At 42.4% G+C, this 125,943-nt stretch overlaps 1 protein-coding gene and 1 pseudogene across 1 annotated transcript; one reads left to right on the forward strand and one right to left on the reverse strand.

The window, feature by feature from the left end:
- The first annotated feature begins 11,381 nt into the window (after positions 1-11,381).
- GLDC (glycine decarboxylase) lies at positions 11,382-111,406 on the forward strand. The gene is made up of 25 exons (XM_019934824.3): positions 11,382-11,840; positions 12,382-12,460; positions 31,164-31,299; positions 39,110-39,274; positions 43,857-43,934; positions 44,926-45,073; positions 45,767-45,963; positions 47,494-47,590; positions 53,116-53,221; positions 54,637-54,776; positions 55,374-55,454; positions 57,783-57,880; positions 58,391-58,475; positions 58,649-58,690; positions 59,674-59,816; positions 74,328-74,403; positions 80,258-80,383; positions 81,810-81,959; positions 92,162-92,274; positions 93,575-93,716; positions 96,123-96,234; positions 105,157-105,252; positions 108,257-108,429; positions 110,011-110,091; positions 110,628-111,406. Exons 1-25 carry the CDS (start codon positions 11,586-11,588, stop codon positions 110,769-110,771), a joined length of 3,063 nt encoding a protein of 1,020 aa, XP_019790383.1. The 5' UTR covers positions 11,382-11,585; the 3' UTR covers positions 110,772-111,406.
- On the reverse strand, positions 69,756-70,495 carry LOC109549786 (DCN1-like protein 2 pseudogene; annotated as a pseudogene).
- Positions 111,407-125,943: the final 14,537 nt, after the last annotated feature.

A 125,943-nucleotide genomic window follows, 5' to 3' on the forward strand; every position in this document is an offset into this window, starting at 1 on the left:
GTTGGTGCTCTTTGGTGAATGTTTACATGGAATGCTAACATCTTCTCATTCTGTGCTATTCTGAGAGGTAGAACCACATGCATCTCTCCTTATCACTAATCCTCTGGTCTCGTTGTGCAACAAAAACCGTTATCCACAAACCATTAGCCCTTATCCCAGAGTCAGTGATATCTGTTTTTCTAGACATCTCTCTTTCCAAATGAACTGTTTCAAGTTCTGCCCATTTGGAGGATTTCTCTTCCCTGTGGTCCTTCAGGGCAATCCTTAAGTGGGATTATATCATAGTTCTGTAGTAATTTCTTTTGGCTTATGTCAAATATCATGAAGATATCATGAAATATCATGCTTTAGCCCATCTTCCCCTGGATGATGGAATGGTTACCATTCCACTTGATGAAGGAGTGCTGCTGGGCATTCCCAGCTTTAAATATTGGTGTGTCAGATAACATCCAGTTCATGGTGGGCATAATAGATCATACCCTCAATGATCAAGCATGGCTTTGCTTCCAAGCCTATGGGTCTACTCCATGATTCTCCCATTAGTGCTTACCAGAGTCTCCATATAGCATCGTTATGTGCCACAGACAGACCACCACTGGATTTACTGGGTCATGAGTCCCAAGTATTAGACCAGCGTGTTTTTCCTTTTTCTTTGGCTCCGCTCAAAACCGTCAACTTTATGGGTAAATGAGTTGGAGCAGTATAAGAAGTGTGGCACATGCTGCCTCCAAAATCCAAAAAGGCCCACTTATCATCGTGCCTCTTTCTTAGTGATAGGGTGTTTAACATGCACAAAACTCTTTCACTTTGAAGTGGGTAGCCCAAGAAAGACCACTGGAGCCCTAGAAACTTAACTGAGGTAGTGGATTCCTGAATTTTCATGAGGTTTATCTCCCATTTTGTGGCATGTGTCTTCCAATGCATCAAGCAAACTTGCTACATGCTGCTCACCAGGTCCTTCAAACACTGTGTCCTGTGGAAGAGCAAGACAATCACAGTCCTAGTGGAGGGACTTCCCTGGTGATGCAGTGGTTAAGAATCCACCTGCCAATGCAGGGGACATGGGTTTGAGCCCTGGTCTGGGAAGATCCCACATGCAACGGAGCAACTAAGCCCGTTAGCCACAACTACTGAGCCTGCGCTCTAGAGCTTTCGAGGCACAACTACGGAAGCCCATGCACCTAGAGCCCGTGCTCTGCAACAAGGGAAGCCATTGCAATGAGAAGCCCGCGCACTGCAATGAAGAGTAGCCCCCCCGAACACCTCAACTAGAAAAAAGCCCACGCAGGGCAACCAAGACCCAATGCAGCCAAAAATAAATAAATAAAATAAATAAATTTATTTTTTAAAAAAAGTCCTAGCAGATTAGAACATGACACAAAGTTGAGGAGCTGACACAGCCCTGTGGGAAGACAGGCAGGTGTACTGCTTCTGCTGACAGATGAAGTAAAGTGCTTCTGGTGGTCTTTACTAATTGGTATAGGGAAAAAATAGTCTGCCCAGATTAATAGCAGTACACCAGTTGCAAGTGGCTATGTTAATCTGCTCCAGTAATCAGTAAAAGCAGATCCAATTGGAATCCCTACCTGAATACATTTTCATAATCCATTATCAAGCTCTAAAATCATGTCCTGCACAGATCAAGCAGAAGAGTTGAAAGAGATATGAATCAGACTTATGCTCCTGGAAAAAAATGGAGTTAGATGTACTTTTACTTATTTCTCCTCCTAATTATAACTAAAATCCTTGGTTGAAATACTTAAAGCACCTATCATAAGACTCTGAAAGGTTGGGGAAAAGAAGGTGGCCTGGCCAGGCCCTTTGGGACTTGAAAACTGGCCCAGCAGTGAGCTTCATGAGATTTATATTTTGCCTCCTGTATATCCAGGCCTCAGTGCAAGGGAATCCTGCTCCCACTAGCCAAAGGAATGGGAAAACAGTGACTCTTCAGGACAAAACCCATACTACTCCAGGTAAACACCATGAAAAAAGCCACATGCATCCCCATTGTCACTATTTCTGGCCAAGCCTGTGGGATGGAGCCCTGTCAACATTGCCCAGCCTGCACCAACACAAGCAGACGCAGCTATCCCCTAACCTGGCGCTACAGAGACTGTGGGGGGGTGCATTCTTGACCGTCGCTGCCCTACACTAAGTGAACAGCTGCAAAAAGGCAACGTGCTGCTCCTTCCCAACTAGTGACTGGGTGAGAATTAGACGAGAGAACTGGAAAGCAGGATTCTTTAAATCTGTGTATGAAGTCCTGCACATACCTTTGAGCAGACCATCCACGAGGTTGACCGTAATCAACACAGCAAACTGAACTATGTGTGGACTAGTGCCCAGGTTTCAGTTTGGCTTCTAGGTCACACCCAAGTAGGGCAGACCAGAATAGCAATGCAAAGGCTTTGAAAATGAATTAACACTTGAAACATAGCCCACAAATGTGGGCCAGGACATGCATTTTGAACCTAAACAGTTTGACTGCCTTCTAAAATGTAAGACCTAAATAGGAACCAGAGACTCATAATATTCAAAATGTCCTGGATACAATGCAAAATTACTCATCATATCAAGAACAAGGAAAATCCTCAACATGAATGAGAGCTATAAAGAGGAACTAAATGGAAATTTTAGAACTGAAAAATACCAATGAATAAATAAATAATAAATCAATGGCTGGGCTTGACAGCAGAATGGAAAAGACAGAAGAAAGAATCAGTGGAGTTGAAGGTAGAGAAATAACAGTTACCCAGTCTGAACAACAGAGAGAAAACAGGGGGAAAAAAAAAAAAAAAACATGAGCAGAGCCTCAGGGACATAGGAGACTCTAACAAAAGATCTAACATTCATGTCATTGAAGTCCCAGAAGGAGAAGAGAAAAAGAGGGAAGGGCCACAGAAAGAAATAATGTCAGGAAATTTCCCAAATTTGGCAAAAAATACAAGCCTACATATTTAAGAAGCTTAGTACTATGGACTGAATTGTGCTCCCCATCCCCAAATTCATATGTTGAAGCCCTAACCCCAATATGATTATATTTGGGGAGAGGGCTTTTAGGAGGTAATTAAAGTTAAATGAAGTCATAAGGGTGGGTTCCTAATCCATTAGGATTGGTGGCCTTATAAGAAGAGGAAGAGCTTTCTCTCTTTCTTTCTCTCCCTCTTTCTCGTTCTCCTGTGCACACACCAAAGAAAGTCCAGGTAAGGACACAGCAGGAAGGGATCCATCTGCAATCCAGAAAGAGAGCCTTCACCAGAACTGAATTGGCTGGCACTTTGATCTTGGATTTTCCAGCCTCCAGAAATAAATTTCTGTTGTGTCTACCTCATTCATGGAATTTCAGTGTGGCAGCTCAAGCTGACTAAGACACTGAGAAAACCTCAAATAAGATAAACCTGAAGAAATCCATGCCAAGACACATCATAGTCAAACTTCTGAATACTAAAGACAAAGAAAAATGCTGAAAGAAGCAAAAGAGAAATGACATTTTATCTATAGGGGGTAAAAGATTTGAATGATATGATTTCTCATCAGAAACCATGGAGGCCAGAAAGAAGTGGCACACATTTTTCAAGTGCTGAAAGAAAAGAACTGTTGACTCAGAATATTATATCTTGTGAAAATATCTTTCAGGAATGAAGGAGAAATCAAGTCATTCTCAGATGAAAGAAAACTGAGAATTAGATGCCAGCCTTTAAAAAAAAAAGACTGAAGGAAGTTCCCTAAACAAAAAGAAAATGATAAAAGAAGCATTCTTGGAACATTAGAAGGGAAGAAGAAACAATGGAAAGAACAAAAATATAGATAATGTCTTCTTGCTATGAATTCCCTCAATTTTTGTCTAAGAAAGTATCCTTCACTTTTTTTTTTTTTTTGGCTGTGTTGCTGAGTGCAGGCTTTCTCTAGTTGTCGAGAGTGGGGGCTACTCTTCATTGTGGTGTGCGGGCTTCTCATTGTGATGGCTTCTCTTGTGCAGAGCATGGGCTCTAGGTGCGTGGGCTTCAGTAGTTGCAGCACGTGGGCTCAGTAGCTGTGGCGCATGGGCTTAGTTGCTCCATGGCATGTGGGATCTTCCCGAACCAGGGCTTGAACCCATGTCCCCTGCATTGGCAGGCAGATACTTAACCACTCACTGTGCCACCAGGGAAGTCCTATCCTTCACATTTAAAAAAAAGTTATTTATTTATTTTGTTTATTTATTTTTGGCTGCACTGGATCTTTGTTGCTGCATGCAGGCTTTCCCTAGTTGGCATCGAGCAGGGGCTACTCTTTGTTGTGGTGCGTGGGCTTCTCATTGTGGTGGCTTCTCTTGTTGCAGAGCACAGGCTCTAGGTGTGTGGGCTTCAGTAGTTGTGGTACATGGGCTTAGTTGCTCCGTGGCATGTGGGATCTAAGTTCCCTGACCAGGGATTGAACCTGTGTCCCCTGCATTGGCTTTTTTAAAAAAAATTATTTTATTTATTTTTTATACAGCAAGTTCTTATTAGTTATCCATTTTATACATATTAATGTATACATGTCAATCCCAATCTCCCAATTCATCCCACCCCACCCCCACCCCCTGCCACTTTCCCCCCTTGGTGTCCTTACGTTTGTTCTCTACATCTGTGTCTCTATTTCTGCCCTGCAAACTGGTTCATCTGTACCATTTTGGCAGGTGGATTCTTAACCACTGCATCTCCAGGGAAGTCCCTATCCTTCACTTTTTTAAAAAAATAAATTTATTTATTTATTTATTTTTGGCTGTGTTGGGTCTTCGTTTCTGTGCGAGGGCTTTCTCTAGTTGCATTGAGCGGGGGCTACTCTTCATCGCATCGCGGTGCGTGAGCCTCTCACTATCGTGGCCTCTCTTGTTGCGAAGCACAGGCTCCAGACGCACAGGCTCAGTAGTTACGGCTCACGGGCCCATGTGAGCCCGCGGCGTGTGGGATCCTCCCAGAGCAGGGCTCGAACCCGTGTCCCCTGCATTGGCAGGCAGACAACCACTGCGCCACCAGGGAAGTCCCTCTATCAGAACTTTTAACATGTTATTTTAACATAGTTACTTGAAATTTCTTGTAGAATCATTCCAACACCTGTATCATATGCATGTTTGGTTCTGAAGATTTTTGTCTCTTCAAACTGTTTTTCTTGACTTTTTGCATGCCTTGTAATTTTTGTTGAAAGCCCAATGTGCTGTATTGGGTATTAGGAACTGAGGTAAATAGGGCTTTAATATGAGATCTATGTTAATTTGGCTAGAGCTGGGCTGTGTTTAATATTGCCTGTTTAGTTCTTTTTATTGTAGCCCTGTTTATGTGGTGGTATATTGTGGAGGAAAGGAAGTGTTTCCTAATGTTCTAATTAAATATTAGTGTTTTTGTGGGCCTATGTCTCGGACTATGAACTTCCAAGTGTTTCTCCAGTGATAAAGCTCCCTCACTCCCACCCCTGCCCCATACTTCTTTCCCTGGTTGCAGAGTTCCCAGTCTATTTCCTTGAAGCACTAAACACTTGTGACTTTTTTTTTCCCCCATTATGTAAGACCAGAAGGCTGGAGGGGGATAGAGTGGAAGGAATTCCCTTCTCCAGCTGGGATAAAGCTCTGGTAAAGTCCTTTCCTTTGCAGAATACATCTTTGTCATAAAGAAGACTCTGGGCATATTTCACAGTGATTACTCATTCTCTTCCCCTACCAGTGCTATGAGGAGATATTTCTTGGATCTTCACCCTAACTATGGTACGGCTTCTGGGGGTAAAACCCAAGAAAGTGTGAGAGCCTCACTAAGACTGTAGTTCCCAGGAGTTTTAAATTAGTCTCTTTTAAATTAGTCCACACTCAGCATCCAGCAATTCATCATAATTACCATTATGTGTTCCTACCTGTTTCGGGCTCCAGTGGCTTCTGCTCTAGGTAATCAGATCTTGGCTGTGATTCTTTGTATGAGCCTGTCTCATCAGATTTCAAGGTGGCATTTTACCCTGCAATGTCAGTTTTCAGATGTGTGCAAAAGTTATTGATTTTTCATTTGTTTACCTTTTTCTTGTTGTAAGGACAGGAGTGATGACTTCCTTGCTCTTTTTTTTTTTTTTTTTGCGGTACGCGGGCCTCTCACCGATGTGGCCTCTCCCGTGGCAGAGCACAGACTCCGGATGCGCAGGCTCAGCGGCCATGGCTCATGGGCACAGCCGCTCCGCGGCATGTGGGATCCTCCCAGACCAGGGCACGAACCCGTGTCCCCTGCATCGGCAGGCTGACTCTCAGCCACTGCGCCACCAGGGAAGCCCGACTTCCTTGCTCTTTACATAGTGGAACTGAAACCAGAAATCCCAAATCTCCATTTATATTCTAATCTTCATAACACCCCACTGTGATTTGTGGACTAGAATTATTTGGTTTGGATCTGCAGAGTTTAGCATTATCTTAGGACAAGGTTCTAATAATCCACCCAAAGTCTGGATATTTTCTTTCATTGATATATTAGTCAGAGTTCTCTAGAGGAACAGAATCAATAGTATACATACACTCTCTCTTTCTCTCAATGTATACACACACACACACACACACACACCACACTAATATATATATATTAGTCTCTCTCTCTCTCTTTCTCTTTGGAATTGGTTCATGAAATTACAGAGGCTGGTGAGTCCAAAATCTGCACTAGCAGGCTTGCAGGCTGGAGGCTTAGAGAAGAGCCAGTGCTGCAGTTCAAGTCCAAAGGCTATTAGGGTACAACTAATGTTGCAGTTCAAGTCCAAAGGCTATTAGGGTACAACTAATGTTGCAGTTCAAGTCCAAAGGCTGTCTACTGCGTAATTCCCCCTTGCTCAGTGGAGATCCATCTTGTGTTCTAGTCAGGGCTTCAACTGATTAGTTTAGGCCCACCCACTTTATGGTGGGCAATCTGCCTTACTCAAAGTCAACTGATTTAAATCTTTAATCCAAAAGCATTCTCACAGAAACATCCAGAATAATGTTTGACCTCATATCTGGGCACTGTGGCCCAGGCAAAATTGATATATAAGATTAACCATCACACTTGGTAAATGACCACAGGTATCTTTGGGAGAGTTTAGGAGGAAGATTTATAGTATATACTTATAGCAGGGCCATAAGATCTTTTCTCAAGGATTCTTTCTTAAGATCCCCATCATCTAAGATGCTCTGGGTCTATGAAACCAGCTAAAGTAAGAGAACTAGTTGAGCAACTGGGTCTCTCCATTTGGGTGACATATCAAAGTTTGGTTCACCAGATTAAGTAAGATTTTCATGGGCTGCTCATTAATTAGTGAACACCAAAGATCCCTGTGGATCAAGCCTGATTACCTCTCTAACTCTGCTGTGCATTATAGCAACCTTACTCACTGTTCCCTGTTTTCTAGTGTTGCCACTGGCCTCTACCACTTTGGAACTCCATCATTACCATTGAAATCAGGGAGCCCATTTCAACAGTGGCATCTTCCACCATCATCTCACACATGCAGACATAAAGTACAGAGCTTTTCAAGAATAATGCTGATCCTCTTGAACCAGTGGATTTCTTTTGGTGAAGATATTGTCCTCTGTGTCTTACTGAGGAATACACTGAAAGGGTTGAAGAGTGTGTTGCACATGATGAATGCAACACTCTTATCTTACCAAGTCTTTGATTTTTTTTCTTTCTTTCTTTCTTTTTTTTTCTTTTTTGGTCACATGGCTTGTGGGCTCTTAGTTCCCCGACTAGGGATTGAACCTGGGAACTCAGCAGTGAAAGCACGGAGTCCTAACCACTGGACTACCAGGGAATTCCCTCTCACCAAGTCTTTGGATCCTTTCTTCTCTATTAAACCAAGAAAGTTTAGTGTCTTAACCTAATTTAATGAAGGCCATTATTGAGTCTGATTTCAGTCAACCAACTCAGCAGACCCTTAGAGCCACTCCTGACTTATTGAGTTAATACACTAAATCCAGAATCTCTAGTGCTGCAAACACACCAATCACTTCAATATTATATTCCTTCTTCCTTGGTTAGAACCCACTCCTACACAGGAATCCTCCAGTGCCAATGTACATTAGCAATCTCTTGCAATTATTTCCCTGTGTAAGCTTCTCCTCTGGTGTCAGACATCTTACTCACTTTCCTAGGGTATGCTGCAATCTGACTCTGGCTGTGGATCTAGAGGTAAAGAAGAATTGGCATACCTTTGCAAGATTAATTCTTTTTTTTGGCTGTGCTGTGTGGCATGCAGTTCCTCAACCAGGGATCGAACCCATGCCCCCTGCATTGAGAGTGTGGAGTCTTAACCACTGGACCACCAGGGAAGTCCCTGAAAGGTTAATTTTTCAGTGAAGCCATTACAGGCTCTTCAAGCAAGGGATGGCCAGCATCTCAGAGAGGGGAGAAGGGACTGCTTCAAGTGGCAAGGGGAACTCAGTGGGATTTGAGGATTCAAGATAATTAAGGGCTTCCCTGGTGGCACAGTGGTTAAGAATCCGCCTGTCAATGCAGGGGACATGGGTTCGAGCCCTGGTTCGGGAAGATCCCACATGCCGCAGAGCAACTAAGCCCGTGCACCACAACTACTAAGCCTGTGCTCCAGAGCCCGTGTGCCACAACTACTGAAGCCCGCGTGCCTAGAGCCCATGCTCCGCAATAAGAGAAGCCACAACAATGAGAAGCCCACACACCGTAACGAAGAGTAGCCCCTGCTTGCCGCAACTAGAGAAAGCCCGCGCCCAGCAAAAAAGACCCAACACAGCCAAAAATAAATAAATTTTAAAAAAAGCTAATTAAATTCAACCCAAACTACGAAGATGTCCCCATTCCAAATCTTAGGGTTTTTTTTTTTTTTTGGTTTTCTTATCATATCTCCCCTTTTTTTGTTGTTTTTTACATCTTTATTGGAGTATAATTGCTTTACAATGGTGTGTTAGTTTCTGCTCCATAACAAAGCGAATCAGCCATATATATACACATGTTCCCATATGTCTTCCCTCTTGTGTCTCCCTCCCTCCCGCCCTCCCTATCCCACCCCTCCAGGCTTTCACAAAGCACCGAGCTGATCTCCCTGTGCTATGCGGCGGCTTCCCACTAGCTATCTACCTTACGTTTGGTAGGGTTTTAAATTAATCCCAAGCTTTCACATATGAGTCCTAATAAAGCTGTGGATTCAACTTGTATGATAATTTGACAATCAGCTGGATCAAACATTGGGTCTGACTTGTAAATACCTTCTCCCTGCAGCTACAGAAGTTATAGAGCATTGAAGCTCTCTAGTTCTTTGAGCTGTCATTTATTCGGTAAACTCTCCTGGGCATTCAAAAGCCACTAACACTCTCTATAGTCCTTGTAGGCATCATTCCCACCAGAAGGGTCTAACTTAGCAACTATTTGGTCTAGCAAAGACCTTTCTTCAATAAGCAATTTATTCCCCACTGATAATTTAAGTAACTCTTTCCATTTCATGCCTAAGACTATCATGATCTCATTCTCCACTAGTGATAATGTTATCACTGTCTTCAAACAGAATTGGGTCAGATAGCTAATCCATTTAAGCTTTAAGATTACTATCTTAAAGCTACTATTGGCCTCAGTTACAATCTTTGTTAAGGTTTATTTAGGAAAACAAACAAAACACTCAAAATATTTCAAGCATAGCTGGATTAAAATGCCAGGAATAGGTGCATCTAAAACCAGTGGAAGGACTGGAAGAGCAAGAGACAGGGTAGATAGAATACCACCATCTTCAGGTCAACCACTGAAGCTCTAGTCCAGGACAGTGAGAAATTCCTGCTGCCTGCTAGGTTGGAAAACCACAGGACATTTCCATTGATGGACACAGCTGCCTTGCTGTACCAACATGGATGGCTGGTAAAGAAGCGCTTCATGTCTGCTGCCACCCATGCATCTGTCTGCTGCTGTCAGAGAAATAAGAAAATGGTTTCCACTTTTATTCCATTTTCCAGTTCTCACACAAGAGTATCTTGTTGACAGAAGACTAATAACATTCAGAACTCTGGAGCCAATCTTGGAATTATAGTTCTCTTGCTTCCAGTTCCTGTGATACACAGAAAAAGAATAGTCAGGAATGGGGAATAAATGCACATTTCTCCCCCTCCCCCCATGGCCTCTAGCACGGAGGATATCTCCCAACTTTTATGAAGGCTGTAATTTCAATTCCAAATGGATGAAAAGCTGTTCAGAGACATTCCACCCAGCCATTCTAGCTCACCACTCACCCCCGCCTGCCATACAAACATTTTGCCTACTGCTTTTTTTTTTTTTTTGCGGTACGTGGGCCTCTCACTGTTGTGGCCTCTCCCGTTGCGGAGCACAGGCTCCGGACGCGCAGGCTCAGCGGCCATGGCTCACGGGCCCAGCCGCTCCGCGGCATGTGGGATCTTCCCAGACCGGGGCACGAACCTGTGTTCCCTGCATCGGCAGGCGGACTCCCAACCACTGCGCCACCAGGGAAGCCCCCCTACTGCTTTTTATTTTATACTTTCTTGCCTCTCTGCCTAGTCTCTGTGCCTGTCAGCTACAGAACCCAGAGTGTGCAGAAAATGATTGAAGGAGGAAGCTTAGAGGAGGAGAAAGAGGACACCTTCTGTTTTTCCTAGTGTTAGTACACCTAATGGTCTGCTGATTTCTGTCCTTCTCTCTTCCTCATATTAGAATGACAGTGGGAATATTGAAAGTTCATTCTTGATAAAAATCTCAAGAGATAACTAGAGAGATTAGATTTCAAAAATATCCAGGTATAAATAATTTTCCAACTAAGATGACAGTGCAAAATGTATACCTTTGTATCTTTTGCATTTTTATACCACACACCTGCGGCGGGGGCGTGGGTGGGGGGAAGGAGGAGAGAGAGAGAGAGAGAGAGAGAGAGAGCTCAAGGCTAGTGTTATGGCAGTGCTTTCAATGCATAATCTCTTTTTAAATCCCATCCAGCGGTATGAGATGCGGAAACCTAAACTCAGAGATTGGGCAACTCGCTCATGATCCTACAACTATATAATAACTCTCATCTGTGCATATTGGTTTCCATGAGATATGACAGGAAAGATACCCTAAAATTAATGGAGACTATCCAACTCTTTGAGTCTGGCTTCTCTGTTGGAATCCTCTTCCATCTCAGCTGAATTCCCCAGGCACTACGCCCGTGGCCTCTGGCACGGAGCGCATGGAGCGCCCCCGCCCCGCGTCAACCAGAGATGGAGTAGGAGTAATTGAGAATGGAAGGCTCCGGGAGAGGAGCAGAGGGCCTGAGGAGGGGGTAGGGAAAGGGGGCGGGGGGCGGGGTCTACCCCGCCCCCGCCCTTCCGTTCACTCCCATTGGCCGAGCGTTTCCTGGCCGTATCCCACTGCCCACCCCCAGAACGACGCTTAAAGTGTGCGAAGCAGGTGCCTCGAGTGGAGTAACAACTTTGCGCGCGTGTCCGGGCTCAGCGCGGCACCCATTCATTGCTTCTGACCATCCATCCGTCCCTTCGGTCATCCAGCGGGGAGGGGCTCCAGCCCCCCGGGGGCAGCCGCTACCCAGGGGACCGCGACCAGAAGAGGAGCCGAAAGCGTAGCTGACCCTCGCCGGCCCGGCAGGGGACGGTGACCACCACCATGCAGACGTGCGCCAGGGCCTGGGGACTGCGTCTGGGTTGCAGAGTCGGGGGCGGCCGCCGCCTGGCTGGAGGCGCGGGGCCTCGTTGGGCGCCGTGCGGCCGTGACAGCAGTAGCGGCGGCGGGGATAGCGGCGGGGCTGGGGCCTCGCGCCTCCTCGAGCGCCTCCTGCCCAGACACGACGACTTTGCTAGGAGGCATATCGGCCCCGGGGACAAAGACCAGAGGGAGATGCTACAGGCCCTGGGGCTGGCGGTAAGGACCCCAACCCGGCCCTCAGAGGCCTCACCCTGCGCCGCCCGGGTTCTGCCCGTACGGCCTCCCGGCCCCCGCCAGGAGCTCTGCTTCGCTCCGCGTGGGACCCGCACCCTGGCCCGGGGCCCCTGGTGTGGGAGCGAGCACGCGCGCTCGGTCTGCGTGCCCCAGCCTGCTCCCACCAGGTTACTTTCTCCTCCACCCGCTCTTCGCGCCTCAAAACCGTATATTTTTCAACCTAAGTCGCCCTGCAGATGAGCTCTCACTTTGCAAGAGAAGGACCTTCTGATTTATCCGATTATCTCCGGTTGCCCACTGAAATCCAGCCCGAAGTGGCCGAATCACTACCCCGACTCATTATTAATTTTCTCCAGTGATTTTTGGTTTGTTCAAAGTTGTTCTTTTTAGAAAGAAACCCTAATTAGACAATTTAAATGAAGTTTCCCACAAGCCTTTGTAGATGCAAAATGCAGAGGTGACTTTTAACTGAGAAGCAATTTCCTCTGCCTTTAGTGTTCACGGACTTGCGTTTTAATTTTAGAGCATTGATGAACTGATCGAGAAGACCGTCCCCGCCAGCATCCGCTTGAAAAGACCCTTGAAAATGGATGACCCAGTCTGTAAGTGACCGGGAGATTCCGCTTGCTCTGGCCTATTTGTCTTCTATGGTCTTTGAAAGTCCAGCTGTTTAGGATTGCTCAGGAGGGAGAATGTTTATGAAAATAAATCAGCGTTGGGTACCGCACGGGGCGGAAGAGGGTGGAATAATTCAGTTCTTTATCTCAGCGTGGAGACAGCAAACTTCCCAGGGGAAGGCAGTGCACAAACACGTGTAGAGGACTCCCAACTTTCCAGGCACCTGTCCCAGGCCATGGTTCTCCCATCCTTTGGCTTGAGAGGTGTCATCACTTCTCTGCAGATCAGGATACTCAGAAGGGAAAAGGAATTGCCTACAGTCATGCAAACAGGGGAGTGACAAAAATAGGAAACCCAGACATCTGGCCTCCTACCCCAAGGTTCTTTATACCACAGTAGCTTCAGATTGTTCTCTCTCACATCCAAATTTTACTATTTATACCTACTGAAAGGCAGCAGTACTTTTAAAGCTTGAATGATTTTTATAGAGAAACAGAAATAAGATTCATGCTTGATTAAGAAATCTTAGTTTAACCATAGACTCTCTTAGAATTTTATTATTTTTATTTATTTTTTATTTATTTTTAAAATTCAAACAGAAAGAGAATTTTATTTTATATTTAAAATATTTTTAATGGTCTGAAGATTATTTGACTTCCATGGGCTGAGCACGAATCCACAAAAAATTAAAGGCAAATAGGCAGAGCTGAAGAGCTTTTTTTTTTTTTCTTATAAACAGGAAAGAATTCTCATGGTTTTGAATCATAAAAATGCTATCTCTTACTTCTGGAGTCAAGTGAAGAGAAGACAATTGGTTTATTTTACGTTTTGGAACAGAAAGGATATGTGGAAGGCAAGCTTTATTTTGTTTTAAAGTATAGAACTTGAGGTATGAAGCAGGTCCAGCTCCAGCTGGCTGATGCTGTAACTCAGGGTGTGCTGAGGGCTGCTCCCTTTGTTAGTTTCAAATCTGAACCATTTCCCCTGACAGCAGGGACCTTGTTCATAGAAGAAAATATGCGCTTTTTGTCCAATTGAACTGACTGAGACTTGGGGATAGCTGGAAGCCTTATCTGCTTAAGGTTTAGGAAATCAGAATCCTGATTAATTGAATGTTTACAGTGAAGAGTTATATATTTTTGAAGCAAGCCATCGGTGAATATTTGAATAAGTAAAAGCCCTCCTGAGACTTTCAAAGTCAGGACATGTTAGGTCAGCCCTTTTACCATATACTCTAAAATAAAATGTTCCTGAAGAACATTAGCATCTAGGAACCATGTCAAAGCTATCTAGCCTTTTTTAGTTCAGGTGCTTGTTTCCAGCTGACTAATTTGAACCTTGGGGGATTCCATTTCTCCTCCTCTCCTCTTTAGAAGCAGACTTCTGATAAGTAATTTGCAATTTAAGTGTAAACTTTAAACCCAGCTTCTGTGAGACTTGGGGCCGGTTCCATCTGGTTAGTCTGAGGTGACTCAGAAAATATTGCACAGTCAGGAGTCCCCCGTTGCCCTGAAGTGGGCTGGCTCTCCAGCAAAGCTTGCTACTTGGAAGTGAGCTGGGGGCGGAAATGGGGGGGAGGGGGAGGGGGAGGTGGTCGTGGGCAGCACAGAAGGCATCAGTGTTTTCATCTGAGGTGTGCACACGTCATGGGTAATGAATGTGTTCCACGTGAGGAGAGCAAATTGGTACAGGTAACCTCTAGCAGAAGCATTTTCATTTAACAGTGGAGCAGCATTATCCAAACTTGGTTTCACGTGAATGCTGAATGCCTGTGTTCTACTGTAGTCAGAGGAATTCTAGACCAAATATTTGTTCACTGCATACAGAGAAAACTAATAAGAGCTAGTTAGATGAGTCTTAAATCCCTCATTGCTAAGGAAAAAGAAGATTGTGAGAGCTGTAGCAGCATGGAGATACTTGGGTTAGTGCTTATGCATAACTTTATAATCTCAAATCTTTATGTAGTGCTTACCATGTGCTGGGCACTTTTTAAAGTGTATTTCATGTATTAATTTAATCCTTATTACAACCCGGAGGGGTAACTACCATTCACAACTCTGTTTTAAAGATGAAGAAACCATGGCATACAGAGGGTAAGAATCCTGCTCAAGGTCACCACTGGTAAGTGGTGAAGGCAGAATTCACCCCACACAGACCAGCTGCTGTTCACACTCCAGCCGTCAGTCTACATTGTCTTCGTTGTGTCCTCTGCAAGGGGGTGGGTGTATAAAGTAGAAAACTCCTGTCCTGACTCTTCCAGAGCATCCAGTTTACGGGTATGCACAAGGCCAATCACACTGGAATCACTCTGCCACTTGCCAGCTGCCCTAGTGGAAATGCAGCGGCAGGCTGAGAGCACAGGTGTGAGAACACTCAGGCCCGCTGCCAGGGCGAGGGAAGGGATGACAAAAGTTCAGGACTAGGGCTGGGTATCGAAGGGTGGGTAGTTATGCTCTGCTGGACAAGGCTGGGGGAGACTGCTGGAGCTAAAGGGACCAGCTTGTACAGGACAGAGTGGCCCGACAGAGTCAGGGAGGTACAGAGGGTCCAGCTGTCCCACAGGATGCTCCCCCTCCCCTTGGACACTTCAGGAAGTGCCTTGAAAGAATACCTTGATCATTAGTTGGCTTCACAGTAAGCCATACTTTAGAGAAACAAGCAAAGATATTCAGTTCAAAACCCTGTCAGATTCATCTAGTCAAGTGAATTCTCCATCCCTCACTGACATACACAAAGAACAAAAAAAACTAGAAGGATATATGTCAGTGGGAACATTTGTTTCTCTGTATGGTGCCATTACGGATGATTTTAGATTTCTTTTTATTCCTTTGCTTTTTCTAGATTTTCTACAATAACTATGTATTTATTTTGTTATTAATACAAAATTTAAATACTTTATGAACCATGCCAATTGCTTTCGGCTATGATATGCCTCTCTGTATAGTATTTTCAGTGAAGCCATCTCAAGCGAACCAGACTGAACTAGCCTGTAAGTTCACAGAAGCAAGGTTTAAAGTTTACACAAAATTGCACATTGCTTATTGTGAGCATGCTTAGGAAGAGAGAGGAGACACTAAACCCTTTAATGTTCAAGTTATTCAACCAGAATTGACCGGCTGAGCTGTCAGAATGAGACTTTTGATGGTCTTGTGAGAACTTTGTATTCTAAGAGATATCGTTAGAGTGATTTTAATAAATGGTTAATGGAGGGCAGTGAGCAGAGGGAGGAGGTATTGTGTAACGCAGCTGCAGGTGGTGACTGTCACCCAGGTGGGGTTGGACACTCTTCCATTTTTTTTTTTAATATTTGACAGCATTGGGTCTTCGTTGCTGCGTGCGGGCTTTCTCTAGTTGTGGTGAGTAGAGGCTGCTCTTCGTCGTGGTGCACGAGCTTCTCATGGCGGTGGCTTCTCTTGTTGAAGAGCACGGGCTCGGCGTGCGGGCTTCAGCAGTTGCAGCACACGGGCTCAGTAGTTGGGGCACATGGGCCCTAGAACTCATGGGCTTCAGTAGTTGTGGTGTGTGGGCTCAGTAGTTGCAGTGCACAGGCTCAGTAGTTGCAGTGCGCAGGCTCAGTAGTTGTGGCTCGTGGGCTCTAGAGCGCAGGCTCAGTAGTTGTGGCACATGCTGTTAGCTGCTTTGCAACATATAGGATCTTCCCAGACCAGGTATTGAACCCGTGTCCCCTGCATTGGCAGGCAGATTGTTAACCACTGCGCCACCAGGGAAGTCCACGGGCACTCTTCTGAACTGACCCCAAATACACCTACAGGGCAGTTGTTCCCCTGGCTGTGGGCGTCAATTATCTTTCAGCTGGATTAAGTCTGTTGTGAGATGCAACCTGTAAACTCTTCAGTCTCTGACAAATCTCTCCTTTGGCCATTCCTAGCTCCTTCAGTTCCCAGCACATATGAATTATTATTTCATCTTTAGGATAATTCCAATGGATTTTCATTATACAACTGTGGAAATAAATAAAGACCAGCCAAATGAGAAAAGCAAAGGCTGTTTATTCTGAACTTGCTCTAGGAGTCAGCCTTCTGCTTTGCAGAGGAGTGGGAAGACCTCATAGTGAAATAAAGGAAAGGCTTCAGGTGTACCCTGTTGGCCTGGGCAAGCGGTAGGTGGGCCAATTCAAGCAGGGCTTCCTATGTGATTGGTTAGGGCTGCTTGTTTGGCTTTGTCTGGTTGGTCCTAAATTGGAAGCAGGGACCGAGAGTAGGGAAGCTGTCGGTTATTAATCAAGTCCTGGCCCTTCTGGGCCAATTGTTACAGAAGTTATCATTCATTTTCCTCCATTGTCACTGAAGATAGCAAAAGATGGCTTTCTGCAAGTCTAATCTGTAGCAGGCTGAGTTCAGAGGTGGTTTATTGTAGGTAAGGGGGTTGGTTTCCTGAGTAGGTTGCTGCAGGTTGTGGGTGAAAGTTCTGTGGTCTGGCTATTCCTTATTTATATGTTTAGACTCTCACAGCAGTCTGTTGTCCTTTTATTTTTGTCATAAATTCTTGTTAGGCAGACCCCTGCTGATCTGACTGATACCTTGGACAGTCAACATATTGTCTAAATTGTAAGTGTTTATGGCTATTTACTATAGGCGAGGAACTGTGAGGATAAATGTATGAGAAAACATAGTCACTATCCTCAAGGAGCTTACATCTTAACATAAATTGATTCAGAAAGTTAAAGTGTCCAAGATGTCATAAGAAACATGAATAAAATGCTGTGAGTGTACAGAAGTGATGTGAAATTGGATAGAAAAACAGGGATTTCTGAAAACAATGTGAAAAGTTGAGGTATATCTTTTCCTGTTAGAAACAAAGACAAAATCTTTACATTGACTATGTTTTCTTTGTGTGTAAAATATGTTATTATAAGAAGGGAAAAACACAAAAAGGCAGCTCCTTCATTGAGAAAAAGAAAATGGCAAAATGCAATGTGTGAAGCATAATTATGGAATTATTTGAGTATTGTTATAGTCTCATCCTGGATGGAATCTTAATAGAATAATTATGCTGTCAATGATTTGGGGGATTCTGGAGTGTTTTCCAACACCACCGAGCAATTTTCAGTTCTCAGGGGACACCAACTGGTTGTCCTACGATTTAACTCACTTCTGATACTGTCTACCTGCATATAGCATCAGACCTCACAGATTAAGTCCCCCCAAACTGCCCCCACTTCAGGTGCCAATCACAAGTTAGGGTTTTCACCTGGGCTCTGACCAACAAGCTATAAATTGGACCCCCTCCTCTGGTTCAATTAATTTTCTAGAGCAGCTCACAGAACACTAACATTTCCTTACATTTACTAGTTTATTATAAAGGATATTATAAGAGATACAGGTGAACAGCCAAATGAAGAGGTACGTAGGGTAGGGTCTGGATGTGTCCCAAGCACAGGAGCTTTTGCCCCCATGGAACTGGGGTGGGCCACTTTCCCAGCACAGGGATGTATTAGCCAGCCCAGAAGCTCATCAACTCTGCTGTTTTTATAGAGCTTATCCTGCAACCCCTCCCCCCTTCCTTTTCCCTGAGGTCAATTGGTGGGCCTGAAAGTTCCAGCCCTCTAATCACTTGGTCTTTTTGCTGACCAGCCACATCCTGAGGCTATTTAGGAACCCCACCCTAATCACTTTATTAGCAGATACTCAGGTGTGCTCAAAAGGACTTGAGTATGAATAACACAAGATACTCTTGTCACTCAGGAAATACCAAAGACCAGAGATATTTCTTATTATACTACAGGGATATTTCAGAAAAATATGTGGTGATATATCCTGATAAAAGTGGAGAGGTGAAAATATTTATTTTAAAAGAGATGAATCCTAAAATAAATTGTGATCAGTTTTTTCCCCTTCCTTTTGAAACTAGAACACCAAGTGAGAAATCTCAGTCTTTGTAAAGTATCATTTTTAAGCATTAAGATATTTTGAACTATCAATCTAAATAAGGATGTAAACTGAAACAAGCTCAAATTACCAGAAATTTGAGTTTATTTGGGAATAGCAGAGAAATTGCAATTTAGGAGACATGTGCTGTAGAAGCTGCAAACAAGTTACTGAGGGTCTGGGGCAGGTTGTGTTTTGGGCAGGGAGCACAAAGAGAGGGACATCCAGCCAGAACCCAGCCAGTAAGTTCATTGGCTTGAGTATGGAGAGATTCTTGGTGGATGTTCATTGGTCTGGAGATAAGTCTCAGTCTTCTGTAAATCAGGCGTTTACAGGAAATCAGTCTCTCAGTTCTTAAGTTCTGTTCTTCTGAGGGAGCATGTGTGAGATTCTCCATTTCATATCCTTGGGTTCCTTTTTTTTTTTCTTAATAGTCCTTTTTCTGCTGATAGCACCTTATCTTCATTTGGCTGTATGAGTCTCATCCTTTTCCTCTTCAACTTTTATGTTTCTGCTGTCTCAAATTGTTCCTTTTTTTTTTTTTTTTTTTTTGTGGACGGGCCACGTGGCTTGTGGGATCTGAGTTCCCCGACCAGGGATTGAACCTGGGCCACAACAGTGGCCACTAGGGAACTCCCCTTGGGTTCCATTTTGGATTGAAATCCTTTCACAGGACTTGCTTATTTTTTGACATGCAAGGATACAAACATGCTGACATATGGTGATGAGGGGCCAAATAGGTCATGTGATCGGGACAAAGAACTTAAAATATAAAACAACTTTTTCCTCTTCATCTTGTTAAAGGATCATGGAATTCATCCAGCACCATCAAAGATTTTATGTAAATGGAATTCTTTAACAATATTTTTAAAAATTGGCAAAGTTACTGTATTAGTTATCTCTTGCTTTATAAGAAATTACTACAAAACTGTGGCTTAAAACAACAATGAACATTTATTATCCTCACAGTTTCCGTGGGTCAAGAATCCAGGAGCAACTAAGCTAGGTGGTTCTGGCTGAGTCACTCATGAGGTTGTGGTCTCACGTTGGTGGACGCTCAACTAGGGCTGGAGGAGCCACTTCCAAGGTGGCTCATAAACATGGCTGGCAAGTTGGTGCTGGCTGTTAGCGGGAGGCCCTGGTGCCTCCTCACATGGGTCTATCCACAGACTGCTTCAGTGTCCTCACAACATGGCAACTGGATTCCTGCAGAGCCAGTGATTCAGGAGAGAAGGAAAGCCGGGCAGAAACTATTCTTTTTATGACCTAGTCTTGGAAGTTCTATAGTATCATTTATATCATATGCTGTTCATAAAAGTGAGTCACTAAGACTGGCCCAAATTCAAGGGAAGGGGAATTAGTTTACACCTTTCGAAGGGAGGAGTGTAAACAAGATCGCACGCAAAATTTTTTTTAATAGACGTTCCTTTTTAGAGCAGTTTTAGGTTCACAGCAACATTGAGCAGAAAGTACAGAGAATTCCCCTATACCTCTTGCTTCCACATATGCACAGCCTCCCTTATTATCAACATCCCCCACCAGAGGGGTACATTTGTTACCACTGATGAACCTACGTTGACACATCATCATCACCCAGAGTCCGTAGTTTACATTAGGGTTCACTCTTGGTGTTGCACATTCTGTGGGTTTGAACAAGTGTATAATGACATGTATCCACCATTATAGTAGCATACAGGGTGTTTTCACTGCCCTAAAAATCTTCTGCATAGATATTTAAAAAACTACCACATTCATCTAAATTAGCATATACTTGCTATCATAAATTATAATGAATTTTATCTAACTTTTAAAAGTACTCAATGCTATCAAAATAAAATATACTGTGCTTTAAATATGGTATTACTCTTGAGGACTATTGAGGTACATAGGGCCATTTGCCCATAGACTAAATGCCCCAACCTACTCCCCTTTGTCACCATTGGGTTATAAGCCACTATCACCAAATCTATGTCTATAGCCTCCTCCATCTACTTTAATTCCTTGAGAGACTTCAATGGAAAATACAATACTGCTTTAGGCACTGAGGATGCAAGAATCAGGAAGTAAAGGGTGATAAAGATATGGTCCCTGACTGTAGGTTAAAACTGATAGGGAGATAGATACTGAATAGCTCCTTAGGTCTGCAAATAGGATGAATGGTTTAGCTGAGGTTATGGCATGAGCAGAGGCTTGGAAGTGTGGACATGCCTCAAATAACCTAACATGGTTATTTGAGGATGGTGAGTAGACCATGTGTGTAGACTATTGAGCTGCAGAGAGGTATGGAAAGCAAGGTATGGAGGGCCCAAAGCCATGATAAAGGATTTGTTTTCCTCTACATAGTGGGGAGACATTAACAGTTATTACAGAGGGAAGTGACATATTCAAACTGTGTTTTGCAGAGTGCCTCTGAGACAGAGGAAAGGAGACCAGCTGGGAGATTGTTGGAGATTTTATTTATTTTTTTTATTTTGGGCTGCCTTGGGTCTTCGTTGCTGCGCGAAGTCTTTCTCTAGTTGCGGTGAGCGGGGGCTACTCTTTGTTGCGGAGCACAGGCTCTAGGCACGCATGCTTCAGTAGTTGTGGCTTGCGGGCTCAGTAGTTGTGGTTCACAGGCTCTAGAGCGCAGGCTCAGTAGTTGTGGCGCACGGGCTTAGTTGCTCCGCGGCGTGTGGGATCTTCCCGGACCAGGACTCGAACCCATGTCGCCTGCATTGGCAGGCGGATTCTTAACCACTGTGCCACCAGGGAAGCCCTGTTGGAGATTTTAGAGGTGAGATTTTAAATGTGTCTACCAGGAAGCAGTCACCAAGATGATATTAGATATGTAAGAGTGGGAGCATGAGAAGGCAGGGGAGTCTTTAGACTGTGATGCAGGTCTGACCCTGGTGGAGGGGGAGAAGGATGGAAGAATTGGGTAAGAAGAATCATAGACTGCAGCACAGATCTAAAAAGTTTTGGTCAGACTGAGCAGAGTCCTTGAACCAAAGTCACCCATCAGAGGAGTCCCACATCTTACAGGAATGGGTCTGCATTAGTTCTCCTGCTGGGCTTAGTATCAATAATTGCCTGGGAGCAGCCTGTGGGAAGTATGGTTTTGGTACAAACATGGTGGTCGGTCCAGCGGGGCAGCAGGTAGGACTGTCAGTCAGTTTCTAGGCTGAGTGTCTTGGGGTGATGGAGATGTCATTAACAGAGAGCAAACGGGGAGAAGAGGAGGGTCCTAGAGGAAGACGAGATCATGGGTGTTGTTTGAGCAGAACTGAATTTGAGGTACTCAGGAACATGCATTTGAAAAAGCTGAATCAGTAGTTGGAAATAACGAGTCTAGAGCTCAAGAGAGAGATTAGGGATGGAGTTGCAGATTTAGTGAGTCTTCTGAATGAATTAATGAGAATGAGTGAGATTTCCTATGGATGAAGTATTGGGAAGAAAGTGGAAACCAGGATATTGGGAAATAGAGCATGGAAAAAGACACAGGCAGAGCAGCCTGAGATGAAGTAATCCAAGAGGCCAGAGGTTACATTTTAAGTCAGGGGTTTGTGGACCTCAATATCATATTCTGGACCTTTCTTAGGCATAAGAGAGAAAAAAGTACACATGATTACATAAGGACACTCTGAGGTGGGAGGAGTTTAGGGGCTGCCTGTCTGATGATCTAAGTGAGAGGCAGGAAGGGTGAGACAGAGCATTAGAAAAGTGAGAAAGTGATCATCTCGGTAGTGAGGGGCCTAGATCACCCTGCATGGAAGACCTGCTGAGATTTAATGGCTTGAATCTGTAAGGTTTGCTAGGATCCCCTCACCCAGCATCATTTAGTGACCTGGGAGCAGGAACAGAGGAATGGGGTGCCTGAGTTTAGCTTAGTTTGAGGATTGGTAAAGTCAAGTGGCCAAGGACTTCAAGTCCACACAGGCTGGCTGGGGTGAGAGACAGGTGAGGCAGTCCCATCCGTCCACATTGGGATGGGAGCTCAGTGAGCACCTTATGGGAATGGGCGTGGGGGGCCTGACCTGCTCGGGAGCCTGAAGGGGGGGGCCCACAACGAGGTTGTGCGCTGCTTTCAGGAGGGTGAGTGTTCTGGCTTCTATTCCTTATGTCCTCTTTTCACCCCACCAAATGGCACTGTGCTTTGCTTTTAGAAATCTCTGTTATATGATGTGTGAAGAACTTAGATCTCGTTTTGACTGCTCAGGTTTGTTTTACTTGTTAAACCTGAAGTATTTTAATAAAAATGCAAACTGGGAATTTTAGTAAGGATTCTCAATGTCCATATCATCCAATGTACTAACTGATTAAACAATAAGGAAACAAAAGTTTGGAAAATATGAAATTATTGTAGGCACTGTATTATTTCACAGAACTTGCTTAATAGCTGCAAGTTTCCCTTTAGAAATGTTTCTCTGAAGTTCATGCCTTTAGGGATGTGAGAACCTTTTGCACATTGATTTGTCATTGTGGATTCTGTGCTAGGTGAGTTATTGTGAATATTGAGCTAACAACTATATGTGGGAGTTTAGGTGAATTTTCATTCACTTGGATTTTCTGAGCACCTAGTATGTACCTAGCAACCACTATGCCTCTGTCCACAAAGAGATTATAATTTAGTTGGTGAGATTCTGGGCTGGATTACAAATTTCTCCATATGCCTGTATTCCTTTGATCTATAAAAATTCTCTCTTTCCTGCAAACATCTTAAATTGTTTAAGTTGGACTCAATACATATTTGTCCCTTCTTGTTCTTGCTCTGCTGGCCGTGACAAGCTACTCACAGGGCAGCAAAGAGGAAAAACAAACACTCCAGGACTTCCACTCTGATTCTCATTTCAAATTGACCATTTGGCCTGCTTACGTAGGTCAACTGGTGTTCCAGGTAAATATTATGAATTGTAATGTTTCTCTGTACACTTCTTTTGTAAATGTTTATAGATGGAATGAAAAGGGGCGGCTGACGAGGTCTCCCACAGAAAGTAGTGTGACCCAAGTCCCAGAAGTAAATAACAGACATGTCCCCACTACCCTGCCATGGGATGCTCTTCTGGTTTTCCTACAGCTGCTATAAAGATCTTGAACCTGTATATCTCTTGGGTGAGCAGGCAGAGCTCTAGGGACTGCTCACTCCTGTGGAGACGAGGGACCATGGAGCCATCAGAAACACGGGTTGGACGTGCCTTGGCCCCTCTCGGCTGGAAGTGCCTGGCCAGGGGTTCTAATTCCCAAGACTCATGAGGGGCTGGGTGAGCTGGGGTATTAATCGGCTGATCAAGAAGATGGGAAAGAGCCTGGCAGGCTTAGGGTTGGGGGGCCAGAGCCCCAGGTCAGGCCTGTGTGGTGCTGCCCAGACCACATCCTGCCGCATGGGGTGGGCGCCCCTCTGCCAGTCTTGAAGCGTTTTCAATTCAAAGAGTTTCCATGTCATTATTCTGCATTAACGAGCTTATAGATTGGTTTGCCTTCCTGGACTGAACAAATTCTATAATTCAGCAGACTGTGGTTGTGAAACCCTCCTTTGCTAGGGAAAGAAACTTGGCAAATAAGAGGGAGTAGGGTTTAATGGGCTGGGTAAGTGGGGTTAAGCCATGCTTAAGCCCACTTATTTACGGGGCAGGGAGAGAGGTGCTGCAAATGATTAGGTGAAGTTAGAAAAAGGCTACACATTAGGATGGAGTTTGTAGGCAAATTCTGGCTTCCACTCAGGAAATCAGAAAATCCTGATATATGCTATCATCCATGGTTTGTTTATCTTGAGACCCCGGACCCCACCCCGCCATGGTTCCTGAGCAGCTTTGGCAAGAAAAATGCTAAAGCAGCCTCTGTCCTCACATTCTAGCCCCAGCTCTTCCCTTCAGCCTCTGGCAGAAAAAGCCCTTTCTGGGAAATTCAAATATGAGTTTCTTGGTTTCCAGTCCTGATGATTTCCTTAGAGTCCTTTTCTGAGAATCTTGCAAAGCACGTGAAGGGCAGGGAGTGGGAGGGAGGCTCTGTTGCTGGTTGAATGGCTGCTCCATGCTGTGCGTTGCTGGGCTGCCTGGAAAATGCTCTGTGGACAGCCAGCCACTGTGGGGACAGCAGATGTCTGCACCCATGTATTTCACAAGCAGGATTTTGTTCTGGGTGTAACATTTTAACTCAATTTAAATTTTTTGAATAAATGACAGTCGTATTATCCAAAATTCAAGAGCATGAAAAGATATACAAGGTAAGCAAGACCCCTTCTCACTTATCAGTTTCTTAAGAATCATCCCAGAGATATTCTGTTAATATACAACATATCCATAGATATTTATTTTTTAATATAAATGGTAGAATAATATATACTCTGTAGAAACTTAGGCATAATATTTTTAGATTGTCAGAAAAGCAAAAGCAAAGCGTGGATACATTTTTCCATATAATTGTGGCAAAAAAAAATTGTGTGTTTGGGAATGGGTTAAAGGTGGGGAACTGTGTGTGTGTGTGTGTGTGTGTGTGTGTGTGTGTGTGTGTGTGTGTGTGTTGGCGTGTAGCAGGTATCTTGACCCATATAGCCTGCCTGTTTATTCTAATGACATTCTCCTAGTTCTTGTCCAAGTTCACATGTATGGGAAATTAAAACCTAGGCCTAGAAATTTAACAGCTAAATCAGCTTATTCCTACCAGAAAGTATATTTGGGGAAGTGGTTGGTACAAAATTCTCCTTGATGTTTTAGGTGCAAGTGACAAGGGAGTTACTATTGGAAAGGCTCTTATATGGAATTATGTAAGGAGGAAGCATTCATTCTGAATTCTGAGAAGCAGGAACATTGTGAGACCCACCTGTAGTTTCTTAGGGAATGGTGCCCAGGTCACTGAACTCTGTTCTTGGTACATTAGGACCAGGGCGTTATGCAACGTGCTGAGGTAGACGAATAAACAAGGTCAGAAGCAGGTATTTATTCCACAAGAAAAGAACTTAACTGCTTAGATTGCTAAAGGACTAAGGAATTTCATGGCTGGGAGGGCACAGTAATGCAAGGTCTGGCTGCTCTTTGAGGCTGTAGGCAGACGTCTGGAGAATGACAGTTTGTCTCCAAGTGTTTTGTTTTTATTTATTTATTTTTTTAATTGAAGTATAGTTGATTTGCAATGTTGTGTTAGTTTCTGGTTTACAGCAAAGTGATTCAGAGATAGATATATATATATATATATAGTTTTTCATATTTTATATATATGTATATCTATCTATATATATATAGTTTTTTATATTCTTTTCCATTATGGTTTCTTACAGGATATTGAATATAGTTCCCTGTGCTATACAGTAGGACCTTGTTGTTTATCCATCCAAGTGTTTTTTAATGGACATTCCCTTTCTCATTCTGTCTCATTTCCTCCCTGGTTTGTTTCATTGTCCTTCATATTCAGGAAGATAGTTACTGGAATTGGGCCTGTTAACAGGAAGAAGCTGTTTTTGTCCAGTTGGAAGGACAAGAGTGAGGAATGTGCACTGCTGTGGGGCTCACTCTGGGGGGAAGCTGATCATTTTCCTCTCTCCTCTTTGTTCACACAGCTTTCCTGGGGCTGTGCTGCCCAGGGTTTGGATGACACAATTGCCTTTTTAAAATGCTTCTTTTACTACGTAGGTGGAAAAGACTGCCACTTTGGACTTAAGGATCCCACCCTGTTTCTCTAGAAAGGCATTCTTTTCCAAGGGGGAGAGGAATCTAACTCTATTGTGAAGTACAGTGGTGGATATTGCATGGTTAGGATTTGGGCTTTTATTTAGACCAATCATGCCCCAAAACTTGCTCTTAGAGACTGCTTCTGCTATGCTCCATTTCAGAGAGGTTCAGCGGCAGACCTCTGATTGTGGACTTTTCCCTCTTCTCCCCTTTTCTCCATGTCCATTGGATCTTGGCATTATTTAACATAGTAACTCAAACTCTGGGTTCCTAAATGTACTAGGTTGGCTCTTCTGCTGATTGGACCAAAGTCAGATTTCATTAGTAGGTATGAGAAATGGTGACCAGTGAACAAACATTAGAAATAATCCAGACACTCATTAAGTTGTGTTTTTGGGGAGTGTTTTTTATTAAATGTGACTGGTAAAGCCTGAGGTCTAGATTTTTTTTTAATTTATTTATCTTTATTGACATATAGTTGGTTTACGATGCATCAGGTATAAAGTGATTCAGTTATATACATATAACTGAATTATTTTCCATTATAGGTTATTAGAAAACACTGAATATAGTTCCTTGTGCTATATAGTAGGTCCTTGTTGTTTATCTGTTTTATATATAGTAGTGTGTATCTGTTAATCCCAAATTCCTGATTTATCCCCCCTTCCTCTTTCCCTTTTGGTAACTATAAGTTTGTTTTCTGTGTCTGTGAGTCTATTTCTGTTCTGTAAAGAAGTTCATTTGTATCATTTTTTAGATTCCACATATAACTGATATCATGTGGTATTTGTCTTTCTCTTTGACTTCACTTAGTATGATAATCTCTAGGTGAGGTCTTGATTTTATCACAGTAAGAAGCAGTTTAACTCTCTGTTCTTCAAGTCACAGACTGTCTTGACTTGTAGGTTGTCATGATGAGCAATGGATGAGTGAATGGTAAAGGTTTCTCAGACCATTATAACTTCCAGAAGCATGACCAAGTACCTACCCTACTCTTCATGGCTCATGAGTGTCCTTTAGCTTGGTGTACAGAGGACTACTCATTCTATTAACTCACTTTGTTCCCAATAGAATGTAAAATTGGTTGTCAAGACCAGGCTATGATGAGGGCCAATCAGGGAATACAGTTGTCCCTCAGTATCCAGGAGGGATTGGCTTCAGGCGCCCCCTTACCCCCACCCTCCACCATACCAAAATCCTTGGATGCTCAAGTCTCTTATATAAAATGGTGCAGCATTTGCATATAACCTACGCACAACCTCCCCATATACTTTAAATCATCCCTAGCTTACTTATAATACCTAATACAATGTAAATGCCATGTACATAGTTTTAATACAAGGTAAATTCTATGTAAATAGTTGTAAATACGATGTAAATGATATGTAAATAGTTGCCAACACGGGCAAATTCAAGTTTTGCTTTTTGGAACTTTCTGAAAATTTTTTTTCCGAATATTTTTGATTCTTGGTTGAAATCCACAAATTTGGAAGCTGTGGGTCCTGGAGGGCCTGCTGTATTTGTATTAGCTCTATCTGGGTAGGGGCAGAGCCCACAGGTGCTTGGAAAATTTGGTCCCATAGGGACTAGAGTATATCTGTTATAGGATTATTTGGTTGCACCGGGTCTTAGTAGCAGCAGGCAAGCTCCTTATATGTGGCGTGCGAACTCTTAGTTGTGGCATGCATGGGGGATCTAGTTCCCTGAGCAGGGATCGAACCCCGGCCCCCTGCATTGGGAGCATGGAGTCTTAACCACTGCACCACCAGGGAAGTCTCCTCTGTTACAGGATTAAAAACTCAAGTTTGAACATTTTTATGCTTCTGGGACTTATCTATAATTAATTTTTTTGCTCTTCTTTTATGCTAATTGGCCTTTAAATTTTTTCAAGTGTTTTATCCAAGTGTGTAGGACATTGGCAACTATGAGGGATGATGATATGTATTGATATATGGACACCCTGAACTGATGTGGGATGTGGCAGTGGGTTCCTGGCTAGTCTGCAGTGGTGAAGGCATATGGACAGGATAGGCTGCAGAATGGATGAGAAGGGAACTGGGCTCTAACTGAAGCTCTTTCACTGGGCACACGAACTTGTACTAACATCCTCAGCCCTGCTGGGAGGTATGAGAGAATGGGTTTTCTCGCAAAAGGAAGAATCAGGTTCCTGCACCATTCTAGTTGAGAGTTTAGGGTCTCCAGATAAATATTAACATCTCTCGTAGCAGCCACTGCTGTTTTATATAATTGTTTAGGTACCTGGGGTTAGGACTTAAACATATCTCTTTAGAGGATACAGTTTAACCCTTTAACCCATAACACTCCCTGAACCATCTCCCTCCTGGACTATTGTGCTGGCCTCTTACCATATCCCCTTGTTTCCAGAGTCTCCTCTCTGACCTATCCACACTACCAATAGAATTATCTTTCTGTAATGTAGAAAAAAAATCATATTACTCAATACTGTATGACTCTCAAAGGTTAAACTCTTAATTTGACAAAGTCCTTCAAAGACTGTTCTCATTTGAGAGCTGGACCTTTTGTCCTCATGGCATAATATGGAACAGGGACCTGTCCCTCTTGCACAGGATCTTAATTGAAGCTGGCCTTGCTGAATTGGGTGCGGGCCAGGCACTGCTAATTTCCCCTCCTACTGGGCTTCTTAATCACTCTGCCCTAAGAAGACTTTGGGAAGTGATTGGATTTCTTGCATGATTGTTCCTAAGGATGCTGTACTTGCGTATCTCCTCAGATATTGTTTTATTGTACTTTCACCTATAGTTCCTAAATCTGTGGAAGAAGGCAAGATTGTCCATCATAAGGCAGTAGGGTTGTATTTACTCATGAAACCGATACTTGTAAACTGATACTTACTCCCCTCTTTTGTTAGCCTAGTCTGGCAAAATGACACATCTCTTGTGAATTTATTTACTGTGAAAGCAAGTGGGGTGGGAGGGTAGGATGGAAGGTGACAGTGTTTTCAATGAAGATAAAGAAGGATTAATGAGAATAACAGTCACAGAGTTCAGTAGAATTAAAACATCGTGAAGCATCTTCCTAGCCAGTTTGCCATTTTAGAGATTGCTGTACCTAGATTTGTAACAATAAAATCAATCAATTCCAAGATTTAGTGACCGAGTCCCTAATTTTTTTTTTTGGCTATGTCGGGTCTTTGTTGAGGTACGTGGGATCTTTTATTGTGGCACGCAGGCTTCTCTCTAGTTGTGGCATGCGGGTTTTCTGTCTCTAGTTGTGGTGCACGGGCTCTGTAGTTGTGGTGCGCAGGGTCCAGGACGCGCGGGCTCAGTAGTTGTGGCACGCAGGCTTACTTGCCCCGTGGCATGTGGGATCTTAGTCCCCCAACCAGGAATTGAACCTGCATCCCCTGCATTGGAAGGTGGATTCTTTACCACTGGACCACCAGGGAAGTCCCTGAGTCTGTAAGATCTTAAAGGGGGCAGACATTTGCCTAAGTAGTTAAATCTCAGTTAAATTTTAGTAGCATGATCTAACTATATGCAGAGGAGCAGAGAAAGAACCAGGTAAGGTCATTTGTATCTAGAAAGTATCTTGCAGTATAAGTAGCAGATCGAAATCTGGCACATTCAGGAAAGTGTGGAAGCTGGAGTTAGGCTGGGTAGCTAATTTAAAATCGTGTAGCCTTAGGTGAGTGGTTCTCTTCAAGCCTTAGTTTCCAAAGCGATGTGGAAAGCATTTGGTACAATTCCTGGCAAAGAGTAAGTGCTCAAAATGTCAGATGCTGTTATTACGTGCATGACCCCAAATAGGGTCTCATCTGCATCCAAGGACTTTTATAATTCCTCCTTAATTACCTAGTTCCCTAATGAAAATGCTGGTTAAGACTTTCCTGGTGGTCCAGTGGTGAAGAATCCACCTTCCAGTGTAGGGGACGCAGGTTCGATCCCTGGTCAGGGAACTAAGATCCCACATGCCGCAGGGCAGCTAAGCCCGGGCACCACGACTATTGAGCTCACGCGCCTCAAAGAGAGAGCCTGTGTGCCGCAAACAACATAGCCCACGCGCCCTGGAGCCCGCACGCCACAACTAGAGAGAAGCCTGAGTGCCACAACTAGAGAAAGCCCATGCGCCACAACAAAGAGCCTGTGCACTGTAACGAAAGATCCCGCATGCCTCATGCCTCAACGAAAATACCATGTGCTGCAACTAAGACCCTGACGCCGCCAAAAAAAAAAAAAAACAAAAAGTGGGAAAAAATAAGGAAAATAAATAAATATAAAAAAAACCCTGCATGTGGATCTTTTATTATAACTGATATTTTCTTGGTTGGGTGAAGGGCCTTTTATAAGTAGCCCTTTCAGCGACACACAGGAAAAAGTGTCAGAATTAGCACGGCAATTTTAGAGAAAAATGTAGGTCATGTGTTATTTAAGACATACCAACTATTGATATAAGGCAATTTAAAAGGGAAAACAGGGCTTCCCTGGTGGCGCAGTGGTTGAGAATCCGCCTGCCAATGTAGGGGACACAGGTTCGAGCCCTGGTCCGGGAAGATCCCACATGCCGTGGAGCAGCTAAGCCCGTGGGCCACAACTACTGAGCCTGCGCTCGAGAGCCCATGAGCCACAACTACTGAAGCCTGCGCGCCTAGAGCCCGTGCTCCGCAACAAGAGAAACCACCACACTAAGAAGCCCGTGCGCTGCAACGAAGAGAAGCCCCCGCTCGCTGCAACTAGAGAAAGCCCATGTGCAGCAACAAAGACCCAACGTGGCCAAAAATAAATAAAATAAATTAACCCCCCCCAAAAAAAAATGAATAAAAGGAAAAATATTTTACCAGGAGCAGAATTTTTATTTGGTGTAGATAAAACATGTGAAGGGAACAGAAGAAAACTGGAATGAGGCAGGTGTCAATACTGGGAAATTCTGACAAAGCCAAAAAAAGAAGAGCCAAAAAAAATTATGAGGAACCAACCTTGAGGAGTAACTGAGTGCTGTTTGCGGATCTTTCAGGTTCCTGCATCTAGTACTTAGTGTTGCTGAGAGGATGATTCTTATATTTCCCATATAGCTGTTCTCCTCATGTCAATATTCAAACAAAACTAGGGCTTAAAACTATAACTAGAGTTCTCTTTTGAGACATTTTCTCTCTGTAACATTTCTCTCTTTCCCACAATCAGGTGAAAATGAAATCCTTGCATCTCTGCATGCCATTTCCAGCAAGAACCAGATCTGGAGATCATATATTGGCATGGGCTATTATAACTGCTCAGTGCCACAGACAATTTTGCGGAACTTACTGGAGAACTCAGGATGGTAATGTATTTCTTGATGAAAAACAGGAGTGCTGTGATTTGATTTGCATGACTCTTTCTGTGTCCCCACCCCCCAAAGCCTCAGCACTTGCCCACTGACACCCATACTCTAGTGCTATCCCTAACCTGCAGGAACCTACCTGGCTTTCTCTGGCTTGGGAGATTTCCTTACTCAAATGTAGAGGACTTAGAAGCTTCTTTCTACTTTTATTCCCATAAAATAATCTAGAGCTCAAAATTGTGGGTGCTGGGCATCTCTTCCTCTTGCTGACTCCATGTTTGTTCTCAGTGAGCGTTTTTGAGCAAGATATCAAACCTGCAGGTGGGCAGATTCAGGGCTTTATTCTTTGGAGACACTAGGATTTTAGGCTGTCTGAGATTACTCAGTGAGTCAAAATCTTGGTCCATTGTCTTCTCTCGGGATTTTAGGAGCTACAGTTAACTATACCCCCCTCCTCTGCTCCCTGCCCCAAACCAATATTCTGGGTTTATGACCAACTGAAAAAAGAAGACATTGTATCAGGTAGATGGAGATGAAAATGTTAGCTTTATTACTTAGCACTTTGTAGAGAAAGAGAACATGTGTATTCTGTGAACAGGCTCTTCTAGAAACAATCAAAGACAAGGCTGAGCTGTTGATGTTACTTGTTCTGCTGCCACCTCACCTATCAGATAACTCTCGTTCCTAGTCCTCTAGGGGGTGGGGTAGGGGGTGTTCTTGTCCCTGCCCACTCTGGCTGCCACAGGTTGTGCAAAATGAAAATGTTTCTCCTGCACTTGAGGAAAACTTCCATGCGATCTTGCTTTTCCATTCCTGTTTGCTGTATGATAGAAAGAAGGAAACAGAGGTTCATGTCCTAGTACACACTAAACAATAAAACACCTTGGGTACTTCTTAACGGGCAAAGACCATGGCTTCAAAGGTGCCTGAGAGCAGATCAGAGCACCTGCTTCTTCTGCCCACTGGAAAATATTGTCTGATGATGGAGGAGGAAAGATGGGGACCCCTGGGCCTTTCTTTCTCTGTTTTTGGATCAGTGCCATTGTATACACCAGCATCTTTGAATTGAAACTTTATTTCAACTGATAACCTTATCTCCAAAGGAATGTGTGCACTTACCATCTCTAGCATAGAAACAAACCAAGCCTGGGAAGGCTTTGATACTTCCTGGGTGATTTTTTTTTTTTTTTAAGTTGGTTGGTGTACGAGGTAAATTTAATTTTTAGTAGGACCATTATTATGCACGGACAGAGTAAGTGATTGCCTCAGCAATTCAAAGGTATTTATAGCAAGATGCAGAGACTATCTTTTAGGTTAGCATATAGAAAAAAAATCAACTTTAGTAAAGGGAATGTGGACCCCCCATGGGAAAGCACGGAATTGCCTCCTTTGAAATACTAAGTACGTGCTCCACAGCAATATACCTTAAACATTTGCTGAACACTTCACATCTGTTTTAAAAATAGGTGTTATTTAATAAAATTCTGTCAGAGTTAATTTGAATCAAGTGACCAAAATTCTTATTTCAGTATAATTGCCTCATATAAGAAGCTGTCCACCTGCCATCCTATGACAGACTATTGAGACATCTGTTAGTCCATTTTTTCCCTCAAAAACAGAAGTAAGGGCCTTCCCTGGTGGCGCAGTGGTTGAGTCCGCCTGCCGATGCAGATGCAGGGGACACGGGTTCGTGCCCCGGTCCGGGAAGATCCCACATGCCGCGGAGCGGCTGGGCCTGTGAGCCATAGCCGCTGGGCCTGCGCGTCCGGAGCCTGTGCTCCGCAACGGGAGAGGCCACGGCAGTGAGTGGCCCGCGTACCGCAAAAACAAACAAACAAAAAAAACCAGAAGTAAGTGCCTGCCTGAGAAGACTCAAAGCTACCCCCCAAATTTACTGTTTGTTCTAGTCAACTCCTGAAGATGGGGTCCGTGTCTCCCAGCTTCTGTGGTTGGGTAGGAGCCTAACTTCTATGAGCACCAGTTAGCAAACCCAGATGGGTTTCATGTGGACGGCCCCCTTCCTGTTTTTGTAAATTTTCATTTCCCAGACTCTACTGAGTCCCTGCTCATTCCCCTCCCGACTCCCTCATTCTCCCTTTAAAACATCTAGTCACCTCTAAAACACACACACACACACACACACACACACACACACACACACACACAGAAATATGAACCCCCTCTAAGATTACAAACTTTGACAATTTTGACATTTTAGAGAGTAAACCTGATACCCTACGTAATTTTAAACTTCGCACAAAGTGTTCTTAGTACTAGGAATAGAGGTACTGTTTTGACTACTTACCATATGTGAACTTACACTCTGAACTTACACTCTGTTTGAACTTACACTCAAACATAGCGGTTTCTGTGTGTTTGAGTCTTGTGAGTGAATATGTGTTGGGCCGTCAGCACAGCGGGCCTTCATCTGGTGCCTAAAGCCCAGACCTGTAGGTCTGAGGACCAAGGCATATGTGTGGCTTAGGGCATAGGTTAGACTATGTGGGAAGCACAGCGCTTTTGCATCTTCTGTCTGCTTTTGCATAAGTGCAAAGGTAGTCCTGGTTGATGAGGGTGTTTGTCCTAGATGCAGTGATTCACGTCCCATCATTATAGAAGCCGGATCTGTTGGCCTAATCACTGTTGCATTGCTTTTGGTTTCAATATGCTCCATTTCTTTATTAATAGGAGAACAGGAATGAACTGTCAAAGAAGTAGTTTTTCTGCTTTGGGTGTGTGTGAGTTTGTGTGTGTGTGAACGCATGTGAAGGTATTTGTATTGCTGAGGGCTTCTTTTCCCCTGGGGTATTGGTAAAAGTTTGGATGGTAAACTCCAAGTTTGATTTGAAAAGCAAATGGCCTGTCTCCTCCTTCTTACAAAACAAGCCTCCCAAGTACATGAATGGGCTGCAGCATTCCAGCCATCTGAATACTGGCCAGCTGTCTTCGCTCTTGGTGGCCGCACAGAATATTCACCATATTGCTTCCTGGCTGTGAGTGGATATGTTCATTTACTTTAGGATCCGCCAGGGTTTTGAGAGGGAGACAGTGTTGTTCTTTGCTTTTCAGTTCTGGTTTTGGGGTGCATTTTAAGTTTTGTTCCTTTGCATTCTCCGAAAGCTGATCTGAAACAGAGGGTGGTACTGGCCCTTGCCAGCCCTGATAGGGAGGGCTGTGCACATGAGCTTGGGTAGACTTCACATTATCACCCTTCTGAATGGTTGCCATAGAGATGGAACCAACAAATTCCGGTGACGTGAGGTGAAAATCAATGGGTAACATAGCCTCCAGAGAATACAAACATTTGGGCTCTTACAAGAAGATTTACATTAGGCCTAGAATATATTTTGTAGGGTCTACTTTTTGAAATTTTTGATTGCTGATAATATCAGTTAACTAATATCAAAACACTTACATTTCCCTTGTGACTATTTCTGTTTTGTGTAATGTTGGCACTGGGATTAAATGAGAGAATCTCATGAATGTTTGTCTTCCTGCAACTCCCCCACGCCTTTTTTGGTTAAAATCGTAGAGAATACTGATTATTTTGGAATAAATGTTAATGCCATGTTGAATATATCATACATCCTTTTTGAGCGGAACAGAATGCCTTCTTGGATATGCAGATACTTTTTGGTTTTTAATATTAAAATATATCTAGAAACAGAAATCAATTGAGTTAAATATCAGTTGGAACATAGAAGTTGTAGATTACAGACATTTTCTTGATCACTGTTTTGCCTGGGGCAACTAAACCCTTTTATGCAGGATGGCAGGCCCTGTGCTAGCATTTTTCTCCTGAAACGAGGGTTTATTTAGTATCTCCAGGCTTGAGACTCACCAATCCATGTCCATTAATAGATGATTTTTAAGACCATTTATGTCTGTTTATTAGTGTAAAAAAAAAAGTGTGGATTATAAAAGAAGTTTACAAGTAAAAGAAGTAGGATCATGTATTTGTCATCTTTGTAGGAAAAGTTTTAAAGCTCTCTCCTTTTAGCAGTGCTAATTAGCATCAGCCTAAGCTTGGACTTTGAGCAAGGAGAGAAAGGCTGAACAAGGGAGGGGGAATATTAAATCCCAAAGTCTGTGAGCAAAGGAATAGCATGGTCTCAGGTATGAAGGACTGTGTTTGGGAGGTTTGGGGCTTTTTCTTGCAGGTAACTGGGGAGCCATCCCCATTTGAGCAGGAAAGTCAAACACATACATTTGCACCAGAAATATTAGATAATTTCCCATTTTAAGCACTGTGCTAGGCTAGTAAGGCATCAAAGGGGTGTATGTAGGATGTCGGAAGGAAGACTAATGGCAACTGGTCATCATTTGGGCCTAAAAAAATCTGGACTTTTTACCTTGAGAATTGGCATGATAGTGGTAACTTTGAAGGAATTTAAGAAAAGAAACTACCTTGTTTGGTGATCTGGTTGGAGGAAGGATAGGGAGTGTGATGCTGACATGGGATGTGATGAATTTCCAGATAGAAATTGTTTCCAAGTAGAAATATCTAATAATATCTGAATAGAAGTATGAATAAATCCTTTGGGAGAAGTCTATGAGTGTTTAAAAAAAATCTTCTAAGACCGGAACAGAGGATAAAAACTTTTCAAAACAACCAGCATTTGGGAAGGACTTAACCATTTCCAAAATGCTTTATGTATGTTAATTGGACTTGAGTGTTAAGATAATATCTGATATGGGTGATGTTATCTCCATTGATGGCCAAGAGAAATTGTCAGGGAGAGGTTTAGTGACTTGTCCCAGTTCACAGGTAATAAATTATAGAATTTAGGTTGACACCCAGAGCTTCTTAATACTTAGCATTGGTGAAGATACAGGGAAACCTGTGAATCACTGTATTACTTAAGGGAATACAGAATGGTGTGAACTGTCTAGAGAAAAACATGGCATATGTACCGAAAGATTTGAAATTGATTACTGTACACCTTATGATTTGAAATTCCATATCTAGGGATTTATCCTAAGGAAATAATACAAAGATAAGGATGTTCACTGTTATGCTATTTCTAATATTTAAAAACCAAAATTAATGTTCAATTTGAGGGGACTTGTTAAATTATGATAAATGATTTAATAACATAAAACAATCAAATGCATATTTCTGAATAATATTTAAAGTTATTAGAAATTGTCCATGGAATAATGTTAACAAAAAAAAATCGAGACACAACTTTATACAGAGTACCATCTTACTTTGAAGTATAAGTATGATTGTGATGTCAAAAAGAGACTGAAATTAATTAACCTGATTGTGGTGGTCATTTCACAAAGTATACATATATCAAAACACCATGTTGTACACTTTTAATATACACAGTTTTGTGAATCATACTTCAGTAAAGCTAGAGAAAAAAAAGAATGTATATAGAAAAGTCACAAATTAACAAGAAAAGGGGCAAACAACACAACAGAAAAATGAGCAGAAAAAGAAAAATAAAAAAGACTGAAAAGAAATGTACCTAAATGTTAACTATTGTTATCCTGGATTTCTGGGATTATGGGTGATTTTATTTTCTCAGTAGTTATCTCAATTTTCCAACTTTTTGCAAAGAGCATGCATCATATAATCAGCAAAAAAAGGTTGTAAACATGTTCCTGACACACAGAAGATGGTTAATAAATGGTAGCCGATGTCTTTAAAATTTAGAACATATAATAAAAAGAAAGTAAAAATTATGGTTAATCTTGCCACCCAGAGAAAATCACTGTTTACATTTTGGTTCACGTTTTTACAAATAAGATTGTAGTATTTTACATTTTACTTTTTAAATTAATGTATCATGAGCATCTTCTATGTCAGAAAATATTTTTACATATCATTTTCACAATCCATAGTATTATACGCATATTGTCTAATTTATTTAATCATTTTCCTTTTAATAGAGAGTTTGTTGCACATTTTTCAACATTCTGTTCAGTACTGTGATGAATTCTTTGGATGGGCTAGCTGATACATATGCATGCTTGTTTGCATATGTGTGTGTATAAGTCTGTGTGTCTGTCCGTATGCCAAATAATGATTGTGAGTAAAATGAAAAGTTCATGTTAGCCAGGCTATCTAAGCATATGTCTTTGTGGTGGCAGACTATGCTGTGTATGAAGATCTTATCTGATCTGAGGTCACAGTGGCCCCTTGCCTGTGCCTTTTGTGTGCCATTTCTGCTTAGATTCCCTTTCTACTTAGTCTACATTATGTATTGTGTGCTTCATTTATTCCAGTTCACCACCCGCTTAGAATTTGGCTAACTGATTTACAGTTGCTAAGCCAGGCTGTTCAAGGAATTAATTGAAGCAAACACATACTCTGCTGTATACACACACACACACACACACACACACACACACACACACACACACACACACACACACATATACATATACAACTATACCAATGAAAGTTTCAGGGAAATTATTTCAAAAGTCTTGACATTGTACTGCTTGGAAAGGCAATCTCCCCCATTCTATTCCCCCTCAAAGGTAAGAAGACATTGATTTCAAAGCCTTCAGAAAAGAAAAAAGAAAATAAAAGGTGGAAATATCCTGAATGTGATTACCAGATCAGGAGAGGAAGGAAAAGGGGTTGAAAAAAATTTTTTTTCCTAATACTCTTCAGGCTTGGAAGAACGAAAACAATAGGGATATGAAACAGCGTTACTCTCGTGTGGGAGCATAGACCCCAATCTGACACACTTTGGTAGTACAGTAATGGATTCTTGGTGAAAAGATAGCAGCTCTTTCCAAGTCCTCAGCCACCCTCTCTCCTCTTATTTTCTTTTCTTTAAAATATTTATCACTCTGAAATGATCTTATGTATTTTTTATCTCTTTTTTCCCCACTACAATATATTTTCCTTGAGATCAGGGACTGGTACCCATCTGGCTTATGATGTGCCACCAGAACTAATCATAGTATTTGGCACTTAGTAGACATGCAGTAAATATTTGTAGGATGAGTGAATGAATGAAGGGATGAAAAAGTGATGAAGTCACTAAGTGGATTAACTCTCATACCTAAAGACACATTTTTGGCTAATAACTGGAGGATTTTAAGGTTAGAATTCATGTCTATGCTGCCTTCTAACCATTAGTATTCTTGAATTTTGATAGGTATGGAGTTTATTTCCATAGACTTTTAATAAGTGGATAGTGACAATTCTTTTTTTTTTTTTTTTGGCTATGCCACGTGTCTTGTGGGATCCTAGTTCCCTGACCAGGGATTGAACCCGGGCCCTTGGCAGTGAAAGTGCGGAATCCCAACCACTGGACCGCCGGGGAATTCCCAACACTTCTTAAATAGACCTCTATTAATTTTTTAGGAGCACATAGAACTTCTGGTCAGTATAAACAAAGCTCCTCTCCCCCAAAACCAAAAGTTTCGAGTATTAGGTATTAGATTCTTGGATACTTTTCTATTGTGAACCATGGTTGCGGTGAGCTTTTTTCTTTTTTTTTATTCTGTTTATAATACCATAGACAGTCTCAAGTGGATTTTAAGAGCCAACTTGCAATACAGCATACTTATGATAAGATCATTAAAATAGAAATGTAAGATTAAGTAATTTAGAGGGATAGAAAAGTAAGTACTGATTATCCCCAAAGGATAATATTGTTACTATGATTTAATGCTGAGTTTCCTTACAAAAGACAAAAAGGAAGCTTATTGTTGTATTATATGATTCTCAAGAGAGGCAAACTTAATTTTCAGATACTGAATTCTAAAATGAAGGTATTTCATGAGCTTTTTCTGAATAGTGGATTCACAGTTTGGACATAGTGTTTTGGGTCCCTTACAGGATCACCCAGTATACTCCGTACCAGCCAGAGGTATCTCAGGGGAGACTGGAGAGTTTACTCAATTACCAGACCATGGTGTGTGACATCACAGGCATGGACATGGCTAATGCATCCCTGCTGGATGAGGCCACCGCGGCTGCAGAGGCAATGCAGCTTTGCCACAGGTGAGAGGCCCAGCATGAGATTCCCTCAGGGGGAGGGACATCTTCCAGTCTCACAACTGCTGTGCAGGCGGGGGTTTCCCTGCTCCGGTCAGTGCCCAGTGACTTTGTCCCTCTTTCCCTCTCTCTCTCTCTTTCTCTTCCCCGCCCCCTCTTTCTGTCTATCACACACACACACATTTGTGTCTATGAGATATGTTGTATCAGTATCATTATACCAGTTAGTTGAGGTAACAAACAGATGTGAAATATAGTGCATTTAAAAAGCCACTGCTGTTTATTGTTTAACATTATGTAAGAAAGATGTTTTGCTCTTCACATACATGATGTTAAGTTCAGGGATGTTACAGCAACTCCGAGATAGTATCAAGGACCAATGCCCCTCTCTCTTTACCATCGTTAGTGCAAGGCTTTCATCCTGTGGACTGAAGAAAAGCATACAACCTAAAAGTTGCAAGTTAAGTTTTATTTGGGGATCTTACTAAGGATGAGAGCCCCGGAGACAGTCTCTCACACAGCTCTGAGGAACTGCTCTGAAGAGGTCAGGGAGGAGCCAGAACATGTAGGAGGTTTTTGCTGGGAAAAAACCATGCAGTTGAACATTAAAAGATTACTGCTAATCACAAAGAACAGACATCTCAGGTTAATGTTAGTGCTTTTCAATATATGGGAAGATGCAAGAGTTTGGGCTCATTGAAATTATTCCTTAGAAATGCATCTTAACTATCTTGGGCCAGTCTCCAAAGCAAATAATACTTCCTGTTTTTTTCCATCCTGAGTTCCTCTCAGGGTGCACCATCAGTGGGCAGCTGCAGTGGCTAATGGCTTGATCCTTGTAGAACTGGGATGGCGGGCAACATTTTTTGTTTACTGCAATGGCAGACAACAGTCCCGTCCGCAGCCCTCCTGGTCACAAGATGACTGCTGGAGCTCTAGCCATGACGCCTGCATTCAGGAAGAAGTAAAGGGTACTTCTAGCGAAATAAGCTCTCTTTAAATAGTGTTTTGGAAGCCTCCACTCAACAATTTACTTATGCTTCATTGACCACCCCTACCTACAAGTGACCTGTGGAAATGCAGTTTTTTTCAGATGGGCACATTGCTGCCTCCTACATATTGGGGTTCTGTTACTATGGGTGACAGGGAGAATGGATATTGGGTAGGAACTAGCAATCTGCAATGTAATATGTAAATAAGCATCACCCTGTTTTATGAAGAATATTCTTCTCAGGTTGTATTTAATGTTTTATAGCTTTTCTTTTTCTATTTAACAATATTTTGTGAACATTTCCCCATTTCTTTAGTCAGCTTTCTAAACTGTGGCTTTTATTGGCTACATAGCAATATTCATTTGCATGGAAGTACCATAATTTATGTAACCTCACCTCTATTGTTATACATTGTTTATTCCCATTTTTCACTGTTATTAATGGTATTTTTGTGCATCTGTAGGATAGATCTTTGTCAGAAGTTCTGATTATTTCCTGAGGATGCATTTCTAGAAGTAGAATTGCTGGGTCATGGTTAACTTTGGTTAGTATTTAGTTGATAATCATTCTTCAGCTCCTCACCTTCTTTTGTTCATTGCCTCGAGAATACATTTGAGTTTACCTTCCCTCCAGGTAGAATTCTCATGTAGATGGTCATCTGGTAGGGAAATCTGCCCACATTGATGATGTGTCTGTCTGAGGTTTTGGGGGGCTGGCCCTAGTCGACTGACTGGGTTGACTGCAGTGGCTAATGGTTTGATCCTTGTGGAACTGGCGGGTAACATTCTTTGTTTACACTCTGAATGCCCATGTAAGTCTCTTTCTTGGCTTCCACAGACTTGAGGGGTGGTTAAATGGATTCTGGTACCAATTCCAGTCAGGGAGGGGGGTTCCTCTCACACCTGAAAACAAATGAACAAACATCTGCTGGTGTCCAACAACCCCCTCCAACTCAGGGTGCCATTCTCAAGTACAGGTTGTTACCTGTATTCAATCGACTGGAATTTTCATGACCCCCTCCTCAGAGCAGCGCACAGAACTCAGAGAAACATTTTACTTACTAGAACCAGTTTATTATCAAGGAACAGCCAGGCAGAAGGGATGCATAGGCCTGGGTATGTTGAAAGGGTCAGAGCTTCCATGCTCCCTCAGAGATCCCCATTCTTCCCAAATCTCATGTTCACCAGTCCAGAAGCTCTCCAAATCCTACCCTTTGGGTTTTTTATGGAGGCTTCACTACATAGACACGAGTGATTAAATCTTGGCCATTGGCAATTGATTCAGCCTCCAGCCCCTCTTCCTTCCCTGGAGCTCAGGGTGTAGAACTGAAAGTTCCAACCCTCTAATCACACGGTTGGCTCCTTTAGCAACCAGCCCTCATTCCTCTGTGGGATGCAAAAGTCACCTCATTAACATTACAAATGACACCTTGATCACTTTTCACACTTAGAAAATTCCAGTGGTTTTTGGGAGCTGTGAGCCAGGAACTGTGGACAAAGACCAAATATATATGAGAAATATATCTTGGTCATCTGAATGACCAAATATTTACTTCCTATAAATCACAGTGTTGCAGTTGTGAACCTCGAACTCACTGGGCAGATATGGAGACCTCTAAGTTCCAGGCCCTTCTGCTTCCCAAGCAGTCCCAGGGGTAGGTTCAGGCTCTTCTTCCTGTTATCTTAGGGACAGCAAGGGGGTGGGGGGGAGAATGCCGTTCCTAGTCTAAGCTTTTCACTTCTTTTCACCTTCTCTCTTCCTCATCCACCTTCTCGCAGCTCTCCCATCCCCCACCTCCATCCCCTTTTTCTGAGTAAAAGCTTTCATCTCACGCGCAGGCTCAGCGGCCATGGCTCACGGGCCTAGCCACTCCACGGCATGTGGGATCTTCCCGGGCCGGGGCACGAACCCGTGTCACCCCTGTCCCCTGCATCGGCAGGCGGACTCTCAACCACTGCGCCACCAGGGAAGCCCAGAAGCTGAGACCTTTGTAGTTAATGGGTCAGGGGTTCTCTCCTGAGCTTAATAGAGTCACTGGGCAATGCACACTCTGCAAGTGCTGGATTTGCTTCCTCTCTCTTAATTCTCATACCTTCCATCCTGCATTTAATTTTACCCTTGAGAAGCAACCTTGTGTTTCTTATCTTTAGGAAATGTTTTCTTCAATAGCAGTGTTTTTGTTTCCATCCGAGGTCATTTAGGCTTAGATAGCTCTTCTCTCCAGAGTTATTTAGATATAGACTTTGAAAGGCTTTGTGTATTGGACAGTTAATTTTGTATCTCCCAACTCTACCTACTCTATTGAATTTATGCTTATTATAAGAATAATACCTGTTCATAGTGGAAAATTTCAAATAGTAGAGAAGGATATAATGACAAGTAAACCTTGCTGTTTCTCAGTCGCATTCCATTGAGAAACTTGCTGTTAACTGGTCGTGTGGATCTTCCTTTTTATACAATATACTTGTATCCTCCACTCATTTCTTTTTACCCAGATGTGCTTGTGATACACAAAATGTTCTGCATCCCCATCAGTTTTGTTTCCTGAAACTATGGACTGTTAGAGAACTTCCTGAATTTGGGTCTTAGACCCAACGCAGTTCCTTCCATAGCTGTGTGGCACCTGCACGTATCACAACCTATCTGAGTTCTTCTCCGCTTCCTTTGAATGAGGACACTCGGTTTAGATAATCTCTAAATGCTCCTTTGGCAATAAACTTCTCAGATGATTTTATCTAGAAGACTTAGTTTTTTGTTCCTACTCGCACCTAATCACTACCCTTTTCTTTCTTTTTCCTCATAGTATATATATATATATATATTTAACATCTTTATTGGAGTATAATTGCTTTACAATGGTGTGTTAGTTTCTGCTTTATAACAAAGTGAATCAGTTATACATATACATATGTTCCCATATCTCTTCCCTCTTGCGTGTCCCTCCCACCCTACCTATCCCACCCCTCTAGGTGGTCACAAAGCACCGAGCTGATCTCCCTGTGCTGTGCTGCTGCTTCCCACTAGCTATCTGTTTTCTGTTTGATAGTGTATATATGTCCATGCCTCTCTCTCACTTTGTCACAGCTCACCCTTCCCCCTCCCCATATCCTCAAGTCCGTTTTCTAGTAGGTCTGTGTCTTTATTCCCATCTTGCCCCTAGGTTCTTCATGACCTTTTTTTTCCCTTAGATTCCATATATATATGTTAGCATGCGGTATTTGTTTTTCTCTTTCTGACTTACTTTACTCTGTATGACAGACTCTAGGTCCATCCACCTCACTACAAATAACTCAATTTCGTTTCATTTTATGGCTGAGTAATATTCCATTGTATATATGTGCCACATCTTCTTTACCTCATAGCATATTTTTAAAAATTTAAGCCAGTTTAAGATTGATTTTGCTAAATGGGGTTAGAATGGGAATTGGATTTCAGTGAAATTCTAATCAGGAAATGTCACTATTAGTTTTTAGTGACTCATTATTTTTTATCCTATGCTCAGACTTTCCTTAAGTACCATCTTTGCTTTGCATTCTTAGACGATACTCTGATTTCTTTAATGTTCATGTTCGAATTGGGATTTTTCTTTTCAACAGACACAACAAGAGGAGGAAGTTTTTTGTTGACCCTCGTTGCCACTCACAGACAATAGCTGTCGTCCAGACTCGAGCCAAGTAATTAATTTTATTTGTATTTTGAACTCAGGGATAATATTATGCTCATCTCTGCTGTTTCTTCCTCTGATTTCCAAACTGACTGGAGTTGAACCTGGTTTAAGCTGGGGTTATTGAATTTTACTTTCCCTCCCACTTTCTTCCCATGACCTCACTGGTGAGTAAGATGTGTCAGAATTCAGGAAAAAATACACAGTGGATTTGGTCACCTTTGCTTTATATTTTACAAAAAGAACACATTGTTTTGTGTTCTTTTTTACAAAAAAGAAAATTAATATTAAAATAGTTTCAACAGTGTTTTGAAAAGTTTGAAAAGCACAGGGTAAAAATGGAACTCTCACACAACTGTTCTGATTTTGTATATATTCCTGCAAACATGGCCCATAGGGAATCCACATAATACCTAGTTTAGTATGATGTAGCTGAAAGCAGATTATATTTTTTAAGTGCTGTAATCAGATAAAACAGACACAGCACAACTACCGCATGTGGGTGTGTTTATTTACTTTCTCCTTGTAAAAGCCTTTCCCCCAATCCCATACCACCATTCCTTCAGAAGTGGTTTTCTGACATATGATAGGAATTAGATAGTTTCAGGAACCTAAGGAAGGTCTTCTTCCCTGTCTTACTGAGGTTTTCCACTCACCTAAGACCTATCCAAGGTCAAAGTGGCAATGGCTGTGTAGTTGCAGGTAGTGGTTGTTTAGCCCTAGGAAGGCATGTTTCTGCTCTTGTCTCAGGCACAGGTTCTGACAGGAAAGTGGGAGGGGAGGTGCTAACAGTGGCTGCAGGTGAGTTGGTGTGAAGCACAGTTACCACTGAAGGGCTGGGTGTGGGATGGGGGTGTGTGCGTGTTGGGATAGGGTAGGGGGTGGGGGCACTGAGGAAGGACACAGAATACGCATGCTCTAACGTGGAAAAGAAACTGTAGATGATTTGACTTTCCCTGTAAACCAAAAGCATGGTGGTTCTTTGTCTTCTGTCTTTTCAGGTATGCCGGAGTCCTCATTGAGCTGAAGTTACCCCATGAAATGGACTTCAGTGGAAAAGATGTCAGTGGAGCGCTGTTCCAGTACCCAGACACCGAGGGGAAGGTGGAAGACTTCACGGAGCTCGTGGAGAGAGCCCATCAGGCTGGGGTAGGCAAACCTCTCCTTGTGGGGGGTCCATGGAGGTGTGTCTCAATTTTGAATTATTATTGTTACTCTTTTTAGCATGATTTTTAAAAAAAGTTTAATTTCTTTTTGGCTGCGTTGGGGCTTCGTTGCTGCGCGCGGGCTTTCTCTAGTTGCGGTGAGCGGGAGCTACTCTTCGTTGCGGTGCAAGGGCTTCTCGTTGCGGTGGCTTCTCTTGTGCGGAGCACAGGCTCTAGGCATGCAGGCTTCAGTAGTTGTGGCTCGCCGGCTCTAGAGCACAGGCTCAGTAGTTGTGGTACACAGGCTTAGCTAGCTGCTCTGAGGCATATGGGATCTTCCTGGACCAGGGCTGAACCCATGTCCCCTGCATTGGCAGGCGGATTCTTAACCACTGCACCACCAGAGAAGCCCTATTATTGTTTCTCTTTTTGGTGTGTTTTAATTTCCACACCTTTATCACTTGGTAAGGTAAAACTGCCTCCTTCCAACCTCCTTTTTTCAAGTTTGTTTTCTTCACTGGTTCCTGGCACATAGTAGGCACTCAGTAAATATTTTAAATGAATGAATGAGTAAATAAATTTCACAGGATACGGAACCAACTCTGCCAGTCTGCCTATAATGGAGATAATTTGCTGTCCTTCCACTGGTCTCAGGGAAGGTCACAACCTTGTCCATTTTCTCTTGTTTCCTTTCTAGAGCTTGGCCTGCTGTGCTACTGACCTTCTAGCTCTGTGTATCCTGAGGCCTCCCGGAGAATTTGGGGTGGACGTTGCCCTGGGCAGCTCACAGAGATTTGGGGTGCCTCTGGGCTATGGCGGACCACATGCAGCCTTTTTTGCTGTCAGAGAAAGTTTGGTGAGGATGATGCCTGGAAGAATGGTGGGGGTAACAAGGTAAAGCAGCTCATGTTTCTTCCCTTTTATTGTGGTTATGGGTTTTCCTGCTCCTTCTCTTGATCACAAAAGTTGTTGATTTCTCTTTGAATTTAACTGGGCCATTTTGGGTCGAATTTAACTGGGCCATTTTGGGTCGATTAAGGAAATGTAAACATAGAGTCAGAAGAGAGAATGTATTTGGGGTATGAATGTTTGGGGTATCAATGCCCTACCTACTCCCCAACCCCATCCCAACACACACACACACACACACACACACACATCCCATTATCCCATACACACACACACACACACCCATTATCCCATACCTGGCCTTTCTCAAATGCCATGTACCTCTTCTCGAATGCCATGAATTTGTGCATATTTGGAAAAGTATGTTTACAATTTATAGCATATTTGTATTGAAGTCATAGAAATGAATTTTAGATTGATGAAAGTCTTGAGAGACTGAATATTTTAAGTGTGTTTTATATCTAACTAGTTTCTTTCTCAAAAGTATTAACATGCCACATGGCTATGTAAAGACAAGTGCAATAAGAGATTACCATGCACACATTGGGTGTGACCTACATTATTTCCTAGAGGCCTGCCCTTTGGCCATTTGAGTAATTTCCAAATGTACTTCCTTGAGTGCTTCTCATTGATGAAAATCCTCGGGTTGAGAATTGAGATGAATGCCATGATTATTACTGTGGAACTTTAGCATATTGTTTTTGACCTTTCATAAAGCTGGGCTATTAATGTAAGTGAAGAGTCTGAATTAGTGAATGATGTGCTAGTGATGAGAAGTTCTGAAGTACTTACACTTTGTCACATGATGGCAAAAGGCACTTTGCTTTTTAATGTAAAAAATAATAGTTTCTTTAAGTATTCTTACATTACATTTTCTTTCAATGATGTCTCTTCAACAGATGAGATGTGACAGAGGGTTTTCTAATTTAAAAGAGTTTCATATATCAGTTATCATCTTCTGATTTTTGTATTGAACTTCTTACCTTTCTGGAAAGTGGACCTGAGAGTTTGATGAAATAAAGGCTAAGACTGCTGAATCTTTGTGGTTATCTAGATTTTTAATTGTATTAAGAAAGGAGAAATTTTATTAGAGACAAGTGTTAGGTTGTTAACATCCTTCATTTATAGCCATATAGTTGCTTTAGATTTCTAGTATAGAAATTCTGTTTCCTTTGTCAGGTATTTCCCTTTTCTCTGAGTCTGCCAAGAAGCTCAGAGTGAAGTTTAATCCTCAATCACCATCATTTTATTAGGCTGGGTGATTCCTGGAAAATTTTCTTTTAAAGTTCCCAGCTTATTGTATATATCTCAGTGCCTCAAATCCTCAAAGTACAAACTGAAAATTAACAGTCCCCTTTAGAAGAAGATGGTTTGGAAATTGTTTCTTTATGGCCTTGCACCTAAGTAACTTTGCTGAATTCACTTAAAGGTGGGAAGGAAAGAAGCAGTTCTGTTTATGGCAACTCCTGGTGCTATGATGATCTGTACTAACCGGATGTTTTATTCTTGGTCCAGAGATGCCAGTGGAAAAGAAGTGTATCGTCTTGCTCTTCAAACCAGGGAGCAACACATCCGGAGAGACAAGGCTACCAGCAACATCTGTACAGCTCAGGTAGATCACATACCTGACCTGCTCACTGAATGTCTTACAGTCTACAGCAATGAGCTACTTGTTCATTTACTGAGTTGTTGCTTCATTCATCCACGGAGCAGTGTGCACACCAAAAATGTCAAGATCTTGTTGGTAGAGAAGCCTTGTGGTCTTGTCAGAACGCCAATACAATGTATTTTACTGTGGTTCCATGTATGCACACCCTTCACCTGTTAGGGTCTCTGGCATTCTTGGCCACAGGGCAGGTCCATTATGGGTGGTGACTGGGGCACCTCCTCTTAGAGCTGAGATGGAGGCCCTCCAGGTTAGTGTGAGGAAGGCAAGGTGAAGGTGCTTGAGGTGACTGTACTGAGGGGATAGTCCAGATTGGCCAGCCGGTGGTGGCCATGGGATACTCTTACTGGGAACTCATGAGAGACATTTCTGAAATGTATGGGACAAAAGAGGAGGAGTTACCTGAATGTTGCCCAATGTCTCAGGTTAGAGGGAGCAGTGTTTTCTGACATCCAGCCAGTTCCTAGGATCAGGTGGAGGACCACTCCTGAGCATATAATGCATTCTCGGTTCTCTTCCATTCGGGGTCAGGGAAAGGGAGAGATCTCACAGATACCCCAGTAGGCAGTGCAGTGTTCTTCCTCTCAGAGCATTGGCTCACAGCACCACCGCCAGCTTTTAGAAGGCCTCTCCAGGGAGGGAGTAGATGATAAGGTCTGCTTATAGTTTGCTCCATATCCATTGGTGGTTGAGATAGTTTCCTCAGTTGGTTTTCCTGTATTATTCTTTTTGTCTCAGGGAGGCGGCTGCTTTTCAGGGAAGAGCTCCTCTAGTATTGCAGGAAGAAGCCAGTTGTCACAAGCTTGTCCTCTGTTGACAGCAAATTGATCTTTATGTGATGCCTTTACTTTCTGTAGTTTACCCTTCATTTGTTGAATTCCCTGCTTACATATCTTCCCTTCCTCTGCTGCTTTCTGCTCATGTTCTTCCAGAACATGTCTTTCTGATCATAAGTGCACTAAGGGCTTTCTGCTTCAAGGTTTGAATTAATTTTCCAGGTTAACTTGGGCATTCTACAATGAGCAAAAGTTACATTCCTACTTCTTTTTTCCTTCCAGTTCATAGATAGCTGATATTTCATTATTTAACTTGGATCATAAGAGGTCTGTTTTTCAGCAATGAATAAAATGATGTTTGCCCTAGAGATAGTCATACCCTGTCTTCTCTGATTTTCATTTTCTTATTCTGGAGATTTTCTAACTCTCCATTGTCTATTTCATCTCACGTGTTTCTTCTCATAACTGGTTGCATGAAACAATTGCTTGTGACGCCAGTGTCATTTTCTTTGTAGGCCTATAATTATTCTCTTTTGTTCGGAGATGACTGATATTTTTTAAGCTGTTCCTTGAGCACTCTATGTCATTACTCCAGCCTTCTTCTTGTAGCACCTCTTCCATGTTCTTCTCAAGGCTGCCCCATTCCTCTTGAGTGTTGTAGGGTCCACACTTGACTTCTCTTAGTTTTGCATCACTGATGGTGCAGAAATTTTTTTTTTTTTTTTTTTTTTGCGTTATGCAGGCCTCTCACTGTTGTGGCCTTTCCCGTTGTGGAGCACAGGCTCCGGATGCGCAGGCTCAGTGGCCATGGCTCATGGGCCCAGCTGCTTCACGGCATGTGGGATCCTCCTGGACCCGGGCACGAACCCGCGTCCCCTGCATCGGCAGGCAGACTCTCAACCACTGCGCCACCAGGGAAGCCCCGAGAACTTTTTTTTTTTTTAATCTCTGAAAACTCATTACTGAATTCTTTAAAAAAAATCTTTCTGTAAACTTGTGACATTTCTACAGGTGTCTGAATTTGCATCATATCTTCTTCTTTATATTCTCTTATTTCTCAACTTCCACCATAGGCTTTCATTAGCTTTTTCTGAAGTCCAGGGGTATTGATGTATAATTTACATTTCATTAGCTCTCTTATTGAGATTTAACTCTACATATAATTCACCCATTTAAAGTACACCGTTCAATGGTTGATAGTATTTTCACAAAGTTGGGTAACCATCACCAGCATTTCATTTCTGGATATTTTTATCACCCCTAAAAGAAACTTGTTCCCATTAAGCAGTCACTTCCTATCCTTCTCGCCTCCCTTCAGCCCCTGGTGACCACTTATCTCCTTTCTGTCTCTATGGATCTGCCTATTCTGGATATTTCATATAAATGAGATCATACAATATGTAGCCTTTTGTGCCTGGTTTCTTTCATTTGAGATAATGTTTTCAAGGTTCATCCACGTTGTAGAATTGGGAAGGAAAAGAAAATTTTTTCGTCTAACCTTCTAGGTTCTTCTAGCTGGTCTAAGAATTAAATTGATATGAGACAGATTAACATGAGAAAATGACATTTTATACATACATACAGGATCCCCACATATATGAGAGGCTCAGAGACCCCACATACATGAGAGGTTAAAGGACAGAAAAGTAAATAAGGTTATACATGTCATCCTGGGCTAAGGAATAGGATAGGGGCCAGGTGCTTCCAAGCATGGGAGGGCCATTCACTGGATGATAAGAAGAAGAACAAGATGTCTGGTAATTAGTTGTTTGTTCTGCCATATAGATGGGGCCACTTAGATAAAATTTATCTTTGGTAATAACTCCTTTTCTGGGAAAAATCCTCAATTTAAATTCTTCTGGGCAGTTAAGGGAGGAGCAGTAGTTTCTCTTGAGCCCAGAAGGTCTCCATTGCCTGAACTCAAAATAATCCACGTGCTAAAGTGGCAGATGTTAGGGAGGCCTGTTTGGAACCCCTACAGTATCAGGAATCAATACTTCATTCTTTTTTATGGCTGAAGAATATCCCATTGTATGGATATATCATATTTTGTTAATCCATTCATCAATTGATGGGCATTTAGGTTGCTTCCACTTTGGGGTACTTTGAATAAGGCTGCTATGCACATTTGTGTATAAGTTTTTGTGGGGACATATATTTTCAGTTCTCCTGGGTATATTCCTAGAAATAGAATTTCTGGGTCATTGGTAACTCTATGTTGAACTAATTGAGGAACTTCCAGACTCTTTTCTGAAGTGGCTGCACCATTTTACATTCCCTCCTCCAATATATGAGGGTTGTAATTTCTCCACATTTTCACCTGTACTTGTTACTGTTCCTCTTTTTGGTTATAGCTGTCCTAGTGGGTGTGAAGTGATATCTCACTGTGGGATTGATTTGCAGTTACCTAATAACTAATGATTTTGAGCATCCTTTCATGATTCACTTTTTTTAAAAAATAAATTTATTTTATTTATTTATTTTTGGCTGCGTTGGGTCTTCATTGCTGCACGTGGGCTTTCTCTAGTTGGGGCAAGCAGGGGCTACTCTTTGTTGCGGCACACGGGCTTTTCATTGTGGTGTCTTCTCTTGTTGCGGAGCACGGGCTCTAGGTGCGTGGGCTTCAGTAGTTGTGGCACGTGGGCTCAGTAGTTGTGGCTTGCGGGCTCTAGAGCATGGGCTCAGTAGTTGTGGTGCACGGGCTTGTGGGATCTGGCTGGACCAGGGCTCAAACTCGTGTCCCCTGCATTGGCAGGCGGATTCTTAGCCACTGCGCCACCAGGGAAGTCCCCATGACTCACTTTTGATTACTTTAAGTATCCTAATTATGTTGTTTGTCAGATTATCAAAGAAATTTGAATCTTCTTGGTCTCTCTGTTTCTCTGAACTTCCTTTGATACTCTAATGCCTTACCAGGATTTCTAAAAGTGACTTTGTACTTTTCATTAATTTGTTGGTCAGTTCGCTGATACAGTCTCCTGTTTGTAGAAAGAATGATCTCTAGTTTAAAAAGTGACATGAATCAACCTCCACAAAGCCTCTGTGATGGGAGGCTTCCAGAGCATTCTGTGAACATCAAGCCTGAGTTTTTATTCCCAGGCAGCATAGCCATGAGCCATGATACACTATATTATGGATGTTTTACTTCAGACATGCCCTCTCCATAGCTATAATGTGTTGTGGTTCTTCTGTATTTATTTCTAATTGTTATACAGAGTCCACAAGAGTGTCTGTACCCTCTCTGGCACTTGGTCCAAGAAAGTCTACTGCAGTGTTCTCTGATGTCTTCTTTTCCTTATTTTCTTTATTGACTCTGATTTCACTTTCTGGCATTTTTGCAGTGATCCCAGAGAGATTCCTTCTAACAGCCTCACAGAGGAAATGGGTACCTAACAAAATAGATCTGATATTGAACATCATCCAACTTTAAAGCACTGTGTTTCTCATCTGAGTAGTGTTTCTGTTCTGTAATGTGCCCCTTCCCACCTTGGGATGATTGAACATGAAGGTGGACCTTGAACTGCTGACCTAGTACATTAGGACAAAAGTCACTTTAGTGGGACTGGAAACTCATAGAAACCATGGTGCTGGACCAATGAGATGGGAGGGGCTGTGGGAGAATTGAATGGACTAATCAGGTGAGGAGTCTGAGATTAGAGTTTGGGTCAGTTACCTAGGGTGATATTGCATGGTTAGAAGGCTGCTGGTTGGTAGGATCTAGGGTGGAAAAGCAGGTGAGGGATAGGGTGAGAGAGAGGAGAGACAGGAGGTGGCCCTCCATGATTTTCCCCCACATTGGCCCTCATTTTGGTTTCTGACCCTTGCCATCCTCTTTTTATCCTCCTCCCTGACCCAAGATGCCATGACAGTGGTCCCTTCCTTGCTCCCTATGCTGGATTCCATCCCTGAGTCTCTGAGAGATTCTAGTGCCATTCTTTCCTATTCTCTGTCACACTAGGATACACACTTCCCTGTAAATATTTTTGTGAAACTTCAATCAACGGTCAGGAGAGATATCTTTACCCGAGAAAGTCACCTTACTGTCAGCAGGGAATAAGCCAGTAGGTTTTGGTTTTCCCTTCCTAATATATCTCCTGCCAACTCATTTTGGTTTTATTCCCCTGCGTCCTGCATTTTCATCTTTGGTGGTCCTTTGCATAGATTCACCATTCACCTCTTGGTTGGCTGAAATTCAGTTTCTAGTGTTTTATTTAAGGCTTCAAGAGAATTACACTCCCTGACTTCTTGTGTGTTTGAAAATTTTTCTTGCTTTTATCCTTGAAGAACTGTATTATTGAGCATAAAATTCTTAGATCTCACCGTTTTCCCCTGAGGTCTTTGTTGTTCCACTATCTTCCAACATTAAATATTGCATCTCCATGTCTGATGACAGCCTGATCTTCCCCTTTATGGGATGATTATGTTGCATGGATGGAGCGCCTTACTAATGGTCACATTCAAAGGTTTAGTATAGTGACGCTAGGGTGTCTTGGATGCTGTATTTACCCCTCAGATGGTTGGGCAGGTTATGAATGTTCTCCAGCTATCACAGAGAAGGCAGGGAGTCTGATCATTTTGCTTTGTACCTGCTTTTAGTTTTGGCATCTCAAGTCAGAACAACAGTCCCTCCCACTAATCATCTTCCTGATATCACATTGTTGAACATGATTCTTTAAAAGCTCTTTGTCGTTTTAGGCTCTCTTGGCGAATATGGCTGCAATGTTTGCAATCTACCATGGGTCCCACGGACTGGAACATATTGCTAGGAGGGTACATAATGCCACTTTGATTTTGTCTGAAGGTGAGTCAGTTTTCTGTTTTAAAACTTTTGGTTATAACAAGACCGATACATGTGAGTAAATAAAATTGAAAACTCACTGCATGTCTAATACTACATGCAAAATTAAAAGTCAAATAAAAACCTAGGAATAATATTTTCAACATCTATGACAGACTGAGTGTTAATATATTTAATATAGTGAGCTCTTCCTCAGTCCCCCCACCCCATACACAAGAAGAATGAACACCCTGAGAGAAAACTGGACAAAGGACATTAAATGTAATTTTAAAAGAAAGTATACAAATGAACATATATAATTTCAACCTCACTATTAATCAAAGAAATGTAAATTGAAAGAAAAAAATAGTGTTTCTCTCATTACATTGGCAGAGATTAAAAAGAATCCTGATATTGGTATGACTTTTATGAAGGCACTTAAACAATCTGTGTCAAAAGCTTTTAAAATGCGCCTACAATTTGATACAGAAATTCTAGGAATGTATCTAAAGGAAATAATCAGATAATGATGTAAAGGGTGTGCATTGAAACATTATTTACAATAGCACAATCTTGGAAACAGCCTAAACGTCCAATAATAAGTAATTAGTTAAATTATGGTACATAATTTAAGTTTGAATATTATATAGCCATTAAAAATAATGATAGGGGTTTTGATCTGTAGAAAAGCAAAATCTTCATGATACATTAAATTTTTTAAAAAAGGGTAAAGAAGTATATGTACGTGATATATCACACACACACACACACACACACACACACACACACACACACACACACACACACACACACACACACACACACACACACACACACACCCTTCTAGAGGAATCTATACCAAGAAGTAACCACTAGTTATTTCTGGATGGTGATTATGGTGATTTTTTCTCCATTTTTATATGTATTTCACAACTTTCTGTAGCATAATAATAAACATTTACCTTTTTAAAAAAAAAATAAATTTATTTATTTATTTTTGGCTGTGTTGGGTCTTCGTTGCTGCACGCGGGCTTTCTCTAGTTGCGGCGAGCAGGGGCTACTCTTTGCTGCGATGCACAGGCTTCTCATTGCGATGGCTTTTCTTGTTGTGGAGCACGGGCTCTAGGTGCATGGGCTTCAGCAGTTGTGGCTCGCAGGCTTTAGAGCGCAGGCTCAGTAGTTGTGGTGCATGGGCTTAGTTGCCCCGTGGCATGTGGGATCATCCCAGACCAGGGCTCGAACCCATACCCCCTGGACTGGCAGGCGGATTCTTAACCACTGTGCCGCCAGGGAAGTCCTACTTTTTTTAAAAAAAGCACCGACCAAAACACTGGGTACGAACAGACGGTAGTAGGATTTACCTCTTTACTTCTGTGAAGCGTCAGTGGCAGAGGGTCTGGTTTCTACATAGAGACCGGTGGCTATCCTATCTTGTCTAGGTCTCAAGAGAGCAGGACACCAACTCCAGCATGACTTGTTCTTTGACACTTTGAAGATTCAGTGTGGCTGCTCAGTGAAGGAGGTCTTGGGCAGGGCTGCTCAGCGGCAAATAAATATTCGGCTGTTTGAGGATCACACAGTAAGTCAGACTTTCAGTTTTGTTTGTTTGTTTGTTGTACAAATTCTATAAATTTTTATGACTTTTCTCATTAAAATTTCTCTTTATTTAAAAAAAAATCAGTATTGGACCTTTGGGCACAACTTCTTTGTAAACAATTTTCATTTCCAGTTTGGAACATTGTGGCCTTTTAAATGATAATCCATTGTCAGCTTTCCTTAAGATGTTGTGTTTTCATATATGGGACTCTTAGGCTCATATTTTGCTCATAATACTCCTTCGTTCACAATATGACTGTTCAAGGTAAAGGCTACGATAAGTGATATGATAAGGTAAGTTAAGAAAAAAGTGAGCATATCTAGTACCAAAAGGAGTGCCCTGCAGCCATTGGACTCTTTTAGAGTCCAGAAGTGGCTGTAAAACGCTCAATCTTTTGACGTTTGGGACTGGTCTAGCCTACTTTGCCCAAGGGCCAACTTGGACATAATGATAGCCTGTTATTTTAGAACAACTGAGAGTTTTGTCCAGCACTTTTCTCCCCTTTGACCTCTCTTGGAGTTTCTGCACTGATCTTGGCGTTTCGAGCTAATGTTTTCCCTTTCATTTTCGTTTCTATAGCTTGGTATTTCTCTTGATGAAACAGTCAATGAAAAAGATCTGGATGACTTGTTGTGGATCTTCGGCTGTGAGTCATCTGCAGTAAGTAAATCAAAATTCACGTTCCTCATAATGACTATTTGAGGAGGTGTCACAGATGGCTTTGCCTCTTATAGGCCTGAGTGTGAGTGTGAGGGGGCGCAGGAATGACATTAGGTGGCCTACGTTAAAATTCTGCCACCAATTGTCCCTTGCTACTGTGACTGCTGATAGTTAGAGGTCACTGCCGTGGGCCCTAGCCAGGACTGAGCTGCAAGGCTAGTTGGAAGGATTGTTAATGGTGTTTAATTGAAACTATTCCTAATACAAAGATTCATGGCATAGGCATCTTGGTTATGTTGATTCTGGGAAAACTGACCTAATATGTGCCAGGTCTTATGCTGTGCCCTGAGGCTAGCGGTAAATCAGACATACTTCCCGCCCTTTTGGAGCTTATAGTCTAATGAGGATCCAAACAGGCACAAGACTGCAATCCAGATGATGTCCTATGATGGGCACTGTCCAAAGATGCTCTCTGAGCACAGAGTGGAGGGGGCTTCTCACCAACACTTGGAAGAAACTGTCCTAAGCTGAGACCTGAGAGATGAGTAGGAGCTATCCAGACACAGTTGAGAAGAAGGAGGATGGGGCCAGAGGTGTTCCAGACACTGGGAAAAGCAGCCACAAAGGCTAGGAGGAGAGAGGTTATATGAGAACTAGAAACAGTTCAGTGAGACTGAGTTGGTTTCTAAAATGATGAAATAGCAGGGACACGTGAGCAGGAGAGTCTGTGGGATGGAAGAGAGATGTCAGCTACCTAGACCTGTGGCAAGGTGTTCATCAGAGCACTCTACAAGGCCTGGAGCATAGGAGCCACTTAATAAATATCTGTTAAAGGAATCAATGGAAGGAGACAGAAATAGCCTCCAGAGTGTTGATCAGGGCTGTCCTGGTTGTCTGAGTCCTCTTTGAGAGATGACTTCAGTATCAGATAACAAATGTAAATCATCAAAAAAGTATTATATTCTCTTTTAATCTTTAATTAATAAACAAGACTGAATAATATCTTCCCTCTAGAACTCTGCAGTAAATTTAATCACAGATATTTGTTCCATGCATTTGAAGAATATTTACAGAGCAACCACTGAGGGCTCTCATACTACCGGCCTGGAGCAGAATGAGGAGCAAGCCATGTATTTCATTATATATTCTGGATATTAAATGCTTATCAGATATATGATTTACAAATATTTCACCCAATTCTGTGGGTTATCTGTTAATTCTCTTGATAGTGTCCCTTTTTTTTAATTAAAAAAATTTTTTTGATAGTGTTCCTTAGTGCACAAAAGTGCACTGTATTTTTTCTTGTGTTGCTCATGCTTTTGGTGTCATATTTAAGACACCATTGCCAAATCCAAGGTCATGCAGATTTGCCCCTATACTTTCTTCTAAGAGTTTTAGCTTGTAAATTTAGGTCCTTAATCCATTTTTTTAAAAAAAATAAATTTATTTATTTATTTGTTTTTGACTGCGTTGGGTCTTCATTGCTGCACGCGGGCTTTCTCTAGTTGCAGCGAGCAGGGGCTACTGTTCGTTGCGGTGCGCGGGCTTCTCATTGTGGTGGCTTCTCTTGTTGTGGAGCAGAGGCTCTAGGCACGAGGGCTTCCATAGTTGTGGCACATGGGCTCCGTAGTTGTGGCACACGGGCTTAGTTGCTCCATGGCATGTGGGATCTTCCCGGACCAGGGCTCGAACCCGTGTCCCCTGCATTGGCAGGCGGATTCTTAACCACTGCGCCACCAAGGAAGTCCCCTTAATCCATTTTGAATTAGTTTTTGTATATGCTATAAGATAAGGATCCAACTTCATTCTTTTGCCTGTGTATATCAAGTTTTCTCAGCACCATTGTTGAAGAGACTGTCCTTTCTCCCACTGAATGGTCTTGACACTTGTATTTTATTAGAATTGTTCTCCAAGATAAAAGAGCAATGTCAAGTGAGAACCTTTACTTGAGTGTTATCATGGTCGTCACTTTTTAGATAGCCCTTTAAAATAGTTTACTGGAACTTGCTTCATTATTCAAGGAACATGCAGGGGATTTCAACTCTTTTTTCTTTGGCAGTAAAAATTGTTCACTTTTCTTTGCTCACTGTGGCTAAGTTCCACAGAACTTAAAAACAGTGTTTTGGAGAATTGCCACAATGCGTGAGCCCTGACATCTGTCACTGCACTGTGCCAGATATCCCTGGGGTGGGTGGTCAGGGAGGTGGGAGGTTGGATGGTAGGGAATTTCTGGTGCTCTGTCAGAATACACGCTGAATGGAAAGCCTTCTTCACATGTGGTTCCAGGCATGCTTCCTGCCCTTCAGTTTCTGTGGTCTCTCCATGCAGGAGCTGGTTGCTGAAAGCATGGGTGAGGAACAGAGAGGTATTCTAGGGACTGCCTTCAAGAGAACTAGTCCATTCCTCACACATCAGGTGTTCAACAGGTTTGTGTAGTTTGTGTGACTTCTGCATTGTGTGCTGTGGCTTGGGAGCACGGTAGAGAGTGGCTTCTACTATGGCATTCTGACTATGACATGGCCTGGTTTATTGTGGCTCAGCCTGACCCACTACTAAATCCCAATTCTAACCCGGGCGAAGCACACCTTATTTCCTGGTGGCTGTGCTCCCTTGACACTATAACCCCTAATTCTACTCTCAAGAAGATGAGAGTTTCGATGCATAGTCGCCAGGCTGAAGATCATACCCAGGAGCTCAACATCCTCTTCTTTCCAACTCTTCCTCTCAGGCCCACAGGTGGCTTCTTGTCCTAGGGCATCCTCTGAGCTTCATGGGGGGTACACGCCCTTCCCTCTGATGCTTTGTTGGCATGTTGTCCATGGCCTAATTTGATCTGTATGTTGAAGGTAGATCTCAGTGTGTCTTACCTCTCAGAAGGATGTGTATGGGCTCTTACCTAACTATATTGGCCTAAACCATGTGTTTTATGTTCACAGCTATCACTCAGAAACAAATATTGTCCGATATATGAAGAGATTGGAAAACAAAGACATTTCCCTTGTTCATAGCATGATTCCGCTGGTAATTATGGCCTTTATTTCCACTTCCCACCCCACCCTGAACCCACCTCTTTGGGTCACATCTAATAGGCTGCAAGAGGGATGAATGGGTGACCATTCGGGGAGATGGGAGGGCCGATCAGACAGACCATAGAATGTCACTAACGTAATACGCTTTGGCTGTGCTTCTTCAAGGGGTCCTGTACCATGAAGCTCAACAGTTCATCTGAACTCACAGTAAGTAGGTCACTTCTGTTAAAAGGGAACTTAGCAGAGGCAGTGTCTTGGCTTATACATAAGCAGATAACTAGAGAAAGCTGCTCCTGGGACCGTGGTTTAACAACTGCTTTAGTAATCCTTTACCTTGCTCTTCAACAGCCTTGGCAGAAACCCTAACTTTATCACAACCTGATCATTTAAATTTATGGGTGACATTATTTTTAAATATTAAAATCATTAAACATATAGTGTTTATGTCTTCCTATCTTCCCCAACTCCCCCCCCCCCCCCACCCTTTTAAACCTGCCACGTTGAAAGCTTTTATCAGTTTGTAGTTGTTAAGCTCAGATAGAATTAAGAACCGTAAGCCTTCTTTCTAGAAATCCTTCCCCAGTGCCAGAAAGGTAGAGATTTGAGGTTTTAATTTGTTTCTTGTATCAACAGAAGATTTGTGTCCCCTGCTATGGTGTTTGGTAAGTATCTCTACTAGGCTAGGATGTTTCTTTTTTTTCCATAGGATTAGTCTGATATGACAAATCACATCAGGCAAAGAAAATCATTTTATATCCTAATAGGAGGATTTTCCCTGTTTGCTTTTATGTTGGTGTTTTGTTCTGCTTCATGAAGAAAGAATGATATATGTGCTATGTAAGAGTTTGAAGAAACCATACCTGAAACAACTCATTGGGTTTCATGGATATAAATCTATTCAGGGGCCTTTTTGTTCCTGAGAAAATAGGAAATGGTTATACTTTTGTATAAGTTCCCTTTCTGGGCCTCTGTGACCCACTTGTAAGATGAAGACAGTAATAGTACTTACCCCATAAGATTGTGGTAAGAGTTAAATGAATGAATGTAAAGTGCTTAGAACAGTGCCTGGCACATAGTAAGCACTCTTTGTGTTAGCTGTTGCTATCATCATCATCATTATCAAAGTTAGTCTTGTTATTACTATTACAATATGTACATATGTGTATGTTTCCTCCCTTCTTGCTCTTCAGCCTATCACATGGAAAGAATTTGCAAACATACACCCCTTTGTGCCTCTGGACCAAGCTCAAGGGTACCAGCAGCTTTTTCGAGAACTTGAGAAGGATTTGTGTGAACTCACGGGCTATGACCGAATCTCTTTCCAGCCTAACAGGTAAGCGGATTTCTTCTTCTGTCTTTTCAGTCATCTCTTGTAGTATAATACCCACTGGGATGGATGACTAGAAGGTCCAAAGTGGCCTCATTCACGTAACTGGGAAGGTAGTGATGGCTCTTGTCTGGGAGCTCAGTTAAGGGTGTTGACCTGGGCCTTGGTTCTTCCCCATGTGGACCTCTCCAGTGGTTGCTTGTGCTCCCTCACAGAATTGGGTCTGGGTTCAAAGTGGAGTGTTCCAAGATGGAAGGACGTGGACGCTGTAAACTTCTTAAGGCTCAGCCTCTGGAGTTACACAACATCACTTCCAGAGCATTCTATCTGTCACAGCAAATTTCAGGGCCAGCCCAGATTGAACGTGGGAAGGGGACAACACGTGGGTGTGAATGTCGAGAGTCCTGGTTCATTGCGGACCATCTTTGGAAGCTAGTTACTACATCCGTCTTATAGTGTAAGAATCAGAATCGAGCACACGTGTTAACTCCTTATAAGCAGTAATGCCTCAATCTAGTAAGGCCAGGAGAGTCCGGATCCTAGTTTGTTCTGTCACTAACTTTGAAAGTTCCCTTCCTCTTTTCTGTCCTCGGTCTCTGTCTGTAAAGTAAAAACATTTGAGCAACAGTGATTTTCAAAAGCAAAGGGCTCTTGCGGCATCTCCTGGGTACTAGTTAAAAAAATATAAATTCCTGGGCCCCACTTTAGAAGTACTGATCTCCAGGGGTTGGGACTAAAAGTCTTTGTTTTTAAGAAGCAACCAAGTGATTCTGATGTAGTGTAGTCAACCTGGATCCACTGGATTTGTGATTGTTCTGTCTTCATGGGAATAGATAGACAGACAGACATGTCATCAACACGTGAATTAACATCTGGGGATACCTTCAGAGGAGGAGTCTGGTATCTGCCCCGAGGTTCTCTACCTCCCACTGCTCAGTGTGGTTCTCCACCAGCAGTCTCAGCATTGGAAGCACTTAGAAGCTTGATAGAAATGCCAGATTTCTATTTCAAGATACAAAAATCAAAGGATTTTAAAAACTGAGACATTTATTGTCTCATTTTCTGAGACAGAAAGTAATCAGATCTTAATCAGTTACTATCAAGCCCTCCCTCCTGTTTGGAAACATAGGTAACACAGCAGAGCCATACACTTTGTGAAAACAATATACCCCATACAGTACAAACCCTTTAGGAAGAGGGCATGTGACAGATGAAAGGACACAGAGCTTTTTTAATATTAGTCTCTCAAACTCTCATTTCATAAATAGGGAGGAATTGACGTTTATGAAAGTCAGGCTGTAGTATACCTTCATTAAAATGTCATCATGCAGCTTTGCTTTTTTTTTTTTTTTTAATTAAGGGAGGAACCTGAGTAAATTAACCTGAGGCAATACCTTAATTAAGTGTGGACAATGAAGAAACTGCCCTCTAGTGATGGAATATGGTCACATCTTCTGTATTGTACTGGAGAGCAATTTTTCAAGACCATTTTAAAGTCATTAGCTCTTTTTTTTTTTTTTTTTTAAAGTCATTAGCTCTTGCAGTAAATTGAGGTCCCAGGCAGGGTCTCCAGAAGACTGACTGAAGGATGAGGAAGCTCTCCTTCCCGTAAAGCAGTGGTTCCCAGGCCTGGAAATTCGACTCACATGGTGAGTCTATAAGAAATCCTGATGTCCAGATCACAATCCCAGATAGAATAATAATCTCTATGGGGAAAGACTAGGGTGAGGGAAGGATGCAGGCATGGGTATATCTTTAAAGCTCCCCAGGTAATTCCAGCTTGTAGCCAAGGTTGAAAACCATCATCTTAGAAGTTTCTCTGTTCTCCTCAGTTTACCTAATGCTCTTTCTCTGTCTTACTCTCCTCATTTGTATGATTGTCAGCAAGACTCCATTCTCTATCCCAGTCGTGGAGGAGGGAAAGAAATCTTTATCATTTTGTAGCTCCTGGCAGTGATGCCTTCCACAGCTGCAGAGATTCCCAGATATACCACCCATTTCCAAGAGCTGACTTGAGTGTTACAGAGGCTGTGTTGAGGCTTAGTAGAGGGATATTTCTGGTCCTGAGCAGAGGCTGCTATGACAGATAGGGAAATACCTTACTCTTTGTTGGGAAAATACAGGGGCTATGCTTCCAGTGAGTAAGGAAATTTGATGTCTAAATTGGGAAAAGAGGAAGGGATGCACCACATATTCTATGTGAGTGACTTTAGTTTTAGCTCTTCATAACCTCCATCTTGGTTTATTTGTGGTAATCTTTTTCTCCATAGGTGGATTATAAATCCCAGGTCTTATAATTCTATATTCCAGGTCTCAGAGTCAGTCTACTACAGGGCTAACTACTTCCTGGTTAATTAGTCATGATTTACTGCTGGCTAGTGTCCACTGAAATCTAAGGGACCAATGTAGGCTTTATAGTTATTGGAAGAAGAAACACAAGTTTTCTTGACTACTCTGCACAGAAAAAGAATTTAGTGTACCATGTCAGCCACTGAAGTTATACTCATAAAATAGAGGGTGTAGGGCTTCCCTGGTGGCACAGTGGTTGAGCGTCCGCCTGCCGATGCAGGGGACACGGGTTGGTGCCCCAGTCCAGGAAGATCCCATGTGCCGCGGAGCGGCTGGGCCCGTGAGCCATGGCCGCTGAGCCTGCGTGTCTGGAGCCTATTGCTCCGCAATGGGAGAGGCCACAACAGTGAGAGGCCTGCGTACCACAAAAAAAAAAAAAAAAAAATAGAGGGTGTAGTAACCTCTTTTATCAAGGGACCATTTCCTGGTGTTTTTATTTATACCTGAAGAGTTGGAATTGGTCAGTGTGTCTATAGAGTTCTAGAGTCCAGTCACCAAAACTTTGGAATCTAAATATATTTCCCTTCCTTTTTTGTTACTGCATGGTATTTTAAAAGATAACTATGGCATAATTTTTAGGAAGTAGCATTAGTAATATTTTATAACTTAATTTTTTATTGTGGTAAAATATACATAATATAAAATTTACTTTTTTAACTGTCCAGTTCAATGGCATTCATTACATTCACATCATTGTACAACCATCAACTCTGTCTAGCTCCAGAACTTTTTTATCTTCCCAAATCGAAGCTCTGTACCCATTAAACAATATTTCCTCATTTATCCCCCTTACCCCAGCACCTGGCAACTGTGATTCTACTTTCTGTCACTATTAACTTGACCACTCTACGTACAGCACATAAATGGAATCATACAATATTTGTCCTTTTGTGTCTGGCTTATTTCACTTAGCATAATGTTTTCAGGGTTCATCCATGTTGTGACATGTCAGCATTTCCCTCCTTTCAAAATATTCCATTGTATGTATGTACCACATTTTGTTTATCCATTCTTCCATCAGTGGACATTTGGGTTGTTTCAACCTTTTGGTTATAAGGAATAATGCTGCTATGAGTGTTGGTGTACAAATACCTGTTTGAGTCCTTGCCTTCAGTTCTTTTTGTTCTATAGCCAGACATGAAATTGTTGGATATATGGTAATTCTGTTTAATTTTTTTTTTTTAATTTATTTATTTATTTTTGGCTGTGTTGGGTCTTCGTTGCTGCTTGCGGGCTTTCTCTAGTTGTGGCGAGCCGGGGCCACTCCTCGCTGTGGTGTGCGGGCCTCTCATTGCAGTGGCCTCTCTTGCTGCAGAGCACGAGCTCCAGGCATGTGGGCTTCAGTAGTTGTGGCGCACAGGCTTAGTTGCTCCGCGGCATGTGGGATCCTCCCGGACCAGGGCTCGAACCCGCGTCCCCTGCATTGGCAGGCGGACTCTCAACCACTGCGCCACCAGGGAAGCCCTCTGTTTAATTTTTTAAGGAACTGCCATACTGTTTGACAGATCTATGCAGAGGCATAGATGGAAAGAGAATCGAAGGATGGACACCCAAATAGTTATCTCAAGGTGGTAGAATTTCAAGTGACTTTTACTTTTTTGTCCTTATGCTATTTTAGTTTATAAAAACATTTTTTAACCACGATATATGTTATTTTAATACAATCCAAAAATAAGTTACTTTTATTGTGGGGAACGTGCATATTATGAAACAATGAAATTCTTGATAAGATACTTAGATTCATTTCCACCCTGACTCTCCTGATCTCAGGGGGTTTGGCCATCAGCTGATAGCATAGTGAAGTTGGCTTTGAACTTGCCTTGGAGCTGAGGCAAACTACTGGTCTTCCTTTGTAGCAAAGCTGTACTCAAAGTGAGGAAGGTTTGCAACAAAGGGCAAAAGAGCCAAACTCTGTAGAATAGAGTAATATTTAACATCAAGTGGACTCGAAATACAACTCTCTGGTTCTAAAATGCCTAAGTAGGAAAACTGCAATTTTCGGTCATAAACCTGAGTGTTTCGGCCTGTTTTCCTGATGGCTCCGCCTCGTCTGTGCTGCTGGGCCCTCACATAATGTCTTCCAGTCCAGAGCAGTTCTATGTTATGCCCACAGAAGGTTTTTATTCTTTCTCTCTTTCTCTAATAGTTCCTGCCTAGATAGAGACTGCCACAGGGCCTTTGTCTTCAGTACACTTTTTTCTGAGGGGAAATCAGCAGCTCAGAGGAGAGGTTAGCTAGCACCCAGGATGTATGAGGCCTCCAGAGCTCTGTCATGTGGCTTCCTCCCTAGTTGTGATGTAGGTTTCTCTCCTATACAGCAAGAAAGGGAACACTACCTTATTGATTTGAGATTTAATTGAGGGATGGCTGATAAATATGGATGATAAAGGATTTTGTAACCAAAAACTGTGGCATGAAATCTTTGATTCATATAGCCAAGCCTTCACTTGGTCTATTTCCTGGGACAGTTAGATCCCAAAGTTGTTTAAAGGACTTGAAACAAAAATGTCAAGAAACTTGTCCCCATTTCTCTTATTTGCTCAATCTATAAACCCGGAGAGCATTTCCAGCTCAGTGGAGAACATAGCCAGATAATATTTAATTACCTTTCCATTTCCTACCGTGCCCAGTGTAGCTTGCTTCGGCTTGCTCCCCGTATCACCGTGACACTCTTAAAATCATTCAGCAGCACACAAATACACCCTAGGAATTGCTAGGTTAAAATTATGATGTAATGTTTAAAGCAGACAGAAACAGCCATTAACACCTTCCACGGTTATCTAAAATGAAAGACAAGCTGGAATTATTATTAGCTCACTTGGCTTATAAAAGTGAGGAAGTTGTTTTTGTCTTTAAAAACTGCAAACTGTGATCTTGAGTGCAGATAGAGCTAGCGGTTGCTTTCCCAGAATCTCCTCCTGGTAAGGTTCTTAAATGAGGTGTGAACAGGGCGCAATCAATGACTCTCAAACTTTATTGTGCATGAGAATCACCTGTAGGGCTTGTGAAATTGCTAAGCCCCACTGCCAGAGTTTTTGATTTAATGAGACTGGATTGAGGCCTGAGAATTTGTATTTCTAATATAATCCTGGGGGATGAGGTTGTGCTGGTTTGGCTACCACACTATGAAAACCACGGGCTGCAGGGGTTCTCAGTCCTGGCTGCATATTAGAATTCCTGGGGAGCCTTTGAGGTATGCCATGCCCTCCCCACCGGGCAAACTAGCTACATCGGAATCTCCTCCAGGGGCAGTACCCAGGTATCACAGTTTTTAAAAAGCTCCTCAGGTGATTCTAATGTGCATCACTGGGTTGCAAAGTGTGTTGACCTGGAGGAACACCAAAGAGGGAGGTTTAGTTAGATGACTAATATCTTCCAGTGGAGTGAACTTTAAAACTGGCCTTTGCAGGCCAAGTCATGACTGTCATGTGCAGATCACATTGTTTACAACAAAGAGAGTCAAACCCCTGATATTGGCCATGTCCCTCCCCTTCTTTCCTGAGCTCGTGGTCAGTGTCACTGAGTAGACTTAACTCATTGATAACTTCTGATTCGCTTTCCTACTGGGCCTAGTGCAGCTTCAGAGCCCTCCCCTACAGAGAGCTCTGAGAAACCAGATATTAGAGACCCTCTCTGATGAGTGACTGATTTCCCAAGGAGACCCTCAGAGTACCAGGAAGAGAAAGAAGGCTGAAGGATGAAAAGAGCCACTTTTGGGGAAATATAAAGCAATGAGAAGGATCTCCCCTTCCCCAACTTTCTTGACTCTCAAGAGTATATTTGGATTTTTGCAGTTTGTAAGGCTTTGGAGAAGTGGTTCTCACGTTGGGCTGTACCCACAGAATTTCTGATTCAGTACTCCTGGGGTGCAAGCCAAGCATTCATATTTCTAACAAGTCCCGGGGTGATGCTGATATTTGGGGGTTTTGAGTTTGAAAACCATTGCTTTAAGGTGCTCTTGAGATATCAGAAAGGTTAGAGTGGTTGGATCCATCTAGATGTTTTTTGCCCAGAATTCAAAGGTTAAGCATAGAATTTAGCTTATGTCAAATTAGATACAGGTTGGTAAGAACGTGTTGAGGGGGTGTTATTTTAAGCTACTAGAAGCAGAGATCTAGGTAGTGTTTGGAATATTTGAGTTATGCAACGAAGAGTTTGATTGAATTTGAATTGCTTCCAAGATATGGAAGCATATCGTGTTTATCCTGTCTGTAAGATAGGAGTCAGCACTAATTCTACCTTGTTTTCCTGAGAGTGGTCCTCTAAGGTTGCCATGCACTGATTCAGGTCATTTTTGACACACTGGCTGTTTTGTTGATCATTTTACTATGATTAGTTTTACCATAATGTCAGTTTCTTAGCTAACATTTCACTTGGATCATTTTTGTTCCTAACCACTCGTTGGTGGTATTTTTAAAGTAAAGAAGGGTTTGGATGAGGACAGTTTGGCATTAGAATGTCCAACATCAAAACATTATATATCACAAGAAATTATTAATAGTGCTTCTTTCTGGGGAGTAAGACTAGGAAGAATTTGGGGGGAGTTGCTTTCTTTCTTTTTTTTTTTTTTTACTGTAAGTTTCATCCCTTCTGCATTGATGGAATTAAAAAAAATCAGACAAACATATTACTTTTATAATACAAAATTTAAATTCATCTGTAAATTAGGTGGCATATCCCAATGAGATGAGAGTAAGATCCAGAGGGGCTCAGGATAAAATTGCTTGAAAAGGGATAGCAAATCAAGGAAGGCTTTGATATTAGGGGCAAGAGAAACTCCAGGATGGCCCCATCTCTTTGTTAGACCTGCCTAGGAATGAGTGACTTTAAAATGTTGTGTTGTAGGAGAAATTTAGTAATCCCCTCCTGCCCCATGACACCATCATTAAGTAAAGGTTCTTAGGTGCAACAACAGAAGATGGGTTGGCCTAATTTAGGCAGAAAAGCAATTTACAGGGTGAAGATATTGGGTGCTTCCCAGAATTGATGGAAAAGCTGGAGAACGGGGCTTCAAAAGTGAGCAAGACCCAAAGGAAGTTGGCAGCAGAGAACAAATCAAGGTCACTCCAGGGGAAGCACCACCACCACCACTGTGGCTGCCCTTTTCCTAGGGTCACTCCCTCCAGATTCATGAAGTCCCAGGCTGGAGTATCCGATAGGTTGAGACTGGGTTACATGTCTAGCACCGAGGTGTTCATGGGTAGTGATTGGGAATATCTGGTCCCTTTCTGCTTCCATACGGGGTTTTAGGACCCTGCCTTTCCCTAGACTCAGACAAAAGGGGAAATTCCCCTTTTAAGGGGACTGAAAGACTGAGCATTTCTACATATACACCCACAAAAAGAGCAACAATGAGAACCTGCAAATCTCCAACATCCTAATGTAACTCTTCCTTTCAATTTCTAAGCATATTCACATGATCATCACAGCACCATTTTCTAATTGAATTGCCTTTGTTTTTTACTGTTTGTTATGTAGTTTGTTTGTTACTGTTTTTACTGTTTATATGTAGTTTGCAGATATTTTCTCCCAATCTGTAGCATGTCTTTTCATCTTAACAGGGTCTTTTGCAGAGCAAAAGTTTTTAACTATGATGAAGTTCAATTTATCCATTTTACCTTTTATGAATTGTGCTTTTGATTTCAAGTCAAAGAACTCTTTGACTAGCTCTAAATTTCAAAGATTTTCTTCTGTTTAATCCTAAAAGTTTTATCGTTTTATGTTTTACATTTAAGTCCATGATTTATTTTGAGATAGTTTTTGTATAAGATATGAGACTCAGGTTGACCTATGGAAGTCTAATTGTTCCAGCATTATTTGTTGAAAAGGCTGTCTTTCCTCTATTGAATTACTTTTGCAATTTTGTCAAAAATCAGTTGGGTTTATATATGTGAATTTATTTCTGTTTCTATATTCTATTCCATTGATCTACAAGTATATCCTTCCACTAATAATACACTATTTATTACAGTAACTATATAATAGGTCTTGGCATCAGACTGATTCTTCTTACTTTTTTCTTTTTCAAAATGAAGCTATTTCAGTTACTTTGCCTTTATGTATAAATTTTAGAATAATCTTATGTCTACAAAAATCTTGGTTTTATTTGATAATGATGCATATTTTAGCTCCTAAACATTATAGTTTTGGGACTTCCCTGGTGGTGCAGTGGTCAAGACTCCCCGTTCCCAATGCAGGGGGCCCGGGTTCGAACCCTGGTCAGGGAACTAGATCCCACATGCATGCCGCAACCAAGAGTTCACATGCCGCAACTAAGGAGCTGGTGAGGTGCAACTAAGGAGCTGGTGGGGGTGCAACTAAGGAGCCCGTGAGCCACAACTAAGGAGCCTGCCTGCTGCAACTGAGACCCAGTGCAACCAAAATAAATAAATATATATTTTTTTTAAGTTATAGTTTTTACAACAGGCTAGATGTTAGATATTATAGGTGGTTGAAGGGAAACAATTCACTTCGTATTTAAATTTACAGTTTATCACTCAAAAAAACCTTTTCATGAAAAATGTCTTTTTTTTTTTTTTTTTTTTTTTTTTTTTTTGCGGTGCGCGGGCCTCTCACCGTTGTGGCCTCTCCCGCTGCGGAGCAGAGGCTCCGGACGCGCAGGCTTAGCGGCCATGGCTCACGGGCCTAGCCGCTCCGCGGCATGTGGGATCCTCCCGGACCGGGGCACGAACCCGTGTCCCCTGCATCGGCAGGTGGACTCTCAACCACTGCGCCACCAGGGAAGCCCGAAAAATGTCTTTTTAAATGTAATAATTTAAAAAACATATTATAGGAAACTTCTTAAGAAGTTCAGATATTATTAGAAATAAAATAGGCCCACTGACTCGTAGACAGCTTAAAAGAAAACTCCTCCTAAACTGCACACTAAATGTGGCCATTATTGTGTGAACTACAATGGTGTGTTAACAACTACTGAATGATTTTCAGAAGAATATCTAGAGAAAATTAAAACAAGAATAGATTTGGTAAATCTCGATACTTGATAGTTCAAAAAAATTGTATAAATCTTAAATTATCAGCACCCAAAATTTTAAATGCCGGCGGATTCTTAACCACTGTGCCACTAGGGAAGTCCCTAGGGCACATTTTTAACACCTTTTGACTTGTATAAATAAAACATCCTACTGTTTTCTCAGTTCAATTTATAGTATAATTCAACAGGACTTTTGGTGACTGCTGGGGTTCACACTAAGTCATGAATTGTAGCGTATTCTGCAGTCACGCAAATGGATTCTCTGTTACTTTTTTGTAAGTATATATACCGTGCAGAAATCTTTCTCTTAAAAACAGCAGCTACAATAATCCATCTTCAAATATTCCCAAGCAGCCAGCTTCTGAGGCATTTCTTATGGTGTATATAAAGTCAGCCACTGTATTCTTTAGGTGGAACAAAGAGGTTATTTTATGACTGGTTGAGGATGACTTCTGCAATCAGTGACAAAGGTACTCAGTAACTGACCAAAATGCCTTCTTTATAGGATGCAATTCACTTACAATCTTATGCTTAAATTTTATGCTTAAAAAGTGCTGTGCTTTCCACCTGTGACTATTGGCGTTGCATATCATTCTGCAAAATCATCTGGAGGAGCAGGCCATCCATGTTCCTGCTTCATCATAGGTAGACATATCTGCAGTTATATTTCTAAAATCTAGTGGAAGTTTCCAAGTGTCCCTTAGGATTTATTTTGTGTGATAGTCCAATAAAAATTTGTTCCAAAGATCTCAAAGTTTAACCTTTCCAGATAGAACTAAATTGTAATATTTCTTAATCTTAACCTTTGCTTAGTGCTCTTAGCAAAGGTAAAGGTAAAATGATAAAAATCTGTGAAGTTTATTTTGTCCTTCTTGCTCTAATCTTAGCAAAAGAGCTGAACTATCACTCTAGCTCTGTCATGCCATCTTCACCCCCCCTTTAATTAATTTTTTTGCCAAATTTACATTGAATAGCTGCCCTGAAATCCCACACTTACGATGATACACTGACACTAATAGGGTCTAGGTTTAAATTATTACAAAACTGTTGAATCCCATCAACTCCAATTTATTTTCACCTCGCGGACCTTTGTACTTGCTATACAGTTGTTCTAGCTTCGTCTAGCCTACTGGATTTCTCGTGGATTCTTTGTAGAATGAGTCTGGATTTTGGAAGAAGTTGCTAGTTCTCACTCATTCAGTGTTAAACAGTACAATATGTCGCAGTTTTTTCATCAGCCTGAGTAAATGCCCTGACTGGGGGCCTTGTTTTTCTCAGACAGTTTAAACTTATGCCTACCTGGCACTTCTAAATGGGTCTGAGGCTCCCCATTCACTGGCATCACTGTGGCTGGCTCTGCAGATCCAGGCCACTAGCCACTTCATTTTAAATAGATGTCAGAAGACCACTATCCTAGCTGTCCCTCCGCAGGTAGTACTTTTCTGATGGGTTCTCAGTCTGGGTTATGCATATAAGCAGTTACTTTTCATAATACTTTTCCACCAACAGGTGGCACTAATAATTCCCCTTATTTCCATAGTACCCCAGGAATAAGACTTGTGTGGCATTTAGAACATATCTTTTGTACTTTTTTGAGTTGAAACATGGCTGATTTTTAAGAGTATCTAAGGCAGAAAACACCCAGCATTCCTGATCAAGTCTTTAGCATGTTGCCTTTCTCCTGGATTACTGGCTTCTAGCTCCAGTCTCTTCTTTCACTCCTAGTCTAAACACCTTGGTTGGTCTTCCAACAAAACAAGATGAGTAGAAGTCATGAGAAAAACACAGAGAGAAATACAAAATCCATATGCTGAAGTCCCTTTCCATGGGAGAAAGGATGACATTAATGTTGATTGTCTGGACTGGAGAAGAACTCAATTTTGAACAAATTGACTAAACATTTATTGCAGAGTTACTCCATGCATAGTACTATTCTATATATTCCCTGTGAATGTATAGAACTCTAATACCTAAGATCCTATTCTCAAAGCCTATACCCTAATTGAGATAAAATAGGCACACGAAGTACATGTGAGATCTATAATAATTTTCAGTGTACAGTGTATGAATAGGATGGTATTATCAGAAGAACGAGTAGAGTAAAATACTACGTGAGTTTGGAGGAGGTAAAGAATAATTCAGTCAGTCAGTCAGTCAATCAGTATTTATTGAACACCCCCTATGTCAGTGTTCTTGGCATAGAGAATACAATGTTGATAAAGACAGATAAGATTTCTGCCTTCAGGGAAGGCCTCTCTGAGGAGGTGACACTTGAGCTGAGGCCTAAATACTGAGAAGAAGATAGATATTTGAAGAACTAGAGGAGGAGCTTTCCAAGCAGAAGGAACATTTAGTGAAAAGCCCCAAGGCAGACATTGGCTTGATGTGTTTCAGGGAAGGAAGAAGTCTTGGGTGGCTGGAGGATAGTGAACAAGGAGAGGATGGCAGAAGACATGGGTGTAGAGGCGGGTGGAGGTCACAGGTCATGTGGGGGATTTGTAGGCCATGGTGAGGCACTGGATTTGTGACTTTGGGGAAGGCTTTACGGAAGAGGCAGAACTTGAGTTGGGACAGTTGAAGAATGGTGGATTTGGCTTGTTGGAGGGCAAGGAGAGGGTGATAGAGGTTGAGGGTTGTGGAAGTGCTCATTCAAATGCTGTGGTAGCCCATCCTCTGCCCATCCTGTGTCACAGAGTGATGAGGGTTGCTGCCTGAAGATGGTGATGATGATGATGATGACGTCGATGATAGTGATGACAGTTGCCAGCACTTAATGAGTGTTTACCTAGTGCCAGGCACTGTGAAAAGCCCTTTACCATGGATCATCTCATGTCTTATTATATCTGCCCTTCGAGTTGGGTGCAATTATTATGCACATTTCAGAGATGAGAACACAGAGAGGCTAAGTAAATAGTGGTGTAAGTGGTTTGCTAAAACGTGGCATATTCATTTTCCTGTTCTCAAAATAAAGAACATCAAATGAGCTAGAACTTGTTTTTCAGAAGCCAGGAAAACAGAAGCCGAGTATTTGCCTCCCTCCCTGGAAGAGAGAGGAGAGGCAAAGCTCACTCAGTGTGGGTGATGAGGAAATGGGTGCCCCAGGTCTTATGGGGACAGGCCTTTTACATGGAGCTAAACCTCCTAGTTCTGTCAGTCAGACAAGGGTTCTGTGAAGGAAAGCCAGCATTTGCTCCCATGATTCTCAATCCTTTGGGAAGCACAGAGTGCTCAGAGGAGCCTCACTGCTTACAAGTGAAGCACGAGGCCCCTTAAGACGGGCCAACTTGTATCAATGTCTCCGGCTGTCACTGTTGGCTGGTTGGGCATGTAATATTCTGACTCAGTTTCTTCATGTGCAAAATGAGGACAATGGTACCTACCTTGTGGGGGTATTAGGAGGATTAAGATGATGTAAAATGCTTGGTGGTGACAACAACAATGTTTCCCATTTACCTGTGTTTACTCCGTGCACAGCCTGGTAAAGAGGAAGTGCTTAATTAATGGAGCAGTTTATACTTATTATTATTTTTCCCTAACTCATCTAGTCTCTTCTGTTGCTCTGTGACACCCACACTGTGGAAATCACCACTTTCCTTCCTTTCCTCCAGCCAGGCTCTACTCCCTGCACACCCAGATGTTTCCCTGTTCTCTGTCCTTTTCTCATGCTGAGCCCTAAATCGTCAATTCGGCCGTCTCCTGACACCAAACCATCAATGCCCCTATGCTAGTTTGCAGATATTTCAAATTCAACTGGTTCCATCCCAGTGTTCTCTCAAAAAATGTTTTCCAATGCTCAAAATTTTAGCTTTTAGTTTAGAAATTAAACAGTTTATCTAATTTATTCTCAAGCCTTGTGGTTTTTTAGAGTATGATCTCAATATTACGGAGTGACCAGAAGCGATGAATGCCAAAACCACTGCACCTTCCACAGAGTCAAAAGATGGTGTAATTTTGTGAAATGGAGGAAATATGCATTTTGAATGGGATTAAAAAAACCTATTACTCACTTCCTTTCCTTCCTGCAGAGAGTACTGAGAACATTAAGTAACAGTTTATGACTGACTCAGCATCCCTCCCTGGAATGTTAGTCATTAAGTGTTCTCTAAAAGTAGTGTCTTCAAGGACTGCTGAGATGGGGATGGCCAGCCTCTAGCAGCCATGAGCATTAGGGCTTGGGAAAGCCAACCCTGAGGCTGTCAGGACTGGTGCCACACTCCAAGTGTACAGTTCCTTTGGGGTAATCTGATCATTGACTGAACATTTGGTGATGTTAAGAAATTATTGTTCATTGTTTTAGATGTAATAATTAGTTATCTTTTGTATTTATTTATTTATTCATTCATTCATTTATTTATTTATGCATCCATGCATGCCCACCGCGCCATGCGGCATGTGGGATCTTAGTTCCCCAACCAGGATCAAACCCGTGCCCAGTGCAGTGGAAACGTGGAGTCTTAACCACTGGACTACCAGGGAAGTCCCTACAGTTATCTTTTAAAAATAATTCTTATCTTTGTGGTGTTTTTTTTTTGTTTTTTTTTTTTTTTTGCGGTACGCGGGCCTCTCACTGTTGTGGCCTCTCCCGTTGCGGAGCACAGGCTCCGGACATGCAAGCTCAGTGGCCATGGCTCACGGGCCCAGCCGCTCCGTGGCATGTGGGATCTTCCCGGACCGGGGCACGAACCTGTGTCCCCTGCATCGGCAGGCGGACTCTCAACCACTGCGCCACCAGGGAAGCCCAAAAATAATTCTTATCTTTGAAAGATACATATTGAAGATTGAATTGATGAAATGATATGATGCTTGAATTCTGCTTCAAAATAATCTAGTTCAGACTGAGGGATATAGGTGGAAACAAGATTGACCATAATCTGATCATTTTTAAATCTGAGTGATAGGTATAATGTGATGGTTCCTTATATTCTTCTCTCTACTTTTCTATAATTTTTGAATTTTCCATAATAAAAATAATTTTTTTAGGTGCATGGGTAAGCTTTAGTGCACAGACCAGGTACTGTTCTGGTTGTTCAAGACTTTAGGCCCATGCAGGGGTCCTAGGTGAGCTTTTAGTGTCACATGTTGGTGAACACACAGCCTGTGCCTGATGAATATTGAATGAGTAAATGAAAGCAGAGAGGCATAAAGCTCTGACCCTTTTCTTCCTGTCTTTGCAGCGGAGCCCAGGGGGAATACGCTGGGCTGGCCACTATCCGAGCCTACTTAGACGGGAAAGGAGAGAGACACAGAACAGTGAGTGTGGACCGTTTGCTCACCGTCGGGGGGTGGGGGGAGGGCAGCAGGTTCAGCTTTAGGGTCCCTTTCATTCTGTGGGACACTCCCTCCAAGTCTTCTTGGAAGAAGCTGGGGAAACATAAAACCAAGAAACAAATGTCTATGAACTGGCTATTACGATCCTTGCCTCCAAGACGTTTCACTGGACCATTTTGAGGGAAAACATTTGGAGATAAAAGGCTTTCTCTCAAAGCCAGTCTGTAAAAGTCAGCCAGTTGGCTGTGGACCTGCTCCCTGCAGGGAGCAAAGGGAGGAAGGGGCAGGAATGTTGCCATTCCAAGCCTCCCTCCTTGGCTCAGCCCTGGACAGAGGGCAGAGACTGAGCTTTCATTCTTCTGTAACTCCTACTGTGCCTGAGCACAGTTCTTGTCATATGTATGCTCAGAAAATATTTATTGAATAAATAAATTCCCTATTAAGTGATTCTCAGCTCTAAGCAACAAAAGAAAACATGGGACATGGAGCAGAGTTCACGGTTCTGCTTCTTTGTTTGCTTTGGGTGAGTCTACTCTCTAGGGTCCAAACTGCTTTTGGGGGGCCCTTGTGTGGCCAGCAGGTGCTAATGGGCTCACCAGGCCTCCACTAATCCCCAAAGGCAGTGCCTTTAGCAGATGACCTAACAACACAGGCTTCAGATTGTGGCTGAAGGAGGTGTGTGTTCCTGGGACCTTCATTTTGGTGATGGCCACGCTAAACTTGAACTGCATGAGCTGTGGAGGTGGTGTTAGAGGGAGCAGTGGGTAGGAGCCAGGAGCAGGTCGAAGCGTCTGCCCAGCCCAGGAGAGTTAGAGGAAAAGGTGCTGGGGTGGTCTGGCTGCCCACATAAGTGGGGTGCAGTGGGTGGTAGTCCAATCTTAGTCCATTCCTGGTTTTATTAAAGCTGGAAGATTGTTTATGGCCAGTTGCCTGGATTTTGCAGTGAAGAATTTAAATACTATTTCACTTTCCTTTCACAAAAGGGGAGAAAAAAAATTTTCTCCCACCTTCCCTTGCTTATCCATCCTGATTACACAGGTGTGTTTTCCCAGGCCTTCGTCCTGGTTGGGGAATAGAATTGATTTTCAAAGACCTTTCAGAAAACAGGACATTTATTACTTGAATAAGTTATTGAAGACTGGCCATATGCAAGGTACTGTGTGTGCCAGTCCAGAGAGAGATCAAGCGATAAATCAGACAGATACAGTCCCTGATATTTCAACTTTTCTTTTTTTCGCTTGGGTATTGAATTCTTTAACTTTCTAAGGAAGGGTTAGTTTGGAATTACAATTGTTCTTTGGACCTCAGAATCTCAGCACTGTCATAGAGTCAGAAAGGAAACACTGGGACTCCAGTGAGAGGATGCCAGATGACTGACATTTAAAGTTGCTTTCTCTATTTTTCCTCCGTGGCTTCCATGTACTCAGTAGGCCCTGGAACTTCCCATTGTTATGTTCTTTAACCATGAGGTGTCTGGGACTCCTGGGGAGGGAGCCATTCATCCTGTGTAACCGTCTTCATGTCGCTCCTGCTTTATGGAGAGGCCGCCGAGATCTACACTGTGGTGCTTGTGGAAGGCCAGTGAGCAGCTAGCGAGAAAAGGCCAGCTAAACCTCGGGTCTGTCCACTCTGTGATACTTCCCATCCCTCCTGGGTTCCCTGCTCTTTAGTCTGACACCCGGAGCTATCTGTGAATGTCTAGGAGTTGGGGACCAAACCAGAAAGGTCAAGGAAAAAGGATGAGAGACGTTTTGATTGGGCCTGGGCAGAGTTCTTCTGTGACTCATGGATTCTTTTTAGCTCCTTTTCCTTCTTTGTTTTTTCCAGTCCTCCCTTCTCTCTCAGTCCCCTTGTGTGTGACTTTTCTTCTGGCACCACTGTTCACACTAGCATCACTGAAATGTTGGGAGAGGTTATTCCACTGAAGGACAGAGAGGAGTGGGATGCTGCATTTTGGGGGGTGGGTGAGGGGAGGCAGGGAAGGCTACCCAGTCACTGAGCTTGTAGAAATACAGAACTCTTAAGTTTGGAAATGTTGGCATCCTTTCTAGATTAAAGATTTTAAGTAAACCTGACTTTTTTAGTTAGAGAAAAAGAAAATGACTTATTATTCAAATAATCAGGGAGGACTTTTCAGCATCAGAGATGTCTAAGACAGCTGTTTCCATACAACAGACTCTAATGGAATCTAGTAAAATATATCCTTTTGAAAAAAGAATGTGGGGAAGTCATGTGCTACAGAACCTCCCGGGTTCCTGATGATTCTCTTATTTCAAGCTGTTTTGGAAGTTATTTTCACATTTACTCTTAGGTTAAATTTCAGAGGTTCCTAAAATGCAATGGCCAAGTTCTTGATTTACCAGTTTAACTTGAGGGAATACAAATTATTTAACAAACACTTATCTAGAAATTACCCTGTGCCAGGCACTGTCCTAAACACTTTATGATTATTAACTCAATTTGCCTGTCAAATACTAACTCATTGTGGATCAGAGGCTGAATTTCCTATACAAAGGGAAAACGCTGACCAAAAAACTCCCCAAAAAAACAAAAAAAAAACCCACCGCCAAAAAACACCCCCAAAACCTGTATGTATTTTTGTTTTCTCAGCTGCCTGAGGCAAAGGAGTGGCCTTTTGTTTTTCGATTTTACCTGTGGTAAGAAATTGATTTCCCTTGCAAAGTAGCCCTCGTCCTTAATCTGTCACTCATTCAGCAAGTCTTTTTTTTTTTTTAATAGATTTATTTTATTTATTTATTCATTTGTTTTTTGGCTGCGTTGGGTCTTCCGTTGCTGTGTGCTGTCTTTCTCTGGTTGTCGCGAGTGGGGGCTACTTTTCGTTGCAGTGAGTGGCTTCTCATTGCAGTGGCTTGTTGCGGAGCACAGGCTCTAGGTGCGCAGGCTTCAGTAGTTGTGGTACACGGGCTTCAGTAGTTGTGGCTCGTGGGCTTAGTTGCTCCGCGGCATGTGGGATCTTACCAGAGCAGGGCTTGAACCCGTGTCCCCTGCATTGGCAGATGGATTCTTAACCACTGCACCACCAGGGAAGCCCCCAGCAAGAGTTTGAGGATGAGCTATGTTGGGTCTGTACCAGGTGCATTGGGGGGTTAGAAAAACACAGCATCCACCTAAACACTAACCAAAGAGGGTTAGTGTTGATAAAATATCAAATCTGGGTCCTGTTATTTCCAAGTCCTTTGCAACGCCACAATTTTTAAAGTGAGGATCCACATAGAAAATCAGAAACATCTAACAGCAAGAAATTCCTGACAAAACCAGAGACCTTTTCTTTCCGCTAATCCTTATATCAGGATGTGTATTAGTTTCCCATGGCTACTGTGACAAATTACTACAAATTTAGTGGCTTAGAACAACACAGGTTTATTTTCTTATAGTTATGGAGGCTAGAAGTCTGAAATTGGTTTCACTTGGCTAAAGTCAGTGTGTTGGCAGGGCTCGTTCCTTCTGGAGGATCCAGGAGAGAATCTGTTTCTTTGCCTTTCCTAGTTTCTGGAGGCCTCCTACATTCCTTGACTCATGGCCCCTTCCTGCCATCACTCCAACCCCTTGTTCAGTTATCACATCTTCTACCTCCTCTGTAGTCAAAGCTTCCCCTGGTTCCTTATGATGAGAACACTTGTGAATGCATTTAGGGTCCAACCTATAATCCAGATTTCAAGATCCCATCTCAAGATCCTCAATTTCTCACCTCAAGATCCTTAATTTAATCACACCAGCAAAATCCCTTTTGCCAAATAAAGTCACATTCGTAGACTCTGGGATTAGAATGTGGACACATTTGGATGCTATTCAGTGTATCGCAAGATGAGTGACATTTTTAGCTTGGATGTTTTTGTTGCCTCGTAACTTCTCTGGTATGAATTCTTCATTGAGGCCTTTAACAAATATTTTATATTCACTTTTAAATATTCACCTTTCCCTTCCTTGATCCGTGTTCTGCCCAGAAGGTATCCTTTTATCCAAAGGTCCTTTGGTAGAATAAAAATATCTTGTGAGAAAGGAAAAATAACTCCAGCTTTGGTCCTGAGAAATTAAAGAATTTAATACAAAAGGGAAACAGTTAAACAAGAAAAAGGATTCGAGGACAACACAGCATAATCAGCATGAGACCAGTACCATTCAAAAGAGGCACTAACTCCCTGTCTGCAGAAGAACAACAAAGTAATTTCATGTTTGCCTCTGTTTGTAGTTCTTTTTGGATCACATGCATTTTGCTTAAGTAGATGGCTTTGCTGTTTTTGAGGAAACGGCTGTAAGCTAAATTTCCCCTTCATAAGCCCATTTGTATGATGCCCATCCATTTCTCTTCAAGGGGTGTCAGTATTGGTTCTGGGATTAAAAAAAATGAAAAACAGGATTGTTTTCAGGGTCAGTATTGCTTCTTCTTGTTGCTTTCTGTTGGAGGGAACTCCATGAGGCCCTTTCCTGTAGTGGGCCACCATCAGATCATACAGAGCACCTGTGTTCACATGATTTGGGGGCAGGAAATGAAAATGATTTAAATCTGGGATTTTTTTTTTTTTTTTTTTTTTTTTGCGGTACGCGGGCCTCTCACTGTTGTGGCCTCTCCCATTGTGGAGCACAGGCTCCGGACGCGCAGGCTCAGCGGCCATGGCTCACGGGCCCAGATATTCCACGGCATGTGGGATCCTCCCGGACTGGGGCATGAACCCGTGTCCCCTGCATCGGCAGGCGGACTCTCAACTGCTGCGCCACCAGGGAAGCCCTAAATCTGGGAATTTTAACGTTGTGCTTGCCTACCATCCGCCTTCCATAAGAATTCAGCACATCTTTAAGCTCTGGCTTAGGTTGTAGCTCTTGAAATACTTTCTCTTGATCTCTTCAACTTGAAGTAGCACCCCGTTATTCTGAGTTCCTTTGGTACCTGTGGGCTCTAGACATTTTTTTTAAAGAATTTTTATTTCCCCAATTATACTGACAATGACAAGATGCTTTGGAAAGAGAGGAACGGCTTCCTCAGATAAGGGAGGAGGAAATGTTTCCACTGGCCGAGGAGACTAGGTTGAGGTGATGTAGTCCCTGTTTAGAGGGTCCTTTTATTTATTTATTTATTTTTATATTTTAATCTGACCACACCGCCCGGCATGTGGGATCTTAGTTCCCCAACCAGGGATCGAACCCACGTCCCCTGCATTGGAAGCGCGGAGTCTTAGCCACTGGACCTCCAGGGAAGTCCTTCTAGACATTTATTTATATGGATGCCAGCCTTGTCAGTGAATGCAGTGTGTGAGCACAGGGCAGGGGCTGATTGGCATTTGTGCTTAGTTATGATTCTCATGGCAACTAACAATTCATTGCACAGAGTAAGCATCCAATAATGAAGTAGTCATTGGTATGTTGGCACTGGGAGGCCTTGGAATATGTCGACTATTACTTCTTCTGGTCTCAGTAGAACCAAGCAGAGCACTGGAGCTGTGATGTGTGCATTTGAATCCTAGAGTTTAACTTCCAATCCCATGTTCTTGTAAGGTGCTTTCTATATATTATAGCTGAGACAAGGTTAGAATAAGTCTAGGCCTGTTTTTGGTGTTGCTGGGATAAGGGAGGAGAGTATTAATATTCTGAAAGTCTTTAGGGAACAGTATTTGGGGATTCAGTGTAAACTCCTGTTGGACATTGTTTTGCAGTACAGTACTAATGAAATAGTAGTAAACTTTAAGGCACTACTGGTCAATTTAAATAGAGCATGTGGCACCTACTGAATTTATGCTCCAAGTATTTTGTAGGACTTTTCTGTCATTATGAATAGCCTGGTGATTTTTCTCTCCTTCCTTCCTTTCATTCCATTCCTAAGGTTTGCCTCATTCCAAAATCCGCACATGGAACCAATCCTGCAAGTGCACACATGGCAGGCATGAAGATTCAGCCTGTGGAGGTGGATAAATACGGGAATATCGATGCAGCTCACCTCAAGGCTATGGTACTCATCTTCCACTTAACAGATGGGGGAGGTCTGGGTTGGAAAGAAGATGTGGGGATCAGGGATGGTTTATCTTCTTTTGCATTCTAATTAAAAGACTGCAGTTCCTCCTCTGAATGAGTCTAGGGGGAATGGCATAAAATCAGACAACCTAGCCGACTCTATAAGAAAAATAAAAGCAAGAGTCACATTTCTGGTCCAGAGTAAAGCTGACCACAGTCTGTTTTACCTCTTCCTTCTCTAACAGGGAGAAAGTCCTTTACGCTGAAATCCCCTCATCTAATGTGTGCATGTGTAAGAAACTGAATTATTCATGGTGGTAGTAAGGATACTCCTTGCAGGATCTACCCGCCTCCTTCTGCCCAACCTTCCCCTCCTTCCCCCATTAACAGTCACACTGGCAGTCACTGGTATTCTCAATCTTTGTGTTGGGAATTAAAACATAAATGTAGATTTTGCAGATGCTTGTGATGGGCCCAGCCGTTACCTGCTGAATTTCAGGCAATATTCCATCTTCCTTCTTCCAGCACCAATCCCCACTCCCAACCTCCCAACCTCCAGGAAGAGGTTGCCTAGCAACTGTATCTGCTTTCCACTGGTGGACTGGAGGCTGCATCTTAAGAGGGAAGGAACTCACTTGAATAGCAATGTGATTTTGTCGGGGTTATTAGGTATGGAGACTGAGAACTTCATGTAACTACCTCAAAGGGAAGATGAAAACACACAACGCTGCTCACCTCTCGTACCCACCCTCCTGCTTCCATAGCTCCATAAAGTTTTTACTGATAAATATTCTGGGTCAGTAGTTATAATTATTAAGGCTCTCCAAAATAGGATATGACCTTAAATTTTTTTTTTTTCATTTCCACATGAGCCTGTTCACTGACTTGCTGGTCAAAAAAACAGGAACATGCCTTTTATATATGCTTGCCTTCTGTCAAAAGGAAAAACGGTGGAGTTTTTTTTTTAATCAGAGCAGAACACTCCTAGTGGGAATTCTAATTTCAGTAGAATGGGAGGGAAAGGGGATAAGGGTGGATATGGCAAGATGAGCAGAGAGAGATTAACTGTGAGAATCAACTTGTCTGGAACCGAAAAGATCTGAAATAATTATTGAGATGATTTGAACCAAAGGAAAACCACTTTAGAGAGTTGAGCCCAAAATACCCAAAAATCTTCTGAACAGTTTTTTGGTTTTGACAATGGAGACCTGTCCTGAAGGGATCTTGTTATTTCTTTGGAATGATTTACAAAGGGGGTAATGGCTGTGGATCTTCTATTAGCGTCATCCTACATTGAGACAGTTCCAGAAATGAAAAGAACAAGTCTTCGTCTTTCTTAATCCTTTAAAATAAAAAGCGAGGGATTGGCTAAGAAAGAAACATTCCCTCTCATTGTCTCCCTCTGCCCTTTTTTAATCTTTCAGGTGGATAAACACAAGGAGAACCTGGCAGCAATCATGATTACGTACCCATCCACCAATGGAGTGTTTGAAGAGAACATCGGAGATGTGTGTGACCTGATCCATCAACACGGAGGACAGGTCTACCTGGACGGAGCAAATATGAATGCTCAGGTGGGCAGTGTGAGAGGGCTCCCTGAGAAAATGGTTAAGTACAAAAAAAAAAAAAATTCATTTTCTTTGATTTCTTGCCAGTTGTCTTAAAACATGACACTGAATTCAGAACAGAGACTGACTTTTTCTATATTGCCAAATCAAACAAAGTATGTACCGCAATTTCACTGAGATTACAGACCCTAAGGAGGTCACGGGCGATGCTGAGGAGGAGGTAAAAAGGTTGAAGGGAAGCAGGGAGTGAGCTGAATGTCCTTAGCTTGTCACAGGGTGTTATCCCTCTGGGGGTACTAAAGGCAATGAGGTCACCTGACTCCCTTCCTGAGGGAATTTAGACCCAAGTTTTGGCCACTGGTGGCTGTTGGTCTCCCATGGCCTTGGACTAGCTTCAGCTTCATCAGTGTGAAACAGCTGAATAGCTCTGTCCCCGAAGGGCTGATCCTGACTTCTTGGCAGGGCTGCGGGGGTGTGGTGGTGGTCTGTGTGATGTGTACCTTTGAGGAAATGCGTTAGGGAGACTGGAGGACAGGGACTTGTCATCTTTTTAAGAGTCTTCTCAGCTTCCTCCTCTCCTTTTTTTTAAAAAATAAATTTATTTATTTATTTTGGGCTGCATTGGGTCTTCGTTGCTGCGCACTGGCTTTCTCTAGTTGCGGCGAGCGGGGGCTACTCTTTGTTGCTGTGCACGGGCTTCTCATTGCAGTGGCTTCTCTTTGTTGTGGAGTACGGGCTCTAGGCGCACGGGCTTCAGTAGTTGTGGCTTGCGGGCTCTAGAGCGCAGGCTTAGTAGTTGTAGTGCACAGGTTTAGTTGCTCTGTGGCATGTGGAATCTTCCCAGACAAGGGCTGGAACCCGTATCCCCTGCATTGGCAGGTGGATTCTTAACCACTGCGCCACCAGGGAAGTCCCTTTCTTTAAAAAAAAAGGTTTTTTTAACCATTTCAGACTCTCTGCATTTCTTTGCTCCTGTCTGATTTCTTTTGAGTAGTCCAGGGATTCTATTGCTTCAATAGCATAAATGGATTCTTTATCTTTGACCACATTCACAATTAGTCCAAATGCCAAAGTGGCAGGAACACCCATTGAATGTTGTGGCCGGTACCAGGATGGTCCAGGAAAGCTGTCAGCCTCCCTTTCTCTCCCTCGGCTCAGTATTCTCTCCAACAGCCTTCCAGCCCTTTATAGCCACGTGCCCTAAGGGGCCCTTTGGTAAAGTGCATGATACCCAAAGCAGGGGTGCTAGAAATTGCCTGTTTCAATAGCAGGGAGGTACTATCCTTTCTTGCGCTAGGGGTACTTCCTCTTCTCCCTCTTGGGGTGAATACTTAGGAATTGACTGTATATTCAAATCTGTATTTTAAAATCTAAATTAGGCTAAAAAGTCAGTTGCTGTTTCCATAGAAACCACAAGCCACGCTGCCTGTGGGATGCCAGGTTTTGGTTGCAGTATTTTTTTTTTTAACATCTTTATTGGAGTATAATTGCTTTACAATGTTGTGTTAGTTTCTGCTGTATAACAAAGTGAATCAGCTATATATATACATCTATCCCCATATCCCCCCCCACCTCTTGTGTCTCCCTCCCCCCTCCCTATACCACCCGTCTAGGTGGTCACAGAGCACAGAGCTGACCTCCCTGTGCTATGCAGCTGCTTCCCACTAGCTATCTGTTTTACATTTGGAAGTGTATATATGTCAATACTACTCTCTCTTTGTCCCAGCTTACCCTTCCCCTTCCCCGTGTCCTCAAGTTCATTCTCTACGTCTGCGTCTTTATTCCTGTCCTGCCCCTAGGTTCATCAGAACCATGTTTTTGTTTGTTTTTTTTTAAGATTCCATATAAATGTGTTAGCACACGGTATTTGTTTTTCTCTTTCTGACTTACTTCACACTGTATGACAGACTCTAGGTCCATGCACCTCACTACAAATAGTTGAATTTCGTTTCTTTTTATGGCTGAGTAATATTCCGTTGTATATATGTGCCACATCTTCTTTATTCATTCATCTGTTGACGGACACTTAGGTTGTTTCCATGTCCTGGCTATTGTAAATAGTGCTGCAATGAACGTTGTGGTACATGTCTCTTTTTTTTTTTTTTTTTTTTTGTGGTACGTGGGCCTCTTACTGCTATGGCCTCTCCCGTTGCGGAGCACAGGCTCCAGACGCGCAGGCCCAGTGGCCATGGCTCACGGGCCCAGCCGCTCCACGGCATGTGGGGATCCTCCTGGACGGGGGCACGAACCCGTGTCCCCTGCATCGGCAGGCGGACTCTCAACCACTGCGCCACCAGGGAAGCCCCATGCCTCTTTTTGAATTATGGTTTTCTCAGGGTATATGCCCAGTAGTGGGATTGCTGGGTCATATGGTGGTTCTATTTGTAGTTTTTTAAGGAACCTCCATACTGTTCTCCATAGTGGCTGTATCAATTTACATTCCCACCAACAGTGCAAGAGGGTTCCCTTTTCTCTACACCCTCTCCAGCATTTATTGTTTGTAGATTTTTTGATGATGGCCATTCTGACTGGTGTGAGGTGATACCTCATTGTAGTTTTGATTTGCATTTCTCTAATAGTTAGTGATGTTGAGCATCCTTTCATGTGTTTGTTGGCAATCTGTATATCTTCTTTGGAGAAATGTCTGTTTAGGTCTTCTGCCCATTTTTGGAATGGATTGTTTGTTTTTTTTGACATTGAGCTGCATGAGCTGCTTGTATACTTTGGAGATTAATCCTTTGTCCGTTGCTTTGTTCACAAATATTTTCTCCCATTCTGAGGGCTGTCTTTTCGTCTTGTTTATGATTTCCTTTGCTGTGCAAAAGCTTTTAAGTTTTATTGGGTCCCATTTGTTTATTTTTGTGTTTATTTCCATTTCACTAGGAGGTGGGTCAAAAAGGATGTTGCTGTGATTGATATCATAGAGTGTTCTGCCTATGTTTTCCCCTAAGAGTTTTATAGTGTCTGGCCTTAAATTTAGGTCTTTAATCCATTTTGAGTTTATTTTTGTATACAGTGTTAGGGAGTGTTCTAATATCATTCTTTTACATGTAGCTATCCAGTTTTCCCAGCACCACTTATTGAAGAGACTGTCTTTCCTCCATTGTATATTCTTGCCTCCTTTATCAAAGATAAGGTGATCATATGTGTGTGGGTTTATCTCTGGGCTTTCTATCCTGTTCCATTGATCTATATTTCTGGTTTTGTACTATACTGTCTTGATGACTGTAGCTTTATAATATAGTCTGAAGTCAGGGAGCCTGATTCCTCCAGCCCCATTTTTCCTTCTCAAGATTGCTTTGGCTCTTTGGGGTCTTTTGTGTTTCCATACAAATTGTGAAATTTTTTGTTCTAGTTCTGTGGAAAATGCCAGTGGTAGTTTGATAGGGATTACATTGAATCTGTAGATTGCTTTGGGTAGTATAGTCATTTTCACAATGTTGATTCTTCCAATCAAGAACATGGTATATCTCTCCATCTCTTTCTGTGTCTTTAATTTTTTTCATCAGTGTCTTATAATTTTCTGCATACAGGTCTTTTTTCTCCTTAGGTACGTTTATTCCTAGGCATTTTATTGTTTTCGTTGCAATGGTAAATGGGAGTGTTTCCTTAATTTCTCTTTCAGAATTTTCAACATTAGTGTATAGGAATGCAAGAGATTTCTGTGCATTAATTTTGTATCCTGCTACTTTACCAAATTCATTGATTAGCTCTAGTAGTTTTCTGATAGCATCTTTAGGATTCTCTGTGTATAGTGTCATGTCATCTGCAAAGAGTGACAGTTTTTCTTTTCCGATTTGGATTCCTTTTATTTCTTTTTTTTGTTTTCATTGTAACAAATTCAATACATTTTTTTTTTTTAACATATGTTCCCATATCTCTTCCCTCTTGAGTCTCCCTCCCTCCCACCCTCCCTATCCCACCCCTCCAGGCGGTCACAAAGCACCGAGCTAATCTCCCTGTGCTATGCGGTTGCTTCCCACTAGCTATCTACCTTACATTTGGTAGTGTATATATGTCCATGCCTCTCTCTCGCTTTGTCCCAGCTTACCCTTCCCCTTCCCCATATCCTCAAGTCCATTCTCTAGTAAGTCTGTGTCTTTATTCCTGTCTTACCCCTAGGTTCTTATGACATTTTTTTTTTCTTAAATTCCATATATATGTGTTAGCATACACTATCTGTCTTTCTCTTTCTGACTTACTTCACTCTGTATGACAGACTCTAGGTCCATCCACCTCATTACAAATAGCTCAATTTCGTTTCTTTTTATGGCTGAGTAATATTCCATTGTATATATGTGCCACATCTTCTTTATCCATTCATCCAATGATGGACACTTAGGTTATTTCCATCTCCGGGCTATTGTACATAGAGCTGCAATGAACATTTTGGTACATGACTCTTTTTGAATTATGGTTTTCTCAGGGTATATGCCCAGTAGTGGGATTGCTGGGTTATATGGGAGTTCTACTTGTAGTGTTTTAAGGAAACTCCATACTGTTCTCCATAGTGGCTGTACTAATTCACATTCCCACCAGCAGTGCAAGAGTGTTCCCTTTTCTCCACACCCTCTCCAGCATTTATTGTTTCTAGATTTTTTGATGATGGCCATTCTGACTGGTGTGAAATGATATTTCATCGCAGTTTTGATTTGCATTTCTCTAATGATTAATGATGTTGGGCATTCTTTCATGGGTTTGTTGGCAGTCTGTATATCTTCTTTGGAGAAATGTCTATTTAGGTCTTCTGCCCATTTTTGGATTGGGTTGTTTGTTTTTTTGTTATTGAGCTGCATGAGCTGCTTATAAATTTTGGAAATTAATCCTTTGTCAGTTGCTTCATTTGCAAATATTTTCTCCTGTTCTGAGGGTTGTCTTTTGGTCTTGTTTATGGTTTCCTTTGCTGTGCAAAAGCTTTGAAGTTTCATTAGGTCCCATTTGTTTATTTTTGTTTTTATTTCCATTTCTGTAGGAGGTGGGTCGAAAAGGATCTTGCTGTGATTTATATCATAGAGTGTTCTGCCTATGTTTTCCTCTAAGAGTTTGATAGTTTCTGGCCTTACATTTAGGTCTTTAATCCATTTTGAGCTTATTTTTGTGTATGGTGTTAGGGAGTGATCTAATCTCATACTTTTACATGTACCTGTCCAGTTTTCTGAGCACCACTTATTGAAGAGGCTGTCCTTTCTCCACTGTACATTCCTGCCTCCTTTATCAAAGATAAGGTGACCTTATGTGCGTGGGTGTATCTCTGGGCTTTCTATCCTGTTCCATTGATCTATCTTTCTGTTTTTGTGCCAGTACCATACTGTCTTGATTACTGTAGCTTTGTCATATAGTCTGAAGTCAGGAAGCCTGATTCCTCCAGCTCCGTTTTTCATTCTCAAGATTGCTTTGGCTATTCGGGGTCTTTTGCGTTTCCATACAAATTGTGAAATTTTTGTTCTAGTTCTGTGAAAAATGCCAGTGGTAGTTTGATAGCGATTGCATTGAATCTAGATTGCTTTGGGTAGTATAGTCATTTTCACAGTGTTGATTATTCCAACCCAAGAACATGGTATATCTCTCCATCTATTTGTATCATCTTTAATTTTTTTCATCAGTGTCTTATAATTTTCTGCATACAGGTCTTTTGTTTCCTTAGGTAGGTTTATTCCTAGATATTTTATTCTTTTCGTTGCAATGGTAAATGGGAGTGTTTTCTTGATTTCACTTTCAGATTTTTCATCATTAGTGTATAGGAATGCCATAGATTTCTGTGCATTAATTTTCTATCCTGCTACTTTACCAAATTCATTGATTAGCTCTAGTAGTTTTCTGGTAGCATCTTTAGGATTCTCTATGCATAGTATCATGTCATCTGCAAACAGTGACAGCTTTACTTCTTCTTTTCCAATTTGGATTCCTTTTATTTCCTTTTCTTCTCTGATTGCTGTGGCTAAAACTTCCAAAACTATGTTGAATAAAAGTGGTGAGAGTGGGCAACCTTGTCTTGTTCCTGATCTTAGTGGAAATGCGTTCAATTTTTCACCATTGAGGACGATGTTGGCTGTGGGTTTGTCATATATGGCCTTTATTATGTTGAGGAAAGTTCTCTCTATGCCTACTTTCTGCAGGGTTTTTATCATAAATGGGTGTTGAATTTTGTCGAAAGCTTTCTCTGCATTTACTGAGATGATCATATGGTCTTTCTCCTTCAATTTGTTAATATGGTTTATCATATTGATTGATTTGTGTATATTGAAGAATCCTTGCATTCCTGGAATAAAGCCCACTTGATCATGGTGTATGATCCTTTTCATGTGCTGTTGGATTCTGTTTGCTAGTATTTTGTTGAGGATGTTTGCATCTATGTTCATCAGTGATATTGGCCTGTAGTTTTCTTTTTTTGTGACATCCTTGTCTGGTTTTGGTATCAAGGTGATGGTGGCCTTGTAGAATGAGTTTGGGAGTGTTCCTCCCTCTGCTATATTTTGGAAGAGTTTGAGAAGGATAGGTGTTAGCTCTTCTCTAAATGTTTGATAGAATTCGCCTATGAAGCCATCTGTTCCTGGGCTCTTGTTTGTTGCAAGATTTTTAATCACAGTTTCAGTTTCAGTGCTTGTGATTGGTCTGTTCATAATTTCTATTTCTTCCTGATTCAGTCTTGGCAGTTGTGCATTTCTAAGAATTTGTCCATTCCTTCCAGGTTGTCCATTTTATTGGCATAGAGTTGCTTGTAGTAATCTCTCATGATCTTTTGTATTTCTGCAGTGTCAGTTTTTACTTCTGCTTTTTCATTTCTAATTCTATTGATTTGAGTCTTCTCCCTTTTTTTCTTGATGAGACTGGCTAATGGTTTATCAATTTTGTTTATCTTCTCAAAGAATCAGCTTTTAGTTTTATTGATCTTTGCTATCATTTCCTTCATTTCTTTTTCATTAATTTCTTATCTGATTTTTATGATTTCTTTCCTTCTGCTAACTTTGGCGTTTTCTTGTTCTTCTTTATCTAATTGCTTTAGGTGCAAGGTTAGGTTGTTTATTTGAGATGTTTTCTGTTTCTTAAGGTAGGATTGTATTGCTATAAACTTCCCTCTTAGAACTGCTTTTGCTGCATCCCATAGGTTTTGGGGCATCATGTCTCCATTGTCATTTGTTTCTAGGTATGTTTTTATTTCCTGTTTGATTTCTTCAGTGATCACTTCGTTATTAAGTAGTGTATTGTTTAGCCTCCATGTGTTTGTATTTTTTACAGATCTTTTCCTGTAATTGATATCTAGTCTCATAGCGTTGTGGTCAGAGAAGATACTTGATACAGTTTCAATTTTCTTAAATTTACTACGGCTTGATTTGTGACCGAAGATATGATCTATCCTGGAGAATGCTCCTTGAGCACTTGAGAAAAATGTGTATTCTGTTGTTTTTGGATGGAATGTCCTATAAATATCAATTAAGTCCATCTTGTTTAACGTAACATTTAAAGCTTGTGTTTCCTTATTTATTTTCATTTTGGATTATCTGTCCATTGGTGAAAGTGGGGTGTTAAAGTCCCCTACTGTGAGCGTGTTACTGTCAATTTCCCCTTTTATGGCTGTTAGTATTTGCCTTATGTATTGAGGTGCTCCTATGTTGGGTGCATAAATATTTACAATTGTTATATCTTCTTCTTGGATCAATCCCTTGATCAGTATGTAGTGTCCTTCTATGTCTCTTCTAATAGTTTTTATTTTCAAGTCTATTTTGTCTGATATGAGAATTGCTACTCCAGCTTTGTTTTGATTTCCATTTGCATGGAATATCTTTTTCCATCCCCTCACTTTCAGTCTGTATGTGTCCCTAGGTCTGAAGTGGGTCTCTTGTAGACAGCATATATACAGGTCTTGTTTTTGTATCCATTCAGCCAGTCTGTGTCTTTTGGTTGGAGCATTAAACCATTTATATTTAAGGTAATTATCGATATGTATGTTCCTATTACCATTTTCTTAATTGTGTTGGGTTTGTTATTGTAGGTATTTTTCTTCTCCTGTGTTTCCTGCCTAGAGAAGTTCCTTTAGCATTTGTTGTAAAGCTGGTTTGGTGGTGCTGAATTCTCTTAGCTTTTGCTTGTCTGTAAGGGTTTTAATTTCTCCGTCGAATCTGAATGAGATCCTTGCTAGGTAGAGTAATGTTGGTTGTAGGTTTTTCCCTTTCATCAGTTTAAATATGTCCTGCCACTCCCTTCTGGCTTGCAGATTTCTGCTGAAAGATCAGCTGTTAACCTTATGGGGATTCCCTTGTATGTTTTTTTTTTTATTTTCCCTTGCTGCTTGTAATGTGTTTTCTTTGTATTTAATTTTTGACAGTTTGATTAATATGTGTCTTGGTGTGTTTCTCCTTGTATTTTTCCTGTATGGGACTCTGTACTTCCTGGCCTTGATTGACTATTTCCTTTCCCATGTTAGGGAAGTTTTCAACTATAATCTCTTCAGTTATTTTCTCAGTCCCTTTCTTTTTCTCTTTTTCTGGGACCCCTATAATTTGAATGTTGGTGTGTTTAATGTTGTCCCAGAGGTCTCTGAGACTGTCCTGAATTCTTTTCATTCTTTTTCTTTATTCTGCTCTGCAGTAGTTATTTCCACTATTTTATCTTCCAGGTCATTCCTCAGTTCTTCTGCCTCAGTTATTCTGCTATTGATGCCTTCTAGAGAATTTTTAATTTCATTTAGTGTGTTGTTCATCATTGTTTGTTTGCTCTTTAGTTCTTCTGGGTCCTTGTTAAACGGTTCTTGTATTTTCTCCATTCTGTTTCCAAGATTTTGAATCCCCTTTACTATCATTCCTCTGAATTCTTTTTCAGGTAGACTGCCTATTTCCTCTTCATTTGTTTGTTCTGGTGGGTTTTTACCTTGCTCCTTCATCTGCATATTTCTCTGTTTTCTCATTTTGTTTAACTTACTGTGTTTGGGGTCTCCTTTTCGCAGGCTGCAGGTTCATATTTCCCATTGTTTTTGGTGTCTGCCCCCAGTGGGTGAGGTTGGTTCAGTGGCTGGTGTAGGCTTCCTGGTGGAGGGGACTTGTGCCTGTGTTCTGGTGGGTGGGGCTGGATCTTTTCTTTCTGGTGGGCAGAGCCACGTCCGGTAATGTGTCTTGGGGTGTCTGTGAACTTAGTATGATTTTAGGCAGCCTCTTTGCTAATGGGTGGCTGTGTTCCTGTCTTGCTAGTTCATTGGCATGGGGCATCCAGCACTGGAGCTTGCTGGCTGTTGGGTGGAGCTGGGTCTTAGCACTGAGATGGAGATCTCTGGGAGAGCTGTCGCTGATTGATATTACGTGGGACTGGGAGGTCTCTGGTGTACCAATGTCCTGAGCTCAGCTTTCCCACCTCAGAGGCTCAGGCCTGACACCAGGCTGGAGCACCAAGACCTTGTCAGCCACACTGCAGGTAGGAGACAGCTAAATATGCAAGTATCTCAGTGGCTTCTTAAATGATGGGAAGATGTGATGCATGAAGGACACCAGCTCAAGTCTCACAGCTTAGTTCTGTGATCTTGGACCAGGCAGTTAACTCGTCTGTGCCTCAGACTTCCTTTTGTGCAGCACCTCCTCGCCCCAGAGGCCCAGTCAGGTGCGAGGGAAGGGCTGTCGCTCACAGGCTGTGCTGGGAGGAAGCCCGGGAGGCTGGTGCAGGACTGTCAGAGCAATCATATGCCTGGCACGGTATTAGATGCTCAAGATACGGGAGTGAACGAGAGAGATGATATACTTTGGCCTCCTGAAGTTTATATCCAGTTGTATTTATATCGAGCAGGGCATATAATTTCCTTGTCTCAATTCTCTCTGTGGAGGGAGAAGAGACAGGCACTGCATCCCACTCACTGTGTTCTTGGGGAAAGCGCTCCGCCTCCTTGGCCTTGGGAGGGCCTCGCACCAGCATGTGTAGGGCGAGGGTGGGGTACCTAGTGCCCAGAGGCCTGCCTCCTTGCGGCATTTGGGAGGTAAAGGGGGGCCACTTTACCTCCCAACGGGAAACTCAGCGCCCCTGTCCGCAGCCGAAGGACCGGCAGTTTAAAGGCCACGGGCACACGGAAGGCGAAGGATGCTGGTGGGGGCGGCCTGATTGCGGTATTAAGTATGTTTCTGTGAACAGCTCCATCTGCCTTTCCTCTCAGGGGGAGCAGCATGGCCGCCTCTCCGGAACACCCCTTCGAGCTGTTGACTTTTGCTTTTGGTTCTTTCCCTTTGTGGTAGGTGGGAATCTGTCGTCCTGGAGACGTTGGGTCTGATGTCTCACACCTAAATCTTCACAAGACCTTCTGCATTCCCCATGGCGGAGGTGGCCCTGGCATGGGGCCCATCGGAGTGTGAGTTCTGGGCCCTGGTTGCAGGATGGCTTTGGAGACTGAGAATCAAAGATGGGTCTCAAACTCTCTGTTCTTCTCATCGAGGTCTTCAAGTGTCAGGATACCTTCACATGTGGCGTGCCTATAAGGGCTGGGTGGGGAGCAGTGAAAGGGGTGCTTTTAGGGTTTGTCTAAGGAGAAACAGACTTAGATTTTGTTAACCACAGTGTGTGACCACACTCAGCTCCCAGTCACGCATAGACAGAGCAGGATTATTAACAGAGTGATGACTAGGGAGCTTTACGGAGCATTATGGCTGAGAACCGGCATATGAGCACCTAGAAGTGCCTCTCAGACTTTAATTTAGACTTCTAAGCAGCTTTTCTTTGTTTCTTCTTAAAATCAGCTGATGGTTACACCTGAGGATCTAACACATAACATGGTGACTATAGTTGAGAACACTATTGTATAATTGAAATTTGCTAAGAGAGTAGAACTTAAACGCCCCTCCCCCCCAAAAAAGGGAATTGGGTGTAAGATGTTGAACACTTTGCAGCCTGAATTCTTATTACATCTGAGATAAGTAAGAAGGAAACAGACCTTATTACTAGAAATAATTGGATGCAGTCAGAACAAGACTAAAGCAGTATCTCGAAGCAGTTGATAACTTTACACCGTGAAGCCAAATCATCTCATGAAAATGGTGCTGAGCCGCCATTTCCTGAGCATCTTCATTTTTCCAGAACTGTGCCAAAGGGGGTCAGTCTTCAGGAATGCTGCGAGCCTGGCCCCCTGCTTTCTTCTTCTTTCCTTTTTGATTACTATTATTTATAGTAAGTGAAGGAGGCCCAGTGCCTCAGCTGTGGGGGAGGCAGGGTGGCTGACGTTCACATGCTGGCCTCTGATGTGTTACCCCATGGGGCTTCTTCTCAGCAGCGTCTTTCTATATCCCTTAGATGCCTTGGGAAAGAGTGTGGGAGCCGGGGCTGGGAGGGAGAGGGTGTGTAGGGCTGGGATGTCGCCACATTCTTGTGAGCCCATGGCCCTGCATACTATTCCAGGCTGCTTGTCTCTGCCAGATTCGCCGCCACGGTTCTTGGGTGAGCTGCTGGGATGCTGATGGCTGCTGAGCCATGCCTCCAGCAGAGGAGGAAGGAAGGAACACTTCCTGAACATCTGCCCCTTAGCAGGTGCCGGGTCCCTCCCATGTCAGAGTTCCTCTGCTAGGAATAGAGCTTCCTGAGAGGGCCCAGCACCTGCCTGTTTGGTTAGACTGGATCTTTTTACAGCTTCTAAATTTGTATTAAAAAAAACAATACAGGAAGAAGCATCTTGTCCCTTTTCTGCCTAATCATCCCATCATTTCGGTAAAGCCAAGCGAAGATGCCCGGCCTTTGGGTACCATCAGCGCGGCCCCATGGGGCTCCAGTTCCATCTTGCCCATTTCGTGGGCTTATATTAAGGTGAGGCCTATGGATGTGTGTTAGAGGGGTGGGGGTGTGTGATGTGTGGGTGGGGAACTGAGACTGCAGACTTGAAAACTGCTGACTTGAGTGGAGAAACCTTCCTAAAGAGATCAGCTAAAACTCATTTTGTCTCTTCTTCATCAGGCTGTTTTCCTTTGGGTTCTCATAGTGGGTTTAACACCAGAGGAACTGACACGCCAGATATATTTTTCCAGACGGAGTTAAGTACCATGAGTCATATGGATGTGCTGGCCACGTCATTTGGTTTCCTGTAGGATTTGTATGGCCCCTCGCAAGTGAAAAACAGTGCACATACTAATTATTACACTTGGTTGAGATCCTGGGATAAATTTTAGGAATACATCTCATTTCGCTTTATATTTCTTGGGAGCCTGGAGGATAAGATGAAAATAGCAGAAATTTGCTTATGTGGTGGTTTCCCAAAGCTCTTTGCCCTTTAGGGCCTGTGGAACTATACTCTCGGGGGTAATTAGACTTTGTCGGAGAACAGGCTTCCTTCCTTTGTGTTTTTCCAAGAAACACTATGGCCGGAGTTTATTTTATACAGCTCTTGTTCAAACTGTCCTGCCTACCTCCTGGGCTGAGAAGACCGTGCATTGGATAGGAGCACTTCTTCAGCCGCTAATTAGAGCAGCCTTCCCCAACTGGCTCCCCTCCTTAGAGGGGAGGAGGCTTCTGGTGAAATAAACCCCTAACTCAGCTATGCAAATAACACCAGATGACTCTTTGGGCTGGTTGTTATTCTTGAACAGTGTCGCATTTATGATTCTTAATGAAAACTTTCTGGGAAGCTGGAACAACAATTCTGTACCCCAGAGACTAAAACCTGCTTTTTGAAATGATACTCGAGTTAGTTTGCAAGTAGTAAAAACAAAAACAATCATCATAAAGGTCTGCTTCTTTGCAAACAGAATCTAATTTACAGCCTCCTTTTGGTCTCTACAAACCTGAGTTATTTGTTATGGAATGTTATTTGGGCTGGAGATGAATCACGTATAAAAAATAAATGCCCCAAGGCTGGTTTGGCCATATGCCAGGAACACCAGAGAGAGCCTCAGTTTAAAAATGAAATAAATAAAGTAGGGTTTAAGCCACCCCTCTGACCTTGGGCCCTTTCTTTATTTCAGGCTGTTGTTACTTATCACCTGGACTCTAGAATTATCTTCTCTCCCTGCTGCAGTCCCTCTTGGAGCCTCCCTACAGGACTGCTAGATTCCCGCCAGGGCTCTCCATCCTCTCCTCGCTTCCCTTTGCCTCTGCTGCTGGATCTCCCTAGCCTAGCCTGCACAAAATCCTTAGGGGATTCTTCCAAAATGCACTTGCCTAGGGCCCATCCCAGAGAGAATCAAATTCAGCATATGCAGCTTAGGGCTTGGGCCGTCAAGCTGCTCAGAGACTCTGATGCCCAGGCCGAGAGGCAGTGGCTGGCTGAACCAAGTCCAGGTCCTTCCCAGCAAGGGTTTGAGGCTTGTGAGAGGTAGTCACAGCCTACCCGGCTCTACAGCACCTCCCAAGCTGCAGCCATGTGCCTTCCATTCCCTACCTTTGTTTCTGCCATTCTTCTCACTTGGAGTGTCGTCCCCTTTCTCTTTGTCTATCCAAATTCTACCCATTTTCAAGTTTCCACTCAAGTTCTAACTCTTACCCTAGGAACCCTTCTTTGACCAAAATGTGTCCTCTCCTTATTTGGACTTCGGCATCCCTGCCCTTTTACTTGGTGCTTTCTCATTTGCTTTACATTAGTTATGTATTAATATACATCAAGCCTCCATCATATGAGGTGTTCTGGGAAGAAAGTAGTGAGTAAAAATTGGTGCAGTCCTGGTTTTAAGCTCTTTGCTGCTAATGGCATTCACCCCATATAATCACAGGGACTTATGAACCACCAGAAAAGAATAAGATTGAACCTGGCAGTTGTTAAACATAAAGCCCTCAAATATGGACAATTGGAAGACAAACCATACAAAATGGATTCAGTGGGGATTTTGGCCAAGATCCCATGAGATTCCTGGCAATTATCAAGGCATCTCAAATTCACAAGGAACAACCAAACAAAACCTCCCCCAAATGCATGTAACCTAAAAACAATTCTTTTTCTTCGGTAGATAACACAATAGTCAGCAGTTAGTTTTGCCCTGTTCTAAGCTTTGTAACTACAATAAGAAGCATAAAATTACTGTTCAAAGGAGAAAACCAAAAATTATTTCAGGCTTAGAGAGGATTGACAGATATCCTTGTTAGGATATTTCACTCATCTGCAATCCAGAGAGCGGTGGTAGGCTGATTTCCTTTGTGAGTGGGATTTATCTGGGGATACCTTTGGTTAGTGTCCATTGGGTTTCCCTGTTCTGTGGTTTATGGCTCTTTTTCCCTCTGTTGCAGATGATGGGAGGCAAGGGCCTTAAACAGGCCACAGAAATTGCTATATTAAATGCCAACTACATGGCCAAGAGATTAGAAAAACACTACAGAGTCCTTTTCCGGGGTGCAAGAGGCAAGTATGAACTTTAGTCTGTATTCACCTTGGTTTTCTTCCTTGGCCAAACGAAGTTTGACCTAGTGGATGAGGCTTTCAGAAGAGGGTGGGGAACTTCTGTTTCTTAGCACAGACCAGAGAAAAGCCTAGAGTTATTGGAAAGCTCTTCAGTTTAGTAAACAGGATATCACTATTTGCGAGGCTCTGCCATGCACTTAGTCTCTGAAGCGCAGGCCAACACGGAGCCCACACCACTGAGAGACGTATACATAAATACCACGCACTCATTACCTCCTCCAGTTCCATGGGAATGAGTGGAGTAATTCAGACTGGGCAGAGGCAGGGCAGAACAGTTGGGAGAGCCTTCTGGGAGGAGCCATTTGAGATAAGCCTGAAAGGAAGAGTAGCAGAACCCCAGTAAACAGAGATACAGGAGCAAGCCGGAGAGAAAGGAGTTGTCTGGGTGGCGGGAGTGTTGGGTGGGTTGAAGGATGGGATAGCAGGAAAGGGAGCAGATGAAGATGAGGCTGGAGAGGTAGCATGGGGCTTTGAAGGCCTTGGAAGGCTCTGGACTCTACAGTTGGGCCAGAAGGGTTTTTGAGCAGGGTAATGACAGGATTAAGAGGATGTTAATATCATTAAGACAGTAGGAGGAGATGAACATGCTGTTAGAAGTAGAATCAGGGGAGTTAGTTACTAATTAGTTGAGAGTGAAGAAATGTTAGGTAAGCCTCCCTCTTAGAGGGAGTAAGAGATGGAGGAACAAGCTCTCCCTGGAAGTGATGGGAGAGGCTGGAGCAGGTAGACTTGCAGAGATGTGGCTCTGGGCACAGGATCTGAGAGCAGGCTCTTGGAATTGGCGGGACCCAAGGAAACAGTGTTGAGAAGCCAGAGCAAAACCCCTGAAGCAGATGGCTACATGGAGTGGGTGCGGAAAAGTGGCATCTGGTGAGGGGGGCTCTGTGCCGAGGCAGCTTTAGATGCCCCCCTTCCCAACCCCCAGCATTTGTCATGGCGCCTGTCCTTCCTGCCTCTGCGCTGGCCCCACCTCCTCCCTGAGGCTGCCCTTTCCTTTCCCGGTGGCGAGAACTGCTCCTCTTGGCTCCCTCCTCCGCGGAGGATTCTCCCACTCCGTTTATCATCTGGCTGTCTCCTGCAGACCTTGAGCTCCTGCCCGGCGGAGGCTGTGGCTGCCTCGGTCCCTGGCATCGTGTCAGCACAACATGCACAGTCAGCACATGTGGGTGGTCTTACGTGACATGGAGGGACAGGCTGAAGAGCAGGTGGCTTAAAAAGACTCAGGTCTCATGAGTCTTAAAAAGCACCGTTACCTTTCACAATTAGGAAGCCTTTGGTCACCTTCGAAAGCAGTTAGGGCCCAACAGTGCGGTAGATGCTAGATGGAAATGGGCTGAGAAGTAGGCTGAGGTTGGGAGAAGGGAGAAGCTTTCATGGTTTGGGGGGTTTGGTGGTGAAGGGGGACAGGAGCTGCTTCAATAGGATGCAGCTTTTTTTTTTTTTTTTTTTTTTTTTTTTTTTTTTTTTGCGGTACGTGGGCCTCTCACTGTTGTGGCCTCTCCCGTTGTGGAGCACAGGCTCTGGACGCAGGCTCAGCGGCCATGGCTCACGGGCCCAGCTGCTCCGCAGCATGTGGGATCTTCCCAGACCGGGGCACAAACCTGCGTCCCCTGCATTGGCAGGCGGACTCTCAACCACTGCACCACCAGGGAAGCCCAGCTTTGTTTTTAAAAGAACAAGATGATTTTAAGCTGCCAGGGAAAAGGCTGTGAAGAGGGGAGAGTGAAGCTACAACAGAGGGAATAATAGGAGGGGGAGTCAAGTCACCCTGGAGGTGATGGGAGGGTGGCACTAAGAGTCAGGTGGACAGGCGGCGCATGGGCTGTGGGCACAGAATCTGAGACCAGGGAGCCACGGGTCTTGAGCTTGGGGCAGAGAGAGCAGAGAGCCGTCAGTAACCAGTGCCCAGACCCAGGGCCACGGGTACGAGGCCCCTCTTTGGCTCTTAGTGTCTCCAGCCCAGGGAAGTGTGCATCTCCACCTGTGATCTTTAATTTAAAGGCTCATCTTGCTTTGTAAATATGTATCCAAAAGGGTGGTTCTGGAGTTTGAAAATAGAAAAGAACTAAATAATCGGGAGCTCTGGTTAACAGTGCTCCCCAGAGAGTAGGAAAGAAAGTTGTGGGCAATATGTCTCTAAGCAACACAATGAAATGCTTTTGTTGGGTATGAAAGAAGCTACAAGAGCCACTAATTAATTCAAATATAGCTCCTGTGCTGTGAGATGCATCCTGCTTATGTATTGGCCTTCAGGATTAGCATCAGTATTGGTTTTGTCTGATTATATAAGTCATGTACATATGCTCAACATAGAACATTTGGACAATAAAAAAGTTTGAGGAGGAAAATGTAAGTGATCCATGGTTCCATCAAGCAGACATAACCACTGAATATTTTGCTGTATTCCTTCCCACCTTAGACAATTGAGATCATATTATAAACACAGTGTGTATCCTGTTTTTTAACTTTATTTAATATTGCGATTATTTCCCTCGTCATTAAAGGGGCTTTGAAAGTTGCTACATCGATTCTATCATATATACCATGATTTAAGTAATTGTAGGGGTCTCCCTCGCCGCCCGCCTCCTGCCCACCATGTTATTTGCTTTTGTAACAATGCTGCAATGAACATCTTTTACCTAGAGTTTTTTTTTAAACGTCCTTGACTATTTCCGCAGGTTAGAGTTGTAGAAGAGAAGTTATCTCAGAGGATCTGAATGCATTTAAGCTCTTGAAATGTATGGCCTTGTTTCCCCTCAGAGACAATAGCAATTGATTTCATTCTAAGAGCATACGAGTGACCATCGCACTAGAGCCCAGTGAGCACCAAGTGCCAGGCTGGGAAAGCAACACAAACCAAACCCCAAATGTCTTTGCCAATTTGATGGGTGAAAATCATCTTTTTGCTTTAATTTACAAGGTTTAGGGTTTTTTTCTTCTAATTGTTATTTTTTATTTAATACTTCCTTAGGATTAAGTTTATTTAACAACTTCATTGAGATAGGATTCACATACCATACACATCACCCACTGAATTTCAGTGGTTTTTAGTGTGCTCACAGAGTTGTGCAATGCAAGCCTGAGTTCTTTAGAGCAAGAACGAATGTGGTGTGGACCGCATGGGGATGCATGGCACTCCAGGAGGGGAAAGTGAATGAGCACCTGTGGCTCAGGTGCCTGCCGTGTGCTTGGCATCACGTGACTGGTTCAGGCAGAGACTGTCCCAGGAGATTCGCAACACAGAAAGATGGATGAAATTTCCATTTGTTTCCATTTTATCCAAGAATTAAATAATGAATTGTATTTCTCATCCCAAGCAGAAAGAGATTGGTGATTACAGACTTTCTTACCCAATCCCAAAGTTCATGAAACCAAAAATTGTCTCGTGTTTGGTCTGGTAAACACATTCATTATACAATCGGAGGCTTAGTATTTTAGGGCCTAAAAAAGAATGATCGCCGTACCTCCTGAGAGCCCAAAATAGAAATGTTCTTAATAAACACATTGTATTCCAAAATGTCTAATGGCAATATTAGAAGACGTTACTCATCTTAATCATATTTACCAGCTCTAAATAAGACTGGAATCACGGACGACTGTGAGGCAATAATTTTAATGAACTCCAGGCTTCCCTTTATGAACCATTTCTTTGAGAGATTTGAAAATACCAGTGAAACTTGTTGAGGCTTAGGGTTTTGTGAAACAAGGAAGTGATAGCCAAGAATTGGGATGGGGAAGCAGCAGTAGTATCTATTCTGCTAGGATAAGGAAAGGAATTACCTCAGGTAGGGTGAGGCATTTTTAAAGGAGGAACTGAAAAAATTCACAGGTGTCTGCTCTCGTGGGAGGCTAGGCTCACTGTTTGACCCAAGTAGAGTTCCCGTCAGTGGATAGGCCATTTTGTTAGTAGCCCAGTGTTTTATTTATGTTTTAATTTCTTAAATGCTTATCTCTTTTTGACCTTAGGCAAACCTAACTCTGCCTGGAAATTCCTGTCCCTGAGAGGTTTCCCGGTGGCCTTTATGGGCAGGTGGACATGGGCCTTAGAGGCTGGACCCTCACATCCCTGGCTGGGAAGTGACCTCCTGAGGCTAGAGGGGGGTGGCCCACCTACTTGACCTCATTCCCAGGGAAACAGGAGTCTTGATGCTGTTAGTTGTGGTCCCTGGGTTGCAAATGAAAAGCTTGACCGAGTGTTGATTGCCCACCCAAGCTTTCTAATTAGCTAGTGAGTTCCATTTATTTCTAGGCACTCACTCTGAGGATGCAGGATAAGAAGGTTTCAGTGCCTGCTCTCAAGGAGGGTTTTGGGAAGCCTTATCTTTCTGTAGCACTTTCCCATGTCATCTTCAGCCTTGTAAGATAATTAACACATGAGGGGTTGAGAGGGGGGATGTTCCAAGCTTAGAGCCAAGCCGCTTGCTTTCTTTTTTTTTTTTTTTTTTTAAAACATCTTTATTGGAGTATAATTGCTTTACAATGGTATGTTAGTTTCAGCTTCACAACAAAATGAATCAGTTATATATACACATATGTTCCCATATCTCTTCCCGCTTGCGTCTCCCTCCCTCCCACCCTCCCTATCCCACCCCTCCAGGCGGTCACAAAGCACCGAGCTGATCTCCCTGTGCTATGCGGCTGCTTCCCACTAGCTATCTACCTTACGTTTAGTAGTGTATATATGTCCATGCCTCTTTATCGCTTTGTCACCGTTTACCCTTCCCCCTCCCCATAGCCTCAAGTGCATTCTCTAGTAAGTCTGTGTCTTTATTCCTGTTTCACCCCTAGGTTTTTCATGACATTTTTTTTTTTTTCTTAAATTCCATATATATGTGTTAGCATACGGTATTTGTCTCTCTCTTTCTGACTTACTTCACTCTGTATGACAGACTCTAGGTCTATCCACCTCATTACAAATAGCTCAATTTTATCTCTTTTTATGGCTGAGTAATATTCCATTGTATATATGTGCCACATCTTCTTTATCCATTCATCCGATGATGGACACTTAGGTTGTTTCCATCTCTGGGCTATTGTAAATAGAGCTGCAATGAACATTTTGGTACATGACTCTTTTTGAATTATGGTTTTCTCAGGGTATATGCCCAGTAGTGGGATTGCTGGGTCATATGGTAGTTCTATTCGCTTGCTTTCTTTTTTTTTTTTTAATTGGGGTATAGTTGCTTTACAAATCTGTGTTAGTTTCTTCTGTACAGCAAAGTGAATCAGCAATACGTATATATATATCCCCTCTTTTTTGGATTTCCTTCCCATTTAGGTCAGCACAGAGCATAGAGTTCCCTGTGCTATACAAAGTTCTCATTAGTTATCAATTTTACACTTAGCAGTGTATATATGTCAATCCCAATCTCCCAATTCATCCCCCCGCTTACTCCTTAGCATCCATACGTTTGTTCTCTACGTCTGTGTCTCTATTTCTGCTTTGTAAATAAGATTGTCTATACCAGTTTTTTTCAGATTCCACATATATGTGTTAATATATGATATCTGACTTCACTCTGTATGACAGTCTGTAGGTCCATCCATGTTTCTATAAATGACCCAATTTTGATCCTTTTTATGGCTGAGTAATATTCCATCGTATATACATACCACATCTTCCTTTTTACTTTTTTTTTTTTTTTTTTTTTTTGGCGGTACGCGGGCCTCTCACTGCTATGGCCTCTCCCGCTGCAGAGCACAGGCTCCGGACGTGCAGGCTCAGCGGCCATGGCTCACAGGCCCAGCCGCTCCACGGCATGTGGGATCCTCTCGGACCGGGGCACGAACCCGTGTCCCCTGCATCAGCAGGCAGACTCTCAACCACTGCGCCACCAGGGAAGCCCCACATCTTTAACCATACGTCTGTTGATGGACATTTAGATTGCTTCCATGTCCTGGCTATTGTAAATAGTGCTGCAATGAACATTGGGGTACATATATCTTTTTGAATTAATTTTTAATCTTTTCCAGATGTATACCCAGGAGTGGAATTGCTAGATGATAGTTCTATTTTTAGTTTTTAAGGAACCTCCATACTGTTCTCCATAGTGGCTGTATCAATTTACCTTCCCACCAACAATGCATGAGGGTTCCCTTTTCTCCACACCCTCTCCAGCATTTATTGTTTGTGGATGATGGCCATTCTGACTGGTGTGAGGTGATACCTCATTGTAGTTTTGACTTGCATTTCTCTAATAATTAGTGATGTTGAGCATCTTTTCAAATGTTTGTTGACCATCTGTATATTTTCTTTGGAGAAATGTCTGTTTAGGTCTTCTGCCCATTTTCTGATTGCGTTGTTTTTTTTGATATTGAGCTGCATGAGCTGTTTGTATATTTTGGAGATTAATCCTTTGTCAGTTGCTTCATTTGCAAATATTTTCTCCCATTCTGAGGGTTGTCTTTTCGTCTTGTTTATGGTTTCCTTTGCTGTGTAAAAGCTTTTAAGTTTCATGAGGTCCCACTTGTTTATTTTTGGTTTTATTTCCATTCCTCTAGGAGGTGGGTCAAAAAAGATCTTGCTGTGATTTATGTCATAGAGTGTTCTGCCTATGTTTTCCTCTAAGCTTTTTATAGTGTCTGGCCTTACATTTAGGTCTTTAATCCATTTTGAGTTTATTTTTGTGTATGGTGTTAGGGAGTGTTCTAATTTCATTCTCTTACATGTAGCTGTCCAGTTTTCCCAGCACCACTTATTGAAGAGGCCGTCTGTGCTCCACTGTATATTCTGGCCTCCTTTGTCATAGATTAGGTAACCACAGGTGTGTGGCTTATCTCTGGGCTTTCTATCCTGTACCACTGATCTATATTTCTGTTGTTGTGCCAGTACCATACTGTCTAGAGCCAAGCCACTTTTATTTTGCTCTTCCATCATCCCCCCGACCCCTCTTCTTTCCTTGCTCCTTCAACTTACCCTTTCAGACTCTCAGCTATAGTCATGGTTAGGCCCAGAGGAAACACATACTCACTGAAAATTAAAACTTGCACTGAACAGTTTATACAATTTCTACTTCAGATTACTCTGACTCACCATATGCCATATATTTTCTCCTTAAAAACTGCAAACAAAGATGAACATCTTGGGATCTGGCCTCCAAGAACAACCAAGTTTAAATTTCACCCCTTTTCAGCCTGAAGTAGAGAGAGAGAGGAGAGAGAGAGATCCCGAAATCCCACTACAGTTTCCATTTGAACGTATTAGAATATGGACTTAGAAAATAACATCTGAACCTCATTTTGAAAATGGAGCTCTTCCCAAACCACTTGGCTGTGGCGGGGCCTCTGCAGATGAAGTCTTGCTTTAGCAGCACTGGGCTGGGCTTGGCTTGATGCGGCCTTTCAGCTATTACTGAACCTCTGCTTGAAAGACTGTGCTGTCTGCCCGCCAGCAAGAGAGACTCCTCCCCACCGTGTGTCCATCTCCTCCTCTCCTCCTGATGGCTGAGTGTTCTTCAGAGCAGTGAGCTCCATTAGCCGCCTTCTTCGAGTCATTGTCATGGTACTGGGATGGCTGCCAGAGCCTCAGAAAAGAAAGGTCGAAGCTTGAGGTTGGGCTCCCCAAATGGGGTAGTGTCATAGGGCATTTAGCATTCCTGAAATTAATAGTTGATGAGGATTTAAATAATGTCATGATTTTCCCCCTGAACATTCCAGCTAGTCATTCCTTTTAGGCACTTTTTTTTTGGTCTAAGTTTATCTACCTCTGAATACACCTTTCTAGTTTTGAACCACACTCCTCACAATTGAATCCTCATCACGGTTAGAAAGCTTGTTTTAAAAATATGCAGTGACAGTATATTCAAAGTCTCATACTTTTGTTTTCAAACAAAGCCAATCCCTTCATATGTATTCATCACACAAGAAACAGAGCAGTTCACAAACTAGATCTTCAGGGGCTGTTAATGACTGGAGCTTTTCTTCTCAGGCTTGAGGAGTTATGTCAGCTCCAAGTATCTGTAAGTAGATTCACTGTTTGCTGAGGGTCAGGGTAGGGGGTTAAGAAGGAGTACGTTATTTTCACCTGAGTAGATACTTTCCTTGAAGGAAATTCATCAGTTGTGTGGGCCATGGAATTTGGGAAGCTCCCGGGAATGTTGTTCTATTTAAGAAAATGCTGACTTACTCCGTGGTTTATTCTAGATGTTGGATGGGTGGTCAACAAGTCATGCTGGGGAGATGGCAGCCTGAGGCTAGAGAGGCAATTGGTTTACAAATTAGAACAAAGTGAACTGACCCCCACAAGACTTCGGCCTCATCAGCTCCTTGCCACTTGTGGTGTGCTGTTTGACAGCCCTTATTTCTAATTCTCAGCCTGAAGCCTGAAACCAAAACCTCAAAAGCCCCTTTGAAGAATCAAATAAAATTCTGTGTCTTATGGATATTTGTTTAGTATGTATTTACACACACACACAGAAGAAACCGTTATTTGATGTTGGGAGCAATGTTGTTGAAAAGGGTGTCAATGTACCTTTAACTCTAGAAATATTTTATATAAAAGGATCAGGCCCATGATGACATGTTTAACTGTCGCAAGTAGATTTTAGGTCCTTTGAGTAGAAATGGTCTCATCCCCTGGGATCTCAGCAAGTCTTCCAGCTACTGTTCCACCTCCCACCAGCCTCCTGGCTCATGGGTGTGTTGAGCACTGAGGATGGGACATATTGGCCCAACATGTTAACAATTTTTTTATATGTAATAAGAGCAGATGTGAAATCTTTGTTGTCAACTATAAACTTACCAAATGCCCATGGTTTCTTGGTCCTCAATGATATGCATTAAAAAGCTGGTTTATTTGTTCATTTGCTTGGGTAAAACAACAAGCTGATGTTAATCTTGAGCTAAAATAATCTTCCTCAACAGGTTATGTGGCTCATGAGTTTATTTTGGATACAAGACCCTTCAAAAAGTCTGCAAATATTGAGGCCGTCGATGTGGCCAAGAGGCTTCAGGATTATGGTGAGTGGTCTCCCGGGAGTGACCCCTTGTAGGGGAACTTGGGTTTTTGACATTCATGTAGCTGCCCATGTTGGCTATGGACCACAGACTGACTGTGCAGGTACCATAGTAAACTGATCCACAGGCTAAATGGGGATCTGGGGGCTGTGGACAGAGAAAAAACTTTGCCCATGACTCCATCGGTACCATCCTTCAAAAGATATTAAATCACGCATCTTGAATCCATCAGCAGCTAGGTAAAGAAGACTTTATAGTTAACAGTTAAAAATCCCAGAGAAAATGATTGCTGCTCTCTGCCCATGTTTCTGGTAAATCCTTCCACCTATCCTACTCCTGGTAAACAGAGAGGTCCATGAAAGTGAAGGAAGTGAAGCAGGCATCCTGTAGGAGTGTTAGAAAGATGAGTGGCATTTGAGTTTTATAGCCACCTCAGTCGTGGCATAGCTGTTTCAGCTGCTCATAGAGATGAAGGAATAGGTGCACCTTGTTTTCCCAGAGATGATGTGATTTTTCTGTGAAGTCTTTTATCTGTGTGTTCTTAGTGGATGTTCACTCAGCACAGCCGTTATTAAAATACATTTTCTTAGTGACATTATTAATAACATCACAGAACCTTCAATTCTCAGGAAGGCTAAGTTGGGGAAAACTTTGCCTTTTGATGGATGTGGAGTCCTATCTGAATTTTAAGATGATTTGAATGACTTCTTTTAATAAGGAATGTAAAATGTTTAATAATTTAATAGTTTTACTATCGTATCATAACGGGAGTCCCACGTGTGTGACTCATTTCTCTCGTGAATGAATGATCTTATTATGTAGAGTTACACTGATAATAAATGGGAAAACCAGAGAGTTTTCATTAATGAAATTAGCCATTACCTCAAAATCTCCTGTTGGCTGCTCCTATGACCTGACTTAACTTCTCAGGCAATGGCTGAGTGATGGCTGATTCAGGTTAAGGCTTCCCTTCTGTGATGTGTGGTCTGTATCCCACATCTGACTGCAGCAGCATTTGCAGGGAGCAAGGTGGGGGATGGAGGTAGGAGGGAAGTGGTATTTGAAGTCACTGCCCAGTATTTCCAAGTTCTGCTCTATCTACAACCTTGATATTTTGATGTTTGATAGAGTGATGGCTATGCTTGCCCTAAGCCCAGAACTGTCCAGGTGCCTGGCACATAGGAGGCACTCGGAACAATTGTGCTTAATAAGTGAGAGAATGAATGAATGGCTAAGTAAAAAAAACAACAGTGAAAATGACAACACAGATTCTGGGTCTAAATCACCTACTGAATCAGAATTACTGATTACACTAGGGGTGAGGCCTAGTAATCTGTGTTTACAAGCACTTGGATGAGTCCTATCAGGTGAGTTGTGGGTGGGGCATGCTGCCATATGGCAGAGATTTCTAAACTTAACCTGATTCTGATATGAGTTTTTAAAGGCTCATACCTTGGATTTCCTGAATCAGGGTTAAAATCCAGGAATCCGTGTTTCCATGACAACTCAGATGGTTCCAGATATGGGAACCACTACAGCAGAAAATACTGGGCTGAATTTGCTCACACATGGAATTGAGGTCAGACTTAATGGGTAATGAGATCAGCTTGTTGTTTAAAAAAGAAATCCCTTTCTGATTTGGGTGACACAGTTGTAGGCATTTGTCAAAATTCATTAAATTGTACACTTAAGATCTGTGTATTTTGCAATATGTAAACTATCACAAAAATATGGGGACAGATACTGAATTCAGATATTGAATTCTAGCTAATAATATGCATGCTGAAGTGCTTAAGGGGGAAGTGTACTGATGACTGCAACATGCTTGGAAATGCATCAAAACTAAGGTGGATGCCTTAGATATGTGATAGGAATAGATGACTAGATAGATATGTGATAAAGCAAACAGAGCATCATTGTAGATTCTAGGTAGAAGGTATATGGGTGTTCACTCTACAGTCCTTTCAACTTATTGGTATATTTGAACAATTTTATAATGAAATGTTGAGAAGACAATCCCTTAAAGAATGCAGGCATGACTCTATAAAGCACTCCACGTAATGATGCACACCAGAATTGGGAACCATTGCCCTCCAGGGCCAACTTAGTTGACAGAAATATCAACCTGGGAGCTGTTCACCTTTTAAAGTTTCATAGGAAAAAGTGTAAGAATTGGGAAAAAGTTTTTGGCTTTTGTCCAGGAAATCTCTCTCTTGACCATGTGTCTTGTCGATTGATCTTAACATGTGAAAGCTTTTGGAAACATAGAAATACCTTCAGCCTGTATTCAGTGTAAAGGTGAAGACTTTCTACATCCTGGGCAGGCCTCAGTTTCCTCATCTGTAAAATAGGGACAGTAACACTCACCCCAGGCTTCTTAATGCTTGTTACCTCATTATTTAACTTTTGGTAGGCTATAATATTTTAATTTCTCTTAACCTAAAGTATTACATGAACATTATAAAAGGATTCTAAAACACAAAGTGAAATAAAAACCCTAGTCTCATTTTCTGGCAATAACCCTGTTAGAATTTTAGTATTTATTCTTCAAAGCAGCTTCCCTCATAAAATATACATACATACATACATATATGAAGTGTATGTGTATATATACATATACACACATATATAAATGTGTATATATATAAATACTTTGCCATTTTTAAAATAGAAATGAGACAATATCATTAGGTAGCTTGCCTTTTTCACTTAAGTTGGGTAAACATTCAAAAATATTAACTAATATACATTTAAATACTAAGAATGGTTGCATATTTATTGTATGGAAGCCCAGTAAAATTTGCCTAATCAATCCTCTATTGTTGGATGTTAGGTTATTTCCTAAGCTTTTCTTCCATAAATAGTGCTAAAATGAATCCCTAGATATATACGGTAGCAAATTTATCAGATTATTTTCCTTGGGATAAACTATAAGATGGGGAGGGTCTCTTCTTCCCAATTGGGGAGGTCAAAGTTAGTGACACAAGTTCCCCCATCTCTTTTGCAGGATTTCATGCCCCTACCATGTCCTGGCCAGTGGCAGGCACTCTCATGATTGAGCCCACTGAGTCGGAAGACAAGGCAGAGCTGGATAGATTCTGCGATGCCATGATCAGCATTCGGCAGGAAATCGCCGACATTGAGGAGGGCCGCATCGACCCTAGGGTCAATCCACTGAAGGTACGTAGGCACTGGTACTTTATCTAAAGTATCCCAGAGAGTAGAAAACAGTGTCTGGATGGTGTGCCGGCAACCTCTGAAGTCTTACTGGAAGATGATATTCTTGCCTAGAATAATGCCATTCTTCTGAGCAGACCATACGTTCATTACCTGGAAGTTTAAATCTTCTTGAATCAACACAACAGTGGTTACTCAAGTATAATGTGGTTATTTATTTTTTTTCCTTTTTTTTTTTTTTAAAGATTTTTTTGATGTGGACCATTTTTAAAGTCTTTATTGAATTTGTTACAATATTGCTTGTTTTATGTTTCCGTTTTTTGGCCACGAGTCATGTGGGATCTTAGCTCCCTGACCAGGGATGGAACCCGCAACACCTGCATTGGAAGGCAGTCTTAACCGCTGGACCGCCAGGGAAACCCCGAATGTGGTTATTTCTGATGTTTTAACTTTATGTATGCGTTTGGTGGTTGCGGGAGCTATTTACCCCACAAGGACCCAGTTGGCTTCCAAAGGAGGGAGCAGAGGCTGAAGGACCCTATATAGCTGGAGAAGTCTTATCATTCTGTGTCTCTGTTTGATATACTCTACTGAGATTATTTACCTTATAAACTCTGGATAAATATATTCTTTTATTGGAGTAGTTATCTCTTAGAACAAGATTGGTACTTGGCCTGAATGTTTTACCATGTTTATGGCCTACACTGGAAAAAAAATTGTTAGGCATTACTTCGCCTCTTCCAAAATATGTTCCTTTTATATCTGGTCAGAGCTCTAAGTTCTGCATTAGGTCCAGACATTATTAAGCTGAGGGATCATGAATTGAGAATACCTCGAAGGCTGTGGTTCTGTTGTTATGGCTTCAAGCCAGAGGAGTATGAGATGTTCAGGGGAGCTCAGACAAGTTCCAGAGCTGCCCAGCTGAAGGTGGAGTGCTGGGGCCAGTGGCTGGCGGGAGAAGGCCAGCACCGTGCTCAGTGTGAGTTTGACAGGGTAGTGGAGGAATATAGGATTTGCTCTCATTATTATTTCTCTTTTCTCTGGATTCTTTCAGGGTTTAGGCCGTTTTTTAAAAATAGCAATAGACATCTAAAGAATACAATACTGAGATACAAAAGCAAGTGGAGGATAACACTCACAGGATGATATAAGGTTTAAAAGTGTACCAAACTAGGCTCTATGCAGTTTATTAATATATGCAGTAATAGTATAAAAACACGATGAGAATTGTGACAACCAAATTCAAGGTAGTGGTTATCGCTGGGGAGGAGGGCCAGCAATAAGATGGAAAGGGGATATGCAGGCAGCTTCAACTGTATCTGTAATGTTTCTTGTTTTAAAAGGTTAAGAAATATGACAAAAATGTTGATTTATGTTGGGTGCTTATTTTATTACTGTAACTTTCTGATATTGGAAATATTTCACAGTAAAAATTTCCCTACCAAAATTTCCTTCCCCCCAAACTGAAACAAAACCACCACCCTCCGTCCATGGGCTTCCATCACCTCACTGGTTAATGTGATGTGCAGAAGGAAAAGGCAGTGTTCTGCTCTGACCCCTCTCCCGTCCATGTCTCTGTCTCAGATGTCTCCACACTCGTTGACCTGCGTCACATCCTCCCACTGGGATCGGCCGTATTCCAGAGAGGTGGCAGCATTCCCACTTGTAAGTTCTCCTCTGAAACTGGATGTGCCAGCTGGTCCACGTTCATGGGTGTATGAGAGGCCATCACCTGCTCTGAAGGGCTCCCACTCTTGCTGTCTCCTCACCATAGTGACCACATGTAGTCAGAACAGTGCAGAACCCAGGAATTGGCTTTCAGAGCTCTGAGGTCAGAGTCAGAATGCCAACCAGGGGCCTGGGAATCCTCAGGGTGCACAGTGCAGGAAGACCAAACGGGAGTCCCTGTCAAGTGGATCGATGTTTTCTACCATCATCCAACAGAGAGATGGCCCCAAATGCAGTCTTTCTCCCCTTTGATTCTTAGGTGAAGGTGCTCTGTGGTATGCTCGGCAGAGCAGGGACAGGGGGATTCTGATGGACAGTAATGAAGGAGTTTGGATTTTAGCTTTTTATACTTTTTGAGTACTTGTTGGGCTAATGGTACCTCAGGCCGTGGGAATATCATTGCAGTTTCCTCTTCCCCACCAAGAGAAACCTCTCAGAATATCCCGAAGATTTCCGTCTTTTGTCCCTTGCAGCCCTTCGTGAAACCAGAAAACAAATTCTGGCCAACCATTGCCCGGATTGATGACATCTATGGAGATCAGCACCTGGTTTGTACCTGCCCACCCATGGATGTTTACGAGTCCCCATTTTCTGAACAGAAGAGGGCCTCTTCTTAATCTTCTCTCCCTAAGTTCAAGTGACTGATTTAATGGCTTTGGCGCGCCTGATAAAGAAATATTTCACTTTCCACCACAGACTCAAGTAGGGGTTTTATATACTGTGTATATTTTTGTAATCTCTCTCAAGGTAAATGTAAATACAATTAGCATAGTGAGTGGAAGCTCATTGTTGGAAGATTGATTTGCTTTGGTGCCTCTGCTTTCACATGTAGCAGTTGATGTTCAGGTTGCCGTGATTGGGATCACTTAGTTTTTTGCATAGAAAATTTGGGGTGTGCTAGTAACTTTAACTCCAATGTAGCAAGTTTGCAGTATAGAGACTATACTGAAGATCCGATAGACATATTTTTATTCCAAATAAGTCCTTGTGGACTGTGCCATCTGTGGGAAATCCCAGGGCAAATGTTTACATTTTGTATACACTGAAGAAATCTTTTTCCTCCTACTAATTTGCCTAATCTGTAATAGTATTTCTGAGTGTTCTCCTTTTTCCATGTGTGTAGTTTTTTAAAAATCTGCAATTAATAATATTCTAATAAAAGCATTGCAATTTGAAGAATGCCTTCTTGGTCCACTTTCCAATGTTAACTCCCATGTACCCTAGTTTCAGAGGAGTTTGAAGGGTAATGAGAATACTCAACCCAGTAGAACCGTTACATTATTAGTTGTGTCTTTGGCTAAAGAAACAGTTTGTATGTCTCAGTCAGCAGTGAATGCCACTTTAGCCCTTTCTGCTAGAATTGTGTTTGGCTGCATATAACTGAAAAACAACCACAGCATTTTAATTAAACAGCAGCTCATTTTTTCTCATTTAACAGTAAGTCCAGAGATAAGAAGCCGAGGGGTAGTTTCAGTTTTCCTGTTCTGCCTCCTTTGCATACAGTCTTCATCCTCACGGTCCTAAGATGGCTACTGCATACCCGGGCATCACATACCCATTCTAGGCAGGAAAAAGGAGGAAAAACAAAAGGCAGATTCCATCCAAGTCAGGTGCTTTTGAAATGCTTTCCCAGAGGTTCCACCCAGTAACTTCTGCTTACTTTTAACTGGCCAGGCTTGGTTCAAATTGCCACTCCTAGCTGCAAGGGAGTATGAGAAGGTCTTTTACCTGCGCATGTTACTGCCCCAAAGAAAACCAGAAGTTTGTTAATTGAAGAAAAGGAAAAGAATGAGTTTCAGGTAGGCAATTAGCACGCCTGCCACAAGTAACTTTTCCCTAGAAATAGCAAATGCTTCATATGTTCCTCCCCAAACCAGTATTTGGTATACTGGTTTGGGGAGGAACATATGAAGTATTTGGTATACTGGTTTGGGGTATATATGGTATAACCATATATACCCCAAACCAGTATTCCCAGTGCATGCTGTGAGGGTTCTATTAAAGCTAAGTACAAAATGCCAGGCCTGGGAGACACGCCTCTGGACAGGCTTTGTATAGTTCCCCCTCACCCCCACCTTGTGATAAAATTTACCATTTTAACCATTTTAAATTATTCAATTCAGGGGCATTAAGTACCTACAAAATGTTATGGAGAATATACCTTCTGAGCACTTTTGAAGATGAGGAGTCTGATGTAGACACACACATACATCCTGTGAATCGGGCATCCCCTTGGCCTTCTCACAGCCCTGGGACAGGCCACAGGCCACTCCTGGAACATATGAAGCAAATGCTTCATATGTTCCTCCCCAAAAGTTATTGAGCATGTAGTAGCATGTAGTCTAACCCTGACTACTTGGTTCCTTGTTTGTTACTCAACCAACCATCATTCAAGCTATTATGATAGTGACCAGAACGAAAGGTCTGCGTGCTCTATTGAATGCTCTGCAAGCGGTCTACTCATTCTCACACTTAAAAGTTTGTAGAACTGTTCATTTCAGCCTAACTAAGCAGTAGCGAAGTGATGGGATCCATGGTTCCTTTTTTACATAATAATTAAATGATTAATATCTGTTGAGTACTTCTCAGGTACTATTCTAAGTGTTTATTATTTCATTGGAGCCTCACAACATTCCACTTTTACACGAGGGGGAAGGTATGGAAGGATGCCCAAGGTCACACAGCTGATGAGAAAGAACAGCCAGAATCTGAACCCAGGCTGAACAACTCCAGTTCCTACCGGTGTAAACTGGGTACCACACTGCCATGGTCACCACACACCTGGAGACTCTGCCCTTCCTGAGCTGGAAACCAGGCTCTCAACACAGACTGACCATCAGGGAATGGAGTAGCCCCTTCTGAGGAAGCACAAGCATGTGTAAACAAACCATCAGAGTGAACAGCAATTCTTTTCTTTCTTATCAGACTGTAAAGTGTTAGTGGTCGAGTACCCAAGTTGTCTCCACAGCTGGTCATTCACTGCTTGCCGTGGAATATGTTAGGGGCAAAAGCAGGTGATTAAGAGAGTTGAAGTAAACTGTCTGTCTTCACTATTAAGTCACTCATGCGTTCACCTGAGGCTTGTGCCATCTTTCCCTGCTCCGGGTCTTTGCCCGTGTAGTATCGTCCACCTGGAGCACTTGTCCCTGTCACCTTTGCTTTGCTGGCTCCCGTTTGTTCTTCATGTTCCAGCATCTCTTCAGGAGGTCTTCTGCACGTCTCCATGAAATGGGATCTCTCTTTTTCTAGCTTGGCACTCAGTTTGTTATCCTACACTCTTTGCACAGTTAGTAATTATTCTGTTTACTTGATTTTTGTCTACCTCATTAGACTGAGTTTTCTGAGAGCAGGGACCATATCTCATTCATCATTGGATTCCCAGTGCTGAGCTGGGGTCTTCCACATTGTATGTGTTCAACAAACAAATATAAATTGAATGAATGAAGGAATAATCCTTGATCTCAAAGAGGGACACTGCCATGGAAACCAGTATTCCCAGTGCATGCTGTGAGGGTTCTATTAAAGCTAAGTACAAAATGCCAGGCCTGGGAGACACGCCTCTGGACAGGCTTTGTATAGTTCCCCCTCACCCCCACCTTGTGATAAAATTTACCATTTTAACCATTTTAAATTATTCAATTCAGGGGCATTAAGTACCTACAAAATGTTATGGAGAATATACCTTTTGAGCACTTTTGAAGATGAGGAGTCTGATGTAGACACACACATACATCCTGTGAATCGGGCATCCCCTTGGCCTTCTCACAGCCCTGGGACAGGCCACAGGCCACTCCTGGAACAACCCTCGCCTTGTAGCTGTGTGTCATAGAGGGGAAGGGCCCCAGCTCAGTCTGAAAACGCCATGAAGGATTTCCCTGGTGGTGCAGTGGTTAAGAATCCACCTGCCAATGCAGGGGACACGGGTTTGAGCCCTGGTCCGGTAAGATCCCACATGCCGCGGAGCAAGTAAGACTGTGCGCCACAACTACTGAGCCTGTGCTCTAGAGCCCGCGAGCCACAACTACTGAAGCCTGCGAGCCACAACTACTGAGCCCACACACCTAGAACCCGTGCGGCGCAACAAGAGAAGCCGGCACAACAAGAGAAGCCACCGCACTGGGAAGCCTGCGCACCGCAACGAAGAGTAGCCCCCGCTCGCTGCAACTAGAGAAAGCCCACGCGCAGCAATGAAGACCCGACGCAGCCAAAAATAAATAAATAATAATAATTAAAAAAAAAATCATGAACCCTCTAGATACAAATAGGGAACGTGTTTTCCAATGACCAAACTGGTGACTTTCATGCAAATAAAGGAGGCAGGTGCCAGTTTTGGGTGCAAGAAGCCATCTGGGACAAGCAGTTTGGAAGTTGAGATGTTAGCACTTTGAGAGGTTTGCAGGGCTCTGGGACATAACATTTGGCTCAGACATCAGCCAGGGTTAGGGATGTTACCTAGGGCAGTGGTTTTCAAACCTTAGTGTGTCTAGATCACCAGAAGGGCTTATAGACAACAGAATGCTGAGCCCTGATGCATTTCTGATTCAGTACCTCTGGGGCAGGGCCAGAGAATTTGCATTTCTAACAAGTCCCAGGTTTTGTTGCCTCTCAGCTTTCTTTGTTCACATTTCAGAGACATTTCCAGAACTCTAAGCCTTTAAGGGATGGGTCTGGGGAGGCAGGTAGGGGTGAGGAAGAGGCTGGACTTAGTCAACCTTGCATCTTTTATGCAAATCTTACCATTTTGAGAGGAAAATCCCTCTATGACCGGAGCAGACTGTCCTAGAGCCGATGCCACCTGTGCTTCCGCCTGTCTGGCCTGCTAGGCTCGCTCCTGCCATTTGGAAAACAAATCAGCTTTATTATCAATAAGAAGCCAATTGGAGACTGTGGTTTTAGATCTCTAGCTGGAAGGGCTTGCTTCTCCATTTTTACCCCCATGCTTCAGCAATCTGAGCCCGGGGACACCCCACTCAAGAAAAAAGCTTGAGTCTGTAGAGCAGATACGCTAATCCAGAATTGCCGCCCTGTGCTGATCCCAGGTGAAGGGAGGAGATAAAAAGGCGGGGGGGGCTTCCCCAGTGCTAGTGGAGTAACGTGGTGATCATCGTCAATCACCTCCTCTGTGGAGAGCAGTAAGAGGTAAGCCAGGAGGCAGGAGTGTTCCATCAGCTGAGGTCATTCCAGAATGTCCAGAAGACAAGAATCCAGGAAGCAGGAGTTGGTGCCCAACACAGAGCATACTACTCTCATAAGTCTGTTTATTTTCCTGCTGGGTGTAGTGCAGGATAGCAACCAGAGTACTTGCTTTGTAGTCAGACTGCCTGGGGTGGTATCCCAGCTCCCCTATATGTACCTGTATGGCCTCAGAGAAGATAATTAGCATCTCTGAGCCTCAGTCGCCTTATCTGTAAGATGACATTACCACTCCTAGGTGAGAATGAATTCGATATATTGTTTGGAACCTGGCACAAAGTAAGTGCTCCTTAGTGTTAGCTCCTGTTATTATCCTCATCTTCACATAGGATCTAATGTCCTATTCTATACATCCTGCACTCCCTGTACCAGCACAGGAGTCCTGACACCAGTTTGACTTACCTTGCATTCAGATCCATCTTCTTTCCCTTTCCATTCCTAAGGGCCCTTTTCCTCTGGACCACCAGAGAAAGTGGGAGGAACATGAGCTGTGACTTCATACGGATCTGGATTAAATTCTCAGATATACCAACTGTTTTGAGACAACAGGCAAATTCACTTATCCTTCCTGCACTTCAGTTACTTAAGGTATAAAATAGCAATAATAAAAGTACTTACTTCAGTCAGCCTTGTTGTAAGGATTAAACAAGATAGAGTGAGCACTTGGCATTGTGTCTGGTACCTAGAAATCACTAACTTATTCAGCAAACTGACTGAGCCATTATGTACCAGGCATCATTCTAAATGACAGAGATACAAGATGAACAAGAAAGTTAAGTCCTCTTTCATGGGACATCAATTCTAGATGGACAAACACATCAAGACTTCACAGTATTAAATGTTCTTTAGAAAACAAAAACCAATATGGCCTGTGGGTGGGTGGTGTTTGGGAATCCTTTATATTAGGTGACCAGGGAATGATTCTCTTACAAGGTGACTTTCAGGCTAAAATCTGAACAAAAAGAAGCCAGCCATGACTAGATGTGGAGAAGGGGCAAAGGGGGTGTTCAGGAAGAGGAAGAAGCATATTCGAAGGCCTTAGTATCTGTATTCTCCATCTTATTTATTTAGCATTTGGTTATTTTCAATCTCATATGTAAAGGGTTTTAAGAATCCCTGGGAAATAGGGAAGAAAGAAGATGAGGAATAAACGCTGGGGTCAAAGAAAGGTGTCCGAATCTTTCTGGAGTCAAGAAGGAGGAGGAGGGGTTTGAGCCTAGAGTCGAGATCATAGGGAATGAAAATAGGGTCCAGAGAGGAAAAAAGGGACCCCAGCACAGGATGGAGGGCTTTGAGGGAAAAGGAGAAAAGGTATTGGGGAGGGGAAGCGGTCCTTGGGTCAGGAAGGGAGGGCAGGATTTGTAATTGGGGAAGGAGGGAGGGAAGAGAACTGAAAGTGGGGAAAAGATGCAGGTTAGGAACAGCAAGGAAATGGGGGAGGCGGTGGTAGGGGTCTGTGGTAGGATGGGGAGAAGGATCCAGATGTGGAAGAGGAAGGAACATCATTACCTCAGTGACACGGCAGATGAAAGAAATATTGGGGGGAAAGAAAAGCCAGATGGGGGGGTAGGGGAGGTAGGAGAAAGTTCTCCAGGGGGAGAAGGAAGAGAAGGGAGTCAAGAGCATGAACAATTGGCCGAATTAAGGAGGCAGGAGAGAACTCCCTCAAATTAGGAAGAGGAGAGAAATCAAGAGAATGGGGAAGGGGGATGGTTAAAAAGTTGACTTGAGAGCACAGGGTCTGACAAAAGGAGAGGGTGGAGGGCAGGAGGAAGCCCAAGCTTGGGAGGGAGGGAGGCCAGCAGTAAGCAGAAGGTGGAGGAAGAGGAGAGAAGCAGTGTTGTGTGGAGGGTGGGTGGCGAGTGGACCAAGAGACCTAGGGTCCAAGTTCCCTGGATGAGAAAGAGGCTGGGAGGGGGGGCACCAGACATAGCGGAGTGGGAAGGTCTCTCAATACAGGGGTAGAGGGAGGACCCCATGATTAGGAGGGAAATGTGTGTGGGAGGGAAGGACGCTGAGAGAAGAGGAAGGACAAGGAAGAGTTCTTGTCCTACTAGGCGGCAAGAGTTCTGAACTGAGGGAACCATACAGGATCCAAACCTGAGGCCAGAGGTAAGGAAGTAAGAGGCAGGGGGGTGACTACCTCGGGGTTAGGATGTCTGTGAAGTTGAAAACTGAGTCCAGAGAGCAGCAAAGCCCTGAGGACAGGGCTGGTGGAAACCTCCCAGGAAGGGAGCCTGAGGGGCTGGAGGACCCGCCTGCTTATTACTGGCCACAGAAGCAGGCAGGGACCCTGCTGTGTATGACTAACCAAGATGTGTGGTCTGTGCGGGTGAGTGTATATGTTCTTTTTCCTCTTTCTTGCTTCTCCTGTTCATATGTAATTCTTATCGCTTGCTTCATTGACTACTTGATCTCCCCCTTCCCCCCTCCCCTAGCCCTCCCTGTTCCGGGGGGCCTCCCAGCTGTAGCTTTACCTTGCCAACTAACTTCCCAGCCTTCGTACACATTGTCCATCTGGAGCTTTTCCCATGTCTTCTCCCCACCTCTCATATATATAACTTCCTCAGGATGGGGAACAAGTCCCTGATATTAAAGAAGCTACAATCTCTGCTGTCAGATCACCCATCCCAAAGTTTGTTTTGGAACATGTAGTCTATCTAGGGGAGGGGGCAGTCTCTGGTGCCTGGAACTGGGAAGGGTTACTGGATACCTTTTCCGTAAAAGCAGTGCTGCTCAATTAGGGTTTAAGAGGCTTTTGAAGGCTAACCTGGAAATCTACCTCTTTCCTCTGTATCATTGTTCCTACAGGAAATATTTGTACAAATTCATATAAGAGATTTCATTTTCAACCTACATTAAGTCATAGATTATGGCCATCATTCTTCGACAAATTAAGTTCTGAAATGCAGGTTGGAGATTGCCTGTAATTTTTCCTGAATTCAAGAGAATCAATGGACAGTGGAAGGTTGAAAAAAATCAACTACAAATTATTATTATTATTATTTTGCGGTATGCGGGCCTCTCACTGTTGTGGCCTCTCCCGTCGCGGAGCACAGGCTCCAGACGCGCAGGCTCAGCGGCCATGGCTCACGGGCCCAGCCGCTCCGCAGCATGTGGGATCTTCCCGGACCGGGGCACGAACCCGCGTCCGCTGCATTGGCAGGTGGACTCTCAACCACTGCGCCACCAGGGAAGCCCCAAATTATCTTTTTTAAATGGACCTCCATGACTCTCTGGGGGTCTGGATCTCTTATAGAGGTCTAGGGTTTTCAGAACCAACGCAAGAGAATTTTAGTGTGATTTTGATCTGTCTATTGCCCTGTAAAAGCACTAGTAAAAGCGTTTGTAGAGTTTGGGGTATGACATTTTCAATTTCCTACAAAAGCACTTCTGAAGATCATTTGAAAAAAATACAACAAAAAACTTGGTGAGATTCACAAGATTTAAGTGCTTTAAGTAACAGCCGAAGTTATAAATTCCCAGAAAACAGGGTGGAATCCAACAGCACCAGGAGTGATATCAGTCATCCTAAAAAAATGCAGAATTTCCCCCAACAGTGCTGCCACTGGGAACTTGATCCAAAATTGCTACTCACTGCAGTAGGAAGCAGCCAAAGTACAATTAGATTACAAACAGATTCTTTCTTAAAAGTCTGGCATAAAGAATGGAAAAAGATAACTTGCTTGCATTCAAGACATTTTATCCAACATGAACTGCATAGGAATATTAAAGTTCCCCAAAATAGAAGAACTAGATGTTTTTATTGGTTAAGAGAAGCAGCTTCAATGCATTCCAAAAGACAATGAAGAAAATACTTTCCATGGAAGGAGACAGTTGGGTAGGCTGTTACATAAACTTGCAAATAGCAAAGGAGTGAGTATAGTGTGTGGTGCCAGCCATGTTGGCTGGGGGTGGGGTGGGGGGAGTCGGGGGGTAGAGAGCAGAGTCAGCACTATTTCTGCATTTTGTCAGAAAGACAGCCTTTAGCCTGGGACAGCATCTGCCATTCACACCAGTGCTGTCAGTCTGAGGTCTAATGCTCCTGAGCAAGAGGCAGTTTGGGGACGAGAGGCTGAAAGGAGCCAGTTAAGCAGGCTCAGTATCATCCTTAAGCAACTTCATTATTTCCCAGAAACTGGTTGCATTTAGGAATGAAGCCCATGGTTTTTACGGTATGCAAACGAGAAGAGTCTCTAAAAAGAAATAGGTGCCATGCAACAACCACTCAGACATTTTCAGATGAAATTCAGTCAGGTTACACACCGGTTCTCTTTAAAATCGTGTCCAAACCCGGTTTTCAAAGAGCAAAAGGATGTAATACGAAAATACTGGAGTAAATAATCAAACAACATAGTGAAGCAGAAAAAGTAGTGGAAAGTAACACAGCCTTGAGCTTAAATTCTAAATCTGCTCCTGACTACCGTCAGTGACTTAGGATGAGTAACTCTCTTATCTCCAGTAAAATGGAGATGATGGCATTTACCTCACAGGGTGTGCGAGTAGTAAGCTGGTATGAAACATACCAACGGTACTCAATTCTTTTTGGACACAGAATGAACATATACGGGAACTGTTGCTATCCCTGCTCCAAAGACATAGATATGCCAGTGAAATACTTCTCTTCCCCCCATTAAAAAACACACATAGGTTCTCAAGGAAGAAAAGGAAATCTCCACTTGGCAGAAATGAAGAGGGAACCCAAAGGACCTGACACTACGAGGCCCATGGAGGCGGCTGGACTGGATATGTGTCTTAGGAATTGGGATTCCAAAGATGCCAGGGAAGAGATGTTAGGAATCGAGGCTGCAGTTATAATGTATAGTAAGAAGCAGGAATGGGGTATGCTTAGAATTGGGAAAGTTCTGTTCCAATACCAGGACTGAAAAACTGGTATTTCTAGCTCAGGGTCACAGCAGGAGAACAAACTTTCCCTCCCAGGCCACGGGTGGAAACAAAGTCACTAACAAGAATCTTTGCTACATGTGAATGCAGAAGCCAAATTCGTACTAGTTGCATCGTGAGAGTCCCATTCAACAAAATTAACAACTGGTTCAGTTAAAAAGTGGGCTAGACTCAAAGAGAAAATTCAGTGAATTGGAAGATATAAGGAAATCACTTAGACCATAGCACAGAGTGGGTAAAGAGATGAAAGATGTAACAGATACTAAGGTATGGAGGGTAGACTGCTGCAAACTTCTAGGAGGTTAAGAAGGAGATAGAAAAAAATGGAACAATTATTTTTAAAAGAAAAATTTTTAATTCCAGAACTGCATTTTCAATTTAAAGGAGTACAATGAATCCCAAAGCAAAGCAAACAGCAATTAATCCACACCTAGATAGATTTTAGTGAAACTCCAAAGTCATTGGGGGGGAAAAACATATATCCTTCAAAGAAATAATCAAAATGACATCCAACTTTTTTCAGCAATAAAAGATGCCAGAACACAATGGAATACCTACAGAATGCTACAGAAAGAATAACTAGCAACCTAGAATTCTAAACCCAGCCAATTTATCTTTCTAAAATCAGTGGGGAAAAAAACATTTTCAGACCCACAAAGACTGAGAAAATTTACTGTTTGTAGACTTTCACTGAAAAGTCTACTGTAAAAAAACATCTTGAAGTATTCAACAAAAAACAGTGAGTAAACAGACAAAACGTGTCAAGTAAAACAGCAAGTCATATTTAAAATAAGACTTGAGTTTTAAAAAATAAGTTATAACGAATAGTAAACATTAATAGGTCAGAAAAGGTAATCTGAAGGGAAACAAAAATATATTTGTTTTATTCAGAAAACAACTGAGCTACTGACCATTTTATAAATACCAATCATATCAATATGCTCTAAAGTGTAGTAAGTTGTAAGATTAAGGATGATCACAAAATGATAGAAACATTACCTTTCAGTCCAGTGTGTGTGTGTGGCAGGGGTGGGGCGGCGAGGATCAAATCCTCTTCAATTATGAGAATATGGAGGAAAAGTAAGAATTACTCCTGCCTCCTCCGTAACAATAAACAAACTGCAATGATAGGAATAAACATTCCAGTAAAACACACATAAAGAGACTAAGTTTACCTATTAAAAGAGAAGACTATCTTAAAGCATAAAGTCCAATGAAATAAAATTCGCAGATTTTAACATTTGAAATACTATATTTTGTTTATGAATACCTAAGTATAAACAGAAAAGGCAACACTGAACTCATAATTTCTTGGGAGGGGGAGGGGAATGGGCAGGGTGACTGATGAAAGTATGTCTGCTTTGTTTATAGTATTTTATCCATTTTTGAAAGGCTACTTGGAGGACTCTGAGTACCACACAAGATGGAGTAAATACATTTCATCTCATTCCTGCTACTAAATATAACAAAAAACCCTGGACAAAATATATAAAGCAACTATCAAAAGGCTCTGAAAGGTGGAAAAAAGGTGGTAGCCTGGGTAGGCACTTTGGAACTTGAGGAATGACCTGGAAGTTTCCTGGGGTTTTTCTTTTGCCACCTTTTTACTTTCCTGGTTTGGGTGCAAGAAAAACCTAAAACCTGAAAACATCAATGGATACAGATGAAGAAAACAAAAAGCCTGCTCTCATAAGCCAAAGGATGGGAAAAGGGTGACCTGTATGAAAAAATCCATTTGATTATACCTGCCCCATTCCAAGTGAACACCCATCCCCATACTCACTAGATGTGGCCAAGACTGTGGGGAGGAGCCCTGTGGACCATCCCTGCTCTGTACTGAGTGACCAGCTGCAAAGAGGCAGCATCTTAACCATCCCAACTAGAGGTTGAGGGAGGATTACAGAGAGAAAGAAGCTGGAGAAAGGGTTCCTTTAAATCTATTAATGAAGTCTTGGGCAGACCCTCAAGCAGACCATGCATGAAACTGACCATAATCAACATGGCAAAGTGAACTATGGGTGGACTACTGCTGAGGTTTCAGATTGGTTTCTGGGTAGCATCCAAGTGGAGGTGAATCAGAATAGCAACGCAGAGGCTTTGAAAATTGACACTGAACCACAAAAGTGGGCCTGAACCCCGCTGAACCTAAACAGTTGGCCTTATAAAATAGAAGATTTAAATAGGAATAAGATTCTCATATTACTCAAAATGTCCAGGATCCAGTACAAAATTACTCATCATATAAACTTGAGTAAGAGATATGTGGAAGACCCAAACAAATTTTAGAACTGAAAAATACAATAACCAAAATAGAAAAAACTTACCCGATGGGCTCAGTAGCAGAATATAGATGGCAGAGGAAATTATCAGTGGACCTGCAGATCACTAAGAATTAATCTAATCTGAACAATAGAGACTATAAAGTGAGTAAAAATGAACAGAATCTCAGAGACTTGTGGGACAACAACAAAACGAACATTCATGGCATTAAAGTTCTGAAGGAGAGAAGAAAAAGTACACGGCTGAAATCACATTTGAAGAAAAAATGGCTGCAAAGTTTCCAAATTTGACAAAAGATATAATCTAGACTCAAGAAGCTGAATGAACCCAAAACAAGACAGATCTAAAGAAACTCATGCTTAGTCACATCATAATTGAAAATTAAAGACAAAAAAAAATCTTGAAAGAGGCTAGAGAAAAACACCACATTACCCATAGGGGAAGAACAATGTGAATAACAGTTGTTTTTTTTTTTAATTTTTAGTTATTTTTGGCTGCACTGGATCTTCATTGCTGAGTGCAGGCTTTCTCTAGTTGCGGCGAGCGGGGGCTACTCTTTGTTGTGGTGTGCGGGCTTCTCATTGAGGTGGCTTCTCTTGTTGCAGAGCATGAGCTCTAGGCACATGGGCTTCCGTAGCTGTGGAATGCAGGCTCAGTAGTTGTGGCGCACGGGCTTAGCTGCTCTGCGGCATGTGGGATCTTCCCGGACCAAGGCTTGAACCACTCTCTCCTGCATTGGCAGGCGGATTCTTAACCACTGCGCCACCAGGGAAGCCCAACAGGATACTTCTTAACAGAAAGCATGGAGGCTCAAGCCTTAAGCAGGGGAGAATCCAGTTCCATACTCACCTCCTCTGGCTTCAGGATCTTACTGGCTGTTGGGTGGAGACATCAGTTTCTTGCCACATGAGCCCTCTCTTGAGCAAGAGAGGGTGCCCAAGTGGAAGCCACAGTATCTAACTTTGGAAGTGACATCCCATCACTTCTATTCACTACATTACATGAGTTGAATAAAAGCATTCCAGCCCACACTCACAGAGAGTAGATTACAACAGGGCATGAAGCCCAGGAGGTAGCGATCACTGGGGACCATCTTGGAGGTTGCCTACCATGCCACCAACCAATTTATCAATAGCTTTGTCAATCAATTTGGATAGTAAAGAATTCAGTTTTAAAACAGCAGACGTTCTAGTGCCAAAGTATTAAAAAGATCAATTAAATTCAATTTCATGTCTACTGGTAGGCTGAGGAATTTAGGAATGCTATCGGTCAGGAAAGGCTGGGTCATGTATTAGCGACTCAAAAACCTTATGCTCTTAAAATTTACTTCACACTCACGTTGCATGTACATCACAAGTTGGCTGGGGACCCCACTCTGATAGAAAAGCTCTATTTAGATGCTACTGGTCTCCATGGAAGGGGAAAGAAAACTCTGGAGGGCAATGAAATGCTCTGCTCGGAAGTGACACATAGCATTTGATACAACTAACTGACAAGCTGGTCACGTGGCCCTGGCCAAGCACAAGGAGGTTGGGATGTATAATCCTAACACGTGCACTTGAGCCAGAAATACCTGGTGAAAAGTAAAAATGACTACTACAGTCGTTCTGGTCACTAAATTTTCAACCCACTCTTGTCTCCTACAGAGACTACACGCCCCCTCTGTCCAGAATGGTTATAATGAAAGAACAAAATGAAGAGTTAGTGAGATTGTGGCAACCTGAACTCTCATACACTGCTGGCAGTGTAAAACGGTACAAACTGCTTTAGAAATAGGTCTTCATTCTTCCTGAATAAATATTAATGAAATTGATGGGTTGTATGTTAAGCACGTAATTAATTTTATAAGAAATGTCAAACTATTTTCGAAAGACAAAGGTTTGCAGCAGCTTGCCTTATAATAGCGAAATCCTGGAAACAACCTATACATCAGGAGGTGCATAGACAGATTGCAGGATACTCATATAATGGATTACTCAGCAATACATTCAAATTCTGGCAGTGTCCATTCTGTTTTGTCTGTTGCATTTTGTTTTCACAGTCATGTTTATTTCAAAGAATTTTAATCTCAAATTACTCTTTGCACAGCAGCTTGTTCTTACTCTATCAATACTATGCAATTTCATACTTGAGGATATAGTCGTAAAACTCTTATTCTTTCATTCATTTTTTTCAATAAATCATTTGGTCGGCCTGCTTGGTCCCTCTAGCTGGCTCTTGATTCCTTGTGTCCAGTGACTGGTGTTTAATCTTTTTTTTTTTTTTCCTGTGTAGCGTCTGATTAACCCAGGTTACTAAATATCAGTTCTTTCAGAGATTTAAAGGTCTGGTGTGGGGACTAGTCAGCGGACAAGTAAGGATAACTCTTCTTACTGTGAGCTGTTGCTGAGTGGGCCACCAAGTTATTTCCTCAAATTAAGACAGACAAATCAGACAGGTAGGCAGTAATGAGCTCTATCTTCAGGGTGTCCTGAAGAAGAACGGGGAAAGGTTTCGTCCCTGGTGCGCAAAGAGAAATAGACAGTGGGCAAGTCAGAGCAGATCCCCAGCTCTTATAAGTAGGATCTATACTGAGATCCAAAGCTTTAAGCTTTATATAGGCAGGGCCCCTTTATGTTAGCCAAACTGTCACAGCAGGGTTGTAAGGCAGCTAAGGGTGTTTTTGATTGCCAGCTGCCAAAAGATTACCTAATACCCTTAAACATACTAGCATGCACATATTTGTTGAATGAACCATATTATTTAGAAGTGAGTTCTAAAACTAGAGGATCTGCCTACTCTAACTAGAAAAAAGAAAACTCCTACCCTTATGAAAGTGGCTAAGTGCTCAGCAATCAGTATAACTTACTAAATGTAATAGAATCCAGTAAAACCCTCAGCTTTCAAACTTATGCCCAAGAGACAACAAGACATTATGTACCACCCTCCTGAAGGATGACCACACCACTTATGAGGAAGTCTTGCCGCCGCCCCCCCCCACCCAATTCAAGCCTGAATTTGGTCAGTCTTGAATTCTAACTACCAATTTATAGAAAATAAAGAGAAACAGGTTAAACTATACCACATGGTTATAATTGGCAAAATCTATTCTGTTTGAAAGGCTCCAGAACATTTCAAAATGCAAACTGTAACAGGCAAAGGGAAAAAAAAAGATTAAGGGGATATACACAGATTAAAGATACTTACGAGATAGCAATTAGTAACAATGTAAAGTCCTTATATGGATCCTGATTCAAACAAACTTAAATATCCATGTATGACATTTGAAACAATGGAAATTCGAACAAATATTTACTAGATTTGATGATGTAATTAGTTAAAAAATTGTTTTACACGTGTGACAACATATTGTGACAACATTATGCTTTCTGAAAGTCTGTATCTTCTAGATACAAACTGAAATATTTATGT

This window comes from Tursiops truncatus, chromosome 6 (genome assembly GCF_011762595.2).
Source record: "Tursiops truncatus isolate mTurTru1 chromosome 6, mTurTru1.mat.Y, whole genome shotgun sequence".
Lineage (NCBI taxonomy): Eukaryota > Metazoa > Chordata > Mammalia > Artiodactyla > Delphinidae > Tursiops > Tursiops truncatus.

What these genes read in the sequence shown, in the direction of transcription:
- GLDC (XM_019934824.3), top strand. Translation starts at nt 11,586, where the DNA reads ATGCAGACGTGCGCCAGGGCCTGGGGACTGCGTCTGGGTTGCAGAGTC. An exon ending in ACACATCAGGTGTTCAACAG is followed by an intron (nt 57,881 to 58,390) that starts GTTTGTGTAGTT and finishes TTATGTTCACAG; the next exon opens with CTATCACTCAGAAACAAATA. An exon ending in GGCATGGGGCCCATCGGAGT is followed by an intron (nt 92,275 to 93,574) that starts GTGAGTTCTGGG and finishes AAAACAATACAG; the next exon opens with GAAGAAGCATCTTGTCCCTT.